We start from the raw sequence: 129,767 nt of genomic DNA, 5'->3' as shown, positions 1-129,767 counted from the left end.
ATACACAGCCTGTGAACAAACCAGCTCTTCCGTTTCCAGGCGTCCCACAATTACAGGCAAGTGTGGCTTTTTATTTTAAGCAGCCAGATAAATTGGGAACTTCCCTTTCCTTCCTGTAGGCTGTTACTCTGTCTAGGCATTACATTAGACAGGGGTGGCCAACAGCAGCTCTCCAGATGTTTTTTGCCTACAACTCCCATCAGCCCCAGCCAGCATGACTAATGGCTGGGGCTGATGGGAGTTGTAGGCAAAAAACATCTGGAGAGCTACCGTTGGCCACCCCTGCGAAGAACCCTTTAACAGTTGACTGACAAAATCAATCTTATACTTCAAAGTAATATTTCTAAAGTATGATACCTCCAGTGATGGCCAGGAAGACATAATGACATACAGTACAGTACAATCACATCAAGATAAACAGACTCTTCAATCTGGGTAGATTTGCAGAAAGACACAGCATGTTCAATTAGTTTAGCAGCTCAGCCCAGAGATATATACTAGCACACAGTGATCAGGTTGCTGTGCCTCAAATAGATCTGCTCTTTACATTATTGCAGTAAAATTCATTAATAACATAAATTTCATTAATAACAGTACTTTAAGTTTTTAAATAGTATCTGACAAAAGTGCTCTTTTTAAACTGGAGGGGTATTGTGGGAAGATGACTGCTAGCATGTAAGATCCAGGCTAGTGTTTCTCCCTCCTGCTAGAACTATTTAAAGTCTGAGTGTAGCTGGGAGCACAAGTTGAAGGGCTTCTGGCATTTGGTTTTTAGCTTCTAACTCAAAGCCTGTGACCCATATAGACTGTCTGGGTGAAGATAAGCCCAAAACAGCTTCTTTTTAAATACTATGTTTTGCTGATTTTAATGTATCTAAATTGAATGTTTTTCTGAAAGCTGTTTTGTGCCCCCATTAGGGAAAGAAGCAGGATCAGGAATATAATAAAAAGAAAACTGTAAACAGAAGTGTTGTTTTTTGTGAGCTCATTCACCCGCATCTTTCCTTATGTCTCCCATCTGGGAAGTATGAGGAAAAGCTTGGAAAGACAGAATATAGAGCATCTTGGACCATGTAATTCCAGTCTCAGGTCACGACTCAGAATGGAGAGGGCACAGCTACTATAGAGTTCTCATGAAAACACACATTCTCACATCTTCAGAAGAGGACTGTCATTCCCTCTTGTTTAGCTGAAACTGTTGCCTTGTTCGCTGGGAAACTTCCCATGATATGTTAGTGTGTCTGCTAAGCAACACCACTCCTATATAACTGCAGTTGCAGAGCTAAGTGCTGGACACCAACAAGTGTTCAGCCAGTGTCTCTGCAGCCACAGCCACCTGTTCAGCAGGACAGCCGGTGCCTCCCCACAGTCACAAGGCAGATCTTGAGGAGGGAACAAAGGGCAGCCCATCTGCAATCTGATCACAGCCCTCCCCTCCCTTCTTTTGCAGTAGGCGTGGCTAGAAGGGTCGTCAAAGGCCTGAGCTCTTTCCACTTCATCAGTGGATGAATTCCCAGTGGGAAGGAAGGACTTGAATGAATGCACTTGAGAAAAGGCTGCAAATCTCTCTAGATAAAAGGAGTTGCCATAGGCTGCCCTCACGGTGGGGCTCTCAAAGGGGGTGGCTAGACTGGGAAGAATCACAGAGCTTGTTGCCACACAAAAGGACTGGGAAGCTTTACAGGCCAGGCTGATAAGCATTAAGTAAAGAGGTGGCAGAGGGAGCTTTTATTATCTGGATTTTTGCATACCTTAGACTTTTTCAGAAGACTAAGATATTTTCAACAGTCTTTTCATTTGTGTTTCCAGACCAGTGCTTACAGTTTGAATGCAAAACCTGCTTTTGCAAGCAGCATCTGTAAGTGTGCTGGCCCATTCCAACCTCTGAAAATGCCCTGATCTATTTGTGACACCCTGCTCTCTCCACCCCCTACCCCCACCTGCACCCATGAGAAACTTCTCCATGACTCCCTTAAACTAGGCCAATCCAAGACACAGTGCTATGTGAGGAAAAGCTGCCATTTAGATTCTGTCTTGTCTCAAGGCTTTTCTGCACAAGTCAAAAGGTTTCCCTGATGTGGGTGTCTGGGCTGTACTAGATATGACTGCAAGTGAGAGGAGAGCTTATATACATTAAAATGTTTACATATCCCTCCCCCCATAAAAAACTAGCATGCTGGGAGTTTGCATAAACTTTCCCCTGACATCCAGCTTTTTGTGTGGAAGGCTTTTTTTTTTTGTATGGGGGAGCTTTCGAGATGTAGGCCCCCACATGCAGCCTGAGATGGCATAGCCTAGGCACAGGTTCACCACTTCAATGAAAACTAGACCAAAGTGTGTGTTTCAACACATGCTTTCAAAACAGACCCTTTCAAAACCAATGCCCCCCAACCCCTTTCTGAAAACAATACTGCAAATATCTTATCTGCAGTTAACATGGAGATTGGGCAGTATTTTTGCAGCTGAAGAATAATCACATTCATTCCTCTTCCCTCCCCACACCCATAGACGTAGATGTAGAGTGCTGCACAGACAAACAGGAAGGCTGCAAAATTTCCAAAAGAATTAAAAACAAACAAATAGTAAAACAACCAAACGAACTGCAGAATGGCAAATCTTTGCTATGCTTGTATATAAAATGTATAGCACAGCCTTGCTCACTCGATAAACGTTCATAAGAACATAAGAAGAGCCCTGCTGGATCAGACCAGTGGTCTATCTAGTCTAGCACCTGTCTCAGTTTCACACAGTGTCCAACCAGTTCCTCTGGAGGCCCAACAACAGGGCATAGAGTAAGGCCTTCCCCTGATGTTGCCTCCTGGCTCTGGAATTCAGAGGCTTAGTACCTCTGATTGTGGAGATTCCTCTTGGTCATAGGGTTGCCAATCCCCAGGTGGGGGCAGGGGATCCCCCAGTTTAGAGGCCCTCCCCCCGCTTCAGGGTCATCAGAAAGCAGGGGGAGGGGAGGGAAATGTCTGCTGGGAACTCTGTTATTCCCTATGGAGATTTATTCCCATAGAAAATCATGGAGAATTGATCTGCGGGTATCTGGGGCTCTGGGGGGGCTGTTTTTTGAGGTAGAGGCATCAAATTTTCAGTATAGCATCTAGTGCCTCTCCCCAAAATACCCCCCAAGTTTCAAAAATATTGGACCAGGGGGTCCAATTCTATGAGCCCCAAAAGAAGGTGCCCCTATCCTTCATGATTTCCTATGGAAGGAAGGCATTGAAAAGGTGTGCTGTCCCTTTAAATGTGATGGCCAGAACTCCCTTTGGAGCTCAATTATGCTTGTCACAGCCTTGATCTTGGCTCCACCCCTAATATCTCTTGGCTCCACCCCAAAGTCTCCTGGCTCCACCCCCAAAGTTCCCAGATATTTCTTGAATTGGACTTGGCAACCCTACTTGGTCATCATTACTAGTAGACATGGATAGACTTATCCTCCATGAATCTATCTAATCCCCTTTTAAAGCTGAGGCCATCACTACTTTCTCTGGCAGTGAATTCCACATTTTAATCACACTCTGTGAAAGGTAGTATTCTCTGTTGTCTGTCCTGAGCCTACTGCTCATCATTTAACCACTGTGGTTGTTCAAGATGCAAACAGCCTTTCACATTTTTTTTTAAATAAGGAGTTTACAGTGACTGTGTGTACATGGAATGGAGCTAGGAATAGAGCTAGCCTCCAGGTGGGGGTGGAGTTCTTCCAGAATTACAATTGATCCCCAGAAGACAGAGATCAGTTCTCCTGGAGAAAATGAGAGCTTTGCAGGGTGGACTCTGGCATCACTTCACTGCTGAGGTCCCACCCTAGATAGTCCTTACCACAGCCCACATATCAGTCCAAACAGATTCAATAAATTTGCTACTTGGAGGAAAGGTTGCATTTCCCCTGCATATGAGGATAAAATGTAATTCTAGCATGGCAAATGTTTTCCACTCACCAGCTTCACATTGGATAGACAAATGGTCATGTGGATCCAGCCAACCCAATCAGGCCTTGCTCACCTGGGGGTTTCCTTGGCCACCCCCCTGCAACCACCCGCCACCCCAAATCACATAAGTGGAGAAAAGGTGGTGTGGGCTTCTCCAAGGGTTAGTGAGGGCTGCTGGGGATGTGGCAAAGCTCCTAGGGGCTGGCTGGCTGCCCACTCTCCTAATCCAGGGATTTGTAAGGAAAAGCCCCCTACTTTTCATACACATGGACATCGTGATCACCAGTATGGTTGCCAGGGTGCTTGGAGTTTTGACTCACGCACATCTGCTCTAAGAAGTGGACTTTGCCCACGGTTTCTAAGGCTTATGTGGATACTATAAGCCTCAGCTTTGCAGCAGCATTCTACATCTCTGGATGGGTGTTAGCCAGAACTACAGATGAGCTTCCAGCTGTTCCTTGTGTGCCCAGTCTTGGCCGCTGCAGTGGAAGAAGCCACGCCACCATGAACTGTACAGGCAAACAGTTTCCAGCCTGTTTCCATGAATCAAAGGCTAACACCACCAGAATCCATCTTGTTTTCCTGACTCCATATCCAACAGCTGCTTCAACTTCTGCATAAGGCAATCAAGCATATCTTAGGCGTGGATCCTGCCAGACCACTCAAGCCTTTGTCCAACAGAACTCAGGACAAAGACTGGTGCCAGGAAGAAGACTAAAGAAGAGGAAGACCATCTTCAGCCAGAGCCAAGTTCCTTTGTGTAAACCGGGTGTTACCTAGGCAGTGATTTGGCTCTCTATTGTCACCCTTTTAGATAAGTTTAATAGTCTTAAGCATCTCCCCACCCAGTAATATCTCCCATTCTTCTCCCCCACTGTCATTTTGGAACCTCTCCCTGGTCCATTTCAACCTGAAAGTTCACTCAGGTATCCAGGATCCAGGCAAGTCCATTGGTCAAGAGCAAGCACCCAATTAGGTGCCACCAATGAACTTTCTATTGGTTGTCGCAGTATTCCAGCCCAAATGGTCACTGAAGAGCCTCCCCTTTTCTGAGGTCATGTACCAGCTGACCACCTGTCATCCACCCCTGTACCTCCCATCCCCTAAGGCTCAAGGTAGTCTTTATAACCTCTGACCCAGCTCCCCACATGTGTGCATCTAGCAGTACCCCAGTTCTGCTGTCTAGATCTATCCCCGATTCTGGTCATAGTTGAGGGTCCCATTTCCACCGTCCTCTTTTGTCGCCATTGGAGTCTTCCTTGAAGACTATGATAGGTAAATATCACCCTGTTTGTCTAGCCATATGTTGTCTCTATATCTCTTTCTATATTTCCTAGGACTGTATGTATGATTGTATGAGTATTCTATCTTGTATGTATGCCTATATTTTCTAGAATAATTAGAGTCCCTAATATTTTAAGCATTACTTTCTGGACATGTATCTTGTATACATTGGTAAAAGATCCCTAGTGAGCCAAGTGCCCACATAATAATTCCCCAACCTCATTTTGAGGGCATTTCGGCTTACATATTGTTATGCAACTGTACCTTCTATTCAATGGGCAAGGTAGGTGGGGGGGAGGAGGGGGTTCATCAGAAAGTTTCAGGAGCTGTGCCACACATCTAAACAAGCTCTTGCTGAATTCCTGGTATTAACTATACTACATATAGTGGCTTTGTATCAGTAGAAACAACCCACTTTAAATTGGTAAGTGCTTTCCTGATCAGCAATTTTAAGGCATGAAGATCTCACAGATTACAACTGACCTTCAGACTACAGAGAGCAATTCACCCAGAGGAAATGACTGCTTTGGAAAAAATGACTGCTTTGCTATCCTGTTATACCGAGGTTCTTCTACAAACGTTGCCCTCCCCAGGATCCACACCCAAATATCCAGGAATTTCCCAATCCAGAGCTGGTAACCTTAAAATCAACAGTGGTGATGGGAGCAGATCAGGTGGTAACAGCTGTGCCCTTCAGCAAAACAATCTTCCTCAAGGCTAGGGTTGCCAGCCCCCAGGTTCCAGCAGAGGTTTCCCCACTTTTGGGGGCTTTGATTCATTGCCGGCCAGCTAACCAGAGGGTGAAACCCCCCCAAACAGGGAAGTAGGTGTGCAACATGACATGATTATGTCACATCCAGGTGATGTCACTACACTGGGGACATTGCATGGGCATGCTCTGGTATTTGGACAAACTCTATGGTTTTGAGGGTGGAAAAACCATGAAGTTTTGCTCAAATACCAGCGCATCCCCGTGCAACATCCCAGGCATGATGATTTCACTTCTGAGTGATGTCATCATGTCAGGAAATACCCTCCAAATCCCCCCACCAGATGACCTAGCAACCCTACTCAAGGCAAGCAGGCTCTTAACTTGAGCTAAGTTTACCAGGACAGATCATTAAAGTGTTAAGTTTCAGTCCTGGACAATGTAAAATAAGAGAACATCTGAGCATGTGCTAAGTACATTCCCCTAACCACTGAGTGAATACAGTCAGCCTGCCACCCTCCCACATCTGGGCTGACATTTCTGAGAACAGCCCCCAAACCTCTCATTTGAGAAAAAGCACTACAGAATACACTCCTGTTTGTCAAAAGCTCTTCCTTACTACAATGTACACTGCTACCTCAGATCCCAAGGTTTCTGATCTACCACTGAGACCTGCACTGTGTTTCTGAGCCCATGCCCTACTATAGGGCATGGGCTGTCTGGGTTGGATTGACAAATGGCGGCCACTATTCTAGGTGACTTACATAATAAAACTGTCCTTTGCCTCTCTTTGCAAAACAAAGCACCGCATGACATGGAGATAACATACAATTTTATCCGGCTTCTTGACAGGGCAGGAAACCCACATGTGCCTGAGTTGAAGGAAAATCCTGATGAAACGCAGGAAACTGGGCTCATTACAGTCAGGAAACACAAGAATACTTGCTGACATTCCAGAATAGGGAGTGAATCAGCCCCAGCAAATCCCTGAAGCCAGAGCTCTGGGCCTACAGAGTTGTTCCCATCTATCCATGCAGCAACCCCCCACATTGCCTCCTGCTCAAATCTTTCCTATCGAGGACTTTTGATGAATTTCTGATTGTTTGCAAAGCTTTTTGGAGATGTGAACAGCCTAATCACATTCTCTGGTTTTGCTAACTTCGTAGTGGGGGAGAAGAGTTAAAACTTATAACCACCACCTTTCAGTCATTATGGTTGCCACATATCTTATCCTCTAAATTTGGTATCATTGATGAGCAGCACCATACATGCATTGGAGCCCTAGCATGTCTAAGGTCAAGTTTTGACAGATAGCAAACCTGCTTCTGGGTTGTATCACTTAAGACTTTAGGTTACAATTTGTATGACTGAATGCTTCTCTATACAAAAAATCCTTACAAAAAACTGCACATTAACTAGAAAAAAATCTACTTAGCCTCAGACATGCTAGTTTTATATGTGCTAATTTTATATTAGGGTAGCCTCTTGAGCCATGCAAAGTAGCAATACATGTGAAGACAATAAAAAGTTCTGAGGGTAACTCCTGGGGACAGTGGGATCTATAGGAATATTTTCACTATATTTTATAAAGAATCTGGATTGCCTCCTGACTGGCAGGTTATAGGGCTTCTTCACAGGGCTGCTGAGAGCCACCATAGGCCCCCAGACAAAGATGCCATCTGGCCCCCCGCATATGACCCTGATCCAAATAAAAGATCATAAAATTTCTGTTCATAATATTTTAAAAAAGGTTTGCAGGCATACAAGTATTAAATATGTTCTAAGTTGCCAACCAGCATGTATGAAGAAGAGACTCAAAAATAATGGGGGAGTGGGGAGAAAAAATAGAAGTGGGGACAGATGAACAGCAAATCATGAAAGGAAGACAGCAAAACAAAGGAGAAAAATGTGGAAAAGAGTTAGAGAAATGTTGGCTAGAGAAGCCAACAAAAATGTTTTAATTTTTTTGCTACGATACACTAAAAGTGCAGCCCATTTGCAAGATCTGGTTCTGCAGGACATGGGTGGAACTAAAGGAAGAGGGAAACCATGGACTGTTAAGAGATAATGACTTTGTTAGGAGGTGGCATCCTGGCATTGACTGAAGCTCACCCCAGCTGGTCTTGCCTTGCTTCATCCAGTGCTATTTTGACTAATAGATTTAGCAGGATCTGAAAAGGAAGGGTTGCCCTCAACCTCCTAGTAAACTTTGCAGAAAGGCCCATCCAGCAGAATCAGATACAGCCCTTTACTGTGCTCTGTCTTCACTGTGTCCCTAGTGGCTGCAGTCAAAACTGCATTCCAATTTTTTTTTAAAATCATTCCACGAGGAAGCCTTCCAGGGTCCTCCAGCTGACTTGCCGCCCCCCAAGTATTGTCCCCCATTCCTCCCCAACGGCCCTGCTTTTTAACATGTTAATTCTTGTTTTACATGGAAAGTATATTTCATGTACTAAACCCCTTGAAACTTAGTTCATCATGCATAGTAAGTAAATATGCATATGGTGTGCATACAATCATGGAAAACTATGTTTGCTGTGATTTTCCACTTTGTGTGCACCAAATGCGTGAACAACCAGGGCTTTTTTTTTTTTTGAGCAGGAACGCACAGGAACGCAGTTCCAGCTGACTTGGTGTCAGGGATATATGACCTAATATGCAAATAAGTTCCTGCTGGGCTTTTTCTACAAAAAAAGCTCTGTGAAGAACAATTCTAAGTACATGTTGGTGAGCTTGTGGTATTAGCTCTGCTAAAAGAAGGGTGACATCTTAATGATTATGGGGCCCCAGAATCACTGTGTGTGGTGGCATGGGTGGCTTGCACCCCCTCCCTCCAAGCTCATTGCCACAACCCAAGGTGCCTGACAGGCCGCAAGCAGTGAACATAAGACAAGCAGTGAGGGTGGGGAACTGGGGATACATAGAAGAGAATATTGTCAGCCGCTTTGGATCCCCATTGCAGAGAAAGGTGAGATATAAATTGAGTAAATAAATTCACAGTGATGTGAGCCCCTTACCATCCTCACCTGCTGCAGGAGGCTGGCAGCAGGGTGGGGCCACGGCAACTTGGTGGCCAGGGAGACCCAATGGGGGGCTTGAGGCAGCTGCACTGATTGTCAAATGGCAGAGACTGCACCTAGCTGGAAAGTGCAATGATTTGGAAATGAAGTGCATGTCTAGTATAGCACAGTGGTGAACAGTGCAGTCCTAGGCAAAGTTACTCCCTTCTAAGCTCACCAAAGTCAGAGCTCACCTCTGTCCTCGACTCTCTAGTGGGCCTTAGTAGGCATTATAGCCTTCCATGTGAAATTATGAGTAATCAGCTATTCTTAGCTTTTTACATTAGAAAATCATAAGATGTCCTTACAGTAACATACAAAAGTAATCACCAGATTGTACAGATACTGCTTAGTGATGCCAGCTCCAGGTTAGGAAATCCTGGAGGTATGGGGATAAAGCCTAGGGAAGGTGGGCTTTGGGGATGGGAGGGACCTCAGCAGGGATGTGATGCCATAGAGTCCACCCTCCAAAGCACCTATTTTCTCCAGGGAAACTGATCCCTGTTGCCTCCTGGAGATTAATTGTAACTCTGGGATCTCTCAATTGTAGCTCTCCAGATCCTACCTGGAGGTTAGCAGCCCTATTTTTGCTTACAAAATCATCATGCTTCACCCATCTCTTAGCACTGAAAGCAAGACACCGTATCATACTGTGGTTTGTTAACCTGGTGGAACATAAAACAGTACAACTCAATCATGCCTCAGCTGTGGAACGTAAGAATAACCAATTTAGGGCTGTCTAAATTGACAGGACAACCTAATTCTTTATTTATAGTAAGGATTCCCACTCCCTTCAGTTCAAACTACATAGCAAACAAGATTAAGAAGAATATTTCAGACTTAAATCGTATGTAAGCCATGTGTGAATCTAGTCATACTCTTGCTAATATAACAGTGGTCAATTCTGGATTCTGCTAAGAAAGTATACATGCGTGAAGAGAGATTATGAATTTATGTAATCATATAGCTTCCAGATTGCCTGGAAAGGAATGGAGAGAAGGTACAAGACAATTGGAACAGGATGAAAATTCACTGCTCAACCAATTATTTCAAATTCCACTAGACAGGTTAAGGAGACTAAAGATGTGGGACTTGGCTTCAGGTGAAGAATACTACAAGTTTGTCTTTTGATATTGCACTATAGAGCATGAATGAAGGAAAAAACAGAAAAGGTAGTGAATTGTCACAGTACCTAGGACAATCACGTCTCTGAGAGCCAGCACATAGTCACTATCAAGCATGGGGAAAAGGTAGAGGAATGTGTCCAAAAAACTCTCTTTGTGGAAGCTCCATCATCAATAGGGTTGCCAAGTCTGACTCAAGAAACATCTGGGGACTTTGGGGGTGGAGCCAGGAGCAAGGGTGTGACAAGCATAATTGAACTCCAAAGGGAGTTCTGGCCATCACATTTAAAGGGACTGCACACCCTTTAAATACCTTACCTCCATTTGGAAATAATGGATGGGGGCACCTTCTTTTGAGGCTCATAGAATTGGACCCTCTGGCCCAATCTTTTTGAAACTGGGGGGGGGGGGTTGAGGAAAGGCACCAGATGCTATGCTGAAAATTTGATGCCTCTATCTCAAAAAACAGGACCCCCCTCGAGCCCCAGATACCCACAGATCAATTCTCCATCATACCCTATGGCAGGGGTGGCCAACAGTAGCTCTCCAGATGTTTTTTGCCTACAACTCCCATCAGCCCCAGCCAGCACGGCCAATGGCTGGGGCTGATGGGAGTTGTAGGCAAAAAACATCTGGAGAGCTACCGTTGGCCACCCCTGCCCTATGGGAACCGGTCTCCATAGGGTATAATGGAGTGTCCAGCAGACATTTCCACCACCCCCCTGGCTTACTGAAGACCCTGAAGTGGGGGGCCCCCCTCCAAACAGGGGGATCCCCTGATCTCAACTGGGGATTGGCAACCATTGCTTCTGCATTCTCAGTGACAATGAAAAGAAAGTAACTCATGTTTGCCTTGCAGAAGTCACTAACATGTAGTTAATTCTAGTCCCAGTTCATGTCTAATTATTTTCTAAATACTACAGGTATTTTGTTATCATTGGCAATGACCTGAAGAAACATCCCAAGTGAAAGCAATTTGTGTTTGTGACGGAACCGGCCCGATTCTGCCTTCCGACCCGGTCCCGTCAACTCCCTATTGAGTCGCCAACTCCTGGAGGGAGCTATTTCTCCTCCTGCCACTTGGGCTCGCTGCCACCACCTGCTCAATCTAGGGGTTCAGATTGAGAGGAACAGGACTTCCAATCCCCCTCTCCAGCTATGAGGCCAGGCCTCAAGGCCCTCTGCCACCCAGTACTTGGGTATCACAGAGACCACAGCACTTCTTCGGGGAACCCCTGGAGGATTGGCACCTTATCCAACTGCGTGCCTTCCCCGGGGACCCCTTTCTTAAAGCAGCGTGGTCTAAGGCGGTTGGGGATCTATGTGGTACAGAGTTTGACTGTCAGCATTCAAAACAGCAAAAATATTTAATTAAAAGAGAAAAAGAATAGAAAAGAAAAGCACAACGAAAACAGTTGCCTGTAAAAGGTTAGCACAGCACAGCACCCGCACAGCAAACAGCATGACAAAGAAAAGGTGGTTATAAACGCATCCTACTGTCCCTGGTCTAAACTTGCCCTGTCTTGTGGATGACTTACTTGGTCTGACTACCTGGGGCCCTTTTCCTCTTGAATAGGCCTCTTCCACAGGCAGGAGCCCCCATGCTCACAACCTCCTCCTTTGAGTGCCAGTTGAGGACTGCCTCTCTTCCTGCCTAACTCACATACCAAGAACAAAAGAACTTCCTGCCGCTCTAGGAGGCTTTCCCCCTAGAGTTGTTGGTTTGGCTCTGGAAGGGAGGGGGGGGTTGGAGGGAGGCGAGGCCAAAGCCTGCTTAGCAATTTCATGTTCCCTCCCAACTAAGATGGCGTTTCTCCACAGTGTTCATTAAAACATTCTCCATGTTACATTTACCTTGTACTCTGTATCAGTTTTCACAGGTTACACTCTACATATCAAGCCATAATAGAGTTCTCTGCATATATAGAAAGTCTTGAGAATAATGCACACTTCCATTCTCATTTGGAAACCATTTTACTAGGAAATCCATTTTCTTTTAGATTTTCCTTTGTATGCTATCAGAGTGAACGTACAAAACATGTCTACATGCAGTGAATAGAGCACGACTTTCCTCCTGACTTTCTTGGGAGTTGATTCACATACACTGAAATTGGCTTGAGTATGGCTGTTCTGCATGTCTGTCCTCCCTGTGCATTTTCACAGTTGTAGAGTCAGTTTCTTTTCTTCTGTACGTGGCTTAAATAATCAGGATTTTCAAGGAGGGTGATGTCATGACCACAGCTTTTATTAGGACCAACCAAAATGACACAGAAAAGTGAGCAAATGTTCATGTTCTCCCAAAGTCTTCATTAATTTGTGTGTTACAAACTGGGGATGGGGAAAAGAGGTCTCTCGCAGTTGTTGGAATGGCTTCACCTCAACAGAACAAAAAATAGCTTTGAAACTTTGTCTCAAACAATTAATTACCTATGCAAAAGCATATCTAGGAAAGTTCAACATGCTCACACCAACTGATGGCAGAAGGGTTACAACTCAACGTGTTAGAACTAACAAAACTTTTTTAAAAAATCAATGAAATACCTATGTTTATATCATTCATTTCAAGGCCCAGTAAATAAAAGAATAATTAATTCTAGACTTCCAATTTCCCCTTTATGGAATGGCAGGGGCACCAAAGCCATAATTGCCTAGGGTTCAAAAAAACCCCAAACCCCTGGGTTGGCCCAGGGAGGGTGCTTGTAATGCCCACCCCCCAATCTAAAACATGGAGTTTTTAAGAGTAGACTACATTACATGATTGCTGTATGCCATTCTTTCTCAACCTCAAGCTCCTGTCCTTGGGATGCTGACAATGCTTATATAGCCTGATTATGAAGCACTTGTGCAGTTCTAATAGAGTTAAAACATTCTAAGTCTATGGAAGTCAATAGGATTAGGAAGGTATAACTCTGTTTAGGATGCCAGTGTTAGCTTCAGCCCTAACCCCATTGCCTGCGCTGGGACTGTACTGCAAGGCAATCCCCCCTGCCCCGTTTCTCACAAGAGGGCATAAAGTCTCTCACATTTTCACTCTCCATCACAGACACATTCCCTAATCTGCAACATGAGATAATAATATGGAATAGTTCATTTCTTCCCCTAATACATAAAAAGTTTGCAGTGTAATTTTAAAGAATGCTACAAAAATCACACACAGGAGGACCTGTCTTGGAAAGAATATGAACGCCTTTCTTTTCTTTTGGTAGGAAGTGAGTGGGAACAGCATGATGCCTGCCGCCAATTCATTGCAACAAAAATATCCCGGATTTCTCCATTGTCTCATAGGAGCAGCTGTCCCTTCTATTACTACAATGAGAGATCGTCATTGCATCTAAAGTAATCAGGAAACCCCATCAGCAGATAAAAAGAATGGTTAGTCTGCTCCTTTTCAAAAATGGATCCAGGGTGGCAGGAAGTTTTAAATAAGCCACCCACCCAGCTCACTATTGCAAGTCATTCATAGGTTGCCGAGCTCTGTGTACTCAATTCACCAGACATCACAAACTCTGCCTGGTGAGACCAGGTTCTGAGTCCTGCTTCTGCCACGGCCTGCTGATTCTTTTTTCAACTCTCCCAGGGCTTTTTTTGAGTAGGAACGCAGAGCAACACAGTTCCAGTTGGCTTGGTGTCAGGGGTGTGGCCTAATATACAAATAGTTCCTGCTGGGCCTTTTCTATAACAAAAGCCCTGAGCTCACCTATTAGGATCCTAGGCTTCCCAAATCCCCCGCCTTGCCTGGGGACCCCCGATTTGGAGCCTTCTCCCCCCGCTAGCCAAAAATTTGGAAAGCGGGGGGGGGGGGGGGAATGGCGGCCCTTCCCACCCAGCCCCGATCTCAGCAGCTTCTCCTTGCCCTGCCCTTCCCACCCAGCCCTGATCGCAGCAGCCTTTCTTCAGTTTTCCCAGGCTGCTTCCTGCCCCAATCAGCTGGCTGGCGGGGTGGGGGGAAAGGGAGCCCCGCCCGCAAAGGACCATGTGCCTTTGCGCCTCCAGAGGCTTGACTTCAATTTAGGATGGTGTGTCTGTGAAGAAGCTGGCAGCAAATGGTGAGTAGAGAGGCTGATCCGCTGCTTCAGACTGGCCAGAAAGGGGGGTGGGGAGAGAGGGAAACGTCTTCATTATTCCCTATGTGATCGATTCTCACAGTGTATAATGGGGAATTGTTCTGGAGGTTTCAGGGGCTCTGGGGGAGCTGTTTTTTGAGGTAGAGGCACCAAATTTTCAATATAGTATCTAGTGCCTCTCCCCAAAGTACCCCCCAAGTTTCAAAACGATTGGACCAGGGGGTCCAATTCTATGAGCCCCAAAAGAAGGTGCCCCTATCCTTCATTATTTCCTATGGAAGGAAGACATTTAAAAAGCTGTGCTGTGCCTTTAAATGTGATGGCCAGAACTCTCTTGGAGTTCAATTATGCTTGTCACACCCTTGTTCCTGGCTCCGCCCCCAGTGTCTCCTGGCTCCACCCCCAAAGTCCCCAGATATTTCTTGAATTGGACTTGGCAACCCTATAGGATCCATGGTATGTTGTGAGTTGATTTTGGGATAACAGCACCTTGGAAGTGTAAATGAAGCACTCCAAAGCTAAGGCAAATCAAGGTGCTATTCTCCCCAAATGAACTCACAACATACAATGGATCCTATTGGTGTAACTAACTTCTCCAATTAACTGAGCTAGGTGGGGCCATTTGGACTTTGCAATTCCAGAGATTTCAATCTGAAGGCAAGAATATATCTTCATACTATGATAACAGGATTTCTTTTGCTTGTCAAAGGAGTCATAGTCATGCCAGAAGGACTAAGTCAGCATTTTGGTGTAATGGTTAAGTGTGCGGACTCTTATCTGGGAGAACTGGGTTTGATTCCCCACTGCTCCACTTGCACCTGCTGGAATGGCCTTGGGTCAGCCATAGCTATGGCAGAGGTTGTCCTTGAAAGGGCAGCTGCTGTGAGAGCCCTCTCAGCCCCACCCACCTCACAGGGTGTCGGTTGTGGAGGAGGAAGATAAGAACATAAGAGAAGCCATGTTGGATCAGGCCAATGGCCCATCCAGTCCAACACTCTGTGTCACACAGTGGCCAATATATGTGTGTGTGTACATACATACATACATATATATATATATATATATATATATATATATACCCACACACACATACATACATATACACACATATATATTACAAACACACACACATATATATATTATAGCTAATAGCCACTGATGGCCTCTGCTCCATATTTTTATCTAATTTCCTCTTAAAGCTGCCTATGCTTGTAGCCACCACCACCTCCTGTGGCAGTGAATTCCACATGTTAATCACCCTTTGGGTGAAGAAGTACTTCCTTTTATCCGTTTTAACCTGACTGCTCAGCAATTTCATCGAATGCCCACGAGTTCTTGTATTGTGAGAAAGGGAGAAAAGTACTTCTTTCTCTACTTTCTCCATCCCATGCATAATCTTGTAAACCTTTATCATGTCACCCCGCAGTCGACATTTCTCCAAGCTAAAAAGCCCCAAGCGTTTAAATCTTTCTTCATTGGGAAAGTGTCCCAAACCTTTAATCATTCTAATTGCCCTTTTCTGGACTTTTTCCAATGCTATAATATCCTTTTTGAGGTGTGGTGACCAGAATTGTACACACTATTCCAAATGAGACCACACCATCGATTTATACAGGGGCATTATGATACTGGCTGATTTGTTTTCAATTCCCTTCCTAATAATTCCCAGCATGGACTTTGCCTTTTTTATTGCAATCGCACACTGTCTTGATATTTTCAGTGAGTTATCTACCACGACCCCAAGGTCTTGGTCAGTCTCTGCCAGTTCACAACCCATCAACTTGTGTTTGTAGCTGGGATTCTTGGCCCCAATGTGCATTACTTTGCACTTGGCCACATTGAACCTCATCTCCCACGTTGATGCCCACTCACCCAGCCTCAACAGATCCCTTTGGGAGTGCCTCACAATCCTCTCTGGTTCTCACCACCCTGAACAATTTAGTGTCATCTGCAAACTTGGTCCCTTCACTGCTTACTCCCAACTCCAGATCATTAATGAACAAGTTAAAGAGTATGGGACCCAGTACTGAGCCCTGCAGCACCCCACTGCTTACCATCCTCCACTGTGAAGACTGCCCATTTATACTCACTCTTTGCTTCCTATTAATTAGCCAGTTTTTGATGCACAAGAGGACCTGTCCTTTTATTCCACGATTCTCGAGCTTACTAAGGAGCCTTTGATGAGGAACTTTATCAAAAGCTTTCTGGAAGACAAGGTAAACAACATCTATCGGGTCTCCTTTGTCCACATGTTTGTTCACCCCCTCAAAGAACTGTAACAGGTTAGTGAGCCAAGATCTTCCTTTACAGAACCCATGCTGAGTATTCCTCAATAACTTGTGTTCATCAATGTGCCTACTCATTCTGTCCTTGATAATGTTTTCTACCAACTTTCCCGGTATTGAAGTCAGACTGACTGGCCTGTAATTTCCTGGATCTTTTCTGGAACCCTTTTTAAAGATGGAGGTAACATTTGCTACCTTCCAGTCCTCAGGAACAGAGGCAGATTTCAATGAAAGATTACAGATTTTGTCAGAAGAGCCACAAGTTCAACTTTGAGTTCTTTCAGAACTCTTGGATGTATGCCATCCAGACCTGGTGACTTATTAGTTTTTAATTCGTCAATCAGTTGTAGGACCTCCTCTCATCACCTCAGTTTGACTCAGGTCTTTCAATACCTCTTCCAAAATTAGTGGTTCTGGAGCGGGCAAACTTCCACAGTGAAGACTGAGGCAAAAAATGCATTCAGCTTCTCAGCCATTTCCCTATCCTCCTTCAGTAATCCTTTGACCCCTTGGTCATCCAAGGGCCCCACTGCCTCCCTGGCTGGTTTCTTGCTTCTAATATATTTGAAGAATTTTTTATTGTTGGTCTTTATGTTTTTTGCAATATACTCCTCATGGTCCCTTTTTGCCTGCCTGATCACAGTCTTGCATTTGATTTGCCACAGTCTGTGTTCCCTTTCATTAATCTCACTTGGACTAGCTTTCCATCACTTAAAGGAATCCTTCTTACCTTTTACAGCTTCCGTAACTTTGTTTGTTAACCATGCAGGCCTTTTCTTATACCTGTTTGTGCCTTTCCTAACTTGTGGTATATATTTTATCTGAGCTTCTAGAATTGTAGTTTTAAATAGCCTCCAAGCTTCCCCAAGGGTTTTGACTGCATTTACCTTTCCTTTAAGTTTCCTCTTCACATGCCTCCTCATCTCAGAGAATTTACCCCTTTTAAAGTTAAACGTGGTTGTGCTGGTCTTTTGGGGCAACTCCCTATTTATACAAATGGTGAAATCAATAACGTTATGGCCACTGCTCCCAAGCGGTGCTTGCGAGATAAAGGAGATTCTGAGCTGCTCTGAGACTCTGAGTGGAGGGCAACATATATATCCACTGTTGTCGTCTTCTTCTTTAGTTCTTCCTGTTCCAAGGATTTAACTTTGCAATGTTATAAGACAACTTAGGAAAGCCAGAAAGCTCTTCCTGACTATGGTTATCTACTGTGTTACAGCTTCACAAAAAACTTCCTCAAAGGAAAAGTTAGTTCTTACTTAAGTTAAAAGAGGGATGGAGAAATGCTCAGGAGAAGGAATGTGCAGAACTACTGAAACTCTACCTCAGGTGCTGGGGAAGGGGCAAGTCCAATGAGAAATACCACATCAAATTAAAATCTGCACTGGCAAATGAGAAAAGTATGAAAAGGGTAAAACAGCATTTGTGAAGAATAGCAGATAACCACTAAATCATTGTGTTAGGGTCTCTTGGGTGCTGATATTGGGTCAAGGAGAGCAGGATTCAGATTCATGTTCAGTCGTGGCTCTACATGCAGTTTTGGGTGACTTATGCAGTATCAGTTCCTCACCTGTGAAATGAGAACACTTGCATCACAGGGAAAAATAAATAGCAGTCTTTTGTAAAATTCAAATGTAATGATGAAAAGTACAGATATTATTCACAACAGTAATGCTAAGATCTCAGTATTCTTCATTATTTTTTAATTTCACATAATTACATTTCATCCTGTGTTTCATACATTTCATGGTCCTTTAACCATACACAATGTTTTCCCTTCATAATCACATATATAAGTGTCTGCCTAGTGAGGATCCACAATGCATATGACAATATGAACTCTAGTCTCCAAAGGCTTGGTGATAGAATAAAAGTCTATACCCATTTCAATTGAATAGATAGGAACTGTTACCAGGGTGCTGGGCATGGTTTATACTGTTAATGCTCTTAGCCCTTTCAACTTGGATGGAAAGTGCTGCTGTAGAGGGTGAGTCTCAAGTTGGCATCATTGGAGCTGGCATCAGCAGAAGAAGGAATGAGCAACTGAGCAAAGCCATCTGGAGCAGCCAGACGCTTACATGCTTGGTCTGTCTTTTGGGTTTGGCAGGTAAGGGGGAGAGGGCAGTTCTAGGAACAGCTGAGGTAGGGATTTTCCATTAAGAGCTAGAGAAAAACAATCCTTCATCTCTTTCTCTTTAGTATGTGATTGCTGAGACCCAAAGTACCTCACAAACTGTGTTGAGGGCTTTTATTGTTTCTAAAGTAACCCTCTGGGTGTTAGTGCATCTGTTCTTGCAAGCCGGTATATGCCTTGAAATGGACCTATAGATATTTGGTCACCTTTGTGCATAAATCTCTGTGCGCAAAAGGACTGAAGAAGACATCTCTGTATATTCAAAGGTGTATGGCACCCACACATATTGTCAAGAGAGAACCCATCTTAGAGGGAAATTACAGATAAATCTTTATTTCTCTGTACTCTAACATATCTGCAGACCCCACCCCACACTGATAATTACTAGTCAAGGTAATCTCCCGGGCCTGTTAATTCACTCACACAGTTCAGCTGTGAATTTGGTAAGGGAGTGGGGAAGCTTGCTCCTGTCCAGAATATACTTTGGAAACATTCTTGTGATTGGGTGGGAGAGATCAGGAGGTTATGGCCAATGTCTTCTATAAAGCATAGCCTGTGATGGGAGAGGAGGGAAGGTGGCATGTTTTTTAAAAAAATTATTATTATTATTTATTATCCATTTCTCTACATGCTTTCTAGTATCCATTTACGGTACATTTTTCCCCCAACCCACCCCCCTTAGTCTATACATCCTCTTCTTCTTCCAGCCAGGGACAAAGGACTTGTAGCTTCCACTGAATGTCATAAGAACATAAGAACATAAGAGAAGCCATGTTGGATCAGGCCAACAGCCCATCAAGTCCAACACTCTGTGTCACACAGTGGCAAAAAATTTTATATACACACATACACTGTGGCTAATAGCCACTGATGGACCTGTGCTCCATATATTTATCTATATATGTCCACTCTCCTTTCTTCCTTCGCCCATTTCAGGTAGGTCCACCACTTTTCTTTGATTCTTGATCTTCTTTCCTCCCATGATTCTTCTTGCGACATTATAGCAGCTATATCTGACTGGATAAAATCGAAGAGATAGTTATGCCAAGTTCTTTCCTTCCATTTACTTTTATCCTTCCATCCTGCCGCTATTACCGCTTTACCCGCTGATATCATTGCTTTTAGTAAATCTTGATTATTCTTCCCTATTATCTCATTCCCTAATATACTCATCTGCATTAATTCAAAGTTAATTCTCAACTCTACCTGAAAGAATTTCTTTATCCTTCCCACTACCATTTCCCATAATTTCTTGGCCTCAAGGCACTCCCACCACATGTGGGTGTACCATCCCTTCTCTTTCTTACAGTGCCAACACTTAGGGCTCAACCCAGGAAACATATTGGCTAAAGTAGCCGGAGTTCTATACCATTTGGTGAAAAATTTCAATTCCATTTCTCTGACCTTATGAATCTTAACTTTTTTTAAACCTTCCATTATCTTCTCCCCTGTTCGTTTCGTTATTTGGTCTTCTGAACTCCATGTCCGTTGAAGGTAGCTTAATGCTCCTTCATTGTCTGAATTTATACTCCTGTATAAGATGCTTACTAATCCTTTTTTTGTTTTTCCCATTAATTTGTAAAACCTTTCCATAGGTTCTTCTTCATTTGGGAAGGTGGCATGGTATAGCCTGATCTCATCAATTCTTGGAAGCTAAGCAGAGTCGGTACTTGGAAGGGAGTCATCCAAGGAAGACTTTGCAGAGGAAGGCAATGGCACACCACCTCTGCTTTTCACTTGCCTTGAAAGCCCCTTGCTGTGGTCACCATAAGTCAGGTGTGACTTGACAACATGTTATACAACACATGATAATAATAACTTTTTATTTGTATCCCGCCCTCCCCGCAAGCAGGCTCAGGGCGGCTCACAACATGTAAATACAGTGTACAGTAAAACCATGTGCAATAATAAATTATAAATTCCAGTTTTAGATTCATATACAATTTCAGTTATAAAATCATCCTTAAAATCCTTAAAATTACATTAGACTTAAGATTATGGTGCTATAATTAAGATCTTTCATAAAATTCAGTGATTAAAACATAAAACATATCCAGCAGGACTTTCTTGGCTCGGTATTAAGTGAAGGCTGTTTTAAAGAGGTGGGTCTTACAGGCCCTGCGGAATTGATCTAAACATCGCAGGGCCTGTACCTCCTCCGGGAGTTGGTTCCACAGTAGGGGGGCCGCTATAGAGAAGACCCGATCCCGGGTGGACTTCAATCTGGCCTCCCTTGACCCAGGGATATTCAGCTGGTTCTTTCCAGCTGACCTCAGCGCTCTCTGGGGTTCATATGGGGAGAGACGGTCCCTCAAGTAGACAGGTCCTCAGCCATATAGGGCTTTAAAGGTAATAACCAGCACCTTGTAACGAACTCGGTACGCCACCGGCAGCCAGTGCAGTCCGCGCAGCCCCGGCTGTATGTGCTCCCATCTTGGGAGCCCCAACGACAGCCTAGCCGCTGCGTTCTGCACCAGCTGCAGCCGCCGAGTTCGGCACAGGGGCAGCCCCATGTAGAAGGCGTTACAGTAGTCCAGTCTCGAGGTGACCATAGCATGGATCACCGTTGCTAGGTCCTGGCGCCCAAGGAAGGGGGCCAACTGCTTCGCCCGTCAAAGATGAAAAAACGTGGACTTGGCAGTGGCTGCTATCTGTGCCTCCATTGACAATGAAGGCTCCAGAAGAACCCCCAAGCTCCTGACTCTATGGGCCGCTTTCAGCGGTACACTGTCAAAAGCCGGAAGGGGGATTCCCCCCCCCCCCCCGGGCACCACGGCCCAAGCAAAGGACCTCTGTCTTAGTTGGATTCAACTTCAACCCACTTAGCCTGAGCCAACCTGCCACGGCCTGCAATGCTAAGTCCAGGCTGGCCGTCCATTAGCAGATAAAGCTGGGTGTCATCTGCATATTGGTGGCATCCGAGCCCAAACCTCCGGGCAATCTGGGCAAGGGGGTGCATGTAGATGTTAAATAACATCGGGGAGAGAACTGCACCTTGTGGCACCCCACACACTAGTGGGTGCCTCTGGGACAGCTCTCCCCCAATTGCCACCCTTTGTCCCCGCCCATCAAGGAAGGAGGAAAGCCACTGTAAGGCCGGCCCCCCTAATCCCTGTGTCGGCAAGCCGGCGGGCCAGTAGCCGATGGTCGACCGTGTCGAACGTGGCCGACAGATCTAACAACATCAGCACCACCACGCCGCCTCGATCCAGAGAGAAGACCCTTTTCCCTTAGGATTTCTTGGCTTTCCTCCACTTACCCACCTGTGCTGCCGTGTGCATTGTGGATCCCCACTAGGCAGAAGATACTTGTATGCTCTGGAACACCAAGCTTCAGCTTAGGATTCCCTTAGGATTTCTTGCCTTTTCCTCCACTTACCCACCTGTGCTGCCGGGTGCATTATGGATCCGCACTAGGCAGAAGATACTTGTATGCTCTGGAACACCAAGCTTCAGCTATAAGAACCAGTATCTCTGCAGTGAGGGTTGAGTCAGCTAGTTTAGCTTTGGTATTTTCTGTGCATTATGATTGCCAGTGAACTCTATGCATTGCTTTAAAAATCTTTTCTTGAATTTCTTCAAGAAAATCTCATCTTATGATGCGTTTTACAGGTGAGTGACCTGAACCAAACCCAGGTTATTATTGCTTATCATATGGCAGAGTTACACAGGAAGTATATAAGAAAATAAAATATGTAACCAAGTTGATGCAATGGATATGCAGAGCAATTAGGCAGTCCTAAATACCAATACCTAGTGCAATTCTAGCTTGCCCTCTCATGGTGCGCCTTGGATAATGCTAAAGATCTAGCACTTCTAGCAGCTAGACAATTGTAGGGTCTCCTGGCTACACTACATGCATGGAAACAATCAACCAAACCTAGGTTAAGCTTGGTTATGTTACTGTACCAAGACAGGGTCAGTTTGACACAATTATAGATTTGCTACACTTCTTGTTCAGTTCATTCTCATAAAGGGAAGTGCTTGTCTTGCCAGTTCTAGCAGAGAAATGTCTAGCTATTAAATTTCAACTTAGGAAATTTGAAATGGGGGTATAGTATATGTATGTTAAGACAGAAAATAAAAACTAATGTAAGAGGGGCTCTTCTTCTTAAACCTCAAGGAATAAACATGCATTTCTGCTCTGTGTTGCTTGGGGACAACAAACGCATAGCAATCCCTTTCCATGTGTCAGGGATAGATGGTACTGACACCTATAGAAATAAAATTAAAGCCATTCACTAGTGCTGGTCTTTCTGCCCAAGCAGCAATAATAGTGTTTTATGATTTTCTATAAAACTGTACTCCCACAGATCAGTGATCTTGCATTTAAAACACTGTATTCCAATCTGTCAATTTTATTTTGGCATTATGTAAGAGCCTTTTGTTTGTCAGTGGTCAGCTGAGTCAGAAGCAACAGCTGTAACTTGTTCCAACATGCTCAGACTGGATAAGACAATTCCCTTAGTTAACCTTCTTGAAAGAGTTACCAGTTTTACAGCACAATCAATTGCTCCAGTCTAAACCCACTGAAACCAATGGGATTTGGTTGGAATAACTCTGCATAGGATTACAAAGTTAGAAACTGATCTCACTCATTGACAAAGGTACAGGTTCTTGTACTATGGTTTTTGCCAATGGAACCTTGGGTGATAACTGTATTATTGGCAGATATGAACCCTGAAATAACCTGCTTGGTGGCAAAATTCCTGTCAATAGTGCTTTCCTTAAAACGTTCCTGAAACTGTCCTCATCAGTATTATGCACTATAAATTTATATTTAAAAATATAAATTCCAAGGGGTTTTATAAATTTAATAACAATGTTATGTAATTTTTTATTTTAACTTGATTTTTAAATTGTTTTGGAATTTTGTTTTTGTAAATTTGCCTATATTTGCAGTTTTATTCAATGTCCTGTTTATTATGCTGAGCTTAATACCATTGATCAAAGAAGCTAACAAATAAAGGAAAGGAAAAAATTAATAGAAAGGGGGCGGTGCTTTGATTAGAGGAAGGAATCATAGAATCATAGAGTTGGAAGGGACATCCTGGAGTGTGAAGTCAAATGGGCCTTAGAAGGCATTACTAATAACAAAATGAGTGGAAATGACAGTATCCTAGTTGAGCTATTCAAAGTCCTAAAAGACAGTGCTGTTAAAGTGATGCACTCATTATGTCAGCAGATTTGGAAAACGCAACAGTGGCCACAGGATTGGAAAAGGTCAGTTTATATTCCATTCCCAAAGAAGGGAAATGCCAAGGAATGTTCAAACTATTGCACCATTGCACTCATTCCACATGCCAGCAAGGTCATGTTAAAGATCCTACAAGCTAGGCTTCAGCAGTATGTAGATCAGGAACTACCAGAAGTTCAAGCTGGGTTTTGGAGAGGTAGCGGAATGAGAGATCAAATTGCCAACATTCGCTGGATTATGGAGAAAGCATGGGAGTACCAGGAAAATGTCTATTTCTGCTTCATTGACTATGCTAAAGCCTTTGATTGTGTGGATCAAAACAAACTGTGGCAAATCTTTAAATAGAGGAGAGTACCAGACCACCTCACATGTCTCCTGAGAAACCTGTATAAGGGTCGTAGAATCATAGAGTTGGAAGGGACCTCCAGGATCATCTAGTCCAACCCCCTGCACAATGCAGGAAATTCAAAATACCTCCCCCTAAATTCACAGGATCTTCATAGCTGTCAGATGGCCATCTAGCCTCTGTTTAAAAACCTCCAAGGAAGGAGAGCCCACCACCACCTGAGGAAACCTGTTCCACTTAGGAACTGCTCTAATGGCCAGGAAGTTCTTCCTAATGTTGAGCCGGAAACTCTTTTGATTTAATTTCAACCCATTGGTTTTGGTCCTATCTTCTGGGGCCACAGAAAACAATTCCACACCATCTTCTATATGACAGCCCTTCAAATACTTGAAGATAGTGATCATATCACCTCTCAGCTGCCCCCTCCCCAGGCTATAATTGCCCAGCTCCTTCAACCCTTTTTTCATAGGACTTGGTCTCCAGACTCCTCACCATCTTCGTCCCCCTCCTCTGGACCCGTTCCAGCTTGTCTATATCCTTCTTAAAATGTGGTGCCCAAAACTGAATACAATACTCCAGGTGAGGTCTTACCAGAGCAGAGTAAAGTGATACCATCACTTCACGTGATCTGGACACTATACTTCTGTTGATACAGCCCAAAATTGCATTTGTCTTTTTAGCCACCACATCACACTGTTGACTCAAGTTTAGTGTATGGTCCACAAAGACCCGTAGAACCTTTTCACACATACTACTGCTAAAACAAGTGTCCCCCATCCTATAGCCATGCATTGGATTTTTTCTACTTAAATGGAGAACTTTACATTTATCCATGTTAAAATTCATTTGATTCGTTTTAGCCCAGTTTTCCAGCCTGTCAGGATCATCCTGTATCTTGTTTCTGTCTCCTACTGTATTTGCAACCCCTCCCAATTTAGTATCATCTGAAAATTTAATAAGCATTCCCTCTATTCCTTCATCCAAATCATTTACAAAGATGTTAAACAAAACAGGTCCCAGGACAGATCCTTGAGGCACTCCACTTGTCACTCCTCTCCAAGTGGATGAGGAACCATTCACAAGCACTCTTTGGGTGCGATCTGTCAACCAGTTACAGATCCACCCAATGGTAACAGGATCCAAACCACATTTTACCAACTTGTAAACAAGAATAGTATGTGGAACGTTATCAAAAGCCTTACTGAAATCAAGATAAACGATGTCTACAACATTCGCCTGATCCAACAAGGTAGTCACTTTTTCAAAAAAAGAGATCAGGTTAGTCTGACACGACTTGTTATTGAGAAACCCATGCTTGCTTTTAGTAACCACACATCCTTTCTAAATGTTCCAGGACTGTCTGACTGATGATTTGTTCTAAAACTTTTCCAGGAATAGATGTCAAGCTGATGGGTCGGTAGTTACCTGGATCCTCCTTTCCCCCCTTCTTGAAGATGGGGACAACATTCGCCTGCTTCCAATCTTCCAGCACTTCTCCTGTTCTCCAATAATTCTCAAAAATAACAGCCAGAGGTTCAGAAATCACATCTGCAAGCTCTTTTAGTACCCTTGGATTTCATCTTGCCCTGAGGACTGAGTTTCATTCAAAGAAACGAGGTGTTCATGTACTACACCTATGCTGATCCTAGGTTGGAACTCCATACCCTCATTATATGTTCTGATTTTGCCATGTTGAGCATTGTTTCCCTCAGAAGAGAAGACTGAGGAAAAGTAGGAATTGAGCAGTTTCGCTCTTTCTTCATTACCGGTTACAATTTCACTTTCCTGCGCCCACTATGGAACTACCATGTCCTTGCTCTTTTTCTTACTTTGAACATAAGAAAAGAACCCTTTTTTGTTGTTTTTAGCATCTTTGGCCAGCCTAAGCTCATACTGAACTTTAGGTTTCCTAATGCTTTCTCTACAAGCACTGGTGATTTGTTTATATTCATTGTTGGTTATAAGGTCCTCCTTCCAATTACTAAAGGAGTCTTTTTTATTTCTCAAGTCTTTAGAGAGCTGTTTATGGAGCCACCTCAGTTTCTTTAGGCTTCTTCCATTGTTTCTTCTCATAGGAATTGTCTGTGATTGCGCTTTCAGTATTTTGCTTTTAAGAAACTCCCATCCCTCTTGAACCCTCTTCTTCCTAAGTATTTCTAACCATGGGATTTTATCCAACATAGTTCTAAGTTTGTCAGTTTGCCTTTCTGGAATCCAACCTATAAGTGACTACATATAGCTTTCCCCTTCCGTAAGACTGTAAATTCCAAATCACATGGTCACTACTGCCCAGGGTGCCCACAATTTCCACCTCATCAATCAATTCTTCCTTGTTAGTGAGAATCAAGTCCAAGATAGCAGATCCCCTTGTTTCCTTCTTCACTTTCTGGAAAATCAATATAGATTTGCAAATTCATGGTTAAAAAATTCTAAGAGACTCCAGGAGATTTAGGGTTGAACCCTGAGAAGGATGGGGTATGAGGAGGGGATGGACTTCATCAGTGAAGTATAATGCCATACAGTCCACTCTCAAAAGCAATCATTTTCTCCAGGGAAACTGACTGTGTTATCTGGAGATCAGTTGTAATTCTGGGATTTACAAGCTACACCTGGAGGTTGGGAACCTTATGTTAATGTACTATTTTATATATACCTTTAGGGCTGTAGTTTTGATGTGGAGAAGTTTTGGCTTTATTTGGAAAATGTCATAGCAAGTAAGAGGTGGTGGGAATCCCTGCAGGAGGTAACAGAAAACCAAAGTTCAGGAAGAACCCTCTAGGACCCATGCTGGCTGGGGCTGATGGGAGTTGTAGGCAAAAAACCAGATGTTTTTTGGCCACCCCTGCTCTAGGAGAAGGTGGGCTGGAAGGAGAGGAAGGACTTTTGGGAGATCCTGCAGTGTGATAGGAGAAAGAAGGAAATAAATGGTGGAAGAGGAGCAGTGTGTCTCTGCTGAAGAAAGAGCATTTTAAAGTCAGGGGCATCTGCCCAGTGCTTGGACCTTCTCAATGCCAGAGCATCTGAATTATGAAATGGTTATGCAGGCCTGGAATGGTACTCAGGAAACAGTCAGTGAGTCACTCCTTCAGAAGGTCTAAGAAAGAACAGAAGGACCAGCTGTTCAAATTCAAATCACTGCCAGGTCTGTGGGTAATGTAGGGAGAGAAGACTGGACAACATATACCAAGACCAGACACAAAGCCAAGGAGGAGGAAATTAGCAGTGTCATAATAATACCAGCTTTGTTAAGTTTTAAACCAAACTTTTAATCAGGCCAGATTAAAAAAAAATCAAGAGAAATTGTTTTCCTAAGAGTACATGATGTTAATCCCCGACTTCAGCTTGTTTCAGATTTAATATTTTAATATTATATTTATTTCCTGTTTTTTGATACAGATGTCAAAGGCAGCTCATTTTATATTGACAAGTGATGGCGGGGGGAGTTCTTGAAGACTAGCTGGATTAGAACAGTGCCTTGTGCAGAAGATCTCGGAACACAAAACATAGAACCCAGTAATTTATCTACATATGCCTTTAGCTCTGATTTGAATTCACAGCTCCCAGTTATAAAGCAGAAATAAGGAAAACAGAAGAAAGAAAAAGTCCTTGTAGTGTTGGGTATACAGTCTTCTGCAGAGATGTGTCAGTCTAAGCCAAGGGATGCAGGATTGCACTGCAACTACACTCAACATGAAAAATTACGTATTTCCCACTACCAGATGCAAAGTTAATATGATACTAGGGAATCCTTATGACAGCTCAAAAAAATCATGGAAGACAGGCCATTCAGGTCTTTCTATGAACTCCAAAGTCCTTCTTAATTAGGGTACCTAATTTGGAGGACACATGGGCAATATTGTATAAGACACCAATGATTAAAATAAAATTAAAAGTCTAAATGAATGGGCCACACATTCTATATGTATTTTTGATACTTGGAAGTCAGAAAATCCAAAAATGACTTCTGGAAGTTAGAGAAAAATATGTGAAGTTGCAAGACGGAATATTTGACATAAACCCCAAAACACGATGTGGGCTAGCTCCTGCAGAACAATTTCATGATATTACAAAGAACCATTATAGCAAGCTATACAATGGGATAAATTAACATAGTAGAATGACTATTAATAGTCATCACCCAGAAAAGATCTCTGCATGCAAATCTAAGTGTCTTGTGGAGTAGGAGACTAAATTTGCCTCTTGAAAAAAATTGACACACTGCCCATCTATGCTCTCACTCAACAACAGACATTGAGGCCACCAACTTATTTCCCTTTTTCCACCCTGTGATTGGCTGAGATGTTGTCATAATACTTCTTGAAATAGGGAACAAAGTGCTTAGAACATACTGATGACATTCAGAGATTCAGATGTGGGTGTGTGCAAGCATCACATCAAGTATATCTGTCAGTGATGTTTCCTTTGTCCAAATGCAATCATTCCTTATATTGAGGTATGACAGTTTGAACCCTCTGCATGATGCAAAACAGTGCAGGTGCATGTTCTTACCATAATTTTAGGTGTACATACCAATGGTCCTTATCATTAGAAGCTGAGCTCCAGAGACTTAACATTTTTTATGATGAATCTGAATGCGTCATTGGAGCATTTGAACACAATGACAAGATTCACTATAGGTACAAGCAAGCTTGATAACACAGAAAATGTCCTTCCCCTCTGGGAACCAAATAAGCAGGTTTCCTTCTGTTTTAGCTTCATATTCCCCGGCACTTTCCAGTGATGAAAGGCAGATTCCGACACGTAGTTAGGAAATGACATAATTGCCTTCCTAGCCCTAGAGGACAGGACATCATGACACATAATGATAAGGAAACCTCTTCCAGCCCATCCCACAGCCCCCAACTCTTTCAAAATGGGTCAAAAGGAAATTTGCCATTGATGTTGTTTCCCAAAAGTCTTACTAGTTTCAAACAAACCAAAGCTAATACCGAGTTGCAAACAAAACAGCCAAGAGTCTTATGGCACATTTGATACTGACAAAGGTACTGTGGGCAATCAGGGCTTTTTTTTGGAGCAGGAATGCACAGGAATGCAGTTCCAGCTGACTTGGTGTCAGGGGGTGTGGCCTAATATGCAAATGAGTTCCTGCTAGGCTTTTTCTACAAAAGGCCCTGTGTGGAACAATGGTGACATCAGGGGCTGTAGCCTAATATTTGTTTTCACTGTTTTGGGTAGAAAACTGCAACTTTCCTTCTACTCACCCGAGATGAAATAATGAGATTATGTTGTTGTTCAGTCGTGTCTGACTCTTTGCGACCCCATGGACAAAGTCACACCAGGCCCTCCTGTCTTCCACCATCCTCTGAAGTCTGCTCAAATTTGTGTTAGTTACATCAGTAATGCTGTCCAGCCATCTCATCTTTTGCCATCCCCTTCTTCTTTTGTCTTCTGTCTCTCCCAGCATCAGGATCTTCTCCGGTGAGTGCTCCCTTCTCATTTGGTGGTCAAAGTATTTTAACTTCAGCTTCAGCATATGACCTTCCAGGGAACAGTCAGGGCTGATTTCCCTTAGGACTGACTGATTTGAACTTCTTGCAGTCCAAGAGATTATACTCCCCCTCATTAAAGAGATCCTCCTTGCCACATTTAAGACAGAAAAAACAATGCATCCTATTTTATAGATTAACACTCCTTTGCAGAGCTGGCACAGGGTGACATGACAATATTTAGAGCTGGGCTGGGAGAAAAATGCTGATATCTTATCAACTGAGAAGAATGAGGTATGGCACAGCAAGGGGCCTATGACATTTTTCTTTAACTACAGAGTTTCCCACCCTCTGGAATAATCTTTTTCTGCATGGTTGTGTTATTACAATATGCCTTTTTGGACATGGGAACATTTTTCTCCATCTTACACTCTCTTGCCATAAGATACAAGCAAAACATTGGCTTCACCCCTCTATTTATTTAGGATTTATATCCCGCCCTTCCCACAAGGTGGCTCAGGGCGGCTTACAACAGGGAGTCAAACATAAAATTAATAACATTTAGATGTATAAATATTTAAAACATTTAAAACATTAAGCATCATAACAGAATATATAACTAGCCTTCCCAACCCTCCCGCTCTGGCGGGGGATGCCAGGTTTTCCACCCTCTTCCCCCGCTCCCCCCAAAAACAGAAGCGGGGGGAGGGGGGAAATGGCGGGCACCCCATCCCAGAGCGGGCGACGCTGCCGCGCTGCTGCCGCCCCCTCCCTCCCCGCAGCTGCTCCTCCGAGATGGGCCCAGGCTGAGCCCATCTCGGAGGAGCAGCCAAAGCAGAGAAGGGGAGGGTGGAGGCGGGCCAGGAGCATGGCGAGCCGCGAATCCGGGCCCCTCTAGGACCCGGACTCGCGGCTCGCCACGCTCCTGGCCCGCCTCCATCCCCCCCATTCCAATGCAGAGGCAGAGTGCGCGACGCCACCGCGACGCCCCCCCCGGCAGCTGCTCCTCCGAGATGGGCCCAGCCTGAGCACATCTCGGAGGAGCAGCCACGGCAGCCCAGCGACGCTCCCCGGCGCCGTTTCCCCCCTCCCCCTAGCTCCACCCCAGTGTCTCCTGGCTCCACCCCCAAAGTCTCCTGGCTCCACCCCCAAAGTCCCCAGATATTTTAAAAATGGGACTTGGCAACCCTATATATAACAGAAGTCTGGAAAGCTACGTTAAGTTTCTCGTCAGTCAGGTGTAAGCTAGCTGGAAGAGGGTTGTCTTGCAGGCCCTGCGGAATTGAACAAGGTCCCGCAGGGCCCTCACCTCCTCCGGCAGCTGATTCCACCATGTAGGGGCCATATCCCTGGTGGATTTAAGGCGGGCTTCTTTTGGCCCGGGGATAGCGAGAAGGTTTTGGGTTCCCGATCTCAGTACTCTCTGGGGAACGTATGGGGAGAGACAGTCCCTCAGGTAGGCAGGTCCCAGGCCATATAGGGCTTTAAAGGTAATAACCAGCACCTTGTACCGAACTCGGTATATTACTGGGAGCCAGTGCAGAGACCGAAGACCCGGTCGTATGTGCCCCCATCTTGGGAGGCCCAGTAACAGCCGGGCTGCGGCATTCTGCACCAGCTGCAATTTCCGAGTTCGACACAAGGGCAGCCCCATGTAGAGGGCATTACAGTAGTCCAACCTCGAGGTGACCGTAGCATGGATCACTGTTGCTAGGTCGTCGCGATCCAGGAAGGGAGTCAACTGCCTTGCCCGCCTAAGATGAAAAAAAGCCGACTTGGCAGTGGCTGCTATCTGAGCCTCCATTTTTAAGGAAGGCTCCAATAGTACCCCCAGGCTCTTGATCCTGTCCGCCGCCGTCAGCGGCGCACCATCAAAAACTGGCAGGGGAATTTCCCCCCCCCCCCCGGTCCCCGATTACCCAGACAAAGGACCTCTGTCTTCGCAGGATTTAGCTTCGGTCCACTCAGTCTGAGCCACTCAGCCACGGCCTGTAATGCCCGATCCAAATTTTCTGGGGCGCAGACCGGTCGGTCGTCCATAAGCAGATAGAGCTGGGTGTCATCAGCATACTCGTGACATCCCAGCCCATACCTTTGGGCAATCTGGGCAAGGGGTCGCATAAAGATATTGAATAACATCGGGGAGAGAACTGCCCCTTGAGGCACACCACAATCAAGTGCGTGCCTCCGGGACAGCTCCCTCCCAATCGCAACCCTTTGTCCCCGACCTTCAAGGAAAGAGGAAAGCCACTGTAGGGCCAACCCCTGAATCCCTGCGTCAGCAAGGCGGCAAGTCAGTAGCCGATGGTGAACCGTGTCGAACGCGGCCGACAGGTCCAACAGCATCAGCACTGCCGAGCCACCCCGATCCAGATGCCGTTGAAGATCATCTACCAGGGCAACCAACACTGTCTCCGTCCCATGGCCCGGGCGAAAGCCGGACTGAAATGGGTCAAGGACGGAAGCGTCCTCCAGGAAAGTCTGTAACTGCATCGCCACTGCCCTCTCAATAAGTTTGCCCAAAAAGGGCAAATTTGAGACCGGCCGGTAGTGTGCCAATTGGGCCGGTCACACAGGGTGAGGATGGAGAATGTAGGTTCTATTTCTATTATCTCTCAAAATTGGAGAGCCTGCAATTCCAACAGGATAAGCAAAAGCACCTGTCTCTGTCCACCATAGGTATACGGCTTCTATGCGGGGGGTGGGGTGGGAGGAAATGTAGCCTCTTGCCTTTATCCCTAGAATGCGGTATACAGAGAATACAAGCCAAATATTTCCTCCTGGGCTGTAGCCTACCAGAGGACTAGCTCAGAGAATGGAATAGGAAGCAAACAGAGCTTACTTCTGCATATATAGAATCAAGAAAGCACCTTAAATGCTCAACATTAATTCCAGTATAAGCTTTCATGAGTCAGAGCTCAGTTCAACAGATACAACACTGTTGTCAGCTAGTGCAGCCATGGACATAGTGGAGGCATAAGATGTTTCCCTTCTATATTGCACTCACTCACTCACACACACACGAATTGATTCAGGTGGGTAGCCATGTTGGTCTGAACCAACAGAACAAAATTTCAGTCCAGTGGAACCTTTGAGACCAACAAATGGAAGTGACAGACAGACAGATGGACAGAAAGGCAGACAGACAGACAGACAGACAGACGGACAGAGGGAGGGAGGGAGGACAGCAGATTAGCATACAGGATGAAGATGTTTAAAGGATTCAAGGACTAAACAGGAATAACAAGCTTAGGTTACCATTTGTTTGGGTTTAATTCTGGGAGGGAAACAGAGTGAAGGAAAATATGTCAATATTGGAGGCTGATGAGCAAATGTGGAATGCTGAGAGTAATTAACTGAAACTCTGCAGTTATGCTTTTGTGTGTACACACACTTCTTCAGAAATAGTAAGATGGAAGCTACCAATCCATACATATAGATAGACAGTAAGCAGCAAATTAGCATACAACATATGCAAGGACCAAACAGGAATAACAAGCTCAGTTTATATGGTCACCATTTGTTTGGATTTAATTCTGGGGGAGACATAGTGAAGCAAATAAATATATCAAAATTGGAGACTGATGTGTAAATGTACTTAATTGTGGAATGCTGAGAGAAATTAATTGAGACTGTTGTTATGCTCCATCCATCTCCTCTTAAGTATGGAGGTAACCAACAACATCCTTTTCTTTATGGTGGGGTGACTGGTTGTGCAATGTTATGTCTCCCCTGTCACCAGACCAGAGAAATACATTCCAATCTGCCATTCCAAATTACAGTACATTCTACTAATCATTACATTACAATCACTATTCCAATTGATGATTTCAAATAAGAAATACAATAAAATGAAGATGTTTAGCCCTTCTCAATAAGAATACAGATGTAAGAACTGAATGAGATTAGGATATACAGTGCGATAAGAAACCAGTATCCCTGTTTTAGTCCTGGGAGGCTTATTTTTCTGGCTGTTGTAATATCTTGTAATTCAGCAACTTGTAATAATTGGTAATTCAGCAACTTCCCTTTCCAGTCTGGTCCTGAACTTCCTTTGCAATAAAACAGCTACTCTGAGGTCATCCACTGAATGTCCTGGAAAGCTGAAGTATTTTTCCTATAGGTTTCTCAGTCTTGTGATTCTTGATGTCAGATTTGTGTCCATTTATCCTTTGGGGTAGGGTTTGACCTGTTTGCCTTATATAGAGAACTGAAGGGCACTGCTGGCATTTAATGGCATATACAATATTAGAAGATGAGCAACTGAATGAGCCCAAGATGCTGTAATTGATGATGTTAGGTCCAGTGATCATGTTGTCTGGGTATATGTGGCAGCAAAATTGCCATCTGGGTTTATTATAAGCTATGGTACCAGTGTCCATCTTCAAGTTAAATGTTGCATTATTGGGGTGAAGAGTTGTTTAAGATTGGGGGGCTGTCTGTGTGCAAGAAACGGTTTGCCCCCAGTGCTTGTGAAGGAGAACAGTCATTATTCAGTACAGGCTGTAGGTCACTGATTAACTGTTTTGAGTTGAGAGCTGTTATGTGACTGCTAGTGCCATTCTCTTATTGTCTCTTTTGGGCCTGTCTTATATCAGGCTTAAGGAGCACCATGGCGCAGAGTGGTAAAGCTGCAGTACTGCGGTCTGAGCTCCCTGCTCATGACCTGAGTTTGATCCCAGCAGAAGCTGGGTTTTCAGGTAGCTGGCTCCAGGTTGACTCAGCCTTCCATCCTTCCAAAGTCGGTAAAATGAGTACCCAGTACTTTGCTGGGGGGAAAGTGTAGATGACTGGGGAAGGCAATGGCAAACCACCCCGTAAAAAGTCTGCCGTGAAAACGTCGTGATGCGACGTCACTCCAGAGTCAGAAACAACTGGTGTTTGCACAGAGGACCTTTCCTTATAACAGGCTTGCTCTGGTTATAATTCTGGTTTTATTAATCTGTTTCTTTACTTCATTTGGTGGATATTTTAGTTCCAAAAAGGTTTTTTTTGTGGATTCCTCAGGTGAGAATCTCTGTCTGTAGGATTGGAACTGATGAGGTTGTAGTGTAAGGCCTGGCTGTAGACAATAGATTTTTTGGTATGCTTAAGATGGTAGCTGAATGAGATTAGGATATATATGTAGATATGTTGGTTTATAAGCAGGTTTCTGGTATAAGGTGGTGTCTATGCATTCTTCATGTGTTTGTACAGTGGTAGCTAGAAAATGTATCTCTTGCATAGATTGGTCCACTATCAGGTTGATAGTGGGGTGAAAGTTGTTGAATGCCTAGTGGAATCTGTCCAGGGCTTCTTTACCATATGTCCAGAGAATAAAAATGTCATCAATGTAGAGCAGTTATAGAAGAGGTGTGAGAGGGCAGGAGTTTAGGAAATGTTGCTCCAAGTCAGCCATGAAGATGTTAACATACTTTGGTGCCACGTGGGTGCCCATAGCTGTATAATTAATCTGAAGGTATAGGTTGTTACCAAAATTGAAATACTTGTGGGTGAGAACAAAATGGCAGAGTTTGGTGGCAAGTTCAGCTGTGGTGTTGTTAGAAATCATGTTTCTTATGGCTTGTAATCTATCTTTGTGTGGGATGTTGGTATACAGACTCCACAACCATGGTGGTCAACACAGTGTTCTCTGAATGGTTATTCAAAGACTGTATTTTCCTCAGGAAATCTGTGGTGTCATGCACATAACTAGAAACATTAATGGCATAAGGTCATAGAATATAGAGTCCATGTATCCCTCATGGTAAGAATGCCTATGCCTGAAACAATGGAGTGTCCTAGGTTGCCAGGTTTGTGTATTTTCAGTAGAAGATAAAAGATACCTAGTTGAGGTTCCTGTGGTGTGTCTGAAATTACTTTTCCCTGTATGCATATGTGTAGTTCCTTCGTGATCTTGTTTAGTTCTTCTTTGTAATCCTGTGTGAGATCTGAGGATAGTTGTAATAAGCAGTATTTGTAAGTTGTGTTTGAGCCTCCTGGATGTAGTTTGATCTATCCATGATGGCAACAGCTCCACCTTTGTCTGCTTCTTTAACTATTATATCTGAATTGTTCCTGAGACTGTCTATGGTTTTCTTTTCAGCATAGTTGAGAATCTGCTGTATGCAGGGCTTTTTTGGTAGAAAAAGCCCAGTAGGAACTCATTTGCATATTAGGCCACACTCCCAGGTGTCAAGCCAGCCAGAACTGTGTTTCTGTGTGTTCCTGCTCAAAAAAAGCCCTGGTTGCATGTGATGGTGTTCGTTGATCACATCAGTTTGGGCTCTGCGGCAGAAGCATTTGATGTGTGGCATTGTGACCATCAGGAGGGGGCCATGTGAAGTCTCTTTTTTGCAGTGTTGTTTTGATTGTAGTTGGTGATTAGTGCCTTGTTCATTGGTGGTTTGGAGGGATGGTAGTTGTTCTCCAGAGGATAGCATGATTGTATGTTGTGAATATGTTGTCTGTTCTTTCTTGTCCTGCTTCTAGGTATGCTGAAAGTCTTCCTTCAGGCGGAGGTGGTGGGAAAAGACTTCCAGGTCCCCACAGAACTGAATAATCTGTGTGGATTTGGTGGGGCAGAATGACAGTCCATGTAAAAGAACTGATTCCTCTGTTGGGCTGAGTCTGTGCTGTGAAAGGTTGTCTATATTGTTGGAGTTCTTGTAGCTTTGCTTAGTAGCATGCAGGTTGGTTTTTCCTCTTCCTGTTGCAGGTTAGAGAGTTTTTTCTTTTTCTGTTTTTTTCAGCAAATCCAGCTGCGAGCAGTAGATGATTTGTCTTTTCTTGTGGAAATTTCACCAAGTAAGCTGATTTTTTTTTCAGAAATGTCCAGGTCAAAGAGTTTCTTCTTAGTCAGTTTCTATTTGTAGTATGGGACACTGATCAGATGTTTGAGTAGCTTCTTGGAGAATGTGAGATGCAGACTTTCTGCATAGTTTGTAGAATAAATAGATTATAGTGGATTCCTAAATCTCAGTATCTTGAGTATACTGTCTGTTTTTTTGCATTTTGTAAGAAAATTGATGGAAATGTTGCCACAAAGATAGACTTTGGAAGAGAAATCAAATGTACATTCTAGCCAAAGAGGATCTTACAATGGCATATCCTTTGGAGGTAGCAGTTGTTGCTGGTAGATCTTTAGGTGTAGTCTGATGCTGGGTGTAGACATGGTTTTGGGGTATATTTTCAGGGCTACTTCTTGGTTTCAGCATTGGCCTGATAGTTGGGGACATGAGGTTTTGTTGAAGGACCTTACATTACTGTAGTGGCCATTCATATCTGGATGGAATCATTTGGAATTCAGTGTTTTATTCAGTGTGGCAATGTAGCTAGGCTTGCCAATCCTCAGATCCCAGCAGGGGTTCTCCCTCTTTCCCAGGCTCCTTCCCACCCCTAGTCAGCTGGCCGGTGGGGGGAAGCCCCGCCCCCATAGCCATCCGGAGGCTTCAGTCTCCGGATTGAAAGGCTTCCTCTTGGGATGGTGTGTCTGTGTTACTTTGAAGAATTTGGCAGCCACTCATGAGTAGAGACGCCAATCCCTCGCTTCAGAGTCGCCAGAAACAGGGGTGAGTAGAGGAAATGTCTTCCCTATGTGGAAATCGATTCTCATAGGGTATAATGGGGAATTGATCTGGAGGTATCGAGGGCTCTTGGGGGCCTGTTTTTTGAGGTAGAGGCACCAAATTTTCCATATAGCATCTAGTGCCTCTCCCCAAAAAACTCCCCGAGTTTCAAAATGATTAGACCAGGGGGTCTAATTCTATGAGAATTGACAAAAGAAGATGCCCCTATCCTTCATTATTTCCTATGGAAGGAAGGCATTTAAAAAGGTATGTGATGGCCAGAACTCCCTTGGAGTTCAATTATGCTTGTCACACCCTTGCTCCTAGCTCTGCCTCCAAAGTCTCCTGACTGCACCCCCAAAGTCTCCTGGCTCCACCCCCAAAGTCCCCAGATATTTCTTGAATTGGACTTGGCAACCCTAAATGTAGCAGAGGTACATATGGTGAAAAAGCAGTCTTCATGAAATGCTAGGCTGATGCTTACAGTTAGGGATTTAGCTCTTCAGTGTCTTCAGTTTAATATTTTGCTTCAAGCCTGGCATATGCCTGGTTTAGACAATGGGGTAGCCTGTCCCACTTTCAGGAGCAGAGACCTAGAGAGTTAACACCAGGCCTGGACCAGTGTCTGATGCTGGAAGTCCTCTGGTAGCTTTGTAACTTGAGTGGTGATGGTATCTCTGGCACCAAACACAAGGCTGGCTTATGTAGAGCACCGCTTTATCAGTGGATCATATCAGATGGTATTTAGTTTATTTATAGGTGAACTATTTAGCAGTGAAAACCATTCAGGCCCATTGGGCAGCTTTGACTTTAGGAATCAATGCCAAGGATTTGGCAATCAACAGTCTAATTTCAGGGTTGGGAGGATGTGAGAGGGGTGTTCCAAAGAAGCTCTGGCAGTGCAGGATGCCAGGTGCTCCTTTACCTTTGATTTGATGAGGTTGCAAGTACATGGGTTTTATCTCCCAGAGCTTCCTCCCTAGTAAGTTTTGCCTTTTCTTGGCAGCAGCCTTGGCGGCCTTTTCTGCTGCAATATGTGTTGATGAGCTATTTGCTCAACCACATTGGGACATGTCCCTGTAGGCTCTGCAATGCGCATAGTAGGCACTTTCAATGGTTACGGTGGTGTTAGTGATTCACTGATCCAAAACCAATTCACAGAAGAGAGGACATTATGTGGTCTTGATGACCTCTGAGGATACCCAACTCTGTCCCCATCATGGCACTGGGCATGGGGCTTCTTTGTCCCAGTATGGCAATGGTTTGCCACTGACTCAGTAGCAGTTTGGGGGAGTAACATATTGGATCCTGGTAGATGCATCACTGCCAGCACATAAGTATTGTGTTTATTCCATATTCAAAAGCAGTTTCTATGGATGTTAGGTTACATTTTAGTAGTCAGGCAATTCAGAGACTTCGTAGGTTGCAATCTAGCACCATTAAAAGTGGTGTCATATGAGTTAATGGCAGTCCAGGCTAGCCCGAACTGATCAGATCTCAGAAGCTAAGCAGGGATGACCCTGGCTAATATTTGGGAAGGCAACCTACAAGGAATACCAGGGTCATGATACAGAAGCAGGCAATGGCAAAACATCTCTGAAACATCTCATGCCTTAAAAACAAGTCTAGCTCAACCCCCTAGTAGTGCACAATGCTAAAAGAGCTAGAATCTCTGGCTGCCAGACAATCTTAGGATCATCTGGTTATACTATACACTTTGCCAGACAATAAAGTATTAATGGCAGTTTGTATTTTACAGGGGTGAACATATCTCAGAGCCTGATCACGGTTCTCATCCTGGGTCATTGCATTCTCTTCTGGGTGCTGGCAATGGCTATTGACAAAGTACCACTAAGGGTCTAGTAAACATGATAGTGACAAAGCCATATTTTAGAACTCAGCACCACCAAACAAATGTAAAGCAGGGTAGAGAGAATGGTTTTACAAGGGGAAGAGGAACACAAACTTGTGCTTCCTCCCAGTCCCTGCCATCCAGTTGCTTTTTCTCTATCCAAACTCTGAAACCAGAATTACGGTAAATCCTACAAGGGGAGCAAGTACAGACAAAGAAGTCTGGGGTCGTTGTTCCATTCCTTCTTCATTATAACCACCACTCCCATGCACTCATGCTTTGAGGCCATCCAACAAAACCATGTATCTAACAGACAGATTATGCCACCATGGTATCTAGCAAGATCCTTATCATATGGCTGAAGCAAGTGGGATGTTCTGCAGAGTAAAGATGCCAGTAAATGAATTTTTGCTTGGTTTGATTCAAGCCCAGTAGCACCTTGGAGACCAACAAGATGTTTGGGGTAGAATCTTTTGAAAACCAGTGTGCCCTTTGTCTTGCTTGGTTTGTACATTGCTTGGTTCACAAACCATAGTAACTTGTCAGGGCCTCAGAATCAGTTTCCCCCATTAACCTTTGTGTCTGCTGCAAATTCAGAATAGGGAGGCTTCAGTCTTAGTTAAGGGGTTTGAAAGGATTGCAATACAATAGTTGGTTACATCTTGTATGTGGGATCATGCCCCTCCCTTTCCTGTGGGATGGTATTGGTGCCACTGCTCTCTAAGTTTATTGTCCAGTCTTCCTGAGATTGAACATCTATTTTTCTCTCTACACTGGGTCTAGCTCAATGTTCTGATTCCCTCCCCAAAACACTTCCTCTGCCTTTGTGGTAATTTCACTCAGCTGGTGCTTGGAGCCAGTTATCCGCCTCCACCCCTGCAGTTATTGTTCAAACATGTTCTATGTGCTCCCTTCTTTTCATCTTGCCTTTTCAGTCAGCTCTTCCATGCCTTGGATCACTTCTGATCATTTTTCTTGGATACCTGTCCAGAATCTCTGGCTTCTATGTTCACAGCTGAATGTTTTACTCTCCTGGCAATATTTCTGAGTAGCAGCTCTTGTGGGGATTAGAGAATTCCTGCCTTATTAACTCTTTATAACCTAAAATGTTCTGTTCCCTGTTATTCATCCTGAAACACATTGTGTGGCTCATTTTGATGGCTTGGGCCCTTGTTTTCTTTTGTTTTCATCCTGGCTTTTTCAATGATGGGTTGGGGAAATTGCCTCATTGCAACCTGGGTTGCCAGCTCTGGGTTGGGAAATATGTGGAGATTTGGGGGGGGGGGAGGTTAGGAGAGAGAGACTTCAGTGGAGTATAATACCATAGAGTCCACCCTCCAAGACAGCGAATTTATCTCTGTCACCTGGAGATCAGTTGTAATCCCAAGCGATCTTCAGCTGCCACCTGGAGACTGGAAACCCTTTTGCTGCCTATATAGAAGCCCTCTCTGCAAACAGCAGAGTGACCATTGCTTTTCCAAGCACACATCAAACCAAGATTTTTGACCATTCATTCTCTTAAACAGGAACTACCATGTTTGAGTAATGCATACTGAGCAAAAGCATTTGATCTTCTAAAGATGATGCACAAGAAAGCCCGCAAACGGTTTGCTGCAGACAAGCAGACTAAGGACATGGATTTCTGGAACCATGTCCTGTGGTCCGATGAGACTAAAAAAAACTTACATGGTCTGGGGCTGTGTGAGTGCTGCCAACACTGGGGAGGTACAGTTCATTGAGGGAACCATGAATGCCAACATGCACTGTGACATACTGAAGCAGAGCATGATCCTCTCCCTTCGGAGACTGGGCCGCAGGGCAGTATTCCAACATGATAATGACCCCAAACACACCTCCAAAACGACCACTGCCTTGCTAAAGAAGCTGAGGGTAAAGGTGATGGACTGGCCAAGCATGTCTCCAGACCTAAACCCTATTGAGCATCTGTGGGGCATCCTGAAACGGAAGGTGGAGGTGTGCAAGGTCTCTAACATCCGCCAGCTGCGTGACGTTGTCATGCAGGAATGGAAAAGGACTCCAGTGGCAATCTGTGAAGCTCTGGTGAACTCTATGCCCAAGAAGGTTAAGGCAGTGCTGGAAAATAATGGTGGCCACACAAAATATTGACACTTTGGGCCCCATTTGGACATTATCACTTAGGGGTGTACTCACTTTTGTTGCCAGCACTTTAGACATTAATGACTGTGTGTTGCGTAATTTTGAGGGGACAGCACATTTACACTGTTATACAAGCTGTAGACTCACTACTTTATGTTGTAGCCAAGTGTCATTTCTTCAGTGTTGTCACATGAAAAGATATACTTAAATATTTACAAAATGTGAGGGGGTGTACTCACATTGTGACATACTGTATAATATGCCTAGCTAACTGCTTTCACACACACCACTAGTAGTGCTCCATCCAACCCCGTAACTAAATAGTGTGAGACTGTGGTGTCCCTTTGCTATGCTGTATTCCAAAGTTCATTACTCCCGCCTTACTCATTTTCCTCTGCATGCTGAACACTGGGAAACTAGCCCAGATCCCTGTAAAAGAAGGGGAATGGAAGATGAAAAAAAGCAATGGGTTATTCATGATTTGAGTGGGGATCTGTTTTCAGAACAAATCTCCAAACATTTCATATTGTGTTATTTCCCCTCATTCTGGATTATTCCGCCTATCTTGAACTCTAAACAATAGAAGTCAGGCCGCCCGGATTCCCCTGGCAGCTTTCCTGTTCCCTATCCGCTTTGATTAGCTTGTTCCTCATCCCCCTGCCTCACCTCTCCCTAGCTCATTTCCTTCCTTCCCCAGCTCCCCCTGCAGCTTCTCTTCTCCGAGGATGGACACTGACTTTTGCTATCCAAGTCCAGCTACAGGCCACTCACTTTCTGATGGGACATCCATGGCATCATGCCTACGTCAGCAGTTGCTGGCACACCCAAAATCTGTTTTCCTTATGCGAAGAAGGGAACATTTCCTAATCCCACCTCTGTCTCTCAGTCTGATTTACCTCACAGGATCAATGTGAGGATAAAATGGGAGGGGGGAGTGTTGTGTGCTGCTTGGATGCAAAGACAATATGTAAAGAAATGTGTTCAGATTATGTCAGCAGGCAGAGTTCCTGTCCTACATTATTTGTGAATAGGTGGCAAATATTTATTTTTTATTTTTAAGGACGATGTCCAAATGCAAATGTTATTGCGCTGATAACTGAATGTAAAGTACAACTTGAACAAAAAAACATTTACTTGAAGGTTAGTTGGTCACTGATGAAAATGACACTTTTCCTGTATATAGTACTTTCTGGATTACATTAATAAATGTATTAAACAAAAATCATTTTTGTCACATATGAAGTTTATATTGATATATAATGAGAATGAGCTGTTCTAAAAACCACAGCCACATATTACTATCTGCCTGGATGTATCTGGTATCCCTGATTTGATGATGGAGCTCCTTAACTTTCTTTGAGGAATCACATGTCCACCACAAAAATCTCCTGCCTGGGGCAAACACATGGCAGGCAAAATACAAAAGGCCTGGCCATGTCTGCGCCTTCTTGTATGTGACCTTCCTGAAGGTACCTCCCTTAACAAGTCTCTTCACCTATCCAGTTTATCCTGAGGAAGGCAGAAAGCTTCTGCCATGGTATCAATCTCAATGCCCCTAAAGGAAAGGTATTGCATATGGCCTTCACTTTTCTGAGCTGCACCCCCAATGATGGAGCCAGGTTGTCAGCTTCGGCAGGCAATTTCCCACCCTTTGCCTCTGGTGCCCACAAAAGAGGGAGGAAAGAACAATGTCATGCAATGCCATTTCCAGTCAAACCCTCCTGAACCAACATCCCTGTGTCACTGACACACAATGTGATTTATAGCAGTCACCCCCACTCCTGGCTCCCACTAGGTGCCAGTGACTGGCTGGCAATGGCAACCCTTCCCCTGATTCCACAGGCATGTCTTTGTCGCTTGTAGATGAGAAAAGTGACAGCTTATAGCACATGCTGTAAAAGTGAAACTAAATCTGGAAGCTAGATGATCTAGATGACAGCAGGTGGCTGGGTGCCAGAGGTATTGCATCAGCCAGCACAGTCAGCATGACACAGCAAGTTGCTGATTGGCTGGTCAATGTATAAATGTACAAAGTCACTATGGTGTGTGTGGGTTAATGGAGTTGGAGTTGCAGCAGAGCATACTGTCGGAGAGAAGAGTGATTGGTGTGTAAATAAATGTATATAGTGGTTTTACAGCTACTGTGTACAACCTTCATTCTTGCGTCGCTAAGAATCACCCTCTTGGACTCTAAGCGCATCGACACTCTTCAAAAGCTGCCATAAGCCAAGCACATCCCCCTGACTTGCAAACAAAATGCCATTCAGTAATAGGTAACACACTAACTGACTTTGCCTTCTGACCAAGTTCATTCCAACATAGTGCTAACATGCTCAAAAGCTGAGCAAGAAATGGAACAGTACGGGGGGGGGGGCGGGTTTGTCAAAATAATACTGTCCCTCAAACTGGAACACCAACAACTCAGAAGTCCAAAGGATGAACTTGGAGAAACCCAAAACATCGGTTTAATATTACCCCACTCCTCCTCCAACATTTTGGATGTCCCAAAAGTCTGCAAATTAATCAATACAAACTTGTCTCTTGCCTTCATTAACATTTTAATATTCGTATTTTTGGGCAAATGTTTGCTTTCTTCAGCTCTTTCACTTCCAGGCTGCTTGCAGGACGAGGAAGAGAAAATCCACAGGCCAACCCAGCACAGCTGCTTTGATTAAGGTTCCCAAGGCTTCAAAAGGAGAGCCGAGCTTCACCATCAAAACATCCACCTATATGAGATAAATGTTTGCCTCTAACCATCAGCAAAACACATCTAAAAGTTCTGTAATAAATCGTCAAGATAAAAGGCTTATCTAAAACAAATTAAAAACATGAAGCTCTAAGAATGAGCTTCCAATAGGCAACCACTATCTTTGAATTTTCCCGTTTAATGTTGCTCTTTCCCAGCATAGCTGCCTTTCCATAAAACCTAACCACATCGATAGTGGAATCTAAACCATGCACAGCAAACCAAGTACAGCTCAATGGGTATGCCATCAATGACAGACTTACCTAGAATCATAGACTCATAGAGTTGGAAGGGGCCATCTAGTCCAACCCTCTGCTCAAGGGTAGGATAAGTAATGAATAATGCTACATTCTCTCTGAACCTTCTCTGGAACTATGAGCAATGGGAAAACCTTCAAATTATCAAAAGGCAAAGCCTCCAGGGCCCCTCCATCCTTACCCTACTGATGCTCATTCCAAAGCTTGCCTCAAACTACCTGTTCCAGATCCACAACCAATTTCAAGTTCTTAACCTTGCAAAAATGCTGTGGGCTGAAGTTAGGAACCCTAAAATCACAACTAAAACTCTCCACCAAGTAAACTGCATCTGCTTTGTGAGAGAATCTAACCAAGCCAACAATCTTTATAGGAGTGGGCACATTTGACAGGACAATGCACAGAGTCACTTGGGTCACTAGTTCCACACCCACCTCTGAGATGCAGAACCTGAATGGAATCCCCTGCACCAGTTACATGCATGCCTGAAATGGCATTGCTTCTTAGCACAGTTCTGTTCTCAGTTTAGTAACTGGGGTTGAACTGACTGACTGCCCACAGTCACAGGGGGTGCCTCAACAGTTTCCTTGTAAATGAGGTTCCAACTGTCAGAGTTTCTCTCTGTCAGAGAGCAAGCTGGACTGAGATCAAAGCTGCTGAGTCTCCTCATCCTAGGCTAGTTCCATGTCTAAGGCCACTAACATCCTAAAGGTTTCATAGCAGCAGAGCCAAACTGACCCTGGAAACTAGGCACACACCTACTATGAGGCAAGTCAACCCAAGGCTATGCAAGAGTTGATAAAGGGCCACATTTAGGGTTGCCAAGTCTGACTCAAGAAATATCTGGGGACTTTGGGGGTAGAGCCAGATGCAAGGGTATAGCAAGCACAACTGAACTCCAAAGGGAGTTCTGGCCATCACATTTCAAGGGACCACATTCCCTTTAAATGCCTTCCCTCCATTTGGAATAATGAAGGATAGGGACACCTTCTTTTGTGGCTCACAGAATGCCCTCCCTCAGTCCAATCATTTTGAAACTGGGGGTGGGGCTGAAGGGGGGAGTCGTGGGGGGTATTAGAGCAGGTTAGAGCAGCGGCATTAGAGCAGGTTCCGGCATTGATACGTGGGGAGGGGCTGCAGAGGGAAGGGGAGGGGGCGCGGAGCTGAAGGGGGGAGTCGTGGGCGGTGCTTTGGGGGGAGGCGCCAGGCAGCAAGTCTGCCTAGGGTGCCCCAGGGCGTCGGGCCGGCCCTGGATCGAGGTGGGCAGTTGCAATGGTCTGAAACAGTAGAACAAAGCAGGAGTCAAGTATCACCTTTAAGGCCAATAAACTTTTATCCAGAATGTAAGCGTTCATGTGCATGCACACTTCTTCAGACGACCCCTGGACTTTGTTGGTTGTCTCCCATCCAAGTACTTACCAGGTCCAACCCTGCTTAGCTTCTGAGATCTGAATAGCTTCATTGCAAGAATATAAAGGTAAAGGTAGTCCCCTGTGTAAGCACCAGTCGTTTCTGACTCTGGGGTGACATCGCATCATGACATTTTCACAGCAGACTTTTTATGGGGTAGTTTGCCATTGCCTTCCCCAGTCATCTACAATCATTTTACCCCAGCAAGCTGGGCACTCATTTTACTGACCCTGGAAGCATGGAAGGCTGAGTCAACCTTGAGCTGACTACCTGAACCCAGCTTCCACCGGGATTGAACTCAAGTCATGAGCGGAGTTTGGACTGCAATACAGCAGCTCACCACTCTGAACCATGGGACTCCTTTTGAAAGAATACAGTTCACTTAAACAGCCTCCACACCTACCTTCAAACTGGATGGCCAATATGATGCCATGTGTCATTTGAAACTAAAGGGGTTGTGAAAATTACATCCCTGGCAGTAATTGCCATTTAAAAAAAAATACAAATTGTGACCATATAAACCAAGCTTGTTATTTCTGTTCGGTCCTTGACTCTGTTAAACATCTTCATTATGCTGTATGCTAATATACTGCTCACCCTCTACCTATATGTATGGATTGGTAATTTCCATTTCATTGTACCTGAAGAAGTGTGTGTGCACATGAAAGCTTATATCTTGAATAAAACTTTGCTGGTCTTAAAAGTGCCACTGGACTCAAGCTGGATTCTCCCCCTCTCATGCTCTAGGGGTACTACAACCATGTAAAAATATCTAAGCTATCTGTAGTATTTGGTATCATTTCACCAATGGCAATTACAAAAAAAAATTACATTCTGGCAAAAATTCAAGATATACCTTTGCCAAACCACATCCCGGGCTATTCTATCCTGTCTTGGGTGTCGGTATTGTTTCCACTGCTGTTCCACATACATCAGACCCTCCTATCAACTTAGTAATACTGATAAGTTAATAGTGGATGCATCCCCTCCTGTCTTTAGTAGCATGAAGAACCTGCCCTAAACATGGCATTTTGCCAAGCACAATATATCACTTCATGTTGCGCTTATCTATGAATAGCACATGTGTATCTGGCTTTAGTTCATTTCACAAGACTAGGCAGGTAAAGGCAATCATTCAGAGGCTTTCTGCCTGTCTAGTTTCTTTATATGTTATACTATCCAAGCACTCAAAAGTACAATCGTTTTGAAGCTAGGCAAATGTTATACTCCCTTCAGATAGCAAATTTGCTCATCTTGTTGTTACTATGTAGAATGTGATTGCTAGAGCAATGACCTTAATATTTAGGAACACCAATGAATTGGTTAGCGTATCATAGTAGGATCTGAGAGATCCAGCTTCTTCACTCTGCAATTGTAATGTACTGAGTTACTAGACTTGTAGAAGGCAACATGCTTTATTAGCTAGTACACCACAAAGAGAACATGGCGGGGCCAGGTCCCTGATTATATACATCTCCCGGAACAACCCTCTTACCTGGCCAGGTCCAATCCTGGCGAGTTAAACTTCCTGCCACAGATCTTCATAGACGGAGTGTATTTACGTCCTTACATCCGGTGACCTGTGGTCTCCCACTGGTCACCTCTGCGTGCACGCACACGTGCTGCGTTGTGAATTCAGAGACCGAATTGCAAGACACAACACTCCTCCCCCCCTACTTCAAGAAACATATAGTCTTTCAAGTAAGCCAGTGCCCTTCGTTCCCTACTCGACCATCTAGGTTTTATCTGGGGAACTGGAGCGGCTGCTGTGGCTGCAGGGGTCACTGGTTCCTTGTTGTGGGGTAAAGCAAGAAGAGTGCTGTCCGGTGCCTGCAGCTGCTCCGGGGCCTCTCCTTGCACCCCCACAGCACCCCCAGCCGCTGCTGGGCCCCTCCACCCACAGAGCCGGCGTGGCCAGTACTGGCTGGGTGGCTTCTGGTGGTATTACCGCTATTACCCCGCTACCTGCTCCCGTGGTCTCTGCCTGTTCTTCCGGCAAGGTGCGGCGGCACAGCTGATCAATGTGCCTCCTAAGGATCTGGCCACCCTCTGATGAGACCTCATAAGAGCGGGACTCAGTGACTCGCAGCACCCGGGCTGGTAACCACTCCTGCCCACTTGCAAAGTTCTTCGCGTAGACCGGATCCCCTGGAAAGAACCCCCTAGCGGCTTCTCCTGTCTCGGGGGAGCTGTGGAGGTCCAGGGCCCGGTCTGGATGCAACCTATCTAGCCTAGTGGTCAACTTCCTCCCCATGAGCAACTCTGCCAGGCTTAAACTGGTGACTGCGTTGGGGGTGATTCGGTTCCCAAATACGAAGGCTGCCAGGCGGTGGTTCCAATCCCCCTGTACTATGCGACCCAGGGCCTCCTTGGTGGTGCACACCATGCACTCTACTTGGCCATTGGTGGCTGGATGGAAGGGAGCAGACCGTATGTGCTGGATGAGGTACCTATTCAGGAACTCCTGGAAGTTCCGGGAGGTAAAAGTGGTTCCGTTGTCCATGACTAAGGTCTCAGGGATCCTGTGGGTGCAAAAGACCCTCCATAGGGCTCTGACCACGGCCGTGGTGGAGGTTGAAGCTACGGGAATCACCTCCAACCACTTTGTGTAGGCGTCCACCAGGATAAAAAATATTTGGCCCTGGTATGGCCCTGCAAAGTCTAGGTGTAGCCAGGACCACAGCACACAATTGGACTCCCAGCGGTGGATGGGGGCGCTGGGAGGATCTGGCTGGGACTCTTGGCAGGGTAGACACCTTCTAACCCACCCTTCTATCTCTTCGTCCATCCCCGGCCACCATACATAACTACGTGACAGGGCCTTCATACGCACTATCCCCAGATGCGTCTCGTGCAAGGCTTCGAGCACTTGCTTCCGAAGTGGGGGGGGGGGGACCACCACCCTGCTACCCCAGAGAATGCACCCCTTGTGTATGGACAGTTCTTCCCGGTGGGATGCAAATGCCCTGAAATCAGCATCCACTTTGCCCTTGGGCCACCCCCTTCCCAACCAGTCGAAAAATCGTGCGAGGATGCAGTCTCTGCCCGTGGCCCAAGCTACCTCAGCAGCGTGGAGAGGCCTCTCTGGTAGAGTCTCCAGTAGCATCATGTGGTAGGCAGGGGCCGGGTCAGGGTCCATCAAGGGCAGTGGAAGGCAGCTGAGGGCATCTGCGTGTCCCATTGCTTTACCAGGGTGGTGGACTAGCTTAAACGTGTACGAGTTGAGGAACTGGTTCCACCTCAGGATGCGCTGTGACAGGCTCCTCCGCCCGCAGAGCCGGCGTGGCCAGCACTGGCTGGGTGGCTTCTGGTGGCGTTACCGCTATTACCCCGCTACCTGCTCCCCTGGTCTCTGCCTGTTCTTCCAGCAAGGTGCAGCAGTGCAGCTGATCAATGTGCCTCCTAAGGATCTGGCCCCCCTCTAACAAGACCTCGTAAGAGCGGGCCCCAGTGACCTGCAGCACCCGGGCTGGTAACCACTCCCGCTCGCTTGCAAAGTTCTTCGCGTAGACCGGATCCCCTGGAAAGAACCCCCTAGCACCTTTTCTTGTCTCGGGGGAGCTGCGGAGGTCCGGGGCCTGGTCTAGATGCAACCTATCTAGCCTAGTGGTCAACTTCCTCGCCATCAGCAGCTCTGCCGGGTCCCACCTTCGGGTTTGGCGGTGTCGAACCCTGCGATGTGGCCCGTCATTCCACTCGGTTTGCCATGGCGGCGGTGGGCGCTTCTGCCTCTCTGGGCTGTGTGCCTTCTTTGTCTCCGGCCAGGTCGGCGATTTCCCGATGGGGGAACTACCTGGTTAGTATCCCACCTTCATCGCCAGTGTAATGTACTGAGTTACTAGACTTGTAGAAGGCAGCAAGAAACCCATGTGAAAGTCCCATAAAGAAAGAAAATGGATTTTTTAAAAGGGAAGATATTGCATCTGATGTTCACCCTGACCTTGTAGGTAAAAGAACTGTGTTTGGTGGCGGGGGGGGGGGGGGAGGAAAGATCTTTTGAATATGCAAGATATACTCTTTACTATATTACTTTAGTACTGCAATGCTTTTGCCCTGCAAACTGGTTTGCAACTGTCCTAAACCAGACTTGTGAAGTGAAGGGCTGCTTTCTACTATTCTCATCCCCCCCACCCCGGAAAATTTCTGGTTATGTGCCTGGTACTAAATCAGCTGATCTTAATTCCAGGGCAAACTTTCTAAAGCTCAAAAACACTTCCTTCCATTGCAAATGTAACATCCTCCAGAGCTCTCCTTTAGCAACTTCCTCTGAGTTTGCAACACAGCATGTGCCCTTTGGGAGTGAATAACCTTTTGTCATTCGAAAGACCACAAGTGCATCACTACTGAAGCTGGGGAGGTCTTCAGTATTCATAGCAGGAAACTGGCCAAACCTTTTTCTTTCCAGTCTTTTAAAGCAAGGCGGGACGGAGGGGGAGAGAGAGGGATTTGGAATTTTTTTAATGGTTCCTGGAAAGCCTGGCCCTTTGAACTTGGCAAGTATTCTGCAGTCTTCCTTTCTCCAGTTAACTGGTCTTGGGGGTAAGAGAGTTGCAAACTTCAAAATTTTTAAACTAATAGATTTTCAGTTGTAAGCAAAAAACAGATTTGGGGATGAGAGGCAGAGCCAAGAAGATTATTCTCCAAAGAGAAATGGCTACATCTCAGGATATTTGGGCTTGGCTAATCATAGAAACATGGTAGACAAAAGCTTTCCTCTGGTGATTCTTAACACTGAATTAAGGGAATCAAAGCATAAACGTAAAGGTAGTCCCCTGTGCAAGCACTAGTCATTTCCAACTCTGGGGTGACATCACATCATGATGTTTTCACAGCAGACTTTTTACGGGGTGGTTTGCCATTGCCTTCCCCAGTCATCTACACTTTACCCCCAGCAAGCTGGGTACTCATTTTTACTGACCTCGAAAGGATAGAAGGTTGAGTCAACCTGGAGCCGGCTATCTGAACCCAGCTTCCACCGGGATCAAACTCAGGTTGTGAGCAGAGCTTGGACTGCAGTACTGCGGTTTACCACTCTGTGCCACGGGGCATACAAACATCATAATGACATTAATAGTTGATGAACTGGTTAACCATGAAAGAGATTTATCAAAGAACAGCAGAGATCATTCCAATGAAAAGAGCCAAGTCAGCTTAACATTAGAAAGGGTCTTATTTCTTTTCAACACTCTAAAACAGAAGGATCCATATCAACCTACTAAAGGGTGCATTGCTGAAATTAACATGGGATGGGGGCATCCAGTGCAAGGATCACAGCTCTTCCCACCTTCCCCTCCCCCCAGCAGTCCTTCCCAACCCTGATAAAAATTTACGGTATTCCTAGGAGACAAAACCAATCTTCCTGCCTCTTCCATCACCCGAACCCCACTGACCAAGAAAGGAAGAAGTCATTTTTGCCCCTTTCACACTGTAGCTTCCAAATCCATGTGGCTATTTCCACACAGCTTCTACAGATTTGGGAATAAACTCCCCTGGATAAAACAGGGCTGTTGGCGGGGGCGGAGGGGAGAAAGTAGGGAAGATCTGCAGCCACTGTTGTCTTCCCTTGACTAATCACTGGATCCAACCCACCAATTTTAAAGGATCAGGGCATCTGAGTATTTTAATCCTTGACTCATTGCAGCCCTACTAAGCCAATAAAGTACCTGCAAGTGGATCACAGAAAAGGGTTTGCCATTAAATTATCTTCTGAAACTAACTGCAGTTTGGCATACATTCACAACCTGTTGTCAACATGCAAGTGCCTTCTGCCTAATAAAGAGGTGTAACCCTAAAGTTTCTCCCAAAGATGGTTGAATAAAGAACACAAGTCCTACTTTTGTCTCTTAATTGGTAACATCATGGGAAATGGATCTTATGCTAAAATAAAACATTTGGTTGAATTACTAGAAATCAAATGAATATGCATGTGGCCATTTGACTGACAAAAGGATATGGAAACCCACCTCAACAAGCGCATCTATTTGGTGTGTGAAACAAAAGCTTCTAATAGTTACTTGCAGTCACTCAGAGGGCATTTTCTTTGTACAAAATGCCTCTGGCCATTATTGTGTTCTGCTCCTGAAGCAGCCAGAAACTGATGGCTTTGGTTAGCAGAAGCTGGTCATGTTTCACAATTCCAAGCAAACCTCTCAGCAGAGGATGAAATACCACAGGACACAGCAAAGTTGGAACAAATCGCTCATTGTCTGGGGTGAATGGGCCAAACCACAACCCTTACTCTTTACCATAATCCAGAAAGTAAACTGAAAATCAGCTTGTGCTGTTTGAGTAAGAAAAGTGCATGAGAAAAAGCTGAAGATTGTCCTCTCGTGGACAGCAGTGGTAATGACAATTGCACAAGATGAATTTCCTAACACTCTTGCAACTAAATCTCTATATAAAGTCCTTAGGAGAAATCATTCATAGTCTTGGAACTCATTGACATCAATACTCTGGATGATACCCAGTTCTGTATCTCTCTATCCAGACTTCCTGGCAATGTGGTGGAGGTCTTGAACAACTGTCAGCTTGACATCTATACCAGGAAAAGCTTTAGAACAAATTATCAAATAGTCTTGAGCATTTAGGAAGGATGGTTGTAATTACTAAGAGCCAGCATGGATTTCTCAAAAACAAGTCATGTCAGATTAACCTTTTTTTTTTTTTAGAAAGTTACTACCTTGCTGGATCAGGGGAATGCTGTAGACATAGTTTATCTTTATTTCAGTAAGCTGGATACCTTTTGATAAGGTTCCTCATACTATGTTTGTTGACAAGTTGCTAAATGTGGTTTAGATCCTATTACTGTCAGGTGAACCTGTAACTGGTTGACAGATCACACCCAAAGAGTGTTTGTGAATGGTTCCTTATCCTCTCGAAGAAGAGTGACAAGTGGAGTGCCTCAAGGATCTGTCCTGGGACCTCTTTTGTTCAACATCTTTATAAATGATTTGGATGAAGGGATAGAGGGAATGCTTATTAAATTTGCAGATGACACTAAATCAGGAGGGGTAGCAAATACAGTAGAAGATGGAGTCAGGATAAAGGCTGGAAACTGGGCTAAAACAAATAAAATGAATATTAATGGAGATAAATGCAGGGCTTTTTTTGAGCAGGAACGCAGTTCCGGCTGGCTTGATGTCAGGGGACGTGGCCTAATATGCAAATTAGTTCCTGTTGGGCTTTTTCTATAAAAAACCCTATGTGAAACAATTGTGTCATCAGGGGGTGTGGCCTGATATGCAAATGAGTTCCTGCTGGGCTTTTTCTACCCAACCCCCCCTGGATAAATGTAAAGTTCTGCATTTAGGTAGGAAAAATTCAATGCATCATTACAGGATGGGGGAGACTTGTCTTGGCAGTAGTATATGTGAAAAGGAACTTGGGGTCTCAATGGACCATATGCTGAACATGAGTCAGTGTGATGTGGTAGTTAAGAAGGCAAATGCAATTTTTGGCTGTATCAACAGAAATATAGTGTCCAGATCACATGAGGTGATAGTATTGCTTTACTCTGCTCTGGTTAGGCCTCATCTAGAATATTGTGTTCAGTTTTGTGCTTGTAAAGATGATAAAAGCAATCTAATCAATGGGGACACGACAGAATATATTGAAATTAGGAAAGGAACAAGACAAGGCTGCCCCATGTTGCCATTGTTATTTATATTTATGTTGGAAGCTTTAAACATTGCAGTAAGAAATCTGAGGTCTGAGACTAAAAGGTGAAAAGTATAAGCTTCAAGCATTCACAGATGATCTAGTTTTTATTTTAGAAGGCCCACTTAGCACAATTGGTGCTTTGAAAGACTACTTAGAAAATTTTGGAAGAGTGGCAGGAATGAGAATTAACCACCAAAAAACTAAAATTATAGTTAAAAATATGACAGAATGGACAAGTAAGAAACTTGCTGAAGAATCTGGCTTCCTAATTGAGAAAAAGTGAAGTATTTTGGCATACAAATTACTAACAGATGTAGTTCTCTTTTTAAAGATAATCATTTAAAAATATTAAAAGAGATTAAAAAAAGATTTCAAAAAAATGGGGAAATTTACAATTACCATTCATGGGGAAGATAGCATCATTAAAGATTACCATCCTCCCAAAACTTATTTTCTTGTTTCAGACGATTCCATTTATACAAAAACAAAACCAATCTTCTTTCAATCTCTTAACAAAACGACCACTAACTTTATTTGGGAGGGCAAGAAACCAATAATAAAATGCAAAGTTCTACAAGATACCAAAGAGAAGGGGGGTATGGCCCTGCCTGACTTGGAACTTTACTTTAAAGCTTGTTCATTGGTATGGATTTGAGATTGGATAAAATTGGAGAATAAAAGGTTTCTGGCCTTAGAAGGTCATGATTTAAAACTAGGGGGGCATGCCTTTTTATGGTATAAGGTTGATGGTCTTAAATATTTTAAAAACCATTTAGTCAGGAAAACCTTAACAACAATTTGGGATAAAATAAAAATGGTGACTTATACAAGGACCCCAAAGTGGGTTTCCCCCATTGAAGCCTTTACACAACCACATCTGTTATTCTTTGATAAAACAATAACATACAAGGACCTGTTGGCTCAAGATGGGTATCTGAAAACAGATAGTGACATGGCGACATAAAATATTATTTTAGATTGGTGGTCGAAATTACAATTAAAATCAAGATAAACTAGTGGATTTTCACTTACAAATCACGATTTTTGATAAATCACTAATAGAGGCGGATGAGTCAATAGTGAGATGCCATGGCTAAAAAACCAAATGCAATTTTGGGCTGTATCAACAGAATTATAGTGTCCAGATCCCGTGAAGTGATGGTTTCGCTTTACTCTGCTCTGATAAGTCCTCACCTGGAGTATTGTGTTCAGTTTTGGGCACCACATTTTAAGGATATAGACAAGCTAGAACGGGTCCAGAGGAGGGTGACGAAGATGGTGTGGGGTCAGGAGACCAAGTCCTATGAAGAAAGGTTGAAGGAGCTGGGCAATTTTAGCCTGGAGAGGGGGCAGCTGAGAGGTGATATGATCACCATCTTCAAGTACTTGAAGAGCTGTCATATAGAGGATGGTGTAGAATTGTTTTCTGTGGCTCCAGAAGGTAGGACCAGAACCAACGGGTTGAAATTAAATCAAAAAAGTTTCCGTTTCAACATTAGGAAGAACTTCCTGACCGTTAGAGTGGTTCCTCAGTGGAACAGGCTTCCTCAGGAGGTGGTGGGCTCTCCTTCCTTGGAGGTTTTTAACCAGAGGCTAGATGGCCATCTGACAACAATAAGAATCCTGTGGATTTAGGGGGAGGTATTTGTGAGTTTCCTGAGGTTGTGAGTTTCCTGTGCAGAGGTTGGACTAGATGACCCTGGAGGTTCCTTCCAACTCTATGATTCTATGATAATTTTAAAAATGTACAATTACTTCTGCTGAGAATGGATGATTAAGTATTCAAAAATGTTATGATAAAATAGGCACAGAAGATAGGTTATAATATTGACCTAGATCTTTGGCAACAGCTATGGAAAACCAACATTAAAATTACAAAATTGGTAGCTTTCAAAGAAATTTTTTACAAAATGTTCTATTGTTGGTAATTGACACCTGATAGGCTAGCTAAGATATATCCAGAAACATCTAATATATGTTGGAAATGTAATGAACAATTATGAACTTTTTACCACATGTGGTGGTCATGCAAGAGGGTGAAAGAGTTTTGGGTTAAAGTTCATGAGATGTTACAAAAAAATTTAAAATTGTATATTTTTTTTAAACCAGAAATCTTTTTATTGAATGTGATGCCTTCAGTGCTAGACAGGAAGAATAGATATTTGACCATTCATTTGGTAACAGCTGAAAGAATCTTGTTTGCTAAACATTGGGAAAGAAAACTCCCTGCTATGGAAGCTTTGTTAGAAAAAATCTTGAACACTGCCAAATCGGATAGTTTGACAACTTTACTGAAAGAAAGATCTAAACAGGAAGCTATAGATAATTGGTAGGGTTGCCAAGTCCAATTCAAGAAATATCTGGGGACTTTGGGGGTGGAGCCAGGAGACTTTGGGGGTGGAGTCAGGAGACATTGGGGCGGAGCCATAAACAAAGTTGTGACAAGCACAACTGAACTCCGAAGGGAGTTCTGGCCATCACATTTAAAGGAACCGCACACCTTTTAAATGCCTTCCCTACATTCGAAATAGTGAAGGATAGGGGCACCTTCTTTCAGGGCTCATAGAATTGGACGCCCTTGTCCAATCTTTTTGAAACTCAGAAAGCATTTTGAAGAGAGTCATCAGATGCTATGCAGAAAATTTGGTGCCTCTGCCTCAAAACACAGCCCCTCCAGAGCCCCAGATACCCCCAGATCAATTCTCCATTATATCCTATGAGAATCTATTTCCATAGGGAATAATGAAGGGCCCAGCAGACATTTCCCTTCCCCAACCCTGTTTCTGATTACTCTGAAGCGAGAGAGGGCCTGCTCCCACCTGGGGACTGGCATCTCTACTAATGATTTGCTGAACTTCCAACTTCTGCAAAATAACACAGAGCAACCAAAGGTTCAAGTTTACCTTTCCTATGCAAAGGACATCGAAAACCTTGTGCAACCAACGGAGGGTCTGAGCTGCTTTCACAGGCACTGGGAGCAGCCATGTTCTTCTGCCTACTCCCTGCCCCCCCCCCCCATTCAGCCTTAAAGATACAGACACACTGTTCCAAGAGAAAGCCTTGCCTCCAGAGGTGGAAAGGCACATGGTGGCTGTGGGGGTGGGGCTTCCCCCCCCACCGGTCAGCTGACTGGGGGCAGGAAGGAGCCTGGGAAAGTGGGAGAACCCCCCACTGGGACCTGGGGAATGGCAAGATTAATAATTGGACTAATCTTTATGAATGGTTACAAAAGACTTAAGACAGGGGTGTCAAACATGAGGCCCAGTGGCCGAATCAGGCCCCCTGAGGGCTCCTATCAGGCTTCCAAAGCAACTGGCTGTTGTCTGCTTCCTTCTGCATCTCAACTTGCTTTGCAAGGCTTGCTCAATCGCACAGGAGCTACAGAGCAAAGCCTCAATTTTCTCCATCGGTTGAGGCTCCTCCCCCTCCTGGTCCCCTGGGGAGGGAGGGAGGGAAAGTTCCAGAGCTTCCTTTGCCCAGTTCCCTGGATCCCACGGGAGAAGTACAAAGAAAGCACATTTAAGACCAACAAGTGCTAACGTTTTAAGCATGTTTTATTTAAGGTTGTATTTTTTTTAAAAAAAACCCTTTAGTTGTGTTTGTCTGTGTCCTTTAAAAAGTTTATATCTCTGCTACCTAATCTTAAATAGGTACGCACATGGCCCAGCCTGACAGGGCCTGGCCCAACAAGGTCTTATTTATGTCAGATTTGGCCCTCATAACAAATGAGTTTGACACCCCTGACCTAAGATATAGATATTGTTGACTATAAACTCACCTACTGAGAGCCTAGTAAATATCGAGGATGAAACAGTTGTTGAAATTGTATATATTTGTTGCATGAGTTATTGTGTTACCGCTTTTCCTTTCCTTTTATTTGATTGGATTAAAATTAAAATAAACATAAAAAAAAAGTTTTGGGCACCACAATTTAAGAATATAGACAAGCTGGAACATGTCCAGAGGAGGGCAACAAAAATAGTGAGAGGTTTGGACATCACTATCTTCATGCATTCAAAGGGCTATCATCTAGAGGATGGTATGGAATTGTTTTCTGTTGCCCAAAAAGGTTGGATAGTTTCTTATCTCACTACGTATGCTAATCTCATTCAGTCCTTACAGCTGTATTCTCACCAATCCACCAGAAGGACCATACATCTTCTTTATTTCTTTATAATAATAGAATAGTAGATTATAATGTGCATAATGTATGGTAGAATGTAATGTAATTTGGAATGATAGATTATAATGTATTTATCTGGACTAAAAACAAGAGAGATAACTACACACTCAATCATCTCACTTCAAAGAAGCTGCTATAAGGTTGCCTCTATGCTTGAGAGGAGATGCATGGAGCATAATGGCAGAGTTTCAGTTAATTACTCTCAGCATTCCACAAGGATATGTCTTCTCATCAATATCCAATATTGATGTATTTATTTCCTTCACTATGTTTTCTCTCAGAATTAAACTCAAATAAATGGTAACCTAACCTTGTTATTCCTATTTAGTCCTTGCATCGTTTAAACATCTTCATTATACTGTATGCTAATCTGCTGCCTACCCTCCATCTATATATATAGACTGGTAACTTCCATTTCACTGTATCTGAGGAAGTGTGCATGCCCGCAAAAGCTCATATTCTGAATAAAATTTTGTTGGTCTTAAAGGTGCCACTGGATTCAGACTTGGTCCTGCTGCTTTGGACCAACACAGCTATCCACTTGATTGAATCCTGACAAGATAATGCTGGTTGGGAAAGGTGAGGTGTTGAAGGACAAACTATTTCCCACTTTTGATGGGATTTAGTTGACCCTTGCTGACTCAGTTAAAAGCCTGGAATTTATACCAGATCCAGCATTGCCCCTAGAAAAGCAATTAAAGCAGTTGCAAAAATGCTTTCTTCTCCCTGCATTTAGGTGGGAAGATGGTCCCCTACTTTGACTCGTTTCTTCCAGCCACCTGAATCCATGCCATGGTGACATTGAGACTCACTGTACAGCGGCCTGCCCTTAAAATCAGCTCAGAAACTCCAGTGGGCACAGAATGCAGCAGCTTGGTTATGTAGGTAGAGTATGAATATTGCCCTCATTCTGCAGTTACTTCCTTAGCTGCCCACCAGTTACCAGATTCAGTTTAAGGTACTGACTATCACATACAAAGCCTACCTGGTCTTGGACCCTCAGATCTCTAGGACATCTCTTCCTATGCTCTGCCATGGCAGCTTCATCTGATTTATTTATTTATTTTATTCCACTTTTATCCTGCCCTCCCCGCCGAGGCGGGCTTGGGGTGGCTCACACAGACATGCATGTGCATGATTCAACATAATAGTACAGCATTAAAACCATAAAACATAGAGTAAAATAGACAAAAAATGCATTAAAAATGTTTCGGTGCCATGATCATACATTTTCCAATTTTATAATTCTCTGTATAGCAGATCTTAAGTTCTCCTCTCTGCAACTGCCATACAGCAGATTGTTGGTGGTGATTCACATGTTGCTATAAACTGTAGTGGCCAACAGCCTAGTTCAGGGTCCTCTGCAAGGGCCAATCTGCAAATGGACAAGATCAACAAATAACTGTACACCTGTATTATCTATAGTGGCCCCAATCTTGAGGAAAGGCATGTGTGAGGTCAGAAAAGCCCCCACAGTTTTGTCGTTCTGCAAATTTATGGAAGAATATTATCTTTTTGCGAAAGATCATGGGGGTACTTATGTGTGTTCCTTATGTTGTTTTATGTTTGAAGTGCGGTCAGAATTTGTTGGCTACTAAGGCATGGGTTCACACTATTAAATTATGTTATGACTCCACTTCAACTCTGATCCACTTAGGTTTCTGTACCAGCTTTTTTCTGAATCTGATAATTTTAGCTGGCTATCTTACACTGAAGCTAAAATAAGTTCCCTGGATCTATCCTTAGAATCCTTATCCTTGCTTTCTGAGTCTGAGGCTTTTTAGAAATAAAATCTAGTCTACTGAGCTCAGAGCTGCAAACTCTTTATGGTCTTGCCAACAGAACCTGTTCTCCCCTAAACTTAGGGATTGTTCCAAATGCAAATATTCTAGCTGTGTACCTCTACCAACTTCTAGCTCCAAATTTGTGCAGAGCCTTTTCCTTGGCCAGATTCAATGTCCTTCCGTCAGCCATTTTATTTGGCAGATTCCAAGGGAATCCATATTCAAGTAGATGCTGTCCCTGTAAAATGAATTGTGTTGAGACTGTTGCCCATGTTCTTTTCCAATGTCCTATTTGCTGTCCTGCCAGGATCTTTTATACCCCAAATTGGCCCAAATTTTAGAGACCTCTGATGATTTTAAGGAGCTTTTATTGCTTGATAATTCTGATCTGGAAATAACAGAATTAATAGCAAAAATTTTCTATAGAGCTATGGTTACTCATCCTGATTAGTACTATGTACCAGGTTTTACTATGTTGCTATTTTGTTTTTATTTTGTAATCCTAATTTTATTCTGTATGGATTTTGTATTCTTTTAATATGTAACCTGGCCAACCCTCTATTTTATATATGCCAATAAAGGCTGTTTTGTGATTATTCAGGAGGGGATTTCTGTAAAGGAATAGGGCTAAACTAGAATGGAATGGTTCCACAAGGCTTATAAAAGGGACTATGGACTATTGTATGTATAGCAGGGGTGGCCAACGGTAGCTCTCCAGATGTTTTTTGCCTACAACTCCCATCAGCCTCAGCCAGCATGGCCAGCATTGGCCAAAAATCTGGAGAGCTACGATTGGCCACCACAGGACGCATTACCTGTTTGCTATATGTATTATGTCTGCTTTATACATGATGCCTAACATTTTCCCCTAGTTTCAGGTTCTCTAATCCCAATCCTACCGTATTGCTTATTAATGTCTCATCGCATCGATTGTATCAATTTACATTGAATTTGTGAGAAAGGCAGACTATGTAGTAAATAAATGAATTTTACCATGTCAGGACATTTGCATGCCTCAGACTACTCCCACATATCAACCCCTCCCCCAGGTTTACACATTTGCTAGTGAATCAAACAGATATACAAAAGTAATCCCTGATTTAAAGTAGGAGCTGGGGTAACTTCTCAAGACAAATCTATATGAAATCAAATTCCTGCAGAGAAATTGACTAAATCATGCATTATTTAGCCTTTCAGAATTTAGATTTGTTAAGTCTAAATATGCAGTCCTAATTCAGATACCATTAGTTTGGTTAGTTTCAAAAGTTGAACTACTGCCCTCTGAGTCATCTTGGCCATGTTCAGGAATGCAGAAATTAATTCCAAAGCAGTAGCTGTGTCAGCCTACTACAGTAGAAACATACAGGACTTTACTCCAACATAAGCAATTGAGGACAGTATTTGAATATATAGTCCGTGTAAGTTTATGCAGAAAGTTTTGTTCTCTGAAATGCCACTGGACGTTGTTTTCACTGCAGAGATTTCCCATAGTATTTCCAGTCAGAACAGTGGGATTGATTGTAAGAGTTCCCTGTAAGAATTAAACAATGCCTACCAGCATTCTTCATCAGTGCAAAAGTGAAGTAGGGTCAAAGGAGTCAGGAGTATGGCTGAAACGTATTTACAATGAGCTAGGAAGCATAATTACATACATACAAGAATGCAGTTTCTCCTGTCATTGATTTGTCCGGCATCTGAAGACAAGAGAGTGTGATAGGAAGATTTTTGCAGCTTTATAACTTTCATTGCCTTAATGTTATTTGCCCTGTGCTCCCGCACCTGCATCCTTGGGGACCCAAAGCATCTTACATTGTTCTCATCTCTTCTATGTTATCCTCACAACCACCCTGCGAGATAAATTAGGCTGAATGTGCATTACTAACCCAAAGTCACCCAGCAAACTTCCATAGCAGAATGGCAAGTTAAACCTGGGCCTCCCAGATCCTAGGTTGACACCCTACCACTAAACTGTACTGGTTCATTTACTTATTATTCTGGTCTTATGGAATTTTACCTGCATTCTACTCCATGGAACACTTCACACCTTACACTTTTAAGGTAACTCAACTAGCTTCGTCATCCCAATACATAAGCAACATTTTCAAGGACAGAACTGAGGTCCCTGCTTTGAACCATCATCTTTAGATTATCATCAATATTGATCAATCTCTATTAATTGCCAGCAGTTATGTTTCAGCATTTCACATACTTAATTATATCTCCATAAATGTTTAATGAAAAACAGAGACGAAGATTTCCTGTTTCTCAAAAATGACGAAACTATCTTACATAACAGAAAGTGATTAAAATGTCAAATTTGCTGCCAGATGATGTAGCAATGGCCAAAAGAATAAAGTTTTAAAGGGGGATTAGATAGATTTATGGGGGATAAATCTATCAGTGGCTACTAGCTATGGTGACTGAGGGGAACCTCCACATTCAGAGCCACTAAATCTCTGAATCCCAGAGCCAGGAGGCAACATCAGGGAAGGCTTCAGTTTCTATGCTGTTGTTGGCCCTCCAGAGGAACTGGTTGGACACTGTGTGAGACAGGATGCTGGACTAGATGAGCCGTTGGTCTGATCCAGCAAGGCTCTTTTTATGTTCTTATAACTTACATGCCTGCTACTGCTCAAGTGGCATATATCTATTTGGAAATTATTTAGAATATGAAGCTTCTTTAAAGAGTTCCTTAACCACTCTTTAATATCTAACCTAGATCAATATCAGAAATCATTTCAAGCTTTATAGTAACCTGTGTTAAATTATCTTGTTGATAAAGAAATCTTACCAAAGAACCTTTATTATGCCAACCTTATTTTAACTTCAGCAGAAAGAAATTGCTCTCTTTCCACCTATATATGATAAAGCAATGTTTTGGTATTGTTATTATGATAAACTTTTACAACCTTGTTACACAATATAAGGAAACATCTTTTGGCTAAGCTGATTGCAATGTAATACATTTCATTAATTGTATACTGCATATAGCATTCATAAGTGACAGTTTCTCTTTTCTCATGTTGTCGGTTATAGCCTATTGGTTATCAGTTGCTTGTTGTATCATAATTTTTTTTATTTCTTTCAATAAAATATTTAAAATCTGAAAAAGACAGTTCCTTTACAGAATACAAAAATATCTTCAGAAGACAAAAGAAAACTGTATGCAGCTTTGCAGCTTTTCACACTGATGGCACAGATGAGTAGATTTTGATTAATAAGGGGATAAACTTAAATCTGCAGGAAAACACTAGGAAGACTAAGTTGGGAAAGTTCCTCTATTTACAAATTAGTTTGCAAGCATAAATAACTCAGTAGCTTGGGCTTCTGAATCCTTTAACATTCAAACCAATGAATTTCCGCCATGAGAAGCACTGGTTCAGATCGTCTGAAGTAGACATGCAGGTCCTAGATCCTACAATTCACAGAAACTGGTTTTCAGAAAGAATAAGGTCAAGCCTCTGGTGAGACTAGCTGGGTTCTTCCACGCTGAGGTGGCAGAACTGTACAAGGACAACAGAGATTTAGTTCAGTTTCAACCCATCATTAGCCTTCCAGTTCCTTATTTGTAACATCTAATAAAGCCCACTACAGACCAGAGAGGCACCAATTAAACTTCTGGGACCTACAAATAATTTTATTGAAATATAACAAAATTAGACAAATGCACTTCAAGGCAGAGGAAAAGGACCATAAATATTTTACATATTTGTCTCCAATTCATATGCTACAGGAGCAAAAAAATGAAGTGCTAGTGGGTTCCGGTCTTCTACACAACCACACATTTGCACAGAAGTCATAAAAAAGGAAAACGTTTTGCTTGCTCCAACAATATTGATAATATATATATTTACACCAAGTTTCACATTATAACTGTCCCTTATAAAGCAATCTCAGCAAGCCCTCTCCCTGTTTGACAGCTCCTACTCCCAAGAGGAGCAGGGCTGCTGAAAAGCACAATAAGGACAGCACAGATGGGATTACAGAACCCAAGCAGTCTAACTGCACAGCTGCAGTCCCAGTGGGCAAGCCAGCCTTTTCGAGAAATGGACTGAAAGCAGCCGTCTGAAGCCCCAAGGAGTCTGCTGCATCTTGGGTGGTATCTAGCTACGCAGAAATGAAGCTTCTTTGGGTAGAGACTCCATTTAGATTCCAGTGGGAGTGAGGTCCTCAGCAGGATGCATACAAGCACTAGAAGTGTGAAGGAAAATGAAAATACTGCCAACAGTTTTCTGATCACAGGACAGCTGATTGCTCAAAAGCAAAGGCGAACAAAAGAAAATGAATTAGGTCTTCAGGGGAAAAAATGCTGATTATGGGGAGGGGAAGTTTTTCAGTCTCAAAATCGTTCAAGGCTCTTCATCCCTATCACGTGGAGAGTAGAATACTCCAGTGGGAAGTTGTGATGCACAGAGAGGAAAGTACTTCTGCCAGCTTTACATAGACAAAGTTTTAAATGGCAAGCTTCTTGGTATACAGTCTCCTGTGGTCTTCTTTAGAATAAGCAGTTCCCTCCAAGTTTCAGCCGGTGACACATTGTGCACAATAATTCTGAGATGGAGTTTTACTAGCTAAAGAAGCATTGCAAACATCTCTATCCCAAGTACACTCTCATTTTCATGATTGTGGAAACTTCCTTCTACAATGAAGGGTAAGGATGACTTCAGAGCTTCCCAACCACATCTAGTTAGAAGGGAACAAAAAGATAAGCCACACCAGGGTAGGACAAATGGGGAGTAAAGGAGCAGGAAGAAAGCAAGAAAATGCAGTCCAGGCCTATTAGCACATTATACATTTATGGTTTTAACATGGCAAAGTGGGTTCCAGTTGCAACTCAGGAAGTCATCAGGGAAAGCCCTTCTTCCTGTGCTTTGATAAACCCCAGCATGCACACTAGGGTCAAACATGCAGCTGACAGAAGCTGTGCAAGAGGCAAAAGACGGCCACCAAATGAACAGCAACCTTTCTGTCAATGCAGCTACTGAAACCCCACATCCTTACTAGTCTGGTTCATAATGCTTATAAAGGTTCCCTTCCAAATGCAGACTTGCAGACAAATACAACACAGATGTACTAATGTTCCGGAGCAACTCTATACGAGCTGATTAAATTAAACCTTGAGGTAGAAAACTCCTGAAGAACTTAGGCAATGACATGCTCTGGGAAGGAAAATAAGATGTGCAGTGAGCCGACTGGTACAGCCAACCTATCTATAATCTGGCTTTAAAGCTTTATTAAAGTTCTGAGGGGTTGGTAGAAAAGGCAGGCAGGCTCAGGTCTCCTGGCTGTACACTGCATATGGAACACCCTTAAATGTTATAACTGCCTCAACAGGATAGTGCCTGTTCAGGTCTCAGCAGCTTTAAGTCTTGAAAGTCAAACATCAGGGATCTGGAGACAGGTGTACCTTTTCAGTGACATGCTTGCCAATGGAAGCAGCTCAACTAATTAAACGTTTCACTAGCACAAGGCCCTTCTGAAGACGATCACACTTTCCTTTAAAGTGCACTGCATTTCCCCTCATTAGGTAAGCCTTGCTCATATCCTATAAATCAAAGAAACTGGTAAAGGAAGATGCTAGTACTTCATGATTATTTGGAGGAGGAATCACAGGAACTGGGATTAGGTAGAGCACTATCTTAATCTGAGTAACAAGGCTGCCTTAGTGTTGACATCATGATTTAAGGGATCAAGTTACCTAGAATTATATTAGGAGAGAAAAAAATAAGCATATGGAACATGGCACATTCAACACTCCAACTGGATGCAAATTCAAAAGAATGCTCTGGAATGGAACCATAGCCTGCTTAGACAAATTGCCTCAAGGGCATTTCCCATTTGATAAACTTTTAACAGAAAAGCTACAAGCATTTAGGAGACCAACACAATTGGATATTGCAGCTGCCAGCAGGCTCCATTAGTGTGCTACAGCATAGGCACTAGTCCATAGAATTTTCCAAATAGCAATGTTGAAAAGACATTGCCAGCAAAACAAGACAAGTGTAGCACACTAAGGAGCTACTACAGAAGAGCAAGGCCTGCATATCAGCCCATTACAATGGGGACCTCAAAATTAAGTGCATTTCAGAAAGCTATCCTCCATGAACTGCAACAGTAGATACTATCTCCCAAGAATGCAGTACAGCGTTGGATACTCATCAACTTCCTTGTGGAGGGAGAGGAGTGGCAGGGCAGGAAGAGACATAAGAATTTGCTGCTCACCTGCTGGCCTTTACTCTCATACACTGCATATAAACTGAAATGCAATTGTCAGTTTTTGTAGAAACTGACAGGGATACTCAAAAAGCCGGACATCTGGTCAGTTAAGAGGTGAAGGTTGGTTCTTCATAGTTTCAAGACTCTTGGAATCTGTTGCCATCTAAACATCACTTAATGGCTGATTAAAGGATTCCACTTTTGACTCAGCCAAGGGAATTTTTGAGCAGGCTACTAAACAAGGCCACACATCTCATGTGACACAGGTCCTATTAACATGCTTGCCTAGCCAATCCTATTCCTGGTAACTATCCAATTCTGAGACATCCCCAGTGCTGCTGCCTCCTCCAAGCAAAGGAGCTTAAAGCCAACCATGTGTCCATTCTCCAGATCCATCACTCTGCAGAGATGTGTGGCTGCCTAGTGTGGTTTACACGAGGTACGGTAAAACTGGGCAAGTGAGGTACAATGGCAGCACACAGTGACTGTTCACATTGCCCCGTGGCTCAGGCCTCACAGATGATAACAGGGAAGTCCACATGAATCCGAGGGTGCTCCAGTTTCACTATGCCCTGCAATGAGAAGGAGGTGATGAGGATGAGATCATGTCATATATAAAGCTTTCAAGAATTAGGCAATAAATGGTCCATTCACTTTAAGGGATGCTGAATAGAGGAACATGATAGTTCCTCACTAAACGACACTATGAATAACTGAACTATCAAAAGTAAGATTATGAGAATGAACTCTAAATAGAAACTAGACATTGCTAAGGCACAGAGGTTGTATCTCTGCTATTAAGGCTGTCTCACCTAATACGATTTATGTGACTCAATAATGGGAAACATGAGTCCAGTGCCAACAAAAGTAAGGCAGCCACAGTTTTGGTACACAAGAAAAGTAAACTCTGACAAATGAGTAAAAGCAAGGCCAGCGAGCATATGAACTTAATTCCAACAAATGACAAGACTCTGGCAATGAGGTTCCCAAGAAGTAAAGTGGAAGGCATAATCCCTATAAGTGCTGACTCAGAAAATTAACATGCAACAGTAGCACTACACAATTTTGGTTCAGCATTACAATCTAATGAAATTTCAAACAACTAATTGATTAGCAAACAAAGCTGAACACCAGAAATGTAGGATTTTGTGACTGCATTTCCCTGAAAAATGGCGGTATCGTGCATTTCAAGATGATTTGTAAGCTGGGAAAATTCAAAATATCAAAGCACTACAAAGATCAAAGATCTATTTTGCAATGCACTTTTGTAGTAATAATATCAACAAGGAAGCATCCACACTTTCTGAAGAACAGTCACTACTTTTACAGGCATTTAACTACTATAAAGGACACTGGATGACCAGGCCAGCATCTTCTGATGATCCACATATTGATAGCAACAATGTGCATTTCTTTCTTGGTGTGCCAGCTGCAGGAGCCAGAGAGGTATCAAACTTCAATATTTGCCTGCAACTACCACAGAAAGAAGAGTATTGTTGTCAGGGCAAAACCAGTTACCATAGCCTCTGCAACAAGATCAAAGTGAGCCCTAGGTAGCACAGACATACTATGTTTAGGTAGATCTACATCAACTGAGAAAGCAGATTCTATCCTGAATATCTTAGTATTTATAAAAAGTTGGCAGAAAGCTTTGACAGAAATGCAGAAAAGGAGGAAAGAGCCTTCTTCTCATTCACCAGCCAAGTGCCTGAACATCCCAGGGGTTTCATCTAAGAGAGTCCAAATCTAGCAACAGAAATATATTCAGCATCAACAATGGCACCCATTAGACTCTGAGGCATCCGTTAGACCAGGAGTGTCAAACTCATTTATTATGAGGGCCAGATCTGACATAAATGAGACCTTGTAGGAATGGGTCACATGTGTCATAAAATGTAATGACAGTCACAGACAAATAAACTTTATAAAGGACACAGACAAACACAATTAAAGATTTTTAAAAAAACCTTAAAATAAAATATGCTTAAAAGATTAGCACTCTTGTAATATTTTTATTTAATAGTTTATGATAACTGACACCTCTTGCTCTGAACTATTGTATCAAAATCTGGAGACAATGTCTGTGCTGTAGCAATATTGAGTATGCTGTTCAGGTGTTGTTTACGTGTGTCTGTAAGTTGCAAACCTACTTTTGATTTATTGACATTCATTACAGAAATCTCATGGTCAATGCTTTAAGCCTAAGATCCAGGGGAAAACATGAAATGGGTGGGCACTGCGAGCTTAAGCTGTTTCATGTGCTAGTCAATCAATGGAGAAAAAAGAGGCTTTGCTCTATAGCTCCTATGCGATCGAGCCAGGGCTGTAGCCAGGCTTTGGAAGGTTGGGGGGCCTATAAAATTTTCAGGGGGCACTCAGTGGCCTCACCCCATAGCCTTCCCTTAAAGCCAAGGGAAAACGGTGATTCCTCTCTCCAGCGCTGGCTGAACTCGGCCCACACTGCAGAGGGAAACTGACAAGTGTTTTGCCTTGGCTATAAGGGGTCAGGGGAGCCCCCCCCCTTAAAGCCAAGGGAAACCGGTGATTTCCCTCTCCAGCGCCTACTGAGTGCTGTAGAGGCGATGTACTGAGTGCCTGGTGTGATAATGTCACCTCTCGGTGACGTCATCATGCTGTGCACATGCAGTGCGCACACACGGCCTAGTGGTGGGGAAGGGAGGGACTGCCCTCCTTTCCCTGCCACTCAAATAGTGCACAGGCTGACGGACAGCAGAAGCAGTCCCAGCCTTCCACGCCAGTTAAAGGGTCCGTAGATCAGCTGACCGGCAGGTGCTTTAACTGGCCGGCGGGAGGCTGGGGGCTGCTTCTGCCACTCACCCCCACACAGGATTGGGTGATGGGGAAGGCAAGGCGCCGGGAAGGAGACCAGAGGCCCTGGGGGCTGGGGGGGGCCCAAAGTTAGGGGGCCTCACCCAGAAGTTGGAGGGCTGTGTCCCCACAGGCCCCCTTGTAGCTACGGGCCTGGATTGAGCAAGCCTGGCAAAGCAAGCTGTGATGCAGAAGGAAGCAAGAGAGAGGGAAGGAAGCAGATGACAACGAGTTGCTCATGGGCCCCCAAAGGGTTCCTGATCCAGCCCTCGGGCTGCATGTTTGACACCCGTGCATTAGACACTGGACTGAGTTACGGTACATCTTAAGTTACTGAAATGCTCCAATAACTACTTTAGCCATCCCTCAGAAGTCAGAGGTAACACTGTGTTGCCTTCCTATCCCACTTGCTATTCAATCTCTATATAAAGGCCTGAATGAGAAATCATTCATAGTTTTGGAATTGGGTATCATCAATATGCTGATGACACCCAGCTCTTTCTCTCTATCCAAATATCACAGGGCACAGTGATCTAATGGTCTAATGATCTAAAACTGAAGCATTCCCCATTAAATGGGTCTTACCAGGTAAAGCATTTATGTTTAGCAGAAGTGTTAAAGCATTGAAACATTTTTAGCCTTCAGACTATGAGATACCCTCCCTGAAGTCTGGAGTTGATCTTCCTTGTCTAGATTTTGTAGGTCGTATAATCTCCTATTTTAGAAGGCATTTTAAAAATTATATTATTTTATTACTAATAGGATGATCTTAATAGGCTCTTCCCTCACTTCAAGTTTTTGTTTTTAATGTGTTTCTGCTCTACTGCCATGAACATGGGAAAAGCAGAAAAATATTATCTACTGTTCATTTAATTCATTAGGTAAACCTTTAGAAAACAGCACAGATTGTTATGAAACCAAGATCGCTTTTCATGTTTGCCACTAATTATGAACTTAAATTCCAGAAATGAGGCATCTGGAGCTTATGTAACTATTTTGGGGGATAGGCCACATCGGAAACCATTAAATGCCCCTGATTCCTTTTGGTGGAATTATGATGGAATGATGGTGGAAGACAGGAGGGCCTGGCGTGACTTTGTCCATGGGGTTGCAAAGAGACGGACTCGACCGTGCGACTGAACAACAATTCCTTTTTGGATAAACTGGTGGTTATCTTGAATCAAGGATTTCAGTTCTTCAGTCACTGCCAAAAGAGTTCCTGACAAGAAAGCAGATTGATATAGGTTCACTCACATTTCGTGATTGCAAGATGCACTCACATACTCCCGATGGCCACTGTAAGTGCACCCACATCTGTATCGGATTGGACTACATGTTCCCACCAAACAATAAAGTTCTCCAGCATACTCTGTATACAAAGTATACAGTTTGCAAGGTATGAAACTAAATATGTGTGTGTTTGTGTGTATATAAATTCTTGCTTGCTCAAACCATGAGTCTTTGAAACCAAGCTATAGTCTCCCCATTTTGCTTCTGATTGTGTTACCTGAGGTATCAGGTTCTTGTGGATTCTTTTCAGCTTGGCACGCTTTCTCCCATTCTTGGTGACTATTGTCTCCTCATAAAACTCATGAGCAAGATCACCATCTTCATCAAAATACATAGAACTATAAAAGAATGAAGAATAACCATGAAAGTATCAAACATGAACATAAGAACATAAGTAGAGCTGGCTGGATCAGACCACTGGTCCACCTAGTCGAGGGATGGCCAAATTGCAGCTAGGGAATCACATGTGGCTCTTTCACACATATTGTGTGGCTCTTGAAGCCCCCATCACCCCACTGGGCAGCTTGGAGAAGGCATCTGTCTCTTTAAATCACTTTTCAAAGCCAAGCCAGCAGCTTGAAGAATGAAGTTAAAGTTGCTTTCTTTCCACCTGTCCCTTCCCCATTTCCTTCCTTCCTTCACCTGATGTTCATGTCTTAAGGCTCTCAAAAATCTGATGTTTATTCTAGGTGACTCTTACTTTAAGCAAATTTGGCCATCCTGACCGAGTCCAACAGAGTTCCACACAGTGGCCAATGAGTTGCCCTAGAGGGCCAAACAAAGAAGGCACAGAGGCCAGCGCCTTCCCCTGCCACTGCCTTTTAGTACTGGTAGTTGACAAAGAATAAATAGACATAAGTCTGACATTAGAAACCATATTATTCAAAAACCAGTGGGGGGACATTTTAACCTTCCAGAACATTCAATTGCTGCCCTAAGAGTAGCAGTTCTCTTACAAGGGGATTTCAAAGGGAGATTAGAAAAAGAGACTACTGAATTACAACTGATAATGAAGCTTAAGACAAAGTATTCTCCTGGACAGAATCAAAACTTAGTTTTTTTGTCTAATTACCAATGCTGATTTCTCCACACCTATTACCTCCTCTGCATATTATATCCACTCTCCAAAATGGAGAGCTGGACTCACATTCTAGCTGTATCTGAAGTGAGCGGTGACTCATGAAAGCTCCTTCCCTGCCACAGATTTTGTTAGTCTTTAAGGTGCTACTGGACTCTTGCTCTTTTCTACAGATACAGACAGACTTGCACAACTGCCCATCTTGATTTTTGAAGATCAATTATTGAATATTTAAATCTATTCCTGATTTTACTACTAGTAAGACAATTATGGCATCCACATGAGAACTATGAATACCTGCAAAGAATCATAGAGTTGGAACAGACCTCCAGGGTCATCTAGTCCAATCCCCCATACAATGCAGGAAATTCACAAATACCTCCCCTAAACACAGACATCCCCAGTAACCCCTGCTCCATGCCCAGAAGATGGCAAAAACCTCTAGGATCCCTTGCCAATCTGGCCTGGAGAAAAATCTCTGACTGACCCCAAAGTGTCAATCAGCATTTCCCTGGGTATGTCAGGAGACAAGACGACCAATAAGAATCTCGTTTACCAGGTTATAAATTTGAGTAACTAGCGGTTTGTGTACAGCAGATAGATACTTTGATAAATTATATATGCAGGGCTTTTTTGTAGCAGGAACTCCTTTGCATATTAGGTCACACACCTCTGATGCAGCCAATCCTCCAAGAGCTTACAGGGCCTACGGTACGCTCTTGGGAGGATTGGCTACATCAGGGGGTGTAGCCTAATACGCAAAGGAGTTCCTGCTATTTAAAAAAGCCCTGTATATATGGTGAGGAAAAAAACAATATAAATTCATTATATTATCAAAAGCTCTGACCTGGATAGTCCAGGCTGGCCTGATCTTATCAGTTCTCATAAACTTAAACAGGGATGGCCCTGGCTAGTATTCAGATGGGAGACTTCTAAAGAATACCAGGGGCATGACACAGAGACAAGTGATGGCAAACCACCTCTGAGCATCTCTTGCCTTGAAAACCCTAAGGGGTTGAAATGTCAGCTGTGACTTGTTGGCACTTTGCATCACTATCAAAAAATGATTACTTTTGTGGAATCTACAATCTGTCACTGTAATATTCCGGGGTGCCTCTGTGTAAAGAGATTCCAGTGTAATCTCCAAGAACACTAATTTGTATCTGCAGCTTTTTATTTTTGCAAGGGAAAAAAAGAACTTAGTTGAATTAATACAAGTCAATTTAACACAGAAGAATGTATGACCATTGCTACTGGATGAGCACTGAACACAGCTATACTTATGCACTCTAATTCCCTGATACATTTTGAAGATGAAATACTGGCAGAATTGGATCATCTTGTCTTTTAAAAGTATGTTTAAAGTAGGTATGCTTTCCACTTTTATGCAGCTGCCACAGAAGAGATTTTTGCCAAGCAGATGAGTACATCCATCATTAACCTTAGTTCAGAAACAACTGAAGACTTTAGCATTTCTGTTGTTTCCAATTCATGTCAGATCACAAACTTCTGCAAAAATGCTCAGCATACACATCTCAAAACAGACCAAGAAATGTAACTCTGCACTTTGCTTCTGTTTTTAATGCTGAACAAGCATGGAGGGCAGTGAAGATATTTATTATTTGACCTCCACTCATACCCATGATATATAGGAGCAGAAATATTGTATCCAGTCTGCCAACAATCCATTTGATTCAACAAAATATGTCTAACACAAATGAAGCTACAAATGCCAATCATTACTTCTTTGGAAGAATCTAGTAAACAAGCCGCAGCCAAGCACATGTAATAGTTTTAATGTTGTAGCTAAACATTTTAGATACTGAATTCATACTAGCATTTAAAAAAACAACAGCAGCAGCATCAACAAGAATTTTGAAGAAAGGCTACTGTCTAGTTTAATTCAGGGCAGTCTCACTTAATTCAACAAGGCATCAGTGACCAGAACAGATAAATTTGTCCACTGACTGATCAAATATGGTCAGCTGACTGCCTGTTACTTGACCATGGGCAAATGTTAAATAGTTCATGAAGTCAAGAATGCCACAGTTCAAGCAGAAGCTAAAGAGAAGAACTGTTTAGTGAATCATTCATATTAACAGAAATCTTATTAAACACTGTAAATTTTAACTCATTAATTTTTAAGAGTTAATTCTATTAACTATTTGCTTTGGAGGATTTGCAGTAAATACTGCTGTTACTAACTTCCATATTTAGTATAAAGAGAGCTAGCCACAGCACATAAAAGAAGATAAAACTTGTACAGGATTAACCCTTCGAGCCATGACAGCCCATTTAGCTGAAAACCAGCAGCGGCCGGACCGAATTGAATTTGTTTCCAGGAGCCTTTTCTAAGACAAAAGGAAATCAATGCCACTAGAGGGAGCTACTCTTCCGTTAACTGTCAGGAAACTAAGAGCAAAGCCGACAAACGGGTAGGTGAACCACCGGCTAACAGCACACAAGCCTACAAAAAGTAGTTACTTCCAGGGTGTGCAGCACAATAACCACTTCATGCGGATCAGCGGAGACGGTCCCCACAGAAATCTAAGCCCATTATCCAACTTCTGCATTAACGCAAAGAGCAGCTCGGGAAAGCAACCCTGGAGAGGCGAGGGAAGCTTTGGGTCACCCACCACAAGGCTAGCAGGCAAGGATGCCAAGGGCGTCGCTCCTGAGGCACAACAACGTATCCCCTTTTTGAGGAGTCCCAGCAGCAAAGCGGCCAGCAGAGGGAACAATATAGGAGTCAATTTCACCTTTAAGACCAACTTAGTTTTATTCAGAATGTAAGCTTTTGTGTGTATGCACACTTCTTCAGACGAGGAATGAGATCTGAAGAAGTGTGCATGCACACGAAAGCTTACATTCTGAATAAAACAAAGTTGGTCTTAAAGATGAAATTGACTCCTATTTTGTTCTACTACTTCAGACCAACACGGCTGTATTTGGATCTAGCAGAGGGAACAGAGAGAGCGGGCCAATGCCTAGCTGGACACACCGGGTCAACCTCTCGCTTCCAAGCAGGAGCCCAGCCCACCTTTGCGACCCTCCCCGAGGCAGGAGGGACCGGCCTGAGCCCCGCTCTTACCCACGGCGGGTGAAGACGAAGGGGGTAGCCGAGCAGAGCCCCCGCGCCCGGGCCAGAGCCTGCTCCCCTCCCGGACACTCCGAGCCGCCCGGCCCGCCCGAGCTGAAAGGCCAGAGGCCCCGGGATTTGGAGCCGCTGGCGCCCATAGCTCAAAGCGACGGCATGACAGGGGAGAAAGGCAGGGGGTGGGAGGGAGGGAGTGGTGAGGGAGGAGCCACCCGTTGCCTCCACCAGGGAACCCTACAACGGCCTCCGCTCCCCACCCAAGACGCGCCACCCTTTCCCGGCACGCAACTTCCGGCTCCAGGACCTCTGGAGGGCCGCTCTGCGAAGAGGAGACGGTGGTAGCTGATCGGGAAGGGGGGTAAACCGATTGGGTCTGCCTCGACACTTCCGGTTCCAGTTCTGTTTGAGCATTCTGCGTGGTGTGGACTAAGTTCGGTGAAATGAGTAGGCATGAAGAATGTAAGAAGAAACCGTAAAGCAGATGGTTACAAGCTCTGTTTTGCGGCAGTGTCTTGAAATAAAACTTTCCAAGAAGCACGAGTCCTTTCCGCCCGTATGGTTTGTGTTTTTCAATGAGACAGACAGAAATTTTACAATCCCCGCCGCAGCACCCATCTTTGTCCTTCACTTTCTCTAAGATACAGGACGGTGTGTTGAGCTTCCCTCTCCGCGCATTTCATCTACACAATTCTGTGAAGTCTGAGAGAGGAAGGACACGAGGTTTCTTTTCGGGGCGGTGTTTGGAAAACATACTCTCTTCTGTTTTCCTTCCCCAAAGCAAAATAAACGATACAGGATTAAAGTATTTTTGAGGGGAAAGCCTCTTGTCTCTAATCTTGAAAGACTCTGTGAACTTCAGAAATTCAACTGGCAAGGCCTGCCAGTGTGGAAATTCAGTGAGGAGTGCGACACTTGCTGACTTTCTGCCTATCATAGTTATGTTATTGTCCAGTTGAATCCCACCACTACAATGAAATTCGTTTATTGTAGCCCCTACTTAGAGCTTCCAGTTTTCCACATGCCTATTTTTCCTCCCATGCCCGGCATTTCTTTTTAAATACTGCCTCCCGTTACAGTAGCGAATACAGCTGAATATACATTGTAATGTACAGTAGTACGAGAAAGAGACGAGTTTGTTTTCAGGCTGTCATCCTGCAGCTTTATTAGGCTTCTGTATAAATTCTTGTGCATTTTTGTTATTCTTGCCCCGCATATGGAAGGAAGCCGGTTTGTTTAAAAATCTTTCCTGTATCTTCTTCAGGGCGGATTGGGAAGATTTCTACCTCTATGGTTGCCTGGCTCACGTGACAGCGATCGCTCCAATGGGAGGAGTTCTCCGGGAAAGTAGCAGTCTTTCTGAACAAGTTTCTTTTGTCTCGGTAGGGAAAGTAGCGACCATACTAAAACTTCCACGGTGTGGCATGTCTTACGCTTGTCTGCGATGAGTCTAAGGTTCCAGACTTTATGTACATTTCTTTTGGAATAAGCACTAATGAACTCAGTGGGGGAATCTGCTATGTCACACTGGAATCCCAAAGAGATAAGCCCTTTTACATCTATTTCCTTGGAAGGGTGTAACAGTTTTTGAGATTGCACCTAAATTAAAGCAGCTTATGTTGATTCTTTCCATTGTTTTCATGGGTAACTTATATTCTACAGTTAGGAAGAACATGTATAATCACCCTACTTCCTTTCCCTATGAGACAAAAGTAATAAGCCATTAAGTTCTTCCGTTGAGAGCAACCAGGGAATGAGTGCACAACAGAGAAGACTTGAATCCAGCTTTTTCACATCCAAGTACACAACTATTTCCATGTAAATGAGTTTCAAACTGAGACAAACAAGGACCAGGACAATCTTTCTCCATCTTTCTTTAGTAGAGATACAGCAAGAGTTCACTTTTTGATATTCAGGACAAAATTCATAGCTTCACAGAGCAAATATGTTCCCATTGCTCCTGGTTACTCCTATTGTTTTGTATTTTTTTAATCCTTTCCATTACTAGGCAGGCCATCACCATCTTCCAGTGAATAATTTCAAAGCCATCCCAGCCTAGTAGGGAATGACACAGAATGGGATGCCATTGTATATCCAATCAGATTGTGTTCCATGATGACATCACAAAGGCTAAATAAAGCAATTTAGCTTGAAGACAATGCTTCCTGAAATGGCAAGCATTATGGAGCCCTTTCAAGCAACCACTGAAAAACAGGTGAAGAGTCCTTCCTGCCACTGCTGAAAATAGGAAAAGCACCCCACTCTCCTCAGCTCAGTCTTATTTTGCAGAGCCTATTGATGGCGCACAAGTCAATAGGCTTGAAGGATAAGTAGTATTCAAGGGAGCACTCCTGTCAGCATGTACATGACTGGCGTTAGTGTGTTTGGTCCTGGTCTTTGATATACCAGAGATCATGTGCAGTCTAGCATAGCTCCAGCAGCCACAAAATCAGACTCCTCCCAGAAGCTGACATGTCTGGCTAGTGGAATCATGCCTTCCCTGCCAAGACCTAAGGCATGACCTAAGGGTTTTGGTAGCACCAACCTGTGCTAGAGGGTATTTGTGTGCAGCAGCTGATGCAAGGGATATAATAGGCCTGATTTACGCAGACTTATTAAATATATTTCAGCATTGCAATCTCCATTATGTAGTACGGTTTTCAGTTCTATATAGCAATTAAATGCAATTACAGCAAGACTCTGCATCTTTAAAGATTCACCTATCATTTCCCAGTTCTGAGATGAGTATTTCACGGACTTCTGTTCTGGGTTCAACTAAGGTATCCCAACAGGAGATGTGGCAGTTATTTACTTTTATTATTTATTTACTTTTATTACTAAAACCCATTCCTCCTTAAATGGAAAGCCACATTTTGGAAAATCAGAAGAGCCTTTGCCCCAGCACCCAATTTTTTTAAAAAACAGCATGGTCAGTCTTTTAGTTATCTTTAATTTGGTGTGGCCAGCTAGGACAAATATATGCAAACAATCTTTCAAAGGTATGGTAGACATTGGCGTGACCCTAATTTATCAACCCCATGGCTTGCCTTAGTACCATTTCCTTATTGGGATATTAGAAAGAGATGGGTGGCCAAGATTAGAACACACAACATGAGTAGGCCACCATGAGAGAAGTAAATTTGGCCCTAGGGTTCAGGGTGGCTGGGCTTCATCTGCAGAATGTCAAAGCGAGAAACTGGTTCCAGAGGAATACATGCACCAGACATATCTCATCCCTGAATCTTTTATTGATTGGTATACAAACAGCACCACTGACACCTTGAATAGTTGAGCTTTCATCCTTTGGGTGCTCAAGGCAAACTTTATTTTAAACTGTACTCTTCAATAGGACCTGCCACTGCTAATAAGCATAGTTTTCTCTAAGTGCCTGCTTTGAACAGTGTACTTCACTTTTCACATAACATACAAATAAGATTTGCTCAAGCTCTGTAAATGTAAGCAGTGTAATTTGCTTCAAGGTACAGATGCCATCCCCCACAACAAGGAAGTACAACTACTCCTCAGGGATAAGAAGAGATGCCATGCTAGGTCTTAAAGTCAGGAATGTCCCTTATACATATATCTGTCAAAGGCATTCAGGTACCTGTGTGCATGCACAAACTGAACACAGTCAAAACAACAGCTGTCCTCAACAGAACAGAAATCTAAATCCCAGGATTTGTTATGTCCCCCATCTCCACATTTTCATATACAGAGCAATATAAGATAAGAAAAGTAATGTCCATCTCCTTATCAGTTTCACAGATTTGTGTTTTTGGAAGATGGCTCTACTCCATTTCCTCTTACTGTCCTTGCTTTTGAGGGGTGGGGTGCAGGGCATCAACCTTAAGCTAAATAGCTATTCTAAAGTAAGCACTGGAATTAGAGTAACAGTGGAAGAAATTTACCAGAAACTCTTTGCTTTTCTTTTGATTATTATTCCTTTGGCATTTTGATTTCCACCACACATTACCAAAGGCTATTCAGCTATTCTCATCTCCCATTTCTATTTCACCAGCGTAGGGGGCAGACTTTACTACCATTTGTTTTGTATGGCCACAGCCTTTAGCTGATAGGCACCTTAGGGCTCAGTTCATCTAGTAGTCCTACTGTTATACAGATCAAAGAAAAAGCAGGTAAGATTAACCAGTCTGATCAAATCCAGTCCATGAGCCTTCACAATCAGATTCCCAACAGAAATACAAAAGAAGTCTTAGGGGAAAGTGCTTGCTAGGGTGACCTCTTGGGGAAACATCAGCATTTATGGTCCCTTTGGTTGACCCTGCTCTTATTAAAACCTTAAACTGGCAGAACATAGCACTGAGCCAGTCTGTGATTAAAAAAAAAAATGGCATCACATTCCTGATTGCCACAGCCGTACTAATTTTTTTTGCATCTTTACACTCATTCCACAGGTAATTCCTACCTGATCCCACTGTCTTCCACTCCACTCCACACCACTATTAACCATTCACTCCATAAGGAGCAATCACACATGCACCCATTAATTGGCTCACCAAGGGAACCAGACATCCTTGTAGCCCCTTTCCCATCCCCCTGTCCCTCCAGAGATGCATTCAGTCCACAGACACTCCTAGGATTGCTTCATTCATAGTCCCACTTGGCTTCACCACTTCTTTGTATTTGGCATTTTATCCTTGCTGGAGTGCTGGGTCTGGAATGGGCACCTCAACCCGGGGTCCTGGTGGTCAGAGCCTCCTGAATCTTTTGGCGGAAGTGGGTATATTTTTGCAGGATTTGTCTAACATGCTCCTCTTCTTCACGTTGTAGGATACGCAGGAAGTTCTGCAGCTCAGGCATACTAAAAGCATCCCACTAAAGAAGAGAGAAGAAGCAGTAGCAGAATTGACATTAGTTAAGAGAAATCTATGCTTTAATATTACAGCAGAAGGCCAGATTTAAGCAAGAAGGGTTCACATGCTAAAGACTGCATGTGTGCATCAGTAAAGATACATGAAGTGAATAATCTGCAACACTCAAGGATCATGAACTCTATAATGAAAAATGTACACATAAGCCTTGTGTTTGAGTTTCTAGAGAAAATTTATGCTAGTGTGTGCAGTTGTTGTTTCAAGTGCTGGTTTTCCCTATAGCCACTCCAAAACAAGCCCTTTTGTGAAGTCCTTGTTATACTCCTGAACAATGGTATGAATCAGACTCAAAAGCATACAGATGGATTCCAGACATGTATTCCATCCATCTGCCCCACCATTTTTACTGATCATGCATACCACTTTATAAGCTCTGTTAAACAACACGTGCGCTACAACTGAGTCCCCATGCCATTTGCGATGGGGCAATAGAAGACTGCATATGATGCCCCTAAAGCATAACACATTAAGCTCAGATTTCTGCTCTCTCACAAAAAGGTTTAGAAAATTAAAACTCAGCTGTTAACTCCAGAAAACTCATCCACTGGATGCATCAGACAAATAGTTTTTTAAAAATGTAGCAGCTGTTCTTAAGCAGCTGGGTGCAACTAATATTCCAGTTCCCCATTAAGACAGCCTTGCAGAAAGGAAGTCTGAGTGCCCACATGTTACCTTTTTAGCCAGGCAGAGACAAGAGGAGCTGGGTGTTCAATGTCAATCAATAGCTATTAGCCTTGCCTGCTACAAAACAGATATGCAGCCAGTCCTATATAATGTAGCAAAGGCCTTAGATATACTAGTACTAATACACATACTCACATTGACTTCTCCAGTCTCATTCTCTTTTAGAACAAAGCTAAGTGCTTTCTCACTAGGGCCAGCCAGCAGTCGGAGATGCAGAGGTTGCTCCTCATCAGAAAGTTTGCGGAGATATACTGATACATTAGAACAGCAGAAAGAATAAAATTAGCAACTCAATTAATTCAGTCATTCAGTCAAGAGATCCTGGGTTGTTTGTTTTTTGCTTTATGCAGTTCTACAAGAATGTTGTTCTAATTTCTCTTGCTAGGTTGTGCTACAGAAGCAAATCATAAGCAAAGGATGTGACTTTTCTTTTTCTTCCTGCCCATCTCTGTTAAAGGGCAATATTGAACATGGTATTAATGCACACCTGTAATTAATAGTGATCACTGGATCCAGTGATCAAAAAGTGATGCTGAGCACAGATTTTTGCTGCATTTCCTGCCACCACCAGTCCCTTCTGATTCTAAAAAAAGCTGGAGTCACAGCACCTATGGAGACTAACAACTGGACGTGGGGCTGTTGCACTGGGGGCAAATTGACCCTCCTCCCTTTTCTGTCAGTGCAGCTTGTGGAAGGAGGAGGGGGTGATTTTGCTCTTTTCCTCACCTCAGTGCATTTCCCCCTGCCCTTCAGCAATAAAGAAAGGTGGGCTATAAATATTGTAATTAATACATTTAAAAATATGGTTATTAATTCACATGTGTCCCGCAACCCCATGAATCACTTCTTCCAGGGTTGTAAGGAACTACTTTGGGGGAAGGAAGCACAGCAGAGATTCAGATCCTTTGCACCAACACATAATTTAATTCAGCCCAAAGAGTATAAACTCTTGTACAGAGCTGTTCTTCTACATCTGCCAGGACCACATCTCTCTTCAAGACAAAATGAACAAGACTGATGTGCATCATCTATGGATAGTTGTTTTCATCTTCTTATTCCTTAATTGCAATGATCAGACTGTATCACTTGGTTGCTGATACTATATAAGTTTGCCAAAATTACTGACCCACAGAAATAATTTTTTAAGAGTCATAGGTTCACATAACTGCATTATCTGTGGCACACTGAAAACTAAAATGAAGAATGAATTGTTACTTACTGCTGACTACCAGACAATGACTATTTAGAATCCTGCAATAAACTGAAAGAGCTTGGCATAGCAGCAACCAATATTCTCTTGGAGATGGGGAAAAAAAATAAGTGCCTTACCTTGGTCATCTTTTTCTGTTCTCTCAAAGAGGGCAAACTTCCGGGGGTTGTCAACAACCATGAATTTCTTGAGCAGGGCCTCTATGACCTCACTGGCACATGTACGAGAAATTATATGCAAGTGCTTGACTGTGTCCTTGGGTAGGTAGAATGAGGTGCGACGCTTTACTGCTTGGCTGCGTGAGGAGCTCTTCCTTGTGTCTTGGATAGAGGGTGCCTTTTTATTAGCAGGTACTGAGACAGGACGGATCAGCTTTAATTGCACCTTGATGAAGCCAGTATAGGAACCATCTTTGTTCTATAGGAACAGAAATACAGTGAGCTATGTATGGAGGCAGGCTCATGGTAACCAAGGTTAGGCCACAGCCTCTTGAAAGGCAAGGAAACCAGTAAATTCACAGACTCAGGACAGCTCTAGGTGCAACCTCTGTAAAACAGATTATTTAGGCTGGACTTTTACCTCTGGTGAAATGACTGCAGAATAATACAAAGCTAGGGATGGCTAGTGTACATCTGGAAAGGTCACTATATAAAGGTTCTGATTTATAACAGGTTGATTTTAAGGATTCAGCAGTCAGGCTGCAAAGGCAGGTGCAGGCATTTGAAGTTAAGTTACTGGGTTGCCACTTGGTCCTGAGTTATGACTCTCCCTGGACTTACCAAACTCATAAAGAGGTTGCTGTTGATCTGGCTGTTGTATTCTTTTATCTTCTGCTCTATCTCAGTTTGGGACAAAATCGGTTTCTCCCAGTCAATCTGCTCATCCTGTAGAAGAATTGGTAGTCTTATTAGTCTACACTTCACAGAAGGCTAAAACCTCAAAATGCTTCTTTATCTAAATTACCTCTAGTCTTTCCTCCCATTTCCTGAAAAGCAGGAAGAGGGCATACGCCAGGCTTAGCCATCCTCATATCCTGCTTATGACCACCTGGATCCCTTTTACTAGCATGATGGGTCTTGGTTTTCCATGTCAAGTAACCAGGGCTCCATAAATTCTCTCATCTGCTTGCCAATAATGAATGTGGTTGTACTTCCAACAAATGCCCAATACAAGGGAGAAAGAATCTCTGCTTTCTTTTTTCCACCATTCACAAGTTTTCCAATGACAAAAGGCAAGATGATTTCTCTCTTCTGAGCAGGGTTTTTTAGGAGGAACCAGCAGTGCCTTACTGTTGCTGCTGACCTGAGTGATGAAGAGACACTATCACTCACATTTTCCATAAAGCACAGAAAAGGAGCTTTTCTTCACAGTGGACTTCTACATCATGCAAGCAGTAGCATCATTTACAAAACCCAGCACAATATAAAATACCTGTTTATCTCCCCCAAATTCCATGTGTATGCTACATGAAACTGGGAAACGAGAACGCGGAGATGCCTGAAGATGTGCAAAACCATACACACACACAATCTATAAAACTGCTACTGATAACTATACTGTAATCCAAAGAGTAAAGCTCTCTACCCAGATATTTCATCTCATAAGGCAGGGAAATCCCTTGCTGCCATCCGATTGGAAGCTTGGACTTCATGATGCCCCTTGCTTGCTCTGACAGCTGCAGCTCCCCTACTGGATCCAAATTACAATTATGCTTGTAATCTAAACATGCGTTCTTGACACACATGCACCTCAGTTTCTCAGAAGATACCCACAAACTCCAAAAGCTCTTCTTCAAGCTTCTCAAAAAGCATTTTTGAATTCAGACCAGGCACAAAACTGTTTGAAAGGTAAATAGCATATTCCCATCAGAAGCATTTTCTTTTTAGAAAGTTCACGTATGAAATCTCATTACTACTTCCTTGCTTTAAGAGAGTTTAAGAAACAGCTGGAGATCCTGCAGTGATGATTTCTGTAAGGTTAACATCAAGATCCGATATATTTGCATGCATACTCTTGGATGGTGAAAGCGATCAAATACAATGGTATAAACTGAAATGGCAGCATAATTAAATGTATACTGAACCTGACAGCAAACAAGCCATGGATGGATTGCCAAGAGACATCACAGGCTTCAGACAAAGTCATTGCTGTGTGTTTTATCTTACCACTCCATTTTTGCCTGAAATGCTCCAACATATATTCACCATATTTTCTTCCTTTACTTGCCTGTGGGTGGGGGAGCTGAATGAATTCACAGTATCAAACTGCAATTACTGGCCCACTTCCCAAGTTTCTTTCACAGCTGTGATCAGCTGATAAAATTCGTGGAAGCAGGCCCCATACATGTGGGTGTAGCAAGAGAAACTGAGATAATCATGCTACACCTTTGTTTAGCATTCTGCCAACTGAAATGGCAGTGTACTGGCCTCATGATTAACATACAGTATCAGAATGGGATTGAGGATCCTGTCATTATCAGAAAGGCTGCAAGGTATACTTTATGCTACACCTGCAAACTGCAGTACTTCACCACCACCTGAAGCTGCAAAGTAGGGGTTAATATCATCCTCTGTGGATTCCAGTCTTTCCAGTTCATGTGTGTTCAGTTGTTGGTATGCAGAGAAACAATGCCTGTAAGAACACACTTTAGGATCCTAGTCTGATAAGAAAAGTTTGTAAAGAATCAAGTTTTATCCAAGGACTTCCACAGCTTTGCAAACATTAAAAAAAAAAGAACAGGGGACATGACCTTACTAACTGGAGAAACCACTGCTCTAAGTATAGAGCCAACTCTACTACAGTGTATTTTTTTAAAATATGCCACCTTTTAGTCAAAGTATACATTTAGTCATAAAGTATACATTCAGGTGGCTATAAATGTACAGAAACTGTGGTCACCTTTCTTGCGATGCAGTTGCAGGTTTTAGTGTTACAGATGTTAAAGAGTTCTTTATTCAGGGTCACAAGTTCCACCTTACAAGGCGTGTGCAAACTGCAGTATAAACTCTCTTGCAAAAACTTTTACAGGGGGTTCCACCAGTGCTCCAGCAATAACCTGTGTTAGTGTGAGTATTTCATGCAGACCTTACTTTGTAATTCCACATGATTTCATCTCAGGCTAAGATATGATGTTGATATTAACTCTAAGAGCATGAGGTAGTTCAAACAGGTATTTGGTCACTTATGAATAGCGGCAGAGTTTAAAAATTATTATTTGTATTGTTTTATACAGTTTTCTGGAAATGTAGCTAAGAAAGACTCCTAAGAATATAAGAGCAATCTGAACCATGTGTGGTCCATTTAAAAAAAAAAAAAAACAAGCAGAGAAAACATTTCACCTTAACATTCTTAAATGATAGAGGCTTGCAGAAGACTAACAGTAAGCAAATCAACACATTTTAAACCATTAATACAACGATTTAACAATTGAGTTTATACTATCAGCTTAAAGCCAAGAATGTGTAGCATAAATTGTCACAAGAATGGGTACCCTGCAGCTCCTGTATGAACATGGAAAAACACTTAGAGAATTATGAACAGTCTCCCACACGCATATCAACTGGTTTCTCTTCCGCTGATTTTTCAGAAGTTAGTTGCTCCCTGTTGCATCAGCCTGCCTTCCTGTTGACATCACTCATTGGTGGGGGAAGGGAGGTTGTGGGGAAATCCAGATGAGATCACCACAAACCAATAAGAAGTCTCCAGGGATTACTGGGAACCACTTCCTTTCCCACCGCATGAGTAAACAGAAGCAGCAGCTCACATTTCCCCACAACCGTTCAGATAGCAACACACTGTACAATATACATACATTGGAGCTGCATATCATGCAAATTTGACTAGATGAGAATTTCTGTCCAATTAGGATTAATATAGTCCAGTGATTTAAGTACTGGGTTTGTATGCAATAATCCTAGATTCAAATCCCTGGCAAGTTATGAACATTAATTAGGTAGCCTTGGGGAAACTGCTTTCTTTATGCTGGATTGCTGTGAGACAAAAGTGTTCTGAGTTTCTGGGAGGTATGATGGGATGCAGATCTAGCAAATCAACATTTATTTAGCAGAAGTCATGGGAGCCATACAGCTGTCCTGTGTTAGAAAGGCACTGCCAATCATTATGCCACAGCAGATTGTGGACAACTCCCCCAAAGTGGAATAATTTCAGTGCCTAAGGAGTTCAGTGCAGCTGACATATCTCCCACTTCACCAAGTGCCAACTCTAGCAATACAGCTCAGTGCTGGTAGCATTACCATCTTTGAAAACGAAGCAGCATGCTTCCAGAACATTCTCCAACAAGACTCCAGAAGTCTAGAGAGGCAATATTCTACTTGTAACACTCATATTTGCTTGGGGCACATGATTAATGCTCATGTAAGAAAACAAATACTTAAATGGAAAGTGATTTATTTTTTTCATTTGTAACCCCACCTCTCCCCAATGGGGGCCTAACACGCCTTACATTGTTTCTACCCAACTCTGTGAGGTAGATTAGGCTGACAGTGTGCTACTGGCCCTAGGTCACCCAGCAAGGTTTCACAGCAGTGTGAGGTTTCAAACCTAAGTCTTCAAAATATTAGTATAGCACTCTAACCACTTTCACTAAATTGGCTAATACTGGCTTATATAGTACATAAATCTGGATCCAAACCATGAGATTGGATCCAAAGTTGACTTTTCTTGCACATGAATCCTTCTTCCATGGGCAGATAAACATCTTCCTATTTTAAGCTATGTGTTTACAAATGTTTTATAACACTCAGCCTGTGCCCACAGCTATTCTGCTATTATTCCCATTATATAGCTAGATAAGCAGGCACCAAGTCATTTGTCCAAGAACACTGCATAATTCCATTACTAAACTACCTTTAACAGCAACAAGGACTGTTCTAGATACCTCTTATGAAACATGTAGGGAAATATTGGGAGCTGCTGTGGTCAACAATTCCCACTGCTTGTTGCCCATCAGTTAACCAGACACAGATAACAGTCTCTGTGCAGGCAATTCTGCAAGAAAGTAATTTGCCTATTAATAGATCTGCCATACAAGACTTTATAGACAGATTCTGACAAATCCAGTGAAACCTGGACTGTAGTTGGATTCTGGGAAGTTCAGTGTAACAGGGTGGGGAGGATTTCCCATGCACAAAGACCTGATCCAGGGGAGAAAATGGGAAGTGGCTGTATCCTGTGGAAAAAAAAAAACAAGAGGAAAACTGCAAGGGTGGGACAAGCATAAAGAAGATGGCTCTGCCTAGCATAGGAAGAACTCTCCTTCCAGCTTGGCAAATGAAGTTAAGGACACTAACATCCTGTTTACAGGACAATGGAAAGCTGAACTCAGTCCCATTATATAACAAACTCAGAGGACCCTGATGAAGACAGTTAGCCACGTTAGTCTGTCTGTAGCAGAGGAAAAGGGCAAGAGTCCAGTAACACCTTAAAAATTAACAAAATTTGTGGCAGGTTATGAACTTTTGTGAGTATCTAAAGAAGTGTGCACTATCAGAGAATTCTGATGTCTGTCAAGATACCCATGGCCTCTGTTTCAACAACTGTTAAGCACCTTATAGCAGCTTTAGAATACCACATTTTACATACAGAAACAAGAATAAATGGGGCTCTTCACAGCCTCTTTCAATACCTGGGGAAGAGCAATGGCTCAGTGGTGGAGCATCTGCTTCATTTTACATACAGAAACAAGAATAAATGGGGCTCTTCACAGCCTCGTTCAATACCTGGGGAAGAGCCATGGCTCAGTGGTGGAGCATCTGCTTGACATGCAGAAGATTCCTGGTTCAATCCCTGGCATCTCCAAAAGGACCAGGAAGGTGGTGATGTGAAAGACCTCCACTTGAGACCCTGGAGCTCCTGCCAGCCTGGGTAGACAATATTGGCCTTGCAGTGGTCTGATTCAGTATAAGGCAGCTTCTTATTTAATACATACTGACTTTAGAAACAGTCCAGCTACTTTGTCCTAATTTCAATAAGCTCCTCTGATATTTTTCTCACACAAATATCAGAACAGTAACAGTTAATTGATGGTAAATCTAAATTTAACACCCAACTATGGCTGTATTCTCAAATCTGCAATTACTGTCATCTCCCCCCCCCACATGCACACTTGATAAGACAGACAGACTTTTCCAACTCCATCACAAGCTCACCTCATATCAGCAAGGTATGAAAAATCAACAGATAAGACTAACACCTGCAAGATAATGAAAACTGAGTACTATAAATACAGGCCAAGTACAGTGTGAGGAACCCCGTCAGAGGTTTTACTCAGGAGGGTGACCACTTTAACTTTCTCCCCGGTCACCTTCCCTCAGTAACACTCCCAGAAATCTTGTCAGAACTCTTAATAATTGGCACCAGATGGTTTTAAAGGCAAAAACCACAAAATATTTATTAGGCAACAAAAGGCGAGAGGGATGAAATAATATTGATTATGACTGTTCAATATGCAGGAGGCAAATCAGTTGGCAGAATAAAACAATTACAGAGAGTAGAGACTAATCAGGCTGAGGTAAAATATAACACTACTATGGCAGAATATCTTTAAAATAAACAATAAACCAGGCAGGTTTCAGAGTCCCACTAGACTCTACTTCACACAGGCTGTCTGTGCCTTCTGGGCACTCAGAATGCTGTTTCTTCAGATATTTTACCCTAACTTAGGCAGTGCCAAATCATATAAATAACAAACTTCAATCACTCTTCCACACACACACACACAGAACTCCTGACTGGTGTCAGTATTCTCCCTCACAGATCCTTTCACACTAGCCATCTTCCAGGACTCGCACCCCCCAATTCCGATGCATCTCAGCCCCACAGCTAGTCCTCTGGTCAGAGTCTTGGGCAACCCTGCTGACCACCAGAATCCAGTTCTTCCCTCAGTGTGTATTTGTGTGATCTTGTTTGTACTTGGAGATTGCCTGATGCACTGGCAAAATCTCCCTCAGAGAGTTTCAAACTGCTTGAAAACTCCCTCTTTCAGACAGAGTCCACTCAGCTCTGTCTCCCACAAGGAGCCCAGCCACTCTGGCTGCTCTCAGCCCCTCGTCCAGTTGATTTTACAACTGCCTGGCCTAAGTCCAGTCTTCACTTCAGACTGGCATACTGAAGACATCTCTCGAAGACCCCCTGGCTCAGACTAAAAATCTTGAAGTGATTTTCTGCTGAGCAAACCTCCAAAGGATACTTTTCTGTTGCTTAGGCAATGTTCCAGCCAATCGCTGCAAGCCTGTTTCTCAGCTACTCAGGCTAAGGGCCTGTCTGTCACATGCACATTCAGGTATCAAGAAAGAATGAGGTACCTGAAGTTTTTAAAAAGGCTTGTACTGGCCGAGTCATTTGTTGACTTAAGACTGCTTACAAGCTGTCTTTTCAAGTTTCAGTAAATATGAACGAATGCTACTAATAAGGGCCATGTACAAACAAAAGTATGTAAATCCCAGTGTTCAGCCCTTTTGATGATGAAGATACTGGATTTATATCACGCCCTATACTCTGAATCTCAGATTCTCAGAGCAGTCACAATCTCCTTTACCTTCCCCCCCAAACACAAAACAGACACCCTGTGAGGTAGTGGGGCTGAGAAAGTTCTTACATCAGCTGTCCTTTCAAGGACAACTCCTATGAGAGCTATGGCTGACCCAAGGCCATTCCAGCAGCTGCAAGTGGAGTGGAGAATCATACCTGCTTCTTTCAGATAAGAGTTGGCACACTTAACCACTGCACCAAACTGGCTCTCAGTGCTGATAAAGTAATAACCAGGCAGAGATAAAGGAGCATTATCCATACTGGAATAAATAGTAGTTTACTGCCAACAATGATGTTGGATTCTCTGGACTTGGTACTGCCGGGGAACCACAAAAAGGTAGCAGATTGTTCAAGGCTTTAACATAGCAAAGCTGGGGCTAGGTGTAGTAGCAGACTTATAAAGTTACATGGAGTCAGTAATCAGTTCTAAAACTAATAAGCAACTGTTATTAAAGGAAATACATGGAGAGTACAGGTAAGAGATAGATGTAGATTACCTATTCAAGCTAACTAGATGGTGTTGGATGGTGGGTGCAGGTCCAAGTTCCATAGTACAAGATGGAGAGACCATGCACCTTCTCTTGTGTGCATGTGATAGAGCAGTGTAAGAGAGGGGAAACAGAGGAAATTGCCTTGCAAGTAGCATTCTACTTCAAACGAAAGGATCAGATAGCAGGAAGGAATGGATGCTTTGTGTGTCTTGACCTCTATATCTGTCTAAACTCTTTGGTGCCATCTCTCACATCTGAGACAGGAGACAGCACAAAGTCTTCCACTTCTAACAAAAGAAACCAACAGCACCGGTCATGCTGACCAAAAACATGACTTGTCAAGGCACCAAGGTTGATAGGCAAGCTTAGTGTGTCTTACTCTCACCGTAATGCATAAATTCTGAGCTTTGCAAACACAGCAAATTATAGCCACATACATCTTAGTGGGGCTGCATGCTCTCTGGCTACTACATTAAACAAAAGGAAGCCCCAGTGATAAAGAAGGGTGTTTGCATAGCAGGCTAAATATAGCAGTTGTGGCTACCTCACATACCACTTTCCATAGTTCATTGGATTATCTGGATCAATTTCTAAACAAGTATGTAGAAATCTTGCAGTCGCTGACATTTGTAATCTCCTGGTTTGGAATATGAATATGGTAATTTGTAACATTTACTTGCAATCCTAGGCAAGCCAATATGGCTGAGAATTGTGGTCTGACCTGTAATCTGTAAAATTCTGACCTGTAAAACACGAGAAGAACTACTACTTCTTACCAAGTTTGTTGGTGGCAAGAAAGGAAGAGGTGCCCCACCAACAGTACTATAGGAATTTTGGGAAACTTTTTTCCCAGGGGACCTGGGATGCTGCTGCAGCACACTTTATGCATGTGTGTGTTGTAGAGAAAAGTTCTCTCCTTGCCACTACCACCAGTATCAGGTGAGGTGGTCTGCAGGCTTACAAAGATGCTAGAAAATTCTGAACTTCCATTAGGAGGGCTACAAGATTTGGCATTAGGAGGACTACAAGATTTCTTAATTGGGCTTGGACGGGAAATATTTTCCATTTGTTTTAATAGCTCAGTTTCTTGAATTCAATTCCATAGTCAGTTGTAAAGTGTTAACTCACCAGTACGTTTCTGTCAAATTAATTACTCAAGTGCTGCTTCAAGGGTTTCAATGAGGTCCAAAGAGAACAAATTATTAAACATAACCTGAGGTGAAAGGCAGATCAGGAATGTGACCCAGTTCAAGTTTTAAATCATATTATTACTTTTCAAAAGTTAAATAAAAGTTTCAGTTGAACTGGAAGCAAGTCTACAATTGGCTCTACAACCTACCTTAAAACTCTGGCCAAACTAACTGTTTTAACAGCTTTGGATTTGCACACCGCCCCCATTTAAAAACTAAGCTTAAGCCCTAGTTAAAACAGCTGCTATTCAACAGGTTAACTGACAACATTCCCATCCCTACTGCAAATCTCCCCCCACCAGCAGAGTCTCAGCCAAATGCAAGATAGAAATAAACAGATGTACTATGCAAGATAAGTGCTGATCACAAGTTTGACTTTGTGTGAAAAGGTAAGTTGAAGAGCAAAAATTTTAAAAAGATTTTAAATCAGTTTTCTAGGCTTCACTTCACAATCTAAAAGGCCAACAGAATTTTTCATATTCATTTTCAGAGAGCCAGTTTGCTGTAGTGGTTAAGTGCATGGACTCTTATTTGGGAGAACTGGGTTTGATTCCCCACTCCTCCACTTGCACCTGCTGGGATGGCCTTGGGTTAGCCATAGCTCTGGCAGAGGTTTTCCTTGAAAGGGCAGCTGCTGTGAGAGCCCTCTCAGCCGCATCCACCTCACAGGGTGCCTGTTGTGGGCGGGGGGGGGGGGAGATGATATAGGAGATTGTAAGCAGCTCTGAGTCTCTGATTCAGAGTAGGGGGTATAAATCTGCAATTCTTCTTCATATGCAGAAATATATTAGGTCATCCAAATGCTAGCATTACTGCTAAATGTGCATCACTTACTCCAAACCCATCCACTCACACAACCCCTCATATATTCTGAACATTATCAGTTAGGTACCCCACCCTCACCTCAGTTCATACTACTTACGTTAGTATTATTAGGGTATTTTGTGTAGAAAAAAAGGCCCAGCAGGAAGAAACTCATTTGCATATTAGGTTGCACCTCGATGCCAAGTCATCCGGAACTGCGTTCCTGTGCATTCCTGCTCAAAAAAAGCCCTGAGTATTACAGTTGTTTCAAATATTATAGAAATTCTGTACCTTTCTTTGGCCATCACCGCTTTCCAATACAGTTATGTTATAAACTAACTATTGACCATTCTCCATCAAGAAACATCTCTCATTACATCTGTTAACATACAGTATTTCTGTACTAAAACTCTTAGTCATTTCTTTGCCTTGTTACTCCTTTTATGTTCCAATATGAATCTTTAACCCTCTGCTCTATAAGATCTTTTTTCTTGCCCAGAAACTACCACTGGAACTGTGCCCAAAATTATGCAGGTGTGCATGCCAGCTGCAATAAGGCCAAGCCCTGCATTTCCATGACACTAGAACAGATGCAAGGTGGAAGACAGACACAGAACTAAACATTTAATGAATACTGAGTCAAAAGCAAGCTACAATCAACATGTCATTTGCTATTCCACAGCCTCTACCCACAAACACACACCCCCTGTACCCCAGAAGTGTAGGTACAAACACAATATATTATCACTGACTGCAAATGTTTCAGCGTATTCCTTTACTAAATTACAGGGGGCTGGGGATCTGTTTACAAAGCTGAATAGTCTAAGGCAGGGGTCCTCAAACTACGGCCCGCGGGCCAGATGCGGCCCGCTGAGGACGTTTATGCGGCCCGCCGGGTTATGGCAAAATCAGACCGGAAGTGACGTTTGACCTAAACTCACATTAGCAACGCACACTTCCGGCACTGGGCTGAGGCGACGGAGACAGAGTGTGAGGTGATACCGAGGTGAGGTGAGTTCCCAGGCCGGGGTGTGTGGTGTGGGGAAGGGAGAGAGATGCAGAAGACGGAGAACTGACGGCCCACAGCCTTGTACAGTAACGGCAGTCCGGCCCTCCAACAGTCTGAGGGACAGTGAACTGGCCCCCTATTTAAAAAGTTTGAGGACCCCTGGTCTAAGGTTTCTGGATCTTAGCAAAAATTTAATTCTGTACTGGCCACATATTTGAGTAAAGAACAGGGACATGAGCATTCATGAAACCCTAGCCTTTCTGCTTTTTTCTAGTTATGCATTTCTCCTCTCTTGTAAAGCCGTGCATGTGACATTCATTGCAAGAATTCCAGATTTCAGACAAGTGACACATATCCTTTCTGGGACTGAATTTAACACTACAGTGGAATTTTGCAGCAAACTAAGGACAATTTAGCTGACCTCTTCCAAAACACTATGCTTGAATGCATAACCAATGCTATTTTACTAGGTTCACAAGTGTAGACTCTGCTTCCCAGGTGTGAATGCTCCTAGATCTGAAAATTAACAGATGTTCCTCTGATCCTCTGCCAACTTTCTCCCCTTCTTTTCTTTGCCATTTGAAGCAGATGAGCTGTATTACAACCCTGCTTCATCATGCTTAGTCACAGACAACTAATATCTCTCCCCCTTCATCTATCTCCCAAAGAGCCTGCTGACTCTACATCCATTTTCATTCACTGGTCATGCACATGGGGTTCAGATGGGCCTCATGGGGGAAAGAACATTTAGGTGTTTATCACACTCACACACACCAGGAGGCATATAAATCAAAATCAAAGAGGCAGAATTAAATGACATCTCATCTCCAGATCAAAGCATTGTATTTGGGCTCTTGTACTCCCTCTAGGGAAGGCTCCAAACAGTTGTCATCCCACAGACAAGCCCAGACTGGTTAAATGCATCTTGCACATGGGTGCCCACACCCTTTAAACCCTCAGGCAGGCTCAGCTGTTCCTACTTTCATAATAACCATCAGACTATTTTCTGTCTTTGCAAACAAAGAGCAACCTGCAACATGAAGGGAGGGAGACCTTTGAAGAAACTTCCCTTACTGCAACATCCCTCTCAGCTGCCTGTAAGGTAATATGTCAGCCTTTGCCTTCATACTGTGTATCCTTTCTGAAAGCAGTTTAATACCCACTTTTTTGTTTAGTCAGACATATCCTATTATACCAGAGCTGAATAAGACTCTCCAAATGTATTGTGAACAATAAAGTTATCCCTTGCCCTTACATTAAAAAAAGGTTTTGAACCTTCATTATTGGCCCCCCACCCACCCTCCTTCTATTCCATCTTAGTGCTGTAGGACCTGCTGGACCTGGACAATAGCCCATGCCTGTGAGTTTGAATTTGTCATTTTTAGCTCTCAATGTTTAGTACTGAAAATTTAGATTTTACATATTTTAATTTGGTTTAAATTGTTGACTGTTAGTTTCTATGATGTAACCTGTCCTAAGACTGTTCTATGGGAAGGGCAGGCTATAAACTGAATATATAAAAATAAAATATTATCAGTGCAGTACCATCATGGACAGGCTCAAGAACATATGAATGAGCAGCTGCTACTAGTTGGGATGAGAAACAAGTTTTCCACTCCAGATGGTGTAGGTGTATGTCTTTCAGACATTCCTGAGCCCATAATGCCCCTTTCCTTAAGAACAGAATCCAAACGGTTACTGTTATTTTCAGGAGAGAAAAGGAAACCATGGCTACTTCTGCATCAGGGTGATTTTCTGCAGTCGTCTGGTTACTGATGCAGTTCTGCATGAAAGCAACCTTGCAACAGAAATTCCAGACTGCCTGAGACAATCTGTTTTCTTTCTAAGCCAGTATGGTGTAGTGGTTAAGTGTGCGGGCTCTTATCTGGGAGAACCGGGTTTGATTCCCCACTCCTCCACTTGCACCTGCTAGCATGGCCTTGGGTCAGCCATAGCTCTGGCAGAGGTTGTCCTTGAAAGGGCAGCTGCTGTGAGAGCCCTCTCCAGCCCCACCCACCTCACAGGGTGTCTGTTGTGGGGAAGGAAGGTAAAGGAGATTGTGAGCCGCTCTGAGACTCTTTGGAGTGGAGGGCGGGATATAAATCCAATATCATCTTCTTCTTCTTCTATTTGTAGAAGGGCTTCCTTTCACACCTGATGTCCCCTGAAGCCCCCACACACCACATTCTCACATGACACTCGAGATTTTCTAGCTATCCTGTTTTAATATGTTTTTGCTTTGAGGAGCATGGGTAATGCAGAATTGCATATAAATAAATGGTTTAAAAAATAAATTCTGTCTATTTGCAGACATCTCCAATTACCCCTCCCCTCCCCTCCCCTCCCAAAAGGCAGGTTCAGCTGTGGGTGAGGACAATACTGTGTGAAACCTGGGAAACACTTGGAGTAAAAGCAGCCCATGGTGCATATAAATTGAAATCTTGATATTTCAAGTAACCATAACAAGCACTAATAACTGTCACAGTCTACCCTCACATATCCCTCACATATCCTATTTAAACGGCAGACATCTGAGGTACCAAAAGGTGAAGTGACTAAATAAACCTCAAAATCTGAGTAACTGACAAAGCAAGAAAACTATTCCAAAGAGTGTGAGACAATAAACTTTTCTGCCAAATAATTTAAACAGGTTCCAGTTCCTGAGATTGCCTTGATTCATGCAGTCAGAACAGGAAAGTTCAAGACCTAGCTAGAGGAATAATTTTGGGAAGTAATTTGGTAGATATCCTGGAGTATCTTCATTCCCAAACTAATTTAGTACACTTAAAATCATAGGAAGAAACATTTCACTACCAACTAGCTTATTTGATCTTTCTATTCACACATTCACTGCAACTCAGCCCAGCTAAAAATGAATGAGGATAATGACAACATGAGCAGTCTCATCACATTCTGGCACCATGCTATAATCCCATCATGTCCCCAAGTGACCATTCATTCATTTTCTTGAATGAAGCTTGTTAAACTACAGTACTGGCATATGGCATTGTACATGTAGACCCCTTCAAGCCATAATCCTACACTTGCCATTATTGTTAGCCTGCCCTTCCAAGTACTGTGTATTCCATCTTTTCCATAGTTATTATTGGGGTGGGGGTGACCACCAACTCAATAGGGAACAGAGCAGTTTTTCCTAATATGAATTAACTAACAAAATCAAACTGCTGCCCCCTGCCAAGTCTGTCATATACATTCAGTATAAAGGAAGAACAGATAATAAATCCATGTAGCTGAAAAAACATGGAGCATAGCACCAGCAAATGCTGTACTGACCTGTACATCCCTGTTTTGTCCTATCCATTTTGTGCATACCTCATGTGCTTAAAAACATCCACTACTATTTAACAAATCTCTGCTGACACCTTTCACTGTACATACATTCCTATATACTAAAATGAATGAGGATATCATGTCTGTCATATCACCTGTGATGCTTTTTTGTATTGTTTCTAGTTTTATAATCCTAGTCCTACTGCATTATTAGATGCCATGTGCTATTTTATTGCTCTGCAGTACACTTATTTATTGATCTGTATTACTCAAGGTGTACAATCCACCTTGAGGATTTGTGAGAAAAGTGGGCTATAATAAATGAAATTATGGCTCTAATTCTGAGCCACCACTATAATCCAGTTTTGCCATATTCACTGTCAGCAGAGCTTTTTAAGTGACTGAACTCACTAGTACTGAATACCAGCATCGTCTTTCAGGGCATTCCCAAGCCTTGATGAGTGAGCTGGTGGAAATCAGCACAACTTTCTATGAGTATTAACAGCTAATTTTATATACTGAAAAACTACTGTCCCTGCAGCAGGGAAGTAACAATCTACCAGGAATGTACAGGTTTCAACTCATTCCCCACCTCCTCCTCCAAAAACAAGGTCCTTTACACAGCATTACTGGCATCCAAAATCGTGGACAGGCAGAAAGAACTGTTCCATTTTGGAGCCAACCTTAAGATGGAAAAATAGGGAAAGCACCCCCTCCCATTCCACTACACTGCCACTCAGTTTCTCCCCGCCCTGCTCTCCAGAGAATCACTCTATTAATGGGCAAGTTTTTAAAATCTAGAATCCCCCGTGAGCCAACCTAACATATTGCTGGAGTTTTAATCACGAGGAAGAGAGAAACTGAAAAGAGGAAGGGACAGGCTGGTGGAAAATCCGGCGCCTCCCTCCCAGCGTCGTTCGATAGGAAAGAGCTCGAACAACCGCGTGGGATTCAGTCCAGTTCACAGGAAGGTGCTGGGGGGGGGGGGAGTGGAGCAACGGCATTCGCCTCCTCCAGTGGCCACCTAAGGGTGAACTCGGGTGGAAACTGAACTTCGGGGGTGGGGGTAACAGAGGCGAGTTCCTCACCTTTTCCTTGTGGGGCTTGCGGATGAAGGAGGTTCGGGCTGTGAAGTACTGCTCCAGCTCCGAGTCCGAGTCTTCCTGGCTGCAGTAGCCGCTACTGGTGGTGCTGCTCCAGGTCATCTCGAAAGATGGGTTGGCAGCCGCGTCACACTCGCTCATATCCAGCAAGCTCGAATGGGAGGCTTCTTTCTCACACCTTAGGCGTGGAGTAGCTCAAGACCTCCAGCTGCAGACTCGCGTGTCTTTTGCCAGGGAAGCAGCTCCGAGCTCAAGCGACAGCGGAAAGATTGCGCCACGCCGGTTCCTGCCCAACCACTACTTTCTCTTTCTTCTCGCTCCGCCGAAACCTGAGACTCAGCTCGCTTTTTAAAACGGATAACTCCCTAAATAAAGGCTCACGGGCAACCCTATTTGCCCGTTTCCTATTGCGTTAGTTCTCCTGGCAGCCAGAGCCCAGCACCAGTCGAGAGACACCCAATCACCGTGCGCCCTCCCCGGCTGGCGCTGCTCGAATGGCAACAGCTGGGGCGGAGAGACGCTCGTCACCCCCCTTGGCAGCCGTTGGGATTGAAACGTATACACTTCCCGCACGCGCCTGCCTGATTGGGCGAAGGGAGGGGCCATTGGATGCGGGGCCCGGCAAAGATCTCCCGCCCTGTGCAAGCCACCCGTTTCTCTGTTGGAGGGAATGGCTGCAGTGATTTCATCCCCAAACAAGTTATGCTGGGGTGGAGTGACGCTATGTTGCTTGCTTGCTTTCGCTTCTGCGTGGCTTTCAAATCCTCCCAGGACTACAGGCCCACCTCCGCCCCAATTTATCAGTAAAACTTCCAAAGGACGCCGTTAGCATTAAACCCCTAAGGCAATTAAGCAGGGAGTATTTTACCTTTAGCTTCGGCCTGTTTAGCCGCATTCTTATGTCTTAGTTGGAAGTTGATGCTGTTGAAACACATTTAAGCCTTGTTTACCTACAGTGCCATCATAAACTGAGTTACACCCTTGTAAGTAAATTGAAATCAACGGGACTAGCGAGGTATAAAACTGCTTAGGGTGGCAGTGGCACTGTAAAATACTTCTCCGTGCTAGCCTTTCCACTTTACTTTTCCTGATGGAGCAGTCAAGTTTAGCAGTTTTATGCCCTGCTAATCCCATTGATTTCAGTTTACTTACAACGGTGTAACTCATTTTAGGAATGTCCAAGAAAACTTATGCTAGTGAATAAAAACATTACTCTTTAAATGACACAGAACTGCTGTTAATTTCCACTATTATTCTTTTTTGCCTTTAGACTTCCCGGGTTACTAAATCTCTACTTGATAAATTACTTAAAATGGTGGCAGTTCTTTTTAAAAACAATGTACTAACCACACAAGATATTTTGGCCTGCTTATATAGAACTACTTGTGACAATTTATCCAGTCCTGCTTTTCTCTGATTTTTGGTAACATACTGCTTCTTAACACACAGGCTGTATTTCCATCTGCCTCTGAGTACACCTTTGTTTTAAATAAAATAAATCTGGGAGAGCCACACTAATTCCATACATGGACATACCATGTAGTTATAATTGTTACACCAATGAGACATCTGTTTGTCCTGACCTAGTGGCTATGATCTCATCCTGGGGCAATGAATTCTATAACCTTGGTCTGTCAAATAATGGGGAACAAGGACTCCTGTGATAAGGGACATTTGACTAAATAACTCTCATCAGCAGGGGTCATTTTGTAGAAAAATAGGTGGTGGAGCTCATCCAGGGACTGTTATGAAGCTGCACATACTATTCAATGGACAAGGAGGTGGAACTCTCAGAAAGGTTCAAGAGCTGCGCTCCTGTGAGCTCCCACTGAATCTGAGGCCTGCTCATCAGTAATGAGCAAATCGCAGCAATGCTCAAAGCTATCTTGCTGCTCACTGTTTCAGAAATTAAACTACTTGTAAGTAGGAACTGTTCCAGAGAGAAAGCTGTGTCAGTCTGTTAGCAGAAATTAACAGAAGTCTTGTGGCATCTTGAAGACTAATAAGATTTTATTTCAGCATACGTTTTCATGAGCTACAGCCCACTTAGTGCCCAGAAGACACTTTCAATAGGGAAAGTGCACTAGCAGACTGCCAACCAACTGGAATTCTTTTTAGCCAATCAACCACATTTTCTGATATATCAGATTTTTGCTCCTTTTTTCCAAGATCTAGGAATGCAAGAAAAGGGTGAGTGTCATACTGCCCCATTCTTCCCTCCATATAATTAAAAAGAAGCAATAAAGACCCTTTTTTCTTCCCCTGTCTTCATTCAAGTGGCCCCATGGCACAGAGTGGTAAAGCAGCAGTACTGCAGTACTGTGGTCTGAACTTTCTGCTCACGACCTGAGTTCAATTCCGGCAGAAATTGGATTCAGGTAGCCGGCCCAAGGTTGACTCGGCCTTCCATCCTTCTGAAGTCGGTAAAATGAGTGCCCAGTTTGCTGGGGGGAAAGTGTAAAAGACTGGGGAAGGCAATGACAAACCACCCCATAAAAAAAAAGTCTGCCATGAAAACATTGTGAAAGCAACGTCACCCCAGAGTCAGAAACAACTGGTGCTTGCACAGGGGACCTTTCCGTCATTCATTTAGGCACAATTGACTCAGACAGTGACTATCAGATAAGATTAATGGTCAGTCTAACCTTGCATCCAGCCTCCATAAACATCAGGACAATGGCTAGATGTGCAAAATTTAACCTTCCAAATGTGGCTTCTGTTTCTAAACTGTATAGTGTTACACTGTAAGCCAGGTTCTGTTCAGAACTGTTATTTCCCTTCCTTTCTCACTCTCTGCTATTCAGCGCTTTGGCTAGGGAAGCCATAGAAATAGTACAGGGCAAGTAATAGTCTGGGGAGGGAAGGAAGGGATATAGCCCATCTCATCAGATCTCAGAAACGAAGCAGGGTCCATATTCAGAAGGGGCATCACCAAGGAAGACTCTGTAGATGATGGCAATGGCAAACTACCTCTACTTCTGACCTGCTTTGAAAGCTCCTTGCTGAGGTTGCCATATGTCATCTGAAACTTGACAGGATTTTACACACACAAGTTAATTTATAAAATGCAGTAATTTATAGATTTAGCTCCTCCCTCTAACTGCATAAAACAGACTCCAAATGGTCAAGTGGCTACAGTGAAAAGGAAGCTATGGCTGTTTGGAAGGTTGTCAACCTGCCACATATCTTCAGTCAGCCAACTAGTTTTAGCTCCCATCAGGGCTTTCTTTATAGAAAAAGTCCAGCAGGAACTCATTTGCCTATTAGGCCACACCCCTGACATCACCATTGTTTCACATAGGCCTTTTTGTAGAAAAAGCTCAGCAGGATCTAATTTGCATATTAGGCCACACCCCCTGGCACCAAGCGTTCCTGTGCATTCCTGCTCAAAAAAAAGCCCTGGCTCCCATTGATCAGCAGCACAGACAGTCAACTAGTTCTACCTCTCACTGATCATCGGCACAATGGTGCAGGGAAAGGAGCCAGGACATCATGGAATCCCTTTCTTCCTCCATAAGAATTCATTGAAAGCAGCTAGAGAGCAATTAATCTGTTCCATAAAAAGGATAAAGTATCTGGTGATTTTCTGTTTAAAGGTACCGATTGATTCAACATAGAAACACTATGTAGCATTCTAACAAACTGCTATGCTTCCCCTCCATCCTTTCTAGTACATGGACTAGTCCATTATTTCTAGTGTATAGAGTGGAAATGAAAGCACTGTAAAAATAAGCAACTTTTCAAAGGTCACACAGGTCTGGTGCAGCAAGGTGAGGTACCAAAATCTTGAAGTTAGTAACAGAAGACAATGCCATTTAGGACCTGATAAGAGCCACCATTTTTTGTTAGCGCTCATGTAAATTTTCTGCAAGAAGATTATCTGCAGCCTTATTCTATTGCATAATTAGACCTAACGGTAAAGATTTGTTGTGGAACAGAGAATTAAATCCACATTGCCATATTTCTAGAATTGCACTGTGACCACTTCACCATCTTTCATGTGTCCTAAAACAGGATTCTTTAAGCTCATGGAAACATCAACAGTAAATGGAAACAGGGCAAGATGGCTTTCAATGGAATTAGGTGGTTTAAATTAAACGACAAGACATAGCAGCAATTGAAATAGATGGAAGAACACAGAAGATATGATTTTTACAATAGCCTGCATCTGGGGGTGACACTAAAGAATGCCTCCTACCCTCCCTCAAATGTGTTTATCTGTGCATTTCTGGTTGCCTTAGGAATATAAGTGTTGTTGCTAAGCAGTGTATTTCAATGACAGAAGTATTTAGTCCAGCACGAGGCAAAGTGTTAATTAGTAATGAACAATCCCAGCTGGGCTGATGGTACTCCTATATTTAAGCCCCTGCCCTTTTCTGCACTCCTCTCCTCTGGGAGGCATTAATATGCAGTCCCAGCTGCAGAGAGCAGCACCGACATAACAGGATGGAATTGGATCTGCCATGACCACAATTAAGATTATGATCATTTCTCTTCTGCTAAATCTTAAATTGTATGGAAAATGCAAATCAATTGCTTTGTAAGTTGAGGGTAGGACAGAGTACCCCGGTAGGAGGATTTCCTCAAGAACGCAGCAATAAGACCATCATCCATAACATGCCTATTCCTGTACTACAAGAAGACAGAATAATTGTAATATAGAGATTTCACAATGAAACAACAGAGCTCACAGAAGAGAGCTTGCGAATATCTTATGAAGTATGTGTACACAGGTTTTGTATGTTTGGCTCTGTGTGCATCCCTTGAACAGTAAAGGTGACAAACAAGCAAGTATTGGAATGCATAAAACCAGACGTGCCACTGGAAGGAAAAATCCCAAAACTGCGACTGACTTATTCTAGCAATGTCATGCGGAAGAACTCACTAGAAAAAGCAGTTATGCTTGGATGGATTAGCAGCAAAAGGAAACGAAGCCACCCAAGAGAACACGGTGGCTAGACACTATTAAAGTCACCAGCTTAAGCATGAAACAACTCAAGGAAACAGTACAAGATTGGAAAACATGGAGAAAGCTGTCCCATAGAACCACCAAGAGTTGGACACAACTGAATGGTTAACAGTATGGTCTACTTTCGTTGACAGCAGATATCCAAAGTCTCAAACAGGAATCTTTCCCATGCCAGGGATTGAATTTACAACCCAAGCATTATGTATTTGGGCCAGTACAAACCTGTAACCTGCCCCCACCTTCCAGATCTGCTCCTATAATGATATTTTGACAAGTTATGAAATAAAAAGATCCATTTTATTTTATTTTTTTAAAAAAGATATGAATAGATCATTTAATGGTATGCTCACAATGTAGGCCGGGGCTCTGAATCCATTTTCTGCCACATTGTATTTTTATCCTCCCCTCCCTCCAATAATGATAATAATAATAATAATAATAATAATAATAATAATAATAATAATAATAATAATAATAATAATAATAATAATAATAATAATAATAATAATAATAATAATAACAACTTCATTTTTATATCCCGCCCTCCCCCGCCGAAGCGGGCTCAGGGCGGCTAACAGACATGGAAATCCCATGAAAATCCCATGATTCATATAAAACAATGTAAACAATTTTAATATATCAGTTGTATAATAAATTAATTTAAAATAGATAAAATATATAAAATGGGTGCTAAAATACTGTGATCATAATATCCATAAGATGGCTAGATATGCATACGTCAGATTAATCGGGTTCCATCTCGAAGGCAAGCTGGAAAAGAAATGCTTTGTAAGCCCTGCGGAATTGGTTCAGGTCCCGCAGGGCTTGCACCATCTCTGGAAGGTGGTTCCACCAACGAGGGGCCATCACCGAGAAGGCCTGCTCCCTAGTAGCCTTCAACCTAGCATCTCTTGGCCCAGGGATTGTTAGTAAGTTCTGAGAGCTAGATCTCAGTGCTCTCTGGGGTACATATGGGGAGAGGAGTTTAGGGAAACACAGATTACTCTTCCTTCATCCATTGTATCTTCATAACAAGCTGGTGAAGTAAATTAGGCTGAGAGATAGCTATTGGCCTAAGGTCACCCAGAGATAGGGTTGCCAAGTCCAATTGAAGAAATAGCTGGGGACTTTGGGGGTGGAGCCAGGAGACTTTGGGGGTGGAGCCAGATGTTAGGGGTGGAGCCAATATCAAGGCTGTGACAAGCGCCGCAGCCGCAAGTTCCTGCGCCGCAGCCGCACTAGCAGCTGCCCCTCCCTCCTCCTCCCGCTCGTCCTCCCCGCCCCTCCGCGGCCGCCTGAGGCTGGAGGCCTGGGTGAAGCAGGGTGGTAGTGCGGGTATGGAGAGCAGGGCCGGGGGCTCGGGGCCTCCTCCTCGGCCTCCGGCGGTGCCGCGCTGGTGCTGGCGGGGCTGTGCTGCACCCCTTCAAGAGCTCCCTCACCGCCCTGGGCTGCGCCTGGCTCCGCTGCTCCGGCACGCCCGATCTCCTCGCCGCACTTCTGCTGCCCCTCTGCTGCGCCAACGCCGCCAGCGAGGCCCTCGGCCAACAGCTCCTCCGCCGCCTCCTCCTGTGCTGGGCGCCGGCGGGCCCACCGCCTACGGCTTCACTGGGTGGGGAGGGGGGCGGCAGCGGCTCGCCATTTCCCCCCCTCCCCCTGCTTCTGTTTTTTGGGGGAGCAGGGGAAGAGGGTGGAAATCCTGGGGTCCCCTGCCAGGGCGGGAGGGTTGGGACCCCTACCCAGAGAGTTTAATAGATGAGTGAGGGTTAATCTGATTTCCCCCCAGTCCTAGTGTGGCACTGAAACCACTATACCACAATGCTTGGGCTCTGATTAACTTGGAAACTTTTACATGTTTATAATTTTTTGTGACGTGTTCTTAAAGAACTTTTTGTTATTCCAGACATATTTTCTTCAGGTGTAAAGATACATCTGTATTTTAAAGTCAGCAGACACAACAGGGCCACACAGGGCTTTTTGTGTAGAAAAAGTCCAGCTAGAACTCATTTGCATTTTAGGCCACACCCCCTGATGTCACCACCGCTTCACACAGGGCTTTCTTAATAGAAAAAGCCCAGCAGGAACTCATTCGCATGTTAGGCCATCCCCTGATGCCAAGCCAGCTGGAACTGCATTCCTGCTAAAAAAAAGCCGTGGGACCACATTTCAAAACAAAATTGGAATAGAAAACATCATGATAAACAAGTAACCATATATATCCAATAAACACGTTTTAAAATACCATGCTTTTATTACATGTTGATTATTGCAAATCAGTAAATCATCAAAAAGTACATATAGCCAATTATCAGTGTATCACCATATACGTATGTATATATATGTATTTCCTTCCCCCCCCCCTTTGTATCTGATATTTAGCAGCAGGAATTCAAAGCGTCAAAGATGGAATCATCGCAGCTGTTTGCAGCTGAAGGCAAGTTACAGACCTGGATCAATATAATGTTTTTAAAAGAATCAAAGGACCTTTGATAAAGGACTTAACATTGGGAATGGGATTATATACCCCCATTGGATCAGCATTTTGAATATTTCTGGTCTTTATGGTATGGTAAGGTAAACTTAATTGATGGTTTGTAATGTATATTCTGCTGCCACATAAGTAGACTATTATAGATTTGGGTTGTAGCCAGTGTTCCCTCTAAGCTCATAGTTTTTTAGCCTCTGACTCACACATTTTTGTCTTAGCTCAGGAAAAATGGCCCCAGAGCAAATGAATTTATGCTGTAGCTCACAGCTTTAATGTCAGCAGCTCACAAAGTAGAATTTTTGCTCACAAGGCTCCACTGCTTAGAGGGAGTATTGGTTGTAGCACTTAAAAATATTCAGAAAATACTAAAAAATCAGACAAATACGACATATATTTTTGTAAAAATTCTTTATTGTCTATGTTGTATAAGAATAAAAGCATGGTTTTTAAAAATGTGTTTATTGTATAGGAGTTAGAACCATTTTCTTACCACATTGGTGTCTTTTTCCACTGTCTGCTCATTACATTCATTCTGATCACTGTCTTGATATCTGGGACCACTGCAGTCAAGTCGGATCAGGACACGACATCGGTAGTGACAGATGAACTTGCAGTCTAGAGAAAAGTAAAATGAAGACAGACCATAAGGCAAGGGGACAAAGATCAGACTGAAAATGAACTCATGAGGATTAGGTTGAAAGCAATTGAATTTCTTGGATTCACTATGTGCCAGATGATCATCTCTGGTACATAGAACGGAAAGGGCAGATCAGATGTCACTGCCTATTATATGGTCTTTGAAGCTTGAAGTAGGCAGCAGCAGCAGTGGGCTTGAGGGAGAAGGGGTAAAGATGGCCCTTGAATCACAATAGCAATTTGGGTCTCAACAAGACCAAGACCAGGTTTTAGAGGTGCTTAGTAAAATACCTTTTGGCAGACCACCCAGTGAGTGTACCTCCACTAACTTGTCTTGCTCTGTCCTGTTTATTTCCTCCTAATTCAAACAGAAAATAAGCAGTGGTGGCTTTAGCTACATGGTGTCACAATTCTGGCTTTCTAGGTTGCCAGCTGCCTGGAGAAAAAAAAGAGTCCTCTCCCTTTGACAAAGACTTAAAGGGATATTATTTACCAGGCAATGTTATTTACCTCCATGCCACGAAAAACTTCAGCTGCCCATTTCCACACATTAAATATCCTCGGACAGATTGTGCATGTGTATACTAGCATATGCTGTCAGCTGCAGTTCCCAGCGGCCATTATTACTTGCCTCCCTGGGAAAGGCCCAGCTAGCCTAGTGGGCTTTATCTTGCCACCATCACAGCCCACAAGGGTAATCAGTGGCAGTCAGTGCTGTGCCATGTCAGATTAAAGGTCACTTTCCCAACTGAAGAGCCCCGTGGCGCAGAGTGTTAAAGCTGCAATACTGCAGTCCTAAGCTCTGCTCATGACCTGAGTTCGATCCTCGGCGGAAGCTGGGCTTTCAGGTAGCCGGCTCGAGGTTGACTCAGCCTTCCATTCTTCCGAAGTCAGTAAAATGAGTACCCAGCTTGCTAGGGGGAAAGTGTAGATGATTGGGGAAGGTAATGGCAAACCACCCCATAAAAAAAAAGTCTGCCGTGAAAAACGTTGTGAAAGCAACGTCACACCAGAGTCAGAAACGACTGGTGCTTGCACAGGAGACCTTTCTTTTCCTTCCCAACTGAAGGTCCTGGCAGATTAACACGAATATTTGTTACTTCTGTTTGCATACTTCATATGTTTGGTCTGAGTTGTCCAAAAGCAAACTTTCAACATAAAAGTGACTTCAAGATAAAACAAAACTGGAAACCATGTTCAAATCCAGACTCTGTCCTGAAATTTGCTGGGTAAGCTTCAGCCAATCACTCTCTGTCTACCCTCCCTAGGATTATTGTGAGCTTAAATGGAGGCAGGGAAAATAATGTATGTTACCTGGAGCTTTCTGGAGGAATTTTGGAATCATAATGCACTATAAAGGTATTCATTCTCTTTTAGATCCTTTGATAAGTACATGAAAAGTATAATCTGAATAAATACCAACCAACTACTTCCACTATTTTCAGCTTTTCTAAGACTGCTGGATGAACAAAGATGGCACAATTTTTTCCACAATGACACATGAAGCCTTTTCTGTCCAGTGTGGACAAACTGAGATTATCTCTCACTTATCAGATGTCGTAAGATTAGAACTCTCACGTACTGTAACTCAGCCAAGCTCCCCCCCCCCAAAAAAAATTGTTTCACTACTAGGGATGCCAGACTACAGAAAACAGTTTCGCTGGAGAAAACGGATGTTTTGACGGTAGGCATTGTATCCCACTAGTCCCTATCCAATCCAGGCTCCATCCCAAATCTCCAGGAGTTTCCCAACCTTGATCTGACCATCTTACCTCCCCTATCCTCAGTGGTGGCTAAGGAGGACCTGGCAACCCCACAAGCATCTCTCTTTGAACATTCTACTTTCTCACCCTTTCTCTTCCAATAAAATGGTATATAAATCAGCAGGTTGGCTGCTTAGAAAGGCCTGGCACTTTATGTGCATTATATGAATAAGCAATGACATATCTCATAATCTGAATTAATATTTATTCGATTTTGCCTTCCCTGCCACATCAAAAGTACTCAAGGCAATTATCTTCATACCCTATATATCTTTACCTATGCCATTTGTTATTGGAACCATGTGATCACTCTGAAATATTAGCTATCATTTTATTTCTACAGTCCTCAGTAAAGAATTCCCATTTTAAACTTATCTGCTTTTTAGCTCAATGTGGCCTACACTCCTGGGCATTGCTTTATCAAGGCTGTGCCTTGCATTACTGACTCAGCCTCTTGACAGAAAGACAGACTGGATCAGATAGCGATCCCCCATATGCACAGTCTTCAAAGGAAGAGGCATGAAAAGGCTCTCTGTCCTCAGGCATCACCTTTCCTTGCCAGCTACTCTGCTGGCTGCCAGGACAAAGGCTTCATTTTAAAGGACAGCCTGCACTGATTATTCTCTGCTTGGATGGGTTGGAACTGCTGTACAGGATATATGCTCATGTGGGAGGAATGTCTGATGTCAGTCACATGCTGTTTGGCACAGTGTCACCCTCAGCAGAGGGACTGCCATGCTAGGTTAGGCCCCTAGTTCACTACTGTCTGTGCTTGTAACTTGAACTGCCAGGATAGCATCTATAAGCACATTGACAGAAATAGTATTGAGTACTACTGGGCCAAAGTATAAAAGTAATGTATTAGGACTATCACTTAAACATCACATGGTAAGACAAACATGTCAATGAACAATTTTGTACAATATCTAATACCTATAAATAAGAATGTGTTACCAGATGTCACTAGTTAAGCTATATGAATACAATAGACAAGAGTAAACATCCCTTAAAAGATTAACCCACTAATTTCATTTGTACATTGAACACTCTTGATCTAAAAACTATACATTAGCATTAGCAATATAATCATTTATTTAAACACATGTCTTATTGTTCAATTTTTATTTCCTTTATCTGCCTTCTGCGTTCAACAGTAAAATGTGTATATAAGGGACAAAAGCAGGATATGTCTCAGATATATGTCCACTTTTTAAGTTCTTATATTTCTGTTGTGTTTTGAAAATGATTATTGTAGAACAGGAGAAATGAAATAATGCTGAAAGCTTTGAATTTTGATTTTTTTCTGGCATTTTGCAGTTTTTTTTCTATGCACAAGTATATTCAACCCTTTCATCCTCAGCATTTTGAGGTAGTTTCAGGTGTTCATTGCCATTGACTAATGTTATAGTTCAACCTCAGTTCATATCCATAAACCAAATATTAATTAAATAATGCATTTGCTTGCTTTAGTTGTCCCAAGTTATCTTTAGTACCAATATGGGCATAGGGTTGCCAGCCTCCGGGTGTGGTTTGGAGAACTCCTGCTTTTAAAAGTTATCTCCAGCTGGCAGAGATCAACTCCTCTGGAGAAAATGACTGCTTTGAAGGGCAGAATCTATGGCATTCTACCATTCTGAAGCCCCTCCCCTCTCCAAGCCTGCCCTCTCCCAGCTCTACCTCCAAAATCTCCAGGTACTTGTTGGTTAAGGAATCTATCTTAACCCAGCTTGACAGCTCTGTAATGACAGCTGGTGATCTAGCCGGCATGCTAGGTCACAGTGACCTTATCAACAGGCTGGTTTGAGCCGGCTGAAGACAAGTGAAGGAACCTGCTGAGTCAGCATGAGAGTGGACTGCCAGGATTGGCTGACTGAACTATATATGGACTGTGTCTGTAATGCACAGGTCTCTCTTTGAGAGTGGACGTGCTGGCGAAGCGTTTTGTTCCTGTGAGTAATATATTGGACTGCACTAGTGAGCACAAGTTGTATATACTGTAAATACACTACTTTGGCACTAGCTGCAGGTGTCTGGCTGATTTCTTTCCTGGAGCTCAGTGTCGGGCTCATCACACCGCTCTCTCTGCTAGCGTCCGCACCGACAATACTTTCCAATACAGACCTGGCAACCCTAGCTTATTATGAAGCAATCTGTTCTCTACTGCCTCCCACTAGGGTTGCCAATCCCCAGGTGGGGGCAAGGGATCCCCCTGTTTAGAGGCCCTCCCCCCGCTTCAGGGTCATCAGAAAGTGGGGGGAGGGGAGAGAAATGTCTGCTGGGAACTCTGTTATTCCCTATGGAGATTTATTCCCATAGAAAATCATGGAGAATAGATCCACGGGTATCTGGGGCTCTGGGGGGGGGCTGTTTTTTGGGGTAGAGGCACCACATTTTCAGTATAGCATCTAGTGCCTCTCCCCAAAATACCCACCAAGTTTCAAAAAGATTGGACCAGGGGGTCCAATTCTATGAGCCCCAAAAGAAGGTGCTCCTATCCATTATTTCCTATGGAAGGAAGGAATTGAAAAGGTGTGCCGTCCCTTTAATGTGATGTCCAGAACTCCCTTTGGAGTTCAATTATGCTTGTCACAGCCTTGATCTTGGCTCCACCCCTAATGTCTCCTGGCTCCACCCCCAAAGTCCCCAGATATTTCTTGAATTGGACTTGGCAACCCTACTCCCTCATTAAAGCACAGTTTATGTTTTGGTCTGTAGGATGCCAGAGAAAAGTTCAAGAAGTGAATGCAGTACATACCCTCGAACAAGAAGATAATTACTGTAGAGCAAGTATGATTTTTGAGATTACTTGATTTGTGACTGTCAAGCAGCAGGCCTCTCAGCAGTCACATATTCCATAGGCAGGGTTTCTGGCTCTGGATTGGGAAATACCTGGTGATTTGGGGAGGAGGGTGGGGTTTGGGGAAAGGAGAGACTTCTATGGGATATAATGCTATAGAGTCCACCTTCCAAAGCGATGAAATGATCTGTCACCTGGTGATCAGTTGCAATCCCAGGAGATCTCCAGCCACCACATGGAGGTTGGTAAACCTATAAGGTGAACTCAAAGAACAGGAGGAACCACATTAAACAACAGACCAGACTATATCTCAGAATGCCTAAGGGATATATAATGAAAATTTGCACCACTGTAGCAAAATTTCAAAAGGGATTTTGGAGACCAGTTTCTCAGATGTAGATTGCAGTAAGTTTTCAACAATTACATTATTCAAGTGTTGCGAAGCCCGGTTCTATACTGCAATGAGTTTAAATTTGCTGTATGAAAGAAAGTGAAACAACAACCTCTGGGAATCACAACCACTGTATGATACCGGATCTCTCCGATCAATCCCTCCACCTTTCCTTTCTGTAGGATAAATGAGACAAATTATTTTCTTTTCATTATATCTGAATGTGAACTCTGACTCACAAAAACTCATACTGTAAAAGTGTGTTAGTCTTTAAGGTGCTGCCCACTGGACTTCTGTTTCACTACAACAAAGTAACAGACTTCCTCCTATATTCAGTTTGTCCTTTGTCCTTTTTCTCTAGAGCACTTTGACCCCCTCTAGTGACTGAAGCAGCAACCTCTTCTAAATTACAGGCATTTGGAAAATTAAGCTTGTGTTGGTAACCCTCTCACCAAAATGTACAAAAATGAAAACTTTTTATTCTAGATTAGTTCATCTGGAACTATTACCACCCTCTTGATCAGTATTTATGACCGTTAACAATTTTTAGTGAATTAGAATTCAACAATTTCCACCACAAATATAATTTACCTTGGTGCTGATTGCCCAATTTTCAATCAACGTTTATTTTTATACTTTTATGTTATTCATAGTCCACATTTCTCACTGAGACTCAAGGCAGATTACATAATGTAAGTGAAAATACAAGCAACAGGATGGGACATCCAATGAACACTGCAATAAGTCTGGACTACAAAAATCTAAAACAGAGCCAAAACAAATTATAAGGACTTAAATATGACATAGGAGCCTCGTGGCGCAGAGTGGTAAAGCTGCAGTACTGCAGTCCTAAGCTCTGCTCATTACCTGAGTTTGATCCCAGCAGAAGCTGGGTTCAGGTAGCCGACTCAAGATTGACTCAGCCTTCCATCTTTCCAAGGTCGGTAAAATGAGTACCCAGCTTGCTGGGGAGAAAGTGTAGATGGCTGGGGAAGGCAATGGCAAACCACCCCATAAAAAGTCTGCCGAGAAAACGTCGTGATGTGATGTCACCCCAGAGTCAAAAATGACTGGTGCTTGCACAGGGGACTACCTTTACCTTTGTAAACATGACATGCTAAGTGGTGGAGAAACTATATAGGCAGAGCACATTTACCATGATAGGTTGCAATACAGTAGGATAGGCCACAATCCCTGTTGATTAACCAACACAACTTTGTGAACCATTACATTTGACCACAGCAGTCAGGTTGCAGCTCAAGTCTTCTACTACATCACCAGGGGATTTAAGTTGAGAGATGTAAAGCGGGGCATCATCCACATACTGGTGACATCTGATCCCAAAGCTCCGTATGATTTTTGCTAAAGGCTTTTGCGGTGGAATGGACTTGCTCAAGCCTGCAGGTAGGCTTCCCAATCCCAAGGTCCCAGTGGGGAATCCCCCGGTTTTACAGGTTTCCCCCCACCCCAAGCCAGCTGGCTGGTAGGGGGAAGCCCCACCCCCACAGTAACCAAATACCTCTAGAGCTCCGGCAGGTTTAGAAACCTGCAAACAGGTTTGTTTTTAAAATGTGTGCCTTTAAAGTTAAGCAGGAAGCAGGAAACAGGAAGTATTTCATGGGAAAGGGTCAGCAGGAGATTCGTCAGAGAACAGACTCTCCATTTGTTTTGCTTTCGTTTTCAGAGCAAGTAAAGTTTTGGAGGAACCAAACCCAGTAAGTGTGGGTGTGTGAGAGAGAGGGAGGGGGCAGCGGATTCCCTTGTTTGGAGGCCCTCCCCCGCTATAAAAAAGCTTTAGAAAGTGGGGGAAGGGAGGGAAATGTCTACTGGGCACTCTATTGTTCCTCATGGAGAACGATTCCCATAGGGAATAAAGGGGGAATTGATCTTCAGGTATATGGGGCTCTGGGAGGAATGTTCTTTGAGGTAGATGCACCAAATTTGCAGCACAGCATCTGATGCCTTTCCTCAAAACACCCTCCAAGTTTCAAAAGGATTGGATCAGGGGGGCCAATTCTATGAGCCCCCAAAGAAGGTGCCCCTATCCTTCATTATTTCTAACGGAGGGAAGGCACTGAAAAGGTGTGCAGTCCCTTTCAATGTGATGGCCAGAACTCCCTTTGGAGTTCAATTGTACTTGTTCCAACCTTGCTCATGACTCCACCCCAATGTCTCCTGGCCCCATCCCCAAAGTCCCCAGATATTTCTTTAAATGGACTTGGCAACCCTGCCTGCAGGCCCTGTTCTACCTTGCCCTTCAAGGTTCTCCAAACACCTGTAGAGGCTTTTCTGTCCAGTAACTCACCACCAACACCTGACCTTGTAGGAATTGCTCTCTGGGAGGGTCATCAGGACTCCCAGCATCCCTTCCAAGTTCTGAGGCCTTGCCTCTGTGTCTCCTGCTACCCAGCACCTGGGCACCATGGGGACCGTTTACTGCCTTGTGTGCCCTTGGAGGAATTGCCACTTGCCAACTGACTGCCTTCCTCCTGGTGCTACTTTTAAAATAGCATGCAAGACAGTTAGGGTTGCCAAGTCCAATTCAAGAAATATCTGGGGACTTTGGGGGTGGAGCCAGGAGACATTAGGGGAGGAGCCAGGAGCAAGGGTGTGACAAGCATAAATGAACACCAAGGGAGTTCTGGCCATCACATTTAAAGGGATGGCACACCTTTTCAATTCCTTCCTTCCATAGGAAATAATGAAGGATGGGGGCACCTTCTTTTAGGGCTCATAGAATTGGACCCTCTGGTCCAATCTTTTTGAATCTTGGTGGGTATTTTGGGGAGAGGCACTAGATGCTATACTGAAAATGTGGTGCCTCTACCCCAAACAACAGCCCCCCCCCAGAGCCCCAGATACCCACAGATCAATTCTCCATGATTTTCTATGGGAATAAATCTCCATAGGGAATAATAGAGTTCCCAGCAGACATTTCCCTCTCCTCCCCCCCGATTTCTGACGACTCTGAAGCGGGGGGAGGGTCTCCAAACCTGGGGATCCCCTGCCCCCACCTGGGGATTGGCAACCCTAAAGACTGGAGGTTTATGTGCTACAGAGAACCACTACCAGCATCCAAAGTCATAAAGTATTCGTTAAAAAATAAAATGTTCACAAGCATACTTTTAGCACAGCACCAGATTGAGCAAGGGATTCAAAAGAAATGGGTAGAATGCAATTCCTTTGTCCCTCACGCTATACATACCCTACCAGATGTTAAAATATAGGACAGGCTCCTTAGCTTCAGAAGTTACAGATCTCCACAGAGTTTCATTTCCCTCTTCCTGCCTGTTCTCTGCTGGGGGGGGGGGGGCGCTCAGAGTGAAGGTTTTGCTCATTTCAAACCTCTGTAGAAAAAAAGCATTTCTTTACAGCTTTACATTAGGGTTGCCAGATCTGAGTTGTGAAACTCCTAGGGTTGCCAACCTCTAGGTGGAGCCTGGAAATCTCCTGAAATTACAACTGATCTCCAGATGACAGACATCAGATCAAGAGGATAGACTCTATGGCATTATACCCTGTTGAGGTCCTTCCTGTCCTCAAACCTGACCCTCCCAGGCTCTACTCCCAAATCTTCAGGAATTTCCCAATTTGGAAGTGGTAATTCTCAAAAGACCTGGAATTGGTCTGCTTCTACTCTCTCAATCACTTTGGCTAGAAAGGGTAGATTAAAGACCAGGCAATAATTAGCCACAATATTTTTGCCTAGGAAAGGTATCTAAAGTAGTGGATGGATAATGGTCTGTTTGAGTAATTGAGGGAAGGTGCCTTGGTTTAGTAGTTTATTTATGACTAGGAATAAGGTCTGTTGTGAAGAAAAATACAACAGGCATTAGCAAGAGGCTCTTGGTGACTGCCTCCCACCCCTGCTGTCTTCCACCCACCCAGGTGAAGGCATTCACTCCCCTCTCTCCCTTGGTATTTTCCCAGCCCCAAGCATATCTTCCTCTCAACTACCCCCACACCCTTGGCACCCCACTACTCTCCCCACCTGTGACATTCACTCACCTCTCATCCTTGCTGTCTTCCCATCCACCCCATAGCTGAAACAGATGCTGGCTCCCCCCCACCCCGCATGTGTATGTGTCCTCATGTCTGTGGTGGCTCAAAGCTCTGAAACAGGCCCAGAATGGAGATAAGGAATAATAATTAGGGGGAGTGGGGGGCATGACAATGGCCACACAGATGCTGGAGTGTAGCATTCCTTTTGTTTGCAGTGCATTATGGCTGCCTTTTTTTGTAATATTCAGCCTTGGGCTGGTGGGGGGAACCTCCCCCTTCGTCACCCGGAAGTGATGTCATCGCATCAGCGATGGCGTACAGCGGCAGCTCTAGGCGTTTCAGGGAAAATTCTATGGTTTTCCCAGATGCTGTAGCCATTTGAGAGGGGAAAACTTTGCCTAGAATGGCTGCGTGTAACATCGCTGCTGTGATGAGATCACTTTTGGGTGACATCATTGCATTGTGCATGCGCAAAACTGATTTGCATGCGTAAAACTTGGCAACCCTATCTCACCCTCTGTAGCAGCCATTTTCTCCAGGAGAGCTGATCTCTACCATCTGGAGAGCAGTTGTAATTCACCTGGAGATTGGCAACAATGGTTCCCCAGGAGGAAATGGCTGGTTTAGAGGTGAAGTCAATGGCATTGTACTTGTCTGAGGTCCCACCCCTCTCAAACCCCACCCCTTCCAGGAATTTCCCGCCCAACCACCAACATACCTATATCTGCACCTCTGCCCTTCTCCCCGTTTTGATCTGCACATCAACCTTGTGAGGTAGGTCAGGTTGAAAGTCTATAACTGATCCAAAATCACCCAGCTTCCACAGCAAAAACCTGGGTCTGGCAGACCCTGCTCTGAAGCATTAATTGCTACATCACACTGACTGCTGAACAGGAGCAAGCAGCCAGTTCTAGTTAAGTAGTGTGAAGTCAGGTGGCATCGTCACCCGGAGGGTGCTGCCATGCCTAGGGTAGCCAACCTCTAGGTAGAGCCTAAAGATCCAGTATCACAACTGTACTCCAGACAACAGATCTCTCTTCTTCTGGAGAAAATAACTGCTTTGGAGTAAGCTTGCCAGTCCCCAGCAGGTGATTCCTCAACTTTTCAGGCTACTCCCCACCACCAGCCAGCTGGTCAGCAGGGGAAGCCCCACCCCAACAGCCACAATGTACCTTTACATCTCAGGCTTCAGTGTTCAGAATCACTCACATACCTCCTTGCTCACAGTGCTCTATTTTAGCATCTATGTTATACAACATTTATACTAGACCATTAAAGGAAGTTATCCAGAGTTTTTAGGCTGGATGTCATCAAGATGCTGATAACAACTAGCTCTAGAAGATCATCAGCTGAGACCCCAGACGCAGGTATCTCTAACCTGAGTCAGTGTCTGAATGTGGTGGTCCTAGGCTTGCCAGGTCTATGTTGGAAAATACCTGGGGACTTTGGAGGAGAATCTGGGAGAGGGCAGTGTTCAGAGAGGGAAGCAGGCTCAGAATGGTATAGTGCCATAGAGTCCACTCTTCAAAGCAGCAGTTTTCTCCAGGGAAGCGGATCTCTGCCAGTTGGAGATCAGTTGTAAAAGTGGAAGATCCCCTGGCCCCACCTGGACGTTGGCAACCCTAGGTGGTCCAGAGGACAGTGGAGAACAAGATACAAGTTGTTACAATGGGAACTTAGGAAGAAATGACCCCAGGCACTTGTAGAAGAACTGAACAGGTTTTATTTATGTACACTTTGAATCTAGAGGCCCTAAGAACTCTAGCAACCATCTTATCAACAACAAATTGCAGTTCTTCTTCCCAGGCACCACCAGGAGGCAGATGGCCTCTCCTCCAAACATTAATTCAACTGTATAATTCTTTGTAACCTTATTATGAAACTGAATCCAGGAAGACAGAGAGGAATTTAGGATTGCCCATCTCTAGGTGGCTTGGAGTCCTCCCAGAATTACAACTGATCTTCACAAACAGTTTCTCCAGAGAAAACAAACACTTTAGAGGGTGGATTCTTAAGGGATCAGATCTTGCTGAGCTCCCTGTTCAAAATCTATTCTCCCCAAGATCCACTACAAAATCTTCAGGAATTTACTATCCCAGAGTTGGCAAACCAAGAGGGGATGTTGGCTACTGAAGTTGATGTTATCAGGGGAGATTGATCTTCCAGTTCTGAATGGACTGAAATTATCCCTGAGCAGATGTGTAAAGAGTGAGTGGTGTTGGCCCCAATTGCTCTAAGAAACAAATTCAGGCTCTGACGAACAGTGTTGTATTTTCTCAGCTGCCTATAGTTTAAGAAAATATTCTCCTTTCTAGACTTAGCTGATCGATCTACAGCGTTGCCAACCCAGTCTCACACAGTTGCAGGAGGAATTGGAGGGCAGGTTTCCTCAAAAAGATATTGCACAATGTCATAATGCAACTTTTGGCCAGTAACCTCAAAGTGATGCTGCCACAATGTTATAGCATTCCTCATAATCTTGATGGTAAAAGCTATAGAGTTTGAGGAAAGCTCTAGAGCATCACAGTGTCACTATGTGCTGGTTCCAGGTAGAAGTGGTGTTGTGGCATCGAGTTATGTAGTTTCCTCTTCCTGCTCCACTGAGTGCCAGCATGGGACTAGCTATCCATGCATTTGCAGCCACAGTTCAAAGTGCTGGTTCTTACCCTTAAGTCCCTAACTAGTATGAAGCACTGTCTTCTCCAGTACCATTCAGGTTGCCAGTTAAGATCTGCCTCTCAAGCCTTGCTTTCTGGTGCCCCACCCTCAGAGGGGGAAGGCTGATGACTAGAGACTGGGCATTTTCTATGGCGGCACCTCACCTTTCGAATGCCATCCCTCTTGAAACTTGCCTATTTTACTGTCTTTTAGATACCAGGCCAAAACACATTTTTTACTTCAGTTTTTATTTAGGGGTTTAATCTTCCCAGCTTCCTAAATGGTCTCCTTCTGGTGTGAGGTCTGTTTTATGGATAGTTCTATGCTGTTTATGTCCTATGACGTTGTTCTTATCAACAGCTTATTATTTTAACTGTAAACTACCTTGAGCAGGATTCTGATGAGGTAGCATAGACATATCCTAAATAAATAATTAAATAATACTACTGAATCTGTGGTGAAATTTTGGGTAGCTTGTTACAGCATCAGGAAAGGTTGGTAAATTCTATAATTTGGGTTATTGTTTTATCTTTTCTCTCCTATTTAATTGGATTTTAAATAGTTTTTATGTAACTGATATCCTTGCAAGAGATCCATATATGTATACATTTTTAATTTTATACTTAATTTACTCTCAGTATTTTATATATCTGTAAATGGCTCAATACCATAATAAATCTTGACTGACTGTCCTAAATAAATAAATAATAATAATAAATCCTTGGGTCTATCCTTGAAAATGACTCAAAAGCTTCAGCTGGTGCAGAATTTGAAAAGGCATTTGCTTTGAGGTTCAGTTCAAGCAACTGGTTATTATCTTTAAGGCCCTTCACAACCTGAGGCCCACATGCTTTCAGGACCACCAAGGTCAGCCCAAAAATCTATACTGAATCATTCCTCCTTTCTGGACAGCTTGTCTAGTCTCAATGAGAAATTAGGCTTTTCTGTTGTCACCTATTGTGGAACAGCCTCTCTGACACTGTGCACTGGATTCCCATCCCCTTGGATTTTAAAAAAAGCCTGTAAGATGTAGCTTTTTCAGAAGACATTTGCTGATGAACTGGGGTTAGTGATGGAGCAGATGTGGTAGAGGTAAATTTTTTGTAGTAAATGTTCAATAACTTTTGTATTGTAAAGTTTATTTTTAGCTTTTTGTGAGCCACCCTGAGCTTTGGAAAAAGCAGGATTTAAATATGCTGAATAAATAAGCAAGCAAGAATATTTATGTAACCCCCCCCCCCAAAAAAAGACAGGACCACTACCCTATCCCTCTACATTCACATAATACATCATGTGAGAATTATCCAGTGGCATGCACTGTATACATGCATGTCCATCACACACGTTAACTGCAACATTAGACAAGGAAGTGACTTTTTTATGTCTAACAGCCTTCAAAGATCAGTAATTTTAATTCACATCTGCACATATGTTTTCACTATGGTAGAGGCATGACATTTTTTGAATGTCTTAAGCTATGGGGAAAAAATAGGCTCCCCCTCCCAAATTCTCCTACCCCCCCCCCCCATCCTTCACATCTCTAACACGGAGTGATGTGCACATGCATCACAGCCCTAAGGCTAGGAATAACAAGGTTTCAGAAAGCCAAGGCACACGATATAACAATGCTGCTGAAATTAAGTGAGTCTTGATTAGCTCATTACCTGAATAGGAGATCCTACTTATGCTGCCTTGGATTCCACAATGGAAGAAAAGTGATATAGGAATATAATCAATAAAAAGTGGTAAGAGAATTGTGGCAACTGTATATATAGGAGTAAAAATTAGAGTTTGAATTTGTCATTCATGATACCATACACATTTTAGAAGAGTACTTCCACATGTGTTAAAAAAATCAAACTAAGAAAATACAAACTTTTTTACTTTCATGGATCTATGACTTGCCCAAAGCCTCAGTCTTATGCACACTTACTTAGAAGCAAGCCCACTGACAGTACTTAGACTTACTCCTGAGTAAATAAGTTTTGATTTTTTTTGCCAATCAAGTCACAGCTGACGTATGGTGACACTAGAGTTTTCAAGGCAAGAGAGGTCCAGAGCTGGTTTGCCATTATCTGCCTCTGTCTTGACTCCAGTAATTCTTGATGGTCTCCCATCCAAATATTAACCAGGGTCAACCCACCCTACTTAGCATCTAAAATCTGATGAGGTCAGACTAGCCTGGGCTATTCAGGATAGGGTAGCTTAAACTGGAGTATCACAATTGTATGTTTTGAATTCTATTGGGGTCTTCTTCAGGCATAGTAATTCATCCAACATTCAGACAAGTTAACAGAAGCTGTAAAAGACATTTCATTGGTTACTTTGTTATTTATGTTGTCATTTGAAGAACTTCAAAAGGTCCTGAACTCTTGAAGCATGAAGCTTCCAGTCAACTGTTGGGCCAACAGATGTACTACTTTAATGTATCCTGTCTGGTTCAGGTGGGAAGCTGTGTGGTCTGAAGCAACTGAATGAAGTTTGAATCTAGTGGCACCTTTAAGACCAACAAAGTTTAATTCTGGCTAGGTATAATCTTTCATGCATGCATACTTCTTCATTTACTAGGATTTTTTTTGTAGCAGGGCGTCTGTAAGGATTAGATAATTTTTAAAAACGGACTCAACAGAGGTAGCTCTTCTCCCCTACAAGAAGCGATAGGGAAGCTTCCCTCGCTGATTTCTGCCCATTATAGGTTAAATCAGCCAGAGAAAAGGAAACCCGACACAGCCTGCGAAACCAGCCAACAGGACTGCAACACCTTGAGTTGCTTTCCTATTTGATATGATTATTATAGTTTAGCCAGCGTGCATTTTAACACAGCCTCGGCTGGGTCCCGAGGCTATTCGCCCTTTGTTTCTCCCAGAACCCTCTGCAAAAGCTAACTGGGTTGGCAGATTCCACCACGTGCTGCTGGTACTCACGGACGCACTGCAGACGCTTCTTGTACATGCCCCAGATGAAGTCCCCGCACAGGTCGCACCAGGTAGGCTGATTCTGGGTGCAAGGCTTGAAGAGGTGCCCCTCGCCCAGCTCCTCGGTCAGTTTGGGGTCGCTTTGGCCGCCCAGGAGCCGAATCTGTCTCACGCGGCTCAAGATCTCGGGCACCTTCCCCGGGGCGATCCTCAGGGCGTTGGCCCTCTCCAGCCGGACCGGGCGCTCGGCTGTGCCTCGCAGGCCTCGAGTCAGATCCAGCTGTTTCTCCAAGTTGAGGTTCTTCAGCTCGATCATCTCCTGGTCCGTGGGCCGGTTCATGGCCACTTCCACGGGCGATGCTTTTAGCGAGAAGGGGGTTAGGAAACTGGCTCAGCGTCCCCATCAGGGCCCGAGGAACATTTCCGCCCCATCAGCCCTTTTCGGACGCTGCTGCACCAGGCAAAGGAGCTCAAGCCTTCGTTCCATGTTTCTGTCTCCAAATGTTCTCTTTTCTTCGCCTCCCCCCACCCTGCGCCCCAAAATCACAGACAGTATTTGCTGGGAAGATCAGGGTTCAGTGGCGCGTCCCCCGCCCCACCCCCGTCTCCTTCTTGGAACAAGCCGGGCAGCTTTCTCGAACTTCTTAGCCTCGGCCTTCTTGACGATAATCGCGCACTGTCAGAGAGGAAGGCAGCGAGGGTGACATTCCTTCGAGTTGTGCCCGAAAAGTGCTGCTCTCACTGCTTTTTTGCGCACAAACAAGCGGAGGAAAAGTCCCAACTTCCCTCCTCTTCATTCATGTCTCTTACGCTTACGGGGAGAGAGGGGGAGAGAGACAGCCGAGGCGGTGCCTAGCCATGTACGCTTGGGGGCTGCCGCCTCCACCCCTCCTCACTTCCCGCCTGAAGGCACCTTCAGAGCAACGGATGAGCCGCGGGAACATCCCCCTCCTCCGCTCAAGCGAAAAGAAAGCGACGGCGCTCGGCGCAGCGCCTCCTGGACGGCTGTGTGGTGGTGCTATCCGAAGGGCTTAGGAAGGCCATGCCGACGAGCAGAAAGGGAGGGAGGAAGATATAGGGAGGGACTTGTACTGCTTTTAAGGATGCCAGAAAGAAATTTCGTTCCCTCATAAAGAGTTGGGGGTGGGGGGCAAAGCGTGCGGTCTTAAGCTTTCCCTTAACCTACAAAGAGTGATTGGCAAGGATACCGCGCCAGGGTTTTGCTTCAGACGTCCTACGGGTGGGGCAGAGCGGAGTCAGCGGACATGCACGACACCCCTGGCCGCCTATCCCGTTTGTCCCTCTGGCTCACCTTTTATAGTCGTTTCTATAGCAATGCTGCTAGATTTGAAGACAAGCAAGCAACCGCAGCGCTTCGAGAGGTCGGAGTTTGGGGAAGGAGTGCACAGAGTAAGCCAGTGGGGCCCTGAAAAGATGCAACTTGCGGGAGGCACAGGCTGTTGCGAAGCTGGCAGGCAGATGCAGAATTAAACCTACCTTTGTCGTTTTTAGGTTTCTCCTGGGAGTGCCCATGCCATTAAGAGCTGCGTGACAGGCAGAGCACCAACAAGTAAACCTTTTTTACGTGATGGGAAACTTCTTGGTTGAATTGCTCCATTTTCAGCAGCTCTAAAAGGACAGTTTCCTTGCTAGAAAAACATGGTGCCCTTGCTTCTGGAACAACTGAAGTAGGTTAGAAAACCTTGTAGATACAATTACCAACTGCATGGAGAAATAAGGCTTTGTCTCTTTTAAAAAGATTGAATGGGAAGTTATGTTACCAAGTGATATTATTTGTTTACTTGTGCCTCCAAAGGCTTCACTTTCTAATTCCTCACATCAAGCCTCCATTAAAGGGTCAGGATATCTTTCTTCAGGCTTGTTGGCAACCTTCTTTGTAGACTGTAACCATTACATCACAATGAGTTTTGTGAGGTGGCTGCTGTTGATCAGTACCAAAAAATCAGGCCTTGGTAAGTCAGGTGGTAGGAAGTTGCTTAGTGGTTGCTGCTTTGCCTTTCCCTGATGAGTCCTCTACCAAAGGCCAAAACATCCCTGAAAAGGATTCTAGGCTCCTCCTGCCTTTACTTGAAAGAAACCATAGCATAAAGACTGGCAATACAGTTGTGGTTGCCTAGCAACAGCCACCAAGGGCATTAGTTTCTTAAAACTACAGGCTTTAAGTAAACTGCTCAGTGTTTGGTTTTAATTTCAGAGTTAACTGCCCAGTGTTTGGTTTTTAATTTCAAATTTTCTGGCAAACGTGGGGATTTTTTTCAAGTTGGTTTGAATTTACTCCCAGGTGAGTGTGTTTAGGGTTGTGGCATCAGTCTGCTTGAGCATAAATGAATGGGAGTTTTGTGGCATCTTAAAGACTGACTTTCCCACCAGCATCAACTTTTGTGGATTATAGTGCATTTCTGGCTCTAGTCCACAAAAGTTTATGCTAGAATAAAACTTTGTTAATGGTTAAGGTGCCCTAAGACTCCTGGTAATTTTTAATTGGGAAGACAATGCTAACATATGACACTCAAAGGCAAATTTGAGCCTCTAATCTCTCTAACATAGTATAGCCTATCCTCTGTGGCTTGAATCTCTCTAATACAGAATGCTCGCTCTCCTTCCAACCTATGTCCCATCCCGATAGTAGCAGGTAGTGGGGCCAAGAGAAATTACTCACCTCTGTCCCTGGTGTTGTGAAATGTCAGGTCCATTAATAATAAGACCACAGTCCTACGAGACTTCCTGCATGAGCAGTCAATGGACCTGGTGTCATGAGCTCTGGCGAGGAAGAGCTGGAAGGGTTAAAAGACCTGGAAGAGTTGCCAGCCAGTTCCTCAGCTGAACAAACAGCAGCTGGCCCATCAATCACTCTCCAGGCACCAGTGTCAGCTGTTGACGATCAATCTCCTCCAAGCCCCCCCCCATCTCAAGAGTTCGAAGCAGGCCCTGGAAAGAACTTTCAGAGTGAAGACATGAGGCATGCTGATGCTTCAGATCTCTCAGCCCTGAGTTTTAGCAGAGTCACTGCCACCCAGGGAGCAGGCTGATTGAGGCCCCCATATAGCTCCCACCCAGGGGCGTAGCTAGGGCTTTCGGGGCCCGGGGCCCAAGATTTATGTGGGCCCCCCTACGTGTGCGCACGCCGCCGGAAACAGGAAGTGACGTCACTTCCGGTGACGTCATGCCACCGCCGGAAACAGGAAGTGACATGTCACTAATAACACAGGTCAAGATGCAGGACAGGAACCCGGAAGTGACCGACAGGCTGCTTCAGCAGGCCGCTGCGCCGCCCCCCTGGGTCCCACAATGATGGGACCGATGCCACAGGGACGGGCTCGAAACACTCTATAACCCCTCAAAAGAACAGCAGTCTAGCTCGCTTCCCCCGAGCCCTGCCGCCATAAGCCTCAAGGGGGCTCATTTTGCGGCATCTCCCGGCGGGAGGGTGGCACCCGCACGGGACACATATCAAATGAAAGAGGGGGCGCAGGGCTATCAGAAACAGCTGGCGGAGGGAGTCGGGAGACCACCCCACTGGGGGATCCACACCCCGAAAGTGATGAAGGTGGCGCAGATAGAGCCAACAGAGCAAACAGGACAAAATAAATAGGCTGCATTATGCAGCACAGTTGAGAAAGTGCCTTATCCCATATACTGATGAAGTATATACAGGATTTGAGAACAAAATTGTTTCCGGCGGTGATATTTGGGGGATTTTTGGGGACGTCACAGGAAGTGCTGTGAAGTCACTTCCTGTTTCCGGCAGTGGCATTTGGGGGAAATGATGTCATTTGGGGGAAGTGATGCCACAGAAAGTGATGTCACTTCCCGTTTCCAGCAGGTGGCGCGGGGGGAAATGATGTCACAGGAAGTGATGTCACTTCCTGTTTCCAGCGGTGGCATGACGTCACCGGAAGTGACGTCACTTCCTGTTTCCGGAGGCGTGCACACACGTAGGGGGGCCCACATAAATCTTGGGCCCCGGGCCCCGGGCCCCGAAAGCCCTAGCTACGCCCCTGGGTGGGAGCTATATGGGGGCCTCAATCAGCCTGCTCCCTGGGTGGCAGTGACTCTGCTAAAACTCAGGGCTGAGAGATCTGAAGCCCACCCCACTGGGGGATCCACCCCACTGGGGGATCCACACCCCGAAAGTGATGAAGGTGGCACAGATAGAGCCAACAGAGCAAACAGGACAAAATAAATAGGCTGTATTATGCAGCACAGTTGAGAAAGTGCCTTATCCCATATACTGATGAAGTAAATACAGGATCTGAGATCAAAATTGCACCAGAAGACACAAACACAAAGCTCCCTTACACTGAATCAGTGCTTGGGTCCACCAAAGTCAGTATTGTCTACTCCAGGGGTGGCCAGAGTTGCTTAACAAAAGAGCAACACAGAATAAAGGTCAGATGTTTGAGAGCCGCAAGACACGAACATCGGATATTTGAGAGCCCCGTAAGGAAGGAAGGGAGGGAGGGAGGGAGGGAGGGAGGAGGGAGGGTGGAAGGAGGGAGGGAGGGAAGGAAGGGAGGAAGGAAGGGAGGAGGGAGGGGGGAAGGAAAGGAGGGAGGGAGGGAAGGAAGGGATGAGGGAGGGAGGGAAGGAGGGAAGGAAGGAAGAAAGAAGGAAGGAGGAGGGAGGAAGGGAAGGAAGGGAGGAGGGAAGGAGGGAAGGAAGAAAGGAAGGAGGGAGGGAGGGAAGGAAGGGAGGAGGGAAGGAAGAAAGGAGGGAAGGAAGGAGGGAGGAAGGAAGAAAGGAGGGAGGGAAGGAAGGGAGGAGGGAGGGAAGGAAGGAAGGAAGGAGGGAGGGAAGGGAGGGAGGAGGGAGGGAAGGAAGGAGGGAGGAAGGAAGGAGGGAGGGAGGGAGGGAAGGAAGGAAGGAAGAAAGGAAGGAAGGAGGGAGGGAAGGAAGGAGGGAGGGAAGGAAGGAGGGAGGGAAGGGAAGGGAGGAGGGAGGGAAGGAGGGAGGGAGGAAGAAAGGAAGGGGGAGGGAGGAAGGAGGGAGGGAAGGAAGGAAGGGAGGAGGGAAGGAAGGAAGAAAGGAAGGAGGGAAGGAAGGGAGGAGGGAGGGAAGGAAGGAGGGAGGGAGGAAGGAGGGAGGAAGGAAGGGAGGAGGGAAGGAGGGAAGGAAGAAAGGAGGGAAGGAAGGAAGGCCGCCCTCTCCCGCCAGCCCCCCCCGCTTTCGGCCCCCCTCCCTCCCTGCCTGCCCTCCTTACCTGCTTCCAGGGCGGCGGAGAGTCTGGTGGCAGTGAGGCCGGCAGCGGCGAGTCCGCTGGAGGGCCTCCAGCGACCAGCGCCGGCTTCTCCGACGCCCTCCCCGGCCTCCGCCTGCACTGGAGGCCCGCGCGCGGGGCCCTGCGGCGGTCGCGGAGCCGGGGAAGTGTCGGAGAGGCTGGCACTGGTCGCTGGAGGCCCTCCAGCGACCAGCGCCGGCCTCTCCGCCGCTTCTCCGGCCTCCGCCACCGCCGCCGGGCCCCGCGCGCGGGCGGGGAAGGCGGCGAGTGCAGCCGGCTTCTGAGGGGCCCCTTGGCATTGCCAAGGGGCCCCCCCAGACCTGGGGCGACCCCGCCCCCCCCTCCCTACGCCACTGCTCCCACCCAGGACCTGGTAACCTTGTGGAAGCAACAAGTCTATTCTCTGGTTTGCATCCACGCTCCTTCCTGATCTGCTTGATTTCCTTGGCACCCTGACCTTTTGGACATTGACTTCTGATTCCGGTTTGTGATTCTGCATTGGTGACCTGGCTCCTGCTTGACTTCCTGGACTTTGACCTTGGACTGGCTTTGGACTCCTGCCTGCCTGCACCCTGAGAATGTGACAGATTGCTTCCACCTACACATTCATTCCACAAGATGGATGAGGAGGCAAGTGGAGGCTCTGGGCAGCTAGCAGCCTTGCTTACGCAGGTGCAGCACCTCACCCAAATGGTGGCTCATCTGCAACAGCATTAGCAGCTGCCAGTCGCTGTCACTGCCCAACCCAAAAGCCCTGTGCTTCCCCCAGAGAAGTTTGCTGGGAAGGTGGAGAAGTTTCCTGCATTCCTGGCACAATGCAAACTGTATATTGAATTAAGTGCCAGAGACAACAAGACCAGGGTATGCGTCATTGTCAGCCTCTTAAAGGGGCAGGCAGCTAAATGGGCTACCCTCTTGCTTATAGCCCTATCACCCCTGCTGACTGACTACCAGGGCTTCCTGGATCATATGACAGTAGCTTTTGCTAACCCCCAGCAAGCAGCCACCACTAATCAGAAGATTCGGACCCTGAAGCAGGATAGAGATTTGATTTCCCAGTACTTCACTGAGTTAAAGCTTCTGGCCAAAGACCTGGCCTGGAACGAGGCTGCCCTCATGGACCAGTATATGGAGGGGCTGGCTGATGAAGTCCTTGATGAGCTGACATGAGTAGACCAACCGACCATTCTGCAAGGCCTAATCATGGCCGCCTGGAAAGCCGCCGGCAAGTGCGCAGCAGCGTTTGTCCCTCTCAGCTGCCTCGCCGCCCAGCGACGATGCCAACCCCAATGCACACCAGCCCCAGGACTGACGACCCCGAGCCTATGCAACTCAGGGCTGCACGGCCATGGCTCACCCCTGAGGAAAAAGCATGGCACCATTCACGGAATCTCTACCTGTACTTCTCCTCCGGCTGTCCCACCAAGCGCACCCAGCCCAGTACCATGCCACCACTGCCAGTAAAAGACCAGCCCCAAGTCTGAGTGGACCCCCCGACTTGGGGCACTTAGCTGGGTCCTCTGAACCCTACATTACTGGCTAGGGCCCGTTTCTTGTACCGGTCACACTCAGCTTGCCGGACGGGCACTGGCTGTTCGTCTACGCCATGATCAACTCCGGGGCCGCCTGCTGCTTCGTTGACATGGCCTTTGTGAAGCAACACCAGATCCCAGTGCAGGACAAAGACACCTCGACCCTGGTTGAAGCTATCGACGGGCACCTCCTCCGGTCCGGTGACCCAGGAGACCCACCTGGTCATGCTCCAGATCCAACACCATCACGAGCAAGTACAGTTTGATGTTGCTTGCAAACCCTGCTTTCCCCTCATTCTGGGACTCTCCTGGCTCATAAACTACAACCCCCTCATGGACTGGGCACAGGGAAAGCTGAGTTTCAAGGACCCTTGTCTGCACCAGGGTCGGCCACCCCAGCTGCTGGTCCTCTACTTCCCCCAGCCTACACAGACTTTACCAATGTCTTTGAGGAAAAGGGGGACGAGCAGCTCCCCCCGCATCGGCCTTATGACTGCGTCATCAATTTGGTACCAGGGGAACCCCTGCCCATGGGACGGCTCTACCCCATGTCGGAACCAGAGCTAGCAGCCCTGCGGGACTTCCTCGCGAAAAACCTGGAATGGGGTTTCTTCCGGCCATCCACGTCCTCACTGTCCGCCCCTGTTCTCTTTGTCAAGAATAAAGGCGGCGAGCTCCAGCCCTGCAATGACTACCGTGCCCTGAACAAAATCATCGTCCGAAACTGCTACTCTTTGCCACTGATCCCAGAACTACTGGATCGCCTTAAGGGGGCCCAGGTCTATACCAAGCTGGACCTCCAGGGCACGTACAACTTGGTGCGGATCCGTGCAGGAGACAACTGGAAGACGGCATTCGGGACCCGCTATGGCCAGTACGAGTATCTCAAGATGCCTTTCGGCCTGACCAATGCCCCCACTGTCTTCCAAAGGCTGATGAACGACATCTTCCGTGACCTGCTTGACCGCTTTGTGATCATTTATTTAGATGACATTTTAATTTATTCCCAAAGCCCCTCCCAGCACGCAGGGCATGTCCGCCAGGTCCTGCAATGCTTGTGCGAGCATGGTCTCTACGCCAAGCTAGAGAAGTGTGCCTTTGACTTAACAGCGGTCGGGTTCCTTGGCCACATCATCTCATCCCATAGGACTCGGATGGACTCAAACAAAGTCAAGGCGGTCCTGACCTGGCAGATGCCGCGGAACTGCAAGGACGTACAGCAGTTCCTTGGCTTTTCCAATTATTACCGCCAGTTCATCCCTGCCTATGCTGACATAACCATGGCTCTGACCCAGCTCCTCTGGCCCAAAGAGCCATTTCACTGGACTCCAGAGGCAGACCATGCCATCATCGCCCTGAAAACCTGCTTCAACATCGAGCCGCTCCTGCGTTACCCAAACCTGCAGCTGTTGTTCACCATAGAGACCGATGCCTCCAGTGTGGCCCTTGGCGCAGTGCTATTCCAGTGAGAGGACCCCTCCCAACCGCTACAACCCTGCGCATACTACTCGTGGCAGCTGACGCCCGCAGAGTGCAACTACACCATCTGGGAGTGGGAACTCCTGACCATCAAGACCGCCTTTGAGGTTTGGAGGCATCACCTTGAAGGGGCCCACCACCCCGTCCAGGTCCTGACTGACCACCGGAACCTGGAACATCTACAGACTGCTCGACACCTCACCCAGCGTCAGATTTGGTGGTTCCTCTTCTTTTCCCGGTTTGACTTCTGGATCACCTACATCCTGCAGAACCAGAACCGGAAAGCAGACGTCCTCTCTCGAAAACCGGAGTATGCTGTGCCTCTAACGGAGGAGACCCCAACTGGGCTCATCCTTGCACCCTCGGTCTTCACTGCCACCACGACTCGCCCGACCTTGGCTGCAGACATCCAGGCCAGCCAGGCCCAAGACCCTGGGCTTAGCAACGCCTCCTGGAAGTGTAAGACGGCCCGGCTGGGGACCTCTCTACCCACCAAAGTCTCTTCCTGCACCATGGGCACCTATAAGTGCCTCCAGGGCCCCTACGGGCTGACATGCACCTGTCCTGACTCCCCTCCTGTGGGGCACTTCAGCCAACACAAAACCCTGCACCTGCTCACGCTGGAGTTCTGGTGGCCTCGCGTCCGTGCTGATGTGGCTCGCTATGTCGGTTCCTGTGAGGTCTGCACCGGCCAAGCCCCCAGGGCTTTTGCATCCCCTATCCACACCTGCAGGACCCTGGGACACCGTCTCCCTGGACTTTATCACCAAGCTACCCAGGTCCAAGGGGCACACTTGCATCTTGGTGATGGTGGACCTCTTCACCAAGATGGCTCACTTTGTTCCATGTCCCAAGCCTCCCACGGCTCCTGAAACAGCCCAGCTCTACCTCCAGGACGTCTTTTGCCTGCACGGGCTCCCGGCACACTTGATCTCAGACCGAGGCCCACAGTTCACCTCCCAATTCTGGCAAGCCCTGCACTCCAGCTTAGGCACCCAGGTGCATTTGTCCTCAGCGTACCATCCCCAAACGGACGGGCAGACTGAATGCACCAACACAACGCTGGAACAATACCTGCGTTGTTACACCAGCTACCAGCAGGATGACTGGGCTGCCTTGCTACCCCTGGCTGAGTTTGCCTACAACAACACCGTACATGCGTCCACACAACAGACCCCATTTGCAGCCACCTATGGGTACCACCCTCGCTTCTTCCGTGCAGTCCTGCCCCCCCACAGCAGTTCCTGCTGCTGATGTGCACCTACAGGAACTCTGAGCTCTCCAGGACTTGCTCCGAGAGCAGCTCCAACAAGCTAAAGAGGCCTACAAGACAGCAGCTGATCGAAAGTGACAGGTGGGGCCCCCACTGAAGCCCGGGACCATGTCCAGCTCTCCATCCATTACCTGCGTCGGCCTGGCTGGTCTCGTAAGCTGGACCCTTGCTTCGCGGGGCCTTACCTGATCACGGACCAAATCAACCATGTTGCTTTCCAGCTACAGCTTCCGGCCACCCTCCGCATCCACCCGGTCTTCCACCGGTCCCTCTTTGTTTCTGTGATACCACCGGATCCCATCCATCCACCGCCTCCAGCGCCGCCTCCACCTGTCCTTGTCAATGACGAGGAGGAATACGAGGTCCACCAGCTCCTAGACTCCTGAATCCACCATGGGGACCTACAGTACCCCATGGACTGGGAAGGCTATGGCCCCGTGGACCATTCATGGAAACCCGTGGACAACCTACACACCCCTGACCTCATGCAGCAGTTCCACACGGCCTACCCTGACCTGCCTGGCCCGTCTGTGGGGGGGGGGGGTTCTGCGGGGGGGGGGGGGATAATGTCATGAGCCTTGACGAGGAGGAGCTGGAAGGATTAACAGACCTGGAAGAGTTGCCAGCCAGTTCCTCAGCTGAACAAACAGCAGCTGGCCCATCAATCACTCTCCAGGCACCAGTGTCAGCTGTTGACAATCAATCTCCTCCAAGCTCCCCCCCCCCCCCGCTCCCATCTCAAGAGCGAAGACATGAGGCATGCTGATGCTTCAGTTTTCTCTGCCGTGAGTTCTAGCAGAGTCACTGCCACCCAGGGAGCAGGCTGATTGAGGCCCCCATATAGTTCCCACCCAGGACCTGGTAACCTTGTGAAAGCAACAAGTCTATTCTCTGGCTTGCATCCACGCTCCTTCCTGATCCTGACCTGCTTGATTTCCTCGGCACCCCGACCTTTTGGCTTTTGGACATTGACTTCTGATTCCGGTTTGTGATTCTGCATTGGTGACCTGGCTCCTGCTTGACTTCCTGGACTTTGACCTTGGACTGGCTTTGGACACCTGCCTGCCTGCACCCTGAGAACGTGACATCTGGCTTGTGTGACTGAGACATGAGTGCAAGAGTAGCTCTCTCTCAAATGGCTCCACCTGGGTACTTAGTCCTTCACCGGTCATGGACTAGCGGGTGGGGGGGAGGGGTGGCACTATTCATATGGAAGGCTTACTCCTTCCGGGTGTTAAGGGATGTGGGGGAGAGGTTGACTATCTGGCTTGTGTACCGATCACCTACTGCACCGGCCGGTGTCTTACCATCCCTGATGGAGGCTGCAGCAGACTGGGTGTTGGAATTCCCACAGCTTTTGGTCCTGGGCAATTTCAATGTCCATGCTGATGATGCAGACTCTATACGGGCGATGGACCTAGTGTCATCCATGGCGACACTGGAGCTCTCCCAGTGAGTAATAACTACTACCCATCAGGCTGGGCACACGCTGGATTTGATCTTTGCAGCGGGGGTTACGGTTAACTGGATTACTGCTAAGGCTGTGCCATGTCCGAACCACTATACCCTGAAGGCCCGTATGGTTGTGCCACCACAACCCTGTTTAGGCGGTGAGTGTATTTTAGCTCACCCACAAAGCCAGATGGACCCTATGCGGCTTCAAATGGCTCTGCGGGATCCTTGGCAACTCGCTAGATGAACTAGCGGAGACAACAACTAGTGGCATCAACAACTCTCCGCAACCATCTATGAGATTGCTG

At 44.5% G+C, this 129,767-nt stretch overlaps 2 protein-coding genes across 3 annotated transcripts; both read right to left on the bottom strand.

Moving 5' to 3' along the window:
• Positions 1–62,755: 62,755 nt before the first annotated feature.
• Positions 62,756–73,965, bottom strand: TUSC2 (tumor suppressor 2, mitochondrial calcium regulator). Its single transcript, XM_060240033.1, has 3 exons — positions 73,644–73,965; positions 69,692–69,812; positions 62,756–65,927 (listed from the first exon to the last, which is right to left on the bottom strand). Exons 1-3 carry the CDS (start codon positions 73,787–73,789, stop codon positions 65,862–65,864), a joined length of 333 nt encoding a protein of 110 aa, XP_060096016.1. The 5' UTR covers positions 73,790–73,965; the 3' UTR covers positions 62,756–65,861.
• Positions 73,966–76,876: 2,911 nt separating this feature from the next.
• Positions 76,877–118,905, bottom strand: RASSF1 (Ras association domain family member 1). 2 transcript variants are annotated; one of them, XM_060240031.1, is made up of 6 exons: positions 118,494–118,905; positions 103,813–103,937; positions 81,212–81,316; positions 80,552–80,849; positions 79,358–79,473; positions 76,877–78,482 (listed from the first exon to the last, which is right to left on the bottom strand). In XM_060240031.1, exons 1-6 carry the CDS (start codon positions 118,822–118,824, stop codon positions 78,336–78,338), a joined length of 1,122 nt encoding a protein of 373 aa, XP_060096014.1. In that variant the 5' UTR covers positions 118,825–118,905; the 3' UTR covers positions 76,877–78,335. The 2 variants fall into 2 exon arrangements, with proteins under 2 accessions (XP_060096014.1, XP_060096015.1); XM_060240032.1 differs by lacking the exons at positions 103,813–103,937; positions 118,494–118,905 and adding an exon at positions 95,854–96,425.
• Between the last annotated feature and the right edge of the window lie 10,862 nt (positions 118,906–129,767).

Source organism: Heteronotia binoei, chromosome 5 (genome assembly GCF_032191835.1).
Source record: "Heteronotia binoei isolate CCM8104 ecotype False Entrance Well chromosome 5, APGP_CSIRO_Hbin_v1, whole genome shotgun sequence".
Taxonomy (NCBI): domain Eukaryota; kingdom Metazoa; phylum Chordata; class Lepidosauria; order Squamata; family Gekkonidae; genus Heteronotia; species Heteronotia binoei.
The sequence above is the reverse complement of the archived record's forward strand: the minus strand, read 5'-3'. Positions and strand labels throughout refer to the sequence as shown.

Excerpts from the sequence above, each read along its gene's own strand:
- TUSC2 (XM_060240033.1), bottom strand. The coding sequence starts at position 73,789 with ATGGGCGCCAGCGGCTCCAAATCCCGGGGCCTCTGGCCTTTCAGCTCG. Across the intron at positions 69,813-73,643 it reads TTCGTCTTCACCCGCCGTGG|TTCTATGTATTTTGATGAAG; the intron begins GTAAGAGCGGGG and ends ATTCTTTTATAG. Across the intron at positions 65,928-69,691 it reads ACAAGAACCTGATACCTCAG|GGCATAGTGAAACTGGAGCA; the intron begins GTAACACAATCA and ends TTCTCATTGCAG.
- RASSF1 (XM_060240031.1), bottom strand. The coding sequence starts at position 118,824 with ATGAACCGGCCCACGGACCAGGAGATGATCGAGCTGAAGAACCTCAAC. Across the intron at positions 103,938-118,493 it reads GAAGCGTCTGCAGTGCGTCC|ACTGCAAGTTCATCTGTCAC; the intron begins GTGAGTACCAGC and ends ACTTTTCTCTAG. Across the intron at positions 79,474-80,551 it reads AACAGAAAAAGATGACCAAG|TATATCTCCGCAAACTTTCT; the intron begins GTAAGGCACTTA and ends CTAATGTATCAG.